The sequence below is a fragment of the Nyctereutes procyonoides genome, unplaced genomic scaffold (assembly GCF_905146905.1).
Source record: "Nyctereutes procyonoides isolate TBG_1078 unplaced genomic scaffold, NYPRO_anot_genome, whole genome shotgun sequence".
Lineage (NCBI taxonomy): Eukaryota > Metazoa > Chordata > Mammalia > Carnivora > Canidae > Nyctereutes > Nyctereutes procyonoides.
In genome coordinates this window covers 63,134,678-63,278,856 of record NW_026575049.1, presented here as the reverse complement: position 1 = coordinate 63,278,856, position 144,179 = coordinate 63,134,678, and the positions used below count along the sequence as shown (strand labels likewise).

At 45.7% G+C, this 144,179-nt stretch overlaps 1 protein-coding gene and 2 long non-coding RNA genes across 6 annotated transcripts; all 3 read right to left on the bottom strand.

Moving 5' to 3' along the window:
• Nucleotides 1–28,704: 28,704 nt before the first annotated feature.
• Nucleotides 28,705–104,489, bottom strand: LOC129511566 (uncharacterized). The gene is made up of 4 exons (XR_008664860.1): nt 104,416–104,489; nt 30,499–31,030; nt 29,669–29,787; nt 28,705–29,089 (listed from the first exon to the last, which is right to left on the bottom strand). It is a non-coding gene; the product is annotated as an uncharacterized LOC129511566 (long non-coding RNA).
• LOC129511568 (uncharacterized) lies at nt 86,218–93,705 on the bottom strand. Its single transcript, XR_008664861.1, has 3 exons — nt 92,915–93,705; nt 89,363–89,466; nt 86,218–87,279 (listed from the first exon to the last, which is right to left on the bottom strand). It is a non-coding gene; the product is annotated as an uncharacterized LOC129511568 (long non-coding RNA).
• Nucleotides 104,490–115,678: 11,189 nt separating the features above from the next.
• Nucleotides 115,679–143,862, bottom strand: B3GNT2 (UDP-GlcNAc:betaGal beta-1,3-N-acetylglucosaminyltransferase 2). 4 transcript variants are annotated; one of them, XM_055328384.1, is made up of 3 exons: nt 143,607–143,862; nt 140,892–140,949; nt 115,679–118,209 (listed from the first exon to the last, which is right to left on the bottom strand). In XM_055328384.1, exon 3 carries the CDS (start codon nt 118,198–118,200, stop codon nt 117,007–117,009), a length of 1,194 nt encoding a protein of 397 aa, XP_055184359.1. In that variant the 5' UTR covers nt 118,201–118,209; nt 140,892–140,949; nt 143,607–143,862; the 3' UTR covers nt 115,679–117,006. The 4 variants fall into 4 exon arrangements, with proteins under 4 accessions (XP_055184359.1, XP_055184360.1, XP_055184358.1 ...); XM_055328385.1 differs by lacking the exon at nt 143,607–143,862 and adding an exon at nt 142,650–142,777; XM_055328383.1 differs by lacking the exon at nt 140,892–140,949.
• Between the last annotated feature and the right edge of the window lie 317 nt (nt 143,863–144,179).

Sequence of the window (144,179 nt, the reverse complement as noted above, 5' to 3'; positions counted from 1 at the left end):
TTGCAAGTAAGTATGTATGGTAAGTCATACTTTTTTTTCAGCAGTAATGGGCAATTAACTTAATAAAAAAAAATCAAACTTGAGATCAGATTCGCAGTTACCAGAGGTTGGGGTGCAGGGGGTGGGGATTTGGAGGAAGGTGGTCAAAAGGTACAAACTTCCAGTCATAAGAGAAATAAGTACTAGGGATGTAATGTACAACACGATGACTAGAGCTAACAATGCCGTAAGGTATATAAGAAAGTTGTTAAGAGGGTAAATCCCAAGAGTTCTCATTGCCAGGGGAAAATGGTTTTCCTTTTTTTCTTCTTTTCTTTTTATTGTATTTATATGAGAGGATGGATGTTAGCTGAACCTATTGTGGCAATCATTTAACAATATGCCCATCAAACCATCATGCTACATACCTTAAGTTTATAGTGATGCAGGTCAATTATTTCTCAATAAAACTGGGGGAAAAAAGACATGAGAAAGATTTCCATTCCTTTATGGCTACTTTTTAAATTTTTTTTAAAAATTTAAAAAAGATTTTATTTATTCATGAGAGACAGAGAGAGAGAGGCAGAGACAGAGGGAGAAGCAGGATTCATGTAGGGAGCCTGATGTGGGACTTGATCCAGGGACCGTGGGATCATGCCCTGAGCAAAAGGCAGACACCCAACCACTGAGCCACACAGGCATCCCATGGCTACTTTTTTTTAAAAAACAGATTTTATTTGAGAGAGAGCAGGAGGGAGACAGTGAGGGAGAGAATCTGAAGCAGACTCCATGCTGAGCATAGAACCCTATGTGGGGCTCAACCCGACAATTGTGAGATCATGACCTAAGCTGAAACCAAGAGTCAGATGCTTATCCCACTGAGCCACCCAGGAGCTCCCTTAAGTTAGTTGACTGATGTGTGTTTTGACCATTTCTTAGAGTGCTTTATCATGCACTTTCCCAGTGTATGTATATCTTTTCCTCATAGTAACAAATCTCTCTCAAGGCCAGTTAATTAAATGTCGTAAGATTTGTGGCAGATTAAGTTTGGATCCAGGATCATAGGAAGTTCGTACATCACAGGTAGATAAAGATGTGAAGTTAAGTTTTTTTTTCCCCAGAAATCTATATTCTCCAGATCTATCTAGGAAATCAGATGAATATGCATTAAACTACATGATCATATGGTTTACATTCTTCCATCTGGTCCAAAGAATGGTGTCTGTCCAATCTCTTGCTAAAACATGATACATCGTATTATGCTATTCTCTAGATCTACTAATTTAGTAATTCCGTTAAAATGAAAAATTTGGCTAGTTGGGTATCCATTCATTTATTTCTTCATCCAATTATAATTTCTAAAGATAACCAATAAGAAAAACAAAAACCACTTTTCCATATTTAGTCCTAGCAACACTCAGAATTCTTAACTCTCTTCTGTGACGGTTTTTGTTTTTTGTTGTTGTTGGTTTTGTCTTGGTTTTGGTTTTCTGCTTTTCACCACCTACCAAATAAAAGCAAAAAATACTCAAAAGAATGAGAAAGATCATCAGAAAGACCATCATATAATGGAAAGGATATGCTTAATAGTAAAGTGCTAGGGACAGTGAGCATATATGACCTCAATGTATAGTTACAAAATAAGCAAAAATGGGCATAAAAACAAGGAAATTTCATTCCAGAAAACACCATTGTCCTAAGAGATTTTGCTGTCCTATCCTCAGTTAGGCTTGAATTCAATTGCACAGTAGAAATGTAAACATGGCAGCTGAAGACAATGGAATATTTCCCCCAAGTAACAAGATGTCTGGCACAAAACCACCACAGCCAATGCAAAGCCTGTGGAAGTTATCAAGTATCCAGGCTCCTCCTAACTTCATGCTTTGCTGCAGTGTGCTGTTCTTGACCTTGAAGTGTAGAGAAAGATTATTTTCAGCTAAAGGCAATTAAGAAGTAAATACAAGAAACATCCTCTGCACCACTCTACTTAAAATGAATCCAGACTTAACTTTCTAAACCACCCAGTCTAAGTCAATAGCCATTTACAAAAGGCCCACAGTGTGTCTGGAATTGGGAAAGTCTGGGTAGACCAGGCATGGTTTCCACTTTGGGGAATGTGGCAGAGACCGCTAGCTGCCCACCCACTATCTAGTCTCCCCTAGTAAACAGATGGTTTTGATTTCGTTCGGGGTAGTAATGCACTCAGCTAAAGGATGGCATTTCCCAGCTTTCCTTGTAGTTAGGACTGGTCATATGACCTATGGCCAAAGAAATGGAAATGGAAATGCAGAGCTTCCAGGAAGATTTTTTTTCCAGGAAGATTTCCAAAGAGTGTTGCTTCAGCTGGAGGTGAGGTTTCATCCTTTTCCCTTTTTAATTCCTGTTCCAGGAATACAGATACCGTAGCTGAGCTCCAGCAGTCAATTCTGAGACTGGCAGAGAAGAAAGAGTGAAGGAATGAGAGTGCCTGATGACTGTGAAGCCACAATTCCATCCCTGGACTGCCAGATGTCTTAGAATCCTTAGCTATTTAAATTACTGTTATTAGAATTTTCTGCTGTGGGAAACCAACCCAAATCCTACATAGTATAAAGATGTTCAATGAGATCCATCTGCCTTTCTTTCTACTCCCTCTTTGACTTCTCTACTTGCTTATAGTTGGACCTCTACCTCCTTGTGTAGGTGACATACCATTCTCCATATCTCTGGCCTGTCATACCAGCTATTATCTTACCTATTTCAGTAACTTGTAAGTTGTTTGAGTGGTACCCTGCTAAGCTCTGCCTGGAACCCTAGTAACTATATCCATGGATGTTCCTCAGCCCTTAGTTTGGACCTCAAGGCTGTCCCAGCTGAGAAAAAGTATCTTGAGATAGAATCAACAGACAACTTGTACTATGTCGGATTTCCAACTGTCCACATCAGTTGTCCATATGATCTCATATATCACATATCAGGCCACAAACATCCTCCCAACTAGTTCAAAAGGATCAGAAGTGTACATGCTAAGTTCTCTGGCTACAATTAAATGAAATATAAAGCGACTACCAAAACAAATAAAAAATAAACCAACTACTTGGAAATTTAAAAATTCATACTAAATCAATAATTGAATTGGAAAGGAGCTCAAGAACACAAAAGGAGTTTATTCAGAAAACGATGATGACTGAAATAGGCCACAGTAATCTCTGTGGAGTGTGTCCAACAGCAGTACTTTCAGGAAATTTTATGATTTAAAGTGTTCTCTGTTTTGGTGGTTGATAAAAAGAGAACATTTTATAAATAATTCAACTGGAGATATTAGAAAAGAATAGGAAGACAAGCCCAACTAAAGAGGAAAAAGAATAGGGGCCCCTGGGCGATTCAGTCAGTTAAGTGTCTGACTCTTAGTTTTGGCTCAGGTCAGGATCTCAGGGTCTTGGGAAGGAGCCCTGCACTGGCCCCCAGTTGGGCCTCCACCCCAGCCTCCAGCTCTGCACTTAGTGCAGTCTGCTTGGGATTTTCTCCCTCTCCTTCTGCCCCCCTCTCCACTCCCATGCATGCTCTATTTCTCTAAGATAAATAAACAAAAATCTTTTAAAAAAAGAGGAAAAAATATGATAGAAATAGAAGGAGATAATTCTGAAAGTGGAAAATAATTTCATAGGCTCAATAAATAAAACCAAAAGCCAAGTATTTAAAAGTCAAGTCATAATTCAATGACATTTGATGTGCAAAAGGAGACACCAACCACTATCTAAAAATTTAAATAGAAATTAGAACATAAAAATATATGCTAAAATAAATAAAAAAAGAAAAATATATATGCTAACATTTGAACATACAAATAAAAATAATTTTTTAAATATAAAACTCCAAACTTCATCTAATATATATTAAAATAATAATGTAAGAAGGGGGAAGACATGTGGAAAGTTATTCAACTAGAAGTGTCCAGGTGTGGGTGTGTGTATGTTAGTTTTTTATTGCTGTGTAATCATCACAAACTCAGTGGCTTAAAACAATCCAAATTTATTATCTTATAGTTTCCCTGACTCAGGAGTCTGGGTACAGCTTAGTTGGGCCATATGGCCCATGGCTCAGAGTTTCACAGGTGACACTCAAGGTGTTGGCTGCACCATGTTCTCATCTCAAGGCTTGACTGAGGAAAAATCTACTTCCAAGCTCACTGGTTGTTGGTAGAATTCATTTCCCAGTAGCTGTATGACTGAGGGCCCTGCTTCTTACCGACTGTTGGCTATCCTCAGGTCCTAAGGCCAACTGCAGTTCCTTCCCATGTGGCTCTCCCATAGGTAGCTCACAGCATGGCAATTTGCTTCTTCAAGGCCAACAACAGAATCTTTCCAGTCTACTTAGTCTTACATGATGAATGAAACCAAATACTGACATCTCATCACCTTAGCGATGGTATGTTAGTTAGACGAAGAATCACGGGTTCCACTGGCATTTGATAGGAGGGGATTGATTATACAGGAACATTACTCATTGGAAGTCACCTTAGGTGCATCCACCACAATATGGGTGCATCCTAAACCCTCCCAAATTTTCAAAGGCTCATTACCTACCTTGAAAAGTGGCAAACAGGAGTTCCGTCTCCAAGACTGAAGATCCAAAAGAGGCACATGTGGCGGGCAAAATAAACCTTTAAGAACAAAGCCTCCAACTCTCATTCTTATGTGCCTTAATATCCATTGTTATATACCAATCTACAGCTCAGCTTGCAACTCCAACCTCTGCCCTCCACTTCTTCTCCCTCAATTTATTTTTTTTTTAATTTTTTTTATTTTATTTATTTTTTGATAGTCAGAGAGAGAGAGAGAGAGGCAGAGACACAGGCAGAGGGAGAAACAGGCTCCATGCACCGGGAGCCTGATGTGGGATTCGATCCCGGGTCTCCAGGATCGCGCCCTGGGCCAAAGGCAGGCGCCAAACCGCTGCGCCACCCAGGGATCCCTTCTCCCTCAATTTAAACCCAGCTACTATGCTCCCAATCCCTGGCTTTACTTTCTTGGTTTGACAAGGAGCTGTCTCAATGGAATCTTGCTGTCCCTGGCTGTCATGCTCTCCCACTAAGGCTGTATGTGCAATACCTTCAGCTTTGGGGCTCTAGCGACTTTGTAGGCCCTTGCCCTTTGGTCTCCTCTCCTGTCTTATAACCTACCCTTGCAAAACCATTATAGATATTCTGAGTCATACACTAAAGGGCCTGTCTATGATTGATGCTGTGAAGAAAGGGATCATGGGCTACACCTGATGAAGTCTTGCTTGGTGAGAGCTCTCTAGAGATGGATTAAACCGGAATTGGAAAGCTCTGAGGCTGATTTTGTTAGTGATGACAAAGATCAAATGTAATTCTTGGTCTGTTTTTATAGGATGGTCAGGGAGGAGCTGAAAAACAGACTTGGTCTTTACTAAAATGTGTTGGCCTTAAAGTATCTCTGCTATATCTCATTTCTGAACCTTGAAAAATATGGCCTTTTGCATAGGTCGCACCAAGACGTAAACCTCCATATGACTTAATCCTGAAATCTAATAAACATAATGCAGGAATAAAGAATAGACTTGAGTGGCCATGTGTTCTAAGGGCAGTGATATCCCCATGCATTCCAACGGAGCAATTTAGTTCTGGAGGGGGCTAAAAAAAGTCCTCTCTTTAATGTAGAAAGTGCAGATATACATATAACATATATATGTACTGATATATAGCCTATATGTGCAATTGAAATTACATGGAGGCACAGTTAAGGAAAAAAAATGCTTAAGAGTTCTCCTAAGGTGCAAAATAATAAGAAAAAGTTTCAGAAGCACTGCTATAAGAAACACTCCCCGATAGATACAAGCCATCCACAAATCTTACATAAAAATATACAAGACATCTTATCAAGGGCATTATGGTCAGTGAAATACATCAGACAGAGAAAGACAAATACCATATGATCTCTCTTATATGTAGAATCAATCAATAATCAAACTCGCAGATACAGAGATCAGTGGTTGCCAGAAGCAGAGAGAGAAGGTAGGGAAAAGGGGTAAACTGTTTTTGTTTAAATAAATTCAATTTTAAAAATGTGTGTGTGTGTGTGTGTGTGTGTGTGTGTGTGTATAAAATGGTATTCACTAGGATATTATGGGAAACACTACACCATGACCGAAGAGCCTTTATCCCAAGAATGATAGAAATCCTTGACACGGAGGCAAGTATTAATAGTAATCCACCTACATCACTGGATTAAACAATGAAAAATACAATGATTTCAACAAATGCTGAAACAGCATTTGATAAAATTCACTAGGTATTTCTCATTTTTAAAAAAGAGGGAAATAGGAATGTATTACAATAACAAAATACAGACCTTTTAAAAACAGAGCTGATTTTACTTTTAATACAAAGCAGAAGCATTGTTATTCAACATAGGAACAAAGCAGAAACTTTGACCCCAGCCACTGAAAATGATCATGGGCCACAAGGCGGCTTCATCCTACCTACAAGTCAGTCTGTAGCCAGCCAGCTACTGTCCTTTGTCCAGAGTGGCTGCAGGGCAACATTAACCTCCATACTAGGAATATTTTCTGATGGAAGTCTCCTGAATCTCTGGCACGTAGGCATAACTACCTTGCTGGGTCCTTGGGAAGTCTGACTTCTCTTGCTATCTTCCTACCCATCTCATTGTTTTCATCCTTACTTAGCTTAGATCATCATCCAGTTTCCTTGAAATTACGTATCTCAGCACCAGGCCTCAGACAGATGTCAACCCTGATCAGGACTTCGGTTCCCCCCCAACCCCTTTTGTTCCCCTTTGTTATAGATTTTTCAGTCCCTCCTGGACGTCAACAAGATAGCACTACCCTTGAAGATTGTTCATTCTGACTCACTCCCTTCTACCCTCTGTTTATTTGTGCATACTTTCACAGCTGGGGATTTGCCAACACCCTTTGGGAGCTTGTACTAGTTAGTCATGGATCTTAGTTGCAAACAACAAAAAGGAACTTAAGCAGAAACAAAATTTACATAGGACATTGTAGTAGTTTGCTAGGGCTATCATAACAAAGTATCACAAACTAGCTTAAGCAAAAGAAACTGTCTCAGTCTGAAGGCTAGAAGTCGGAAATTTGGGTGTTGGCACGGTTGTTTCCTTTGGAAGGCGGCAGGAGAATTCGTTCCATGCCTCTCCCCCAGCTTCCAATGGTCTGCTAGCAATTTTCGTATTCCTTGGATTGTAGATCTTTGCCTTCATCTTCTTTTTTTTTTTTCCCTTCATCTTCATATGGCCCTCCCTCTGTGTATGTATCTGTGTTCAAATTTCCTCTTCTTATAAGGACAACAATCATATTGGATTAGAGGCCTCCTTGACTCCAATAGGACTTCACCTCAACTAATTACTTCCACAAAAACCCCATCTCCAAGTAAGATCATATTCTTAGGTACTGGGGTTAGGACTTCAACATATGAATTTCTGGGGGTCACAACTTAACTCTTAACAGATATACTGTCAGTAGTAGCTCATTGTATCAGCACCAGGACCAGAGTATCCGGTTTATACAGGAACCAAAGAAAGAAGACGGTCAAGATGGTGCATCAGGAGCAGACAGCCTAGAACTCTGGGGCTCACCAATGGGGCACATATTCCACAACCACTGCTGACCCCACCACAGCAGGTCATTATAGCAGCTCTGCTGGGTCTGGTCCTTAGGGCTCCTGCTGGGGCCTCAGGCTCTAGATTCCTACACAGCCCCTCACAATGCAAGTCCAAGTGAGGCATCTGACTTGTGGCCAAGTCTGGGCCACAGGCTAATACTCTAATTGCTAGGGGGCAAGAAAAGCACACTGTGCCCTCTCTGTGATGGGAAGCAGTCTTGACTCCATCATATATCGAGATTCTATCAGTTACAAGGGTGTTGGGGTGCTGGACAGATGTGTTAGTCTTGGTTCTGCAGAGAACTAGAACCAGTAGAAGATAGATGATGATAGGCTGATTAAACAGATAAATGGAAGAGGAGATTTATTCTAGGAATTGGTTCACACAATTATGGAGGCCAAGAAGTCCCACAGTCTGCCATCTGCAAGCTAGAAAATGAGGAAAGCCAGTGATGTAATTCAGTCTGAGTCTGAAGGCCTGAGAACCAGTGGAGTTGATAAGTCTGAATCCAAAAGCCCAAGATTGGGAGGGCCAGTAGGTAAGTCCGAGTCTAAACCCAAAGGCCTGAGGACCAGGAGTACCAATGTCTGAAGGCAGGAGATGTCCTAGCTTAAGCAAAGAGAACAAATCTATTCTGTCTCTCAATGGATTGGATGGATGACTACCTCACTGGTCTTTACTCATCTACAGAGTCACATGTTAATCTCTTCCAGAAACACCCTCATAGGCACACCCAGAAATCATGTGCTAACAACTATCGGAGGCATCGCTTGCCTAACCAAGCTAATACATAAAACTAACCATCACGGCAAACAAAATGACAAATGTCACTACAAAACCGTTTGCCAAATCCTGTACATAATGGTCTTCAACGTGTGGAACACCAGCTACAAGGATCTCTTGGGAGCATCTCAGAAATGTAAATTCTTGGCCCTATGCCAGATATACTGAATTAGAAATGCCAGGGTGGGGCCCAGCAAACTTTTCAACAAGTCCTTTTCTTCCTTTTTATTTTATTTTTACAGCTTAACTGAGGTGTAATTGACATACGATGTTACATATAAAGTTCACACTTTTATGAATTTAATATAGGTATAAATCCATAAAACGGGGATCCCTGGGTGGCTCAGCGGTTTGGCACCTGTCTTTGGCCTAGGGCATGATCCTGGAGTTCTGGGATCGAGTCCCGCATCGGGCTCCCTGCATGGAGCCTGCTTCTCCCTCTGCCTGTGTCTCTGCCCCTCTCTGTGTGTGTGTGTGTGTGTGTCATGAATAAATAAATAAAATCTTTTAATAAATAAACTCATAAAACCATCACCACAATCAAGATAATACACATACGCATCACCCTTAATGTTTTTTCAACGCCGTTGTCATCTCTCCCTCCTTCTTTCCACACACACTCCCAACATCCTGAGGCAACAATTGATCTTGTGTTGCTCTAGGTTAGTTTGCAATGTTTAGAACTTTACATATACACAATCACAGTATTATTCTTTGTTTTAAAAGATTTTATTTAAGTAATCACTACATCCAATATGTAGACTCACAACCCCAAGATCAAGAGTCACACACACTATCTACTGAGCCAGCCATGTGACCCTTCTTTGTCTTCTTTTATTCAGCCTAACAAATTTTACATTCATCCATGTCACATTATGTGTCAAGATTCCATTCTTTTCTGTGATGAATAGTGTTTCATTATGTGGATACGTTTGTTTATCCATTAACCCGTTCATAAACAGGTAATTCCTCTTGTGTTTTTTTCTTCTCTTTCTTTTTTTTTTTTAACTCATCTTTTTGTGTAATATTCCCTTCTCCTATAATTTCCATGTGTGAATCCCATTATGGTTTGAATGGGGGCCACTACTGGCTGAATAATGGTATGATAAGTGAAGAAGTTGGTGAGATTGGAGAGTATCTAGGAGCCTTAAATTTTCATGGGTTTTGTTGTCTCAAACCACCCTTTCAGTTATTTCCTTTTCTTTGGGGACCATCTTCCCTCAAATTTTGGTGTTCTGGAAATCCAGTGACTCAGACTCCTAGGCCCCCTGTGGTGCAATCTGGTGGTTCCTGCCTCCACTTCCTCCTTCCCCTTGCATCATCCCCACAAATCTCCCTTTCCAGAGGTGAGTTTGGTAGGATGGTTCCTGCAGCCCCACCACCCGGCCCACTCTGCACTGTGAGTCCTGCTCTCTATGGGATATTCCCCAGTTTCTATAGTCAGCCCTATCACACCTTATACATGGGATAAAGGTGTCATCAGCTAAACTTCCACCATGGACCTTTGGTGATCTGGGTCCTACTGTGGGTTCAAGGAGGCACCTGGCATCTCTTTCCTATTCTAGTTTTGGTACCACAGTGACCAGCTGGTTATTTGTATCCTATTTTTTTGTTGCTTCTGTTGTAGATTCCATTTCTGTCATGGTTTATGGTTCCATTTTCATCTAGAATCTACTAGCTTACTTTTACTCTTCTTTTTTCATTTTTTAAATTTAAATTTTTTTAATTTAAATCTTTTTTGAATTTTTATGTCTTTGGAGTCTTTTTCTAGATTGTGTTGTCTGAAATTTCTGACAATATGGAAACTTTATCTAAACCTCTTTGGGTAATATTCATTCACCAGCAGCAGCAAAACTCCAATTTTCACATCGTGCATGTCAACATCCAGATTTCCCCTTTGTAAAGACACCAGTAGTCTTGGATTAAGGCCCACTCTAATGACCTCATTTTTAATTTGATTACCTCTGTAAACACTCTCTTTCCAAATAAGGTCACATTCTGAGGAACTAGGAATTATGACTCCAACATACATTTTTTTTTGGGGGGGGAGGATACAATTAAATGTGTAACACAGCGGTAATACAAAGGGTTGAGCACTAAGTCCATTAGAGATCGAGCTCAAACTAAACAACGGTAAGAAATGTGGTTAGAGGACAAAACGAAGGGAGGTAAATATTGATGATAGAACATAATAAAAACCAAGAGAGTGGGGGAGCAGGATAAACTGTAATTCCTTACCATTAGCAGGAAGTCCAGACATGCCACTTAAAACTGAAACTTGTTTTTAAAGCTTAAATTTTATTAAAAAAATTTTTTTGAGCATCGTTGACACACAAAATCGTTTTTTTTAAGCATAGCAAATTTAATCTCTTAATGTTTGTCATTATCTTTGCTTAATTCTGAAAGAATTAATCTTTTAAAAACTTGTGAACAAGTCATTGCTAAGTTTGCCTTTAGTTTTTCTGACAAACTCAACTACATCAATATTAAGTTTTTTTCATCTAAAATAGTCTGCAGAATGAGATCCCATCTCATAAAATTATATAGTTGTTCTATCTCTCCATGTACCTAAAGAGTCTTTAAGGATGTTTTATAGAAGTTGGTAATGGTTATCTCTGAGCAGTAGGATGTATAGGGAGATTTTTTTTTGTTTAACTTTGTTTACTGTATTAACTGAATTTTTATAATAGATGTTATTTTGAACAAAAACAGTGAAATTGGTTTTTTTTTTTTCCTAAAAGCTTTCTTTGCAGGCATTGGGGGTGGGCCTCAACTCCAGATTCTAGGAGGCAGTGCACCCAGGGAGCACAAAGTGGGGACTGAGGGTGCTGTGGCAGCCAACACAAGGTGCCTGGGCTGTTAGGGGACCCTTCCACAGCTGGGGGTCCTGTTTTGCAGCTGCTGTGGCAGGAATCTCCCCAAGTGCAAATGCCACCACATGTATTAAGGACTTTCCATGGTCAGACCCAGCCCTCAAAGCAGCCACATATCCTCGAAGATCAGCAAATTGAGTCAGAGCTGCCCTCTAACTCTTAAGACCCAGCATTTGCTTTACTGTGACATCAAAGAAGCCAATGTTCCCAGAAACCAGCCTGGAGGTTGGCTCAGTCCTTCTCGACCCCCAAGCATCAGAGTTGCCTGTGCCATGGTCCTGAGCTCACAGCTGTGAGATCAAGTTCCCCACTCCACCCGCAAGCTGCACTTTTTCAACAGGAAAGGCATCTGGGCACATAACCGTCATCATCATGTTCATATTTTATTGTTCCTCTTCTTATATTTGGTTGCCCCCAAATGCTTGGCAGGAAGTTTATCTTTTATTATTTCTCTTCCTGTATTTTAATGGAAATGCTGGAGGTTTCTGTGGATACAGCACGCAGGCAGCTGGGCTTTGTAAGGCTGAGCACATCACAAAAGGGTCATGGGCTTTTGGCCTTACCTCCTGAAAGTTGGTGCTGGCCTTCACATTTGATCTATCTAGCCTATAAGATGTGACAGGTGTCCCACCAGGAGATACCAGCTCAGCAGAGTGGGTGCCCGGACAAGCAGGAGGGCAGTGGCACGAAGTCTATGGCACGAACAGGGTCTCAGCTTGGGTCAGCACCCCTTGTGGGACCTGAGACCCTGAGAGTGCCACCGAAAACCTGAATGCTGGCCTCAGGGAGCGTGGCGCGTAGGGCCTGCGTACTGGACTCTGCCAAAAGGCTAAAGATCGCATGTAGCCGGGGTCTCCAAGGGACAGGATCCCCAGACAGCTTGTCCCAGTATCACGGCTATGGAGGCACGTGGAAGGCTCCAGGGAATGCTGAGCACCGAGAAACAGGGCAGGAGCCATCAGCACCTGCCAGCAGCCCAGGAAACTTCTTGGAAAATGTGGTCTCCAGTCACTTTTTTTTTTTTTTAAGTTAGAAAGATTATTATTAAACAGAGAAATGTGTTTGTTTCAACATACAGGAAATCAACGTATTTCAAATAACCTAACAGGACAAGTTCTTACTACGTTCTCTGTTGTTCTGAATCCAGGTCCTAGACTTGTCTGTCGCAACCTATCCATTTCCTCTTTGCGCTCTAGGTACATCTAAGGCTAGTGGCAACTGTTCCGAGAGGCTGAGTGTCTCAGCTTATATCCATTTAGACAAGGCGGCAGAGACCGTCTTATCACCCGCCACCCTGACCTCTGCAGCAGCTGTATCTCCTCCCACACCCTTTCCCTGGAGTTGATTCATGAGCAGCTTCTCCTGTGCGTCATTGCGCCTGGCAAGGCTCTGCCTCCTCTGATACTTGTCATTCCGGCAGATGGCTTCTGCTCCACTTACCTCTGCTCACTTAGTTGCATTTTCTCCACAAAGTTTACATCTCTAGAGAGCTACCTCGGTTTATTAAAAATATAAATTCTAGTCATTCACGGAAAGCAGATTATGAACCAGCAGCAAAATGAATCCGCTTTCACCACAGCCTTCCCACAGCCTTTTAGACCACTGCCCGCAGTGGGAGCTGATGCCTCTGCACTATCTGATGTCAGATCTTGTGTGACTATGTTTAGCCACTTTCTTGTGAGCCACTCCTTCAACTCATTCACGCCTCAGCCTGCTTGATCAGGCTTCTGGCCCCCCACCCCCACCCCTGCTCTATGGATAATGCTCTTTCCTAGACCACCAGTGAGTCCCTACTCATACCAAAAAGGAGGGACATATTTCACCTCCCATTTGCCCGATCCCTCTGCTCATGTGAAATGTTTTCTCCATCTTTAAACTCCAGTGGCCACTGGTTCCGCTCCCATCTTTCTCTCCCAGGTCTTCCTGCAGGCCATCTGAGAGTTCCTCTCACTCTTTAATGGCCATCTCTTCCTCCTCTCCCCACAAGTGTTCAGGTTTCTATATTCAGCGAGCAAGCTCTTCCATCCTCATGTTTTAACTACAGATGTCTCCAAACCCAGCCCTCTCCAGGTTTCCATTCCCATTTAACGAGCTTTAATAGGTGGTCTTAATTTACACTGCATTGGGACGTGATCATGCCCCAAACTCTCTCTCTTCCTGGGTTACACTTCCTGTATTACATTATGTTTCTGCAGCCCATGCTCATAAACGGAAGTAAGAGCCATTCTCAGGTCCCCAAAGCAGAAGTCACTCTGAGAACTTCAATTATGGTCTTTGGTTTCATCAGAAAGCACGGCCTCGAGGGATTTAGCAGATACTGAGCCCAGAGAGGAAGTTTGATTGCTCTTCCTCCTGTATCTGTGTCCCCTTGGAACTCTTTATCCCCCCAGGTGGAAAATGTGGAGGAAAAACTAGGCATCTCCCTTGCTTGCACTGGTAAGGTCAACCTTGAGGTGCGATATGTGAAAACAAGGATGGAGGATGAATCAAGTGGATGAAGTGGATGAAGAATGAGTGCAGTAGCGTTTCCCCAAATGCTCCAATGTGTTCTGAGAATACAAATCAAGCCAACTCACGCAGCTCTGAACGCTGGAGCTTTAATCTTTCAAGAACACATTTCCTTCCTGTACTTCTAGTAATTACTGTTTCTGGCTTTTCTGGAAATCCCTCCAGTCATCCTGACTCTCTCCTCCCAAAGAATTGAGTCATTAAAATAGAACCCTGAGAAGTTAATTTGACTCCTTTGCTCTTTGAAATGTGCTGGGTGGGAAGAGCCTGGGGAAATGGGCTGAGAACTTGGGGGGGTGGGGTGGGGTTCTTCAACTGGTTCTTCCATCTCAGGAAAAAGAAACTGAAGAAAAGAATCCTTGTTTTAAGTTAGTCATCCACAGAAAAGTGATTTTGTGGGGAAAACATTCATGCTTGGACTATTTTAGTATTTACAGAGCCTTGAACCTGAAATCCACAAATGGGCTTTATCAAAATATATGATCCTCCAGAAACTGTGAGCAATGCGTTTTCGCATCTGTATATTTTTCTGAGAAGAGGATCTATAGCTTTTATCAGATTCTCAAAAGGGTTGAGAATACCTCAAGGGTCCCTGATACTCCAAAAGGTAAGAGCTACTCACTTAGAGGTTAACTTTATCTATTGCTATAAAACTTAACAGTTTTACCAAAACTTAACAGTGTAATGTAGCTAACATTATCTCACAGGTTGTATGGGGCAGGAATTGAAGAGTGGCTTAGCTGAGGGACTCTCAGGGTCTCTCTTGATGTTGTAGTCAAGAAGTCTGCTGAGGTTGCTATCATGTGACAGCTTGACAGGAGAATCTACTTCCAAGATGGTTTGTTTACATGGCTGTTGGCAGAAGGCCTCAGTTCCTCGCTGGCTGTCAGCAGGAGGGCTCCACTCCTCGCCACATGGACCTCTCCATTTGGCTGTCTGAATGTCCTCACAACACGGCGGTGGGCTTCCCCCAGAGTGCGTGACTGAGGGCGAGGGGAAAGTCATAGTTTCTTTTAGGACTTAATCTCAGGAGTCCTATGTCGTCATTTCTGCCACATGCTATTCTATAAGCAAGACCGTTCACTCTCAGGGTAGGGTAATTGGGTTCCATTTTTTGAAGGGAGGACTATCAAAGAATTTGTAAATATATGTTTAAACTACCAAACTAGTAAAGAGGTTTTGTGGAAAAGCATTTCTCGCTCCCCTTCATAACCCTCCCCATTCTTCCATCAGATCATTTTGCAGAATTCGGGACTCCTCCAGGGGAGGGCTCCCCTACGACCTTGGACAAATCACTAAGCCTCTTTGTGTCTCCATCTTTTCATTGGTAACTGAGGATAATAACAGCACCTACTTCAGAGGATTGTTGTAGGAGGATTAAATGAAACTCTGGTTTAATAAATGCTAAAAACATGTTAGCTGTAAACGGTGACCCTACTCTCAACCTAGAGTTCCATTTACCTTAAATAGAATTGCATATTTTTGGATTGTAAATCTTCTAGGTAAGGATGGTGCCAAACACTGGATTCACAAAACCTTTTAGGAATGAATAGCAAGAAAACATACATTATGATGTCATGAATATAAAATACTATGCAAAGCAATACTATAGATTGTTTGGCGACAGATAGAAAAAAATGTATGGGACTCATAAATACCAAATGTAGGATATTGATTACCTCTGGAAGGAAGAGAGGGAAGTGTAAGCCAGGATGGGTCTCCAAGAGGCTTCAGCTATATTAGAACTACATTTCTTGAGTTGAGTGGATAATACCTGGTTGTGTATCCTGTTAGTCTTTATATCTTTTTGTATATATTAGATATTATAAAACAAATATTAAAATAAATGACATTTATTAGTTTCTATTTTGCAGTTTTCCTTTGTTATTTCAGAGTTAATTAAAAATTTTCCAGGCTCAGGGCATCTGGCTGGCTCAGTCAGTAGAGCATGTGACTTGATCTTGGGGTTGTGAGTTTGAGCCCCACATTAGGGGTAGGATTTACCCAAAAGCAAAAAACAAAAAACAAAAAAACCTTTCTGTTTGTATTTTGGCAAATCGCCAGGAATTTAGTGGCATATACATTCCTTGTTTCGTACTATTGGTCCCATCCCCTGTCTTCAAAGCCAGCAGCATGCCATCTTCAAATCTTGTTCTTTTTCTGCTCTCTGGCCTCTGTCACCAAAGTTCCTCCGAATCTGATCTCATGTCTCCATTCTATAAGGGTCCTTGTGATTACACCGACCCATTCAGACAGTTCAGGAGAATTTTCCCATTTCAAGTTTCTTATCTTAATCATATCTACAAAATCCCTTTGCCAATATTCATAGGTTTTGAGGATTAGGACGTGGACCTCTTTGGAGGGCTGTTTTCTGCTGGCCACAAGTGGCCTTAACATTTTGTAGGCCCTAGTATGGTACCTTTTGTACCCAGCAGAAAACCCCTTGGCCTGCTTAGCTTTTACTGTGCATCTGAGTAGCTTTCCCCACCCTGGTAGATACCTAGATGGTCACAAAGTAGTCAAAGGTAAGCCCCAGGAGGAAAGAAAAATCAAAGAGGCTGGAAATTCCCCAAGCTGGAGAATGGTCCAGAACTACTAAGAGAGTTGCCCTAAATTGGAATAGCTAGACCTTAAAATTTCCTCAAAGCAGCTAGACTTAGCACTGTCGAATATAAATCGGGTCATGTTCCTTTCCTGTGTAAAACCCCATCATGGTTTTCCCTTGGCTTTAGAATAAGGAACAAAGTCCTTGAAATAGTCCTAAGGGTCCTAGATGAGGAATTCTCAACCTCAGCCCTATTAACATTTTGGCAGGGTAATTCTTTGTTGCTGGGGGCTCTCTTGGGCATTGCAGGGTGTTTGGTAGCATCTAGGACTCTTTCCCACTAGATGCCAGTAACAGCCCTACCCCCCCACACACACACACACATACTTGTGACAACCAAATTGTGACACCTTGCCAAATTTCCCTGAGGGAGAAAAATCACCTTTCGTTAAAGACTCCTGTGTCTAAAGAAGTCCTACAGGAGCTGGGCCCTAACCATCCTCCCACCCTGTTCGCTTTTGTTTAACCACCTAAAGGACAACTTTCAGGTGGAGACAGCAAGGTTTCTTTGGCCTGGAGATTTCTGCATACACTGTTCCCTCTTTCAGGATCACTCTTCCCCACATCTCCTCACCCGGCAAACTCTTTGTGTGTCAATCTAAAGGTCTATTACTCAGACATCCCTCCTTGCCCCCGCTTTAAGAGATCACTGCTGTGTGCTGCCACAGCCTCCATCCTGCACTACAAACCCTCTTTGCACCTGCCGTCACTTGTTTGCTTTTTCCACCAGGCTGCTACCTCCAGGAGGGCAGGGCCTGGGACTGTCTGGTCCTATTGATTACAGTGCCCCCTGATTAGTGGCTACAGGGTCTATATTCTCTCACTGTTGGCAGACACTGTCAGCCCAACCCCTGCCTATCTCATAATTAGATACCCAGAACAGGAATCAGACCATAAAGCCAGATAAATTCCCAAGGAAGTTCTGGGATTGTCTGCTCCTTGTTGTATCTGGATAATGTTGGCTCCACTAAAGATTAAACAGTAACGTGTGGTCTGATCTGAAAAAAGAGCCTTTACCTGAGGGCAGTAAATTCCTAGGGCTACACATCAGGAATGTTTGCCTAAGGGACTCCTGCTAAATCATGCCCTCTTCCCTGGGGAAGGACCAACACCACGACCTGGCACTAGCTGCCAGGACTCTTTGGGGAGAGAGGCAGACGGTGGGCACTCTGCAGACAAGGAACAGTCCAGCAGGAAGAAGGCTATCACCTGTCAGACCATTCACAGATAGCATCCACAAATCTGAGATGTCTAGACTCTGGCCGGGTTCCCTTCGTCCAGCCCAGCCTGGGGCATGTATATGCAGGCTGGGCAAAGATCTAACACATCCCAAAAACTCAGCCCCATCCCACCAAAGAGGATCAATGCTTTACCGGATTCAAAAGTTGTAACTGAGACTCTGAAATAGAACCTTCTGAACAATACTGAAAGGACAAAGTGCAGCCCCTGAGAGCTAGGCACCGAACTTTTCATGATAGGAAAGTTGTGCTTACCCTTAGCCTGGGCTCAGTCGCCTCCTCATTCCTCACAGTCTCCCAGAATGAGCCCTACATCAGGCTAAGTCAACCATGTAGCTAAATCCACACATTCCTTGTGTTGTTATGTACTTAATACATTCCTGTAAATATACATACCTTTACCCATAACGAAAATGTTTATTTTCTGATTATGTAAATAATATGTGCTCATTATTAAAAAATGTAAACACCCACAAAAATAAGGAAAACAAAAAAAATCACTGTAAGATAATCACCATTAACGTTTTGATGACCCTCCTTTCCCACATCTTTTTATCCAAATGCACACATCCATAGGATTTCATATCATAAGGTGAGCTTCTTTGCTCAAATGCATGTATTTAAAAGGAACTTTCTGAGGCACCTGGTTGGCTCAGCTGGTTAAGTATCTAACTCTTGATCTCAGCTCAGATCTTGATTTCAGAGTCATGAGTTTAAGCCCCGCATTGGGCTCTAGGCTGGGCACGGAGCCTACTTAAAATTAATTAATTAATTGGAACTTGTTATTAGCATCACTAATAGCAAACTGCCATCCCTTGACAAAATAGAAGGCCACCCTCAAAAATAAATACCATGAAAACAATGTGATTAAATATTCAGTCAGCTACCCTAGCCCCCAAGGCTCCAAAGCCTGAGGCCCAAACTTTGTCCTTTCAGTATTGTCCTTCTGAACAGTACTGAAAGGACAAAGTGCAGCCCCTGAGAGCTAGGCACCGAATTTTCCATGATAGGAAAGCTGTGCTTACCCTTAACCTGGGTTCAGTCGCCTCCTCATTCCTCACAGTCTCCCAGAATGAGCCCTACATCAGGCTCCAAAGCATGAGGCCCAAACTCTAGGAGTTAAAAAGGAGGTTAGCAAGTGTTAGAGAGGCTTGACTAAGTATACCAAAGGGAGGCTTTCTCTGAGATACCATTAGAAAGATTGAAAGAGAATTAAAAGAAGAAAATATTTCTTTACTTCTACTGCTCCTTGTCTCATACCTATGCAGTAGCCTAAGCTTTCTGGGGTGGCTTCAAGAACCTCCCACATCCTCTGGAGAAGGCAAGGAGCAGAATCCATAAGGGCAAGACCCTTCAGGGTCGCTCAAAACAGTGTGGAGGGGACATGCCCTATTGCACCAGCCCCTTGTCCCAAGAAGTGTCCAAAAACTAGAAAAGCCTCTAACAGTACATCAGGGGCAATGGACCTGTTTTCCCTTCCTCCCTCCAGACCCAGGCATCCCTTCTTCCTCAGCCTGGAGTAGAGAGAAGATTCCAGGCTCCTTTTCCTTTTTTATACAAACTTTTCTGCCTCAAAGAAAGGCACTATATAAACATAAAAGGAAAAAACCCAACATGAAGATCTAATAAATATAAATATGAACCCAACGTGGGAGCACCGAAACACATAGAGCAGGTAATAACAAAGTAATCAATAGTAATACAATAATAGTAGGGGACTTTAACATCCCATTTATATCAATGAATAGATCATCCAAACAGAAAAATCAACAAGGAAACAGTGGTTTTGAATTACACATTGGACCACATGGATCTAACAGATATATTCAGAACATTCCATCCTAAAGCAACAGAATACCTATTCTTCTCAAGTGCACATGGAACATTCTCCAGGATATATCACATATTAGGCCACAAAACAAGTCTCAACAAATTTTTAAGACCCTTGAAGTCATACTATGCATCTTTTCTAACCACAACACTGTGAAACTAGAAATCAACCACAAGAAAAAACCTGGAAAGAGCACAAATACATGAAGGTTAAGTAATATGTGGCTAAACGATAAATGGATCAACCGAGAAATCAAAGAGGAAATTTAAAAAAACACGCAGAGACAAATGAAAATGAAAACACAATGATCCAAAATTTGGGGGAAGCAATAAAAGTGGTTCTAAGAGGGAAATTTATAGCAATATAAGGCATGGAGGCATGAAAAAAAATCTCTAATAAAAAAAACCTAACTTTACAGCTAAAGGAGCTAGGAAAAGAACCAACCAAACCCCAAACCAGTAAAAGGAAGGAAATAATCAAGATTAGAACAGACATAAACAAAATGGAAACCAAAAAATGATAGAGCTGATCAGGAAACCAGGAGCTAGTTCTTTGAAAAGATCAATGAAATTGATAAATTTTTAGCCAGACTCACCAAAAGAGAGAAAGAGAGAGAAAGAGAAAGAAAGAGAGAAAGAGAGAAAGAAAACTCAAACAAAATCAGAAATGAAAGAGGAAATAACAACCAACACTACAGAAATACAGAGAATTATAAGAGGATATTATGAAAAATTATATGCCCACAAATTGGACAATCTAGAAGAAATGGATAAATTCTTAGAAACATATAACCTCCCAAAACTGAAACAGGAAGAAATAGAATATTTGAACAGACTGAATACCAGCAATGAAATTGAATCATAAAACTCAACAAAAGTCCACAAATATATGGCTTTACAGGCAAATTCTACCAAACATTTAAAGAAGATTTAATACCTATTCTTCTCAAAGTATTCCACAAAACAGAAGAGGAAGGAAAGTTTCCAAATTTGTTCTATGAGGCCAGCCGTCACCCTGATAATAAAACCATATAAAGATACTGCCAAAAAATAAAGGGCAGAAAAAAAAGAATGACAGGTCAATCTCTCTGATGAACATAGATGCAAAAATCCTCAACAAAATAGAAGCAAACTGAATCCAACAATATATTTAAAAAAAAAATCCTTCACCATAATCACATGGGATTTATTCCTGGGATCCAGGTGTGGCTCAGTATTTGTAAATCAATCAACATGTTACATCACATCAGTATAAGAGAAAGGATAAAAACCATAAGATCATTTCAATAGGTGCAGAAAAAGCATTTGACAAAGTAAAACAGTGCTCGCTTCGGTAGCACATATACTAACATTGACAAAGTAAAACATCCATTTGTGATAAAAACCCTAAACAAAGTAGGTGTAGAGAAAACATACCTCAACATAATAAAGGACGTATATGAAAAAAAAACCCACAACAAATATCATATTCAATGGTGAAAAACAGAGTTTTTCCCCTAAGATCAGGAGCAAGAAGACATCCATTCTCACCACTTTTATCCAACATAGTACTAGTCCTAGCCACAGTAATCAGACAATGGGTGGGGGGGGGGGGGAAGCATCCAGGTTGGTAAGGAAGAAGCAAAACTTTCACTATTTTTAGATGATATGGATATTAGATATAGAAAATCCTAAAGACTCCACCAAATAATTTCTAGAACTAATGAAAGAATTCAGTAAGTTCACAAGATACAAAACTCAAAATACAGAAATCTGTTACATTTTTATATACTAAGAATGAAATAGCAGAATGCAAAAGAAAACAATCCCATTTACAACTGCACCAAAAATAAAATATCTAAGAATAAACTTAAGATCTATACTCTGAAAACTATAAAATATTGATCAAAGAAATTGAAGATGACATAAACAAATGGAAAGATGTTCCATGCTCATGGGTTGGAAGAATATTGTTAAAATGTCTATATTACCCAAAGCAGTCTGTCTACAGGTTCAATGCAATCTATCAAAACATCAATAGCGTTTTTCACAGAACTAGAACAAATAATCCTAAAATTTGTATGGAACCACAAAAGATCCTGAATAGCCAAAGAAATCTTGAAAGAGAAGAACAGGGATGCCTGGGTGGCTCAGTGGTTGAGCTTCAGCCTTCGGCTCCAGGTAGTGATCCCGGAATTCCAGGATCGAGTCCCATATTGGGCTCCCTGCAGGGAGCCTGCTTCCCTCTCTGCCTAGGTCTCTGCCTCTCTCTCTGTGTCTCTCATGGATAAATAAGTAAAATACAAAAAGAAAAAACAAAAACAAAAATTACCCAAAATATCAAGTTAAAAAAAAAAAAGAAAAACAAAACTGGAGGTATCACAGATTTCAAGATACACTACAAAGCCACAGTAATCAAAACAGTACAGTACTGGCACAGAAATAGACACCTTATGTGATCTATATCAATGGAACAGAATAGAGAGCCCAGAAATAAACTCATATTTATATGGTTGGTCTATAACAAAGGAGACAAGAATATGCAATGGGAAAAAGGTAATCTCTTCAACAAATGGTGTTGGGAAAACTGGAAAGCCATGTGCAAAAGAATGAAACCGGACCACACATACACAGAAGTAAGTTCAAAATGGATCAAGAACCTAAATATGAGACCTAAAGGCCATAAAAATCCTAGAAGAGAACATAGGCAGTAATTTCTCTGATATCAGCCATAGAAACATTTTTCTATATTGGTCTCCTGAGGCAAGGGAAACAAAAGCAAAATTAAGTATTGGGACTACATCAAAGTAAAAAGCTTCTGCACCAGCAAAGGAAATGATCAATAAAACTAAAAAAAAACAAAAACAAAAACAAAACAAAACAACAAAGAAACCCTACTGAATGGGAACAGATGTTTGAAAATGATATATTCAATAAGGGGTTAATATCCAAGATATATAAAAACAGCTCAATATGCACACACAGAATAATCCACTTAAGAAATGAGCAGAAGACATGAACAGACATTTCTCCAGAGAAGACATCCAGATGGCCAACAGACACATGCAAAGATGCTCAATATCACTCATCATCAGGAAAATGTAAATGAAAACCACAATGAGATATCACCTCACATGTGTCAGAATGTGGCTAAAATTAAAAACACAATAAGTATTGGTGAAGATGTGGAAAACAAGGGAACACTTGTGCACTGTTGGTGGGAATATAAATCTCAGCCACTGAGGAGAACAGAATGGAGGTTCTTCAAAAAATTAAAACTAGAACTACCATTTGATCCACTACTGGCATTTATCTACAGAATATGAAAACACTAATTTGAAAAGATCTATGCACCCCTATGTTTACTGCAGCATTATCTACTATAGCCAAATAATGGAAGCAGCCCTAGTGTCCATCATATACATACACAAACACACATACACACACACACACACACACAAAATGGTATATTACTCAGCCATAAAAAAAGAATAAAATCCTGCCATTTGCAACTACATGGATGGATCTAGAAAGTATAATGCTAAGTGATAATGGTCAGTAAGAGAACCAATACCATATGATCTCACTCACATGTGGAATTTAAGAAACCAAACAAATGAACAAAGAAAAAATGAGACATGCCAAAAAACCAGATTCTGAACTGTAGAGAACAAACTGATGGTTACAGGCGAGGGGGAGGGGGGAGTGAAAAAGGTGAGGGGGATTAAGAATACACTTACAGTGATGAGCACGAAGTAATGTATAGAATTGTTGAATCACTCTATTGTACACCTGAAACTAATATAACACTGTATATTCACTATACTGAAATTAAATTTTTTAAAAGATTTTATTTATTTATTCATGAGTAATAGAGACAGGCAGAGAGAGACACAGGCTCCCCGTGGAGAGCCCGATGTGGGACTTGATCCTGGGATTCCAGGATCACACCCTGGGCGAAAGGCATACTCAACTGGTGAGCCACCCAGGTGTCCCTGAAATTAAAATTAAAAAAAAAAAAAAAAAAGACTCTTCTGTCTCAGGAACCTAGATTCCTAAACAGGAGATCCAAAGTCTCATGTGTGCCTCTCTGCCATGGGCTGGGTTCCCTGGAAGGGGAGAATGACAGCAAGGCAGGGATAGACTCAGCAAGGTGCCTAGGGTGCAAAAATGAAGGTGCTCGCTCTCAGCAACAGATCCTTGCAACCCTGAGACTGGGCACTGGGCTACTCTCACCCTTTTCCTGGCTGAAGTGAACCGTTCAGTATGTGGTGCTGGGACAACTGGGTATGACATGGAAAAAGATAAAATTAGATCCAATCTGATCTTAACCTACATTATATACAAACCTAAGTTCAATGTGTAAAGGCCTAAAAATGAAAAACATTACATTTTTAAAATAAAAAATAGCTTTAGGATTCCAGAGAAGGGTTTCTTTAAAAGGTATCAACAAGCTATAAGTTAAAATGTTCATAAATTCAATATTACACTTATCTGATTGCTTTTCCAAAGTCACTACAAAGTGGGAAAATACATTTGTACAGAACAGAACAAAGACTGGTATCCAGAATCAGTGAGAGGGGATAAAGAGGGGCACTTGGGTGACTCAGTCGATTAAGCATCTGTCTTTGCCTCGGGTCATGATCCCCATGTCCTGGGACAGAGCCCCACATCATGCTCTCCACTCAGCATAGAGTCTGCATCTCCCTCCCCTTTGGTGCTCTCTTTCCTCTCCCTCTGTGATATCTCAAATAAATAAAATCTTTTAAAAAAGTAATAAAAAATAGGATAGGCCAGGTGGCTCAGTGGTTTAGCACCATCTTCAGCCCAGGGCTGATCCTGGAGACCTGGGATCGAATCCCACATTGGGCTCCCCACGTGGAGCCTGCTTCTCCCTCTGCATGTGTCTCTGCCTCTCTGTGTCTCATAAATAAATATTTTTTAAAAAATAAAAAATAAAAGAAGAAAAATAGGCAAGAATGAACAAGAAACTCACAAAGAAGCATAAATATCCAATAAATATGGGGCACCTGGCTGGTTCAGTCGGTAGAGCAGACAACTTCTGATCTCGGGATCATGATTTCAAGACCCGCACTGGGTATAGAGGTTACTTTTTTAAAAAAATCCTATAAATTAAAAAAAAAAAAATCCTATAAATCCATTTTATGAGGGGGTGGGGGTGGATGGCTCAATTGGTTAAGCATCTACCTTCAGCTCAGGTCATGATCCCAGGCTCCCAGTTGGGCTCCCCAATAAGTGGGGAGCCCACTTTTCCCTCTCCCTCTGCTGCTCCCCCTGCTTGTGCTCTCTCACTCGCCCCCACGCTTTCTCTCAAATAAAATCTTAAAGAAAAATTACAATGAAATGCCAATTCACACCCATTTACTTGGCAAAAATATAGAGATCTGACAATGCCACATAAAAATTAGTTTATAAGAAAACAAGAACTGTCGTAACCTGCTGGGGGCTGGGGAGAGGGACATATGGACAGCCCCAGGAAGGCAATCTGATACCGGTAAGGGCAAACACCTGTGTGTAGCCACTTCCCTGACTCCTTTATCCTCAATTCTTCTGAAACCTGGCATCCTACTTCACCTTTCTCAGGTTCAGCTCTGAAGATATCGCTTTCCTCTTTATGTGCCTACGATGGTCCCCCACTCCCTTGCCTACAAAGGAAGCATCAAATTCTTTGATAACATTTTAGTCTTTCATGATGTAACCAACCCACCATACGGTTTATAGCTCACTTTGCCCCGTGTTCTTCATGCTCTTCCTATAAAATTAACTGCACAGGGACGCCTGGCTCAGGGGTTGAGCACCTGCCTTCAGCTCAGGGCATGATCCTGCAGTCCTGGGGTCGAGTCCCACATCGGCCTCACCGCAAAGAGCCTGCTTCTTCCTCTGCCTGTGTCTCTGCCTCTCATTCTTTCTCTGTGTCTCTCATGAATAAATAAATAAAATCTTTAAAAAAAAAATTAACCGCACACACTGAAATACCTCTTTTAAATCCTTAACCAGATGGAATGTCAAATAAGGCAGAGGCAGCACCAGGAAATAATCAAATTGAATATCTTTATGTTACAGATGAGAATACTGGGGCCCAGGGAGGCTGAATGTCTACCCGACGTCACTCCAGGAGATAGAATCAGAAGAGACCTCAGTTTTTCTGAGTCCCTGAGGAGGGCTGTGACCACTGTACATCCCCTCCTGGGCTGGTGTAGCTCAAGCCTGGCTATGGGGGTACGGGGAGCCCAATGCACTTGGCTCTCTTTACATCACCCTACTTGACACAGCCCAGGAGTGACAGCCACCACTTGTCACGAGGTAAAAATATGCCAAGTTGCTGGACAGGAAAGTACTTTCTGTGCCGGCAGCTGGCTGGTCCAGGAGTACTCTAGCCCTGAATTGGGTTGCCCTTGTGTTGACCTTGTCAACAGGGAGCAGCAGATCCCTCTTTTACTGTAATTGGGTTAGACTTGTGGGTTTACCCTCCTCCTGGCTGTCAAAAGAGATTATACAGAAATGTACTGCTGCACCAACCACAGTTCAGGTGCCGGCTGAGGCCAAGGCAGGAGGAAATTTCCAAATGCATTCGTTAATCACCCCAAGTACCAGGTTGCTGCTGGCTGCTCTGTTTTCTCCTAGATGCAATCACTTTTGCTCCAACCGGAGCTCAGAGGTCTCCGTGAAAGCTGCAAGGCCCGCAGGCAGGGGCCTGGGTGCAAACACAGGGAGGGTGGGGGTCTGGGCCTACACCCACCTGACTAGCGTCCCCAGGCCTGGAGGGCCATGACATTAAATAGAAAATTTTTAAACACATGAGAAGTCAAGAGGAAGAAGAAAAAAAGCTTTTCTCCTGCTTTTTGCACAAAGGGCCCTGCATTTTCATTTTGCACTGGGCCCCACAAATCATATAGCCAGCCCTGCCCCCAGGCCAGCAGTATCTTAGTCCTTTCAGGCTTCTATAGCAAAACAGCACTTAAGACGGCTTAAGAACAACAGAAATTTCTATCTCACAGTTCTGGAAGCTAGAAGTCCGGGATCAGGGTGCCAGTATGGTCGGGTGAGGGCCCTCTTCTCCCAAGCTGCCAGCGTCTCATTCTATCCTCTCTTGGCAAAGATGGTGGGGAGTTCTCTGGTGCCTCTTTCATAAGGGCCCTAAACCCATTCATGAGGGCTCCACCCTCAAGACTTAATTAAGCACCTGCCAAAAGCGCCACCTGTTAATAGCATCACCTTTGCGGGTTGGAATTTCAAGTTACAAATTGGGGAAGCACAAACATTCAGACCACAGCAAGCAGTTTTAAACTCCACTGAGTAAAAGCAGAACACCTGTTTCCTTAGAACCCCAGAGGTGCCTATGAAAGTGGAGCGTCTGGTGGAGGCCAAGGGGCTTCCTGCATCAGTGCCCGAGGGGGTCTAAAGAGCCAGGTCTATGAGGACCTCTGATAGTCCACCCCAGGGACCTTCCAACTTCAGTGAGTGCAAAATTACCTAGAGAGTGTGTTAGACATGCAAATTCTCAGGCCTTGGCCCAAGATTCTGAGTCAGTAGGTCCAGGTTTTGAGATTTTGCAGTTCTAACAGGCTCCAGGTAATGCTGAGGCTGCAGGTGGAGCCGTGAAGGCACACCAGTAACCCCTTCACAGATGCAACAACAGAGACCAGGTGCCTTGCCCAACAGCACACAGCTGTTAAGGACAGGCACCGTGGGACCCTGATCCCCTCACTCCTGCTGCCCTCTCCCATTGCCCTGCCGTGACTGTCATGGAGTTTGAGGAAGGAAGGTGTGAGTTAGGACCATGCTCTGACAGTTCCTATTGTTGAGGAGGAAAAATGTCCTATTCCAGTCTAGGTCCTTCTAGCTGAACTAAGAATCAAATTGACATGAGACAAATTAACAGTAGAAAATCAAATTTACAAGCATATGTACGGAAATCCACACAGACATGGAAAATCCAAAGACGATGAGGCAGCATGAGGCCGATATGAGCTAAGGAGAGGGATGGGGGTCTGAGGATGCAAAGGGGAGAAAGGCCATTAGCAGACGTTTGGACAACAAAAGTCGCCCTATTATGCAGTTAGGTTTCTTAGGTAAAGGGGAATCTCTATTAATAGTTCTCTTCCTGGTACAAGCAGGCAGTTAAGGGGGAGGTAAAAAGCTTTTCCTGAATCTGCTGAGTTTAGACTGCTTTTAACTCAAAACTGTTCATGCCAAAGTGGCCCATCTTGGGGAGGCCTGCACCTGGCCCCCACACCATAAATGCTTCTTGAACAAATGAGTGTCCTAGGAACTGAATAAAATCCTCCTCGTTTCTTCCTGTGACCTCTGAGGCAAGGCGAGTAGCACCGAGGAGCAGAAAGATAATCTTTCATCTGCTTTGAACTTCGGTTTCCTTAATGATAGCCAGTACCCATGAAGCATTTACCAGGCATTTTGCATGTATCGATCCTCTCCACCAACTTATGGGATAGACACTATTTTTATCCCCGTTTTACAGATGAGGAAACTGATATTCAGAGAGTTTAGGGAATCTGACTAAAGTCACACGGCCAGGGGTGCAGAGGCAGGATTTGGACAGATATGCTCTGATTCTAGAGCCTAAACTCATCACTCTGCCCTAAGAAACCGTACCACTGGGAGTCAACAGCTCAGTCCTGGCTACTCTGCTGGAGGCCTTCCCATTTTTTCTGCTCCCTAAGCACTCCCACTTTTATGGTCCAGCTCAACCAACAGCTCTCTTTGAAGATTTCCCTCAGATGTGTGGCAGTCTGCTCATTTATGCTCGACAGGCAGCTCTCAGAGTCTCATCCAGTCTACCTGGACCTCAGCCAGTGCTTCTCATGAGTGCAGGGCTTGCCTTAGAGTGGGCAAGAAGGGCCCCTGGCCTTGGCCTGTGCTTTGGTAAGCCTTGCTGTGTCCCTTCTCCAGCCATGCCCTTTCCCGTGTAGTAGAGAGCCTGGATGGGCGGTGGTGGGACAAGGACCCGAAGCCCCTCTCCTAGGATGTTCTGAGTACCTAGGACCCTGAAATTCCCTGCAAAAGTGACCTTGAGCCATTCCAGGGCCTTGATTGGCATTGTCCCCTGGCCTGTACTCCCACGAGTATGGCATTGCTCTCATGGGTAGCATCAGCTATGCACATACCTCTAGGCTCAAAGGTTATCTGGAAGCAGAGAGTGGGGATGATGGAACTGACATGAAACCAGGGAATCTACAAAAATGAACATGAGGTCCCTCAAAATTCAAGACGAAGAGGCGGTAGGAAGAGAAGACAAATAGGTAACTGAGAGCCACAGCTGAAGGCCAACTCTTCCAACAGAGCCATTAATTATATTAGTTTTCTATTGTGTAAACATTACCACAAACTTAGTGACTTAAGACAGCATGTTTGTCATCTCTCGGTTTTGTGGGTTAGGAATCTGGGCAGAGCTTAAATGGGTCCTCAGCTTCTATCACAAGATGTTGTCCAGGGCTGGAGTCTCATCTGAAGGCTTGACTGGGGAAGGATCTGCTGACTCTCAGTTCCTCAAGGGTCACTGGACTGCAGGCCTTGGTTCCTTGGTGGCTTTTAACTGGAGGCCACCCACATTTGCTTGTCACGTAGGCCCCTCTCGCATGTCAACTTGCTTCATCAAAGCCAGGAAGGGACAGTCCGCTAGCAAGAGAGAAGTCACTATTTTATTTCACCTAGCCATGGGAGTGAAATCCCATCCTAGTTGCCACATTCTGTTGGTTAGAAGCCTGTGATGGGTCTTACCCATACTCCAGAGTGGGGGGATTACACAAGGGTGTAAATATCAAGAAGTTGGGGTGGGGGCAGGGGGCGTATGAGAAGATGCCCACCACAGCTATGTCCAAACACAGAACCCCATGGAATAAGAGGAAATTCTACATTCAAACCTGGTCTTTTCAGCCCAGGAAGGAAAAGGAAGAGGAAATATAATAATTCCATCATTGCTTGAAGTTATATTTATGAAAGGGATAGAATAGATAACTATTTCAGTCAACAGTGTGTTAGCTTAAGTTATAGCTTTTCAAAATTTATATATACGGTACGTGGGCTTCCCCTGATACTCTCATCCTGTCCCCATAAATGTTAGGATCAGGCTGTTTATGTGCAGACATCCCCACGACAGGCAGGCCTTGTTGGCAGAGCCTTGTCTGCTGACCTTTTGCCCCACCCCCCAAGTTGAGCATAAGGTTCACGGTGTGGGAAGCAATTGGTAAAGTTTACCTGGGCATCCAGCGGCAGCTGCCCAGTTCCAGTGGTGGCCCTTCCCTAGCTGCTGTCATGAGGCAGTTGGGCTGATTTTAAAGCCTCAGCAGTTGGGCTTCCTCATGTGAGAAAGGATCCTGCATGTCACAGGAAGGAAGGAAGAAGAACAAAAGCCCCTATAGCAGCAAAACAAAGCTGATTCCTTCCAGTGGACTGAAAGCTCTGCCTTTAGATAAAAAAAACATGATTATTAAGTTTCTTTTTTTATTTTTGTTATGAAAATAATGAATATGGTTTATATATTTTGATAAGATTTAAGAAATCAAAGTCAGAACTCTCCCACTGAAACACCCTTTGTTTCATGTGTTTGTGTGTATAGACATATGCACATCTGCATATATATATGTACTTTCATTTTGTAATGTGATACATTAATGTAATACTGTAGTGATAGGTCTTATTTTTTATTTTTTTTTAAGATTTTATTTATTTATTCATGAGAGACACAGAGAGAGAGAGGCAGAGGGAGAAGCAAGCTCCATACAGGGAGCCCAACATGGGACTCAATCCCGGGTCTCCAGGGTCATGCCCTGGGCCGAAGGTGGCTCTAAACCGCTGAGCCACCCGGGCTGCCCTGTAGCAATAGGTTTTAAATTTCCTTCCTCAGGAAATGTTTTCTGTGCATAGCTCTTCGTTGTATGGTGTTAAATTTGTATGTGTTGGGAGCTTTTAAAAAATAAAAGAGCATACTGTCTATTTAATTATATATCTGCTTTTTCAGGACAGTAAATGCTTTTTTCAGATTAAAGAGGTAGAACTTTTTTAAAATAACAGTTAAAAATAGATACCACATTCACAAGGTCAAAAAGTAGGCAGTGAGAAGTCTCCTTCCCAATCCCCAGCTGACATCCCTGGCAGTAACCAATGTTAACAATTCCTTCCAAAGATAGTTTATGCATATATATAAATATTTTCTTCTTCTTTTCCATCTTCCACATAGTGGCGGCATATCACATGCTGTGCTCTTCACTCGGTACATCTCGGAGAAAGTTCCATATCTTTACATACCGGTGGTTTCCAATCTCGGCGAAACATTAGAATTATCTGCATAGCTTTTAAAACTCCCAGATGTGTAAGCCGCATCCCAGAAAAATAAAATGAGAATATATAGGGATGAGGCCCTGGCATCAGGATTTTATAAAGCTTCTTCAGGTATAGCCAAGGTTGCATACCACTCATCTAGAAAGAGCTTCCTCAGAAAAGGAAGAGGAAATATAATAATTCCATCATTGCTTGTAATAGAGAATTAGGGTGACCATCTGTCCTGGTTTTCCGAAGACATGGGACTTTAAGGGCTGAAGCCAGGATGAGCTGCTCAACCTATAAAAAAAAAAAATGGTACATATGTCTAAAAAAATAGAGGCTTAAAAGGGTCTTGCACAATTTTAAGACTATAGAAAGAAATGTACTTAAAATCAGTGATGCACAGGAGGGTGCACACCCCCCTGGCTGGTCAGCTGGAGCCCTGTTCATTGTCTTTGAGCTACTTTGCACTTCTTGTAAATGGCAGGTAAATGACAGCCATGCAAATCTGTATTGTTTGGTAGTTTCCTTGGACTTCCTTCCCCCCTCTGGAAAAACCAGGGGTTTTTATGTCTGTTTGTTTTGTTTTTTTATTTAGAAACTTGAGATTTATTTTTTTAATTTTTTTAATTTTTATTTATTTATGATAGTCACACAGAGAGAGAGAGAGAGGCAGAGACACAGGCAGAGGGAGAAACAGGCTCCATGCACCCCATGCCCGACGTGGGATTCGATCCCGGATCTCCAGGATTGCGCTCTGGGCCAAAGGCAGGCGCTAAACCGCTGAGCCACCCAGGGATCCCTTGAGGTTTATTTAGATCCTCAGAATGCTTAACTTTATTTATTTTTAAGATTGTGATATATGTGTGGGTTGCACTAGGAATTTTTTTTTCCTGAATCATTGCTTTATGTACCTATTTCTGTATTTTTAGGTAGGCTCCGCACCCAATATAGGACTTGAACTCATGACCCAGAGATTCAGTCTCATGCACAACTGCCGAGCCAGCCAGGCCCCCTGGAAAAACCAGTTTTGCCTCTATTTGTAATTCAATCCTTTATTTCATTTAAATTTGTGTTCCTTTAACTTTTCCTCTGAACCTGTTATAACACCTGTCTGGTCCTCTAGCTAATCAAGGAGTAAAATAAAATCGTTAACACGTGTTCCTTCTTGTATCTGGGCAACAATCAAGATTTTCTTTTTTTCTGAAAATTATTTTTTAACAAGACTAAAAAGATAACTACTAGAATAGATATACAAACCTTCCAAATTATCACTAAAAACACAAACACAAGAATAAAACAAATACAACAGACCCAAACATATCTGTCATATCAATAAGTACAAATAAATAGGCCAAATTCACCTGTTAAAAAAGACTCATATTAGATCACTAAAATCTACTGATACAACAAAACGATTGAGAAGGTTTGAAAAGGATGAGAAAAGGTGTTTTTACCAATAAAGTGTAAAAGGTTAGCAGACATCATGATCTTAATACTAGACAATGATGAATTCTGGGCAAAAATCATTGAATGAGACAAGAGTTACTTAATAGTAAGATTGTGAGAGTCACAAAAAGGACATAACTCTTATGAATATCTATGTAACAATTAACATACATGAATAAAGCCTAATGGGTACCCTAAACCAAAGGTACCCATTCACCCTCTCCTGGGGAGTCATGGCTTTGGAAGCTATTTCCCTGCTGTCTCCTTATTTGCTGCAAATAAAGTTGACTTTGTGCAACAACCCCCCCCCCAAGTGTATCTGTGACTCGCCAAAGAGTGAACTCAATGTTGGTTTGGTTACAAGAGGAAAAGAGAGGGACACCTGGATGGCTCAGTGGTTGAGTGTCTGCCTACGGCTTAGGGCATGATCCCGGGATCTCGGGATTGAGTCCCACATTGGGCTCCTTGTAGGGAGTCTGCTTCTCTATCTGGCTGCATCTGTGTCTCTCATGAATAAATAAATAAAATCTTAAAAAAAAAGAGGAAAAGAGGTTTGGAGTTTTAGGGTAGGGGGAAAATTTGAGGAAGGTGTGAGAGATGGAGATAAGATCGTTGTGTTACGTAGTTAAGAGTCTCCAGGTCATAAGAGATGTCTCCAGAAGTAGCTCTCTTCTCAGTATGGAGACTTCTTGCAAATGGCAATTTCCTTAAAAATGAAAGTTTCTTTCACTAAAGGAGAAATTTATAGTTTATTTTTAGGCCACTGAGGGAGGTAAAGAGCTTTTTTTGACTCTCCTGGTTCTCAATTATCTTTAGTTCAAAATGATCTTTATGTGCTAAAAAGGCATATTTGGGGGTGGCATATTTTGGTACTATTCATAATCCTTCAATAAGAATTCACTGCAAATGTCAATAAATTCCCAAGAGAATAATAGATGACATAGTTTTTGAATGTTGGTGAGGTCAGGACCTGACAGCCAAGAAAGAATTCTTGAGACATCTTTGGTGCAAAAAGGTGATTTAAAAAAAAAAAAAAAAAAGTTTGAGAGAGAGAGCAAGAGCATGGGGAGGAGCAGACTCCTCGCTGGGCCCCAAGACCCTGAGATCACGACCTGAGTGGAAGGCAAATGCTTAACCAAGAGAGCCACCCAGGAGCCCCTAAAAAGGACAGGGCCCATGGGCAGAAAGAGCTGCAGAACTGGGGTTGTGAGGAATGGCTGATTATATACTTGGGAGTTGGGGAGATAAGGACAAAGGGAGGTGTCTCCATGTGTTAAGGAAGACCCTCAGGATACTGGAGGGCTGGCTATATTGTCAAAATAAGGTTGCTTTTCCTTCTAGTAAGAAATTAACATTAAGACAGTTGGGAACTTCCTGGAGGATTGTTCTATTCTGCCCATCTCAGGTCCTTGTCAGTGGGCTGCAGGTCATAAAGAAATTTAATTTTGTTTAGTTTCCCTTCTGCCTCAGTTTCCCACATCACTCATGGAAGGGAGGGTGATGTTAGGGCTCCAAGAAATTGAGTTATGGGTCCCTGGAAGTTAGACTATTGACAAGAATGCTTTTTTCCTTGTAAATCACTAATGTCTTGCATTAGTGTTAGAGACTCATATGTCTTGTAGGACTGTGATCTCTATCAGTTAACCATTTGTTTTTCCCTTCCCTTAGTTTTAGAGCCATCAGAAGGACCTGAGGAATGTCACACATATCCCATGGGATGGGGGTTGAGGGCTGTCAGCATGTTCTTTGTCCTCACTGTGCCTTCTGCTTCTTCATCAATAGACCCCATTATCTAATCATAAAGTAATAAAACTAGAAATTAATAATAGAACCAGGAAATAAAAAGATCTTACTGTTTGAATACTTAAAACTCTCTTTTGTTTCAAAAAGGGAAAAAAAGGAAGACAGGGGAAAAAAAAAGAAAAAAATTGTAGAATATCTAGACAAGAATGTTAATGAAAACCGTATATATCAAAAGCCACAGGATACAGCTAAACCAGTTCTCAGAGGGAAAACATACATTCAAAAATGCTTCTTAGTAAAGGACAAAATAAGTAAATAAAACATAAAACCCAAGAAAGATAGGGAATGGGGAATTATTCCTACGAAAAGCAAGAGGAAGAAATTACTAAAGAATAAATTAATGAATTAGAACACATACAAATTGTAGCACTAATAAATTGATTAGCTGATTCTTTGGGGCACCCAGGTGGCTCAGTGGGTTAAGCATCTGCCTTCAGCTAGGGTCATGATTCCAGGGTCCTGGGATTGAAAAACAAAGGCCATAAATAATTCACAGAAAAGAACATATCGAGATGCTTTGTGGCTCAGTGGGTTAAGCATCCAACACTTGAGTTCAGCTCAGGTATTGATCTCGGGGTCCTGAGATTGAGCCCCCCAACCCTGTCAGCTCGGCACTCAGTGAGGAGTCTGCTTGAGATTCTCTCCCTCTTGCCTCTCTCCACTTATGTGCACTGTCTCTCTCTTTGTCTCTCAAATAAAGAATATATAGAGATTTCTTGGGATCCCTGGGTGGCGCAGCGGTTTGGCACCTGCCTTTGGCCCAGGGCACGATCCTGGAGACTGGGGATCGAATCCCACGTCAGGCTCCCGGTGCATGGAACCTGCTTCTCCCTCTGCCTATGTCTCTGCCTCTCTCTCTCTCTGTGTGTGACTATCATAAATTAATAAAAATTTTTTAAAAATCTTTAAAAAAAAGAAACTTCTTAAACATATAGAAGGATGTCTAACATTACTCATAAGAAGAGCTACATAGCTTGAAACTATACTGAGATAAGTAAGCATAGGAGAAGATTCTCAACATCATTAGTCATCAGGGAAATGTCAGTCAGAACCAGCAGATCCTACTTCATGCCCACTAGGATAGCTGTAATTAAAAAAAAACAAGTTGTTGGCCAGGATATCAAAAAATCAGAACCTTCCTAGACTGCTGGTTGAAATGTAAACTGGCCCAATCACTGTGGAAAACAGCCTGGCAGTTCCTCAAAAGGTTAAGCCTAGGGGCACCTGGGTGGCTCAGTGGTTGAGCATCTGCCTTTGGCTCAGGCTGTGATCCCAGAGTCCTGGGATCGAGTCTCGCGTCGGGCTCCCTGCATGGAGCCTGCTTCTCCCTCTGCCTGTGTCTGCCTCTCTCTCTCTGTGTGTCTCTCATGAATAAATAAATAAAATCTTAAAAAAAAAAAGTTTAAGCCTATAGTTATCACTAGACTCAGCAATTCCACTCCTAGATCTATAGCTCTAAAACGTATGTTCACACAAAAACTTGTACCTTAATGTTCATAGCAGCATTATTCATAACAGCCAAAAGGTGGAACAACCTACATGTCCACCAACTAATGAATGGGTACATAAAATGTGTTATACAATGAAATATTACGAGGCGGTAAAAAAGAATGAAGTACTTATGCTCAACATGGATGAACCTGGAAATTACGCTAAACGAAAGAAGCAGAAAGGCAGAAAGTAGAGATTGCCTAGGACCAGGCAATGAAAAATGGGGGAGAGACTGCTAATGGGTATGAAGGTTTTTTTTAGAAGTGATAAAACCGTTCTAAAATTGATCATGATGACGGTTGTACAACTCTGTGAAATACCAAAAACCAGTGAATCGTATACTTTAAATGAGTTAACTGGATGGTAGGTAAATTATATCTCGAGTTTTTATTTCAAGAAATAGAAAGAACTGTGTGAGGTAACATTTTTTTTAATGGTTCAGAAATCCCCCACCCTTTTGTGTTCAAAGGAAAGGCTAACACGTGCTCACTTCAGCAGCACACATGCTAAAACTGCAACAATACAGAGAAAAGGCTAACCACACAATCACATATCCAAGATAAGACTCGCCTCTACTCTTCCGCAATGACTCGTTTCAGAAAACTTCAGGTTCTCTTCCTCTTCTTCCTCTGCCTCATTAATGAATGCTCTCCCTACTGCACCAGCCTGAATAAAATGATCTCCTTAATTGTTGGGTTCGTTTGTCCTGGGTGGTATTTAGACACGGGGTGCTCTTTGCTCTAATCTCTTTGATTTTGTAAATTAGATAATTAATAGAAGTGTCAGTGGTCTGACGTGGGAATTATGAATCTGAACCGAGTGGTGCATTGATAGCCTATGAAGCACATCATAGCTTAGTCTGGCACAGTTTACCTATTTTGTGAGCCAAGATATGCTTGACAGTTCTATCCTTGGCACTTACCTGGTCCCTAGGTAGTACTCAATAAATATTTGTTGAATGACACCCCCCTCAAAAAAAAAAAAAAAACATATTGTAGGCAGGGGGGCAAAAATAGTACAAATAGTACAACTTCTTTGATGGCTTTAGTCTGGCAAAATCTACAAAACACACAAATACACACTCCCTTGACATAGCAATTCCACTTTTAGGAATTAAACCTGCAGATCACTTGCACACGTGCAAAGTGCCACCTGATAAAATTATTAATTGCAATCACAAGAGACCGCAAGGCCCCTAAACTTTCATCACTAAGCTTTTTTTTTTTTTACCTTAGAGATTTTATTTATTTATTCATGAGAGACAGAGAGAGGCAGAGACACAGGCAGGCTCCCTGCAGGGAGCCCGATGCAGGACTCGATCCCAGGACCCAGGGATCACGACCTGAGGTGAAGCCAGGTGCTCAACCACTGAGCCACCCCGGTGCCCTCCATCACTTAGCTGAATTAAAATGGTGCAATGGAATGAGATGCAGATGTTTAAAACAACAACAACAACAACAACAACTAGAAAGTTCTCATGAACTCTCTCATAGAACATCTCTGAGACATATTTACTCAGTTCCAGCTCCAGGGCCTTAGGGCAGGATGCTTCCTTTACTTTGAATGTTCAACTCCAGATTATGTAGAGGGCTCACTCTCTCACTTTCTGCAGGCCTTACCTGAAATATCACTTAATCGGCAAGGCTTTCCCTGAACACTCTACATAAAATAAAATAGCAACAATCCCCCCCACACACTCCTAATTCCTTTATCCTGCTTTTCTCCAGAGCACTTACTCCTTATCACTATCGATTTACCTGCTTATTGACCTCCCACGAAAATACGGGCTCCAAAAGTGCAAAGAATGTGTCTGTTTTGTTCACTAACAAACTTCAAATGCCTAAAAGAGTGGTTGGCCTGTGGTAGGTACTCACTAAGCATTTGGTGATTAAGTGAATACAGTAAGTGGTGAAAGCAAGATGCTGGGGAGTCATTCTTGAACATGATTCTATTTTTAAAAACACTATCCACGTATATGGTCCTATGTGCATGACATTATCTTTAAAAGGTTACAGGGATCCCTGGGTGGCGCAGCGGTTTGGCGCCTGCCTTTGGCCCAGGGCGCGATCCTGGAGACCCGGGATCGAATCCCACATCGGGCTCCCGGTGCATGGAGCCTGCTTCTCCCTCTGCCTGTGTCTCTGCCTCTCTCTCTCTCACTGTGTGCCTATCATAAATAAAAAAATAAAATAAAATAAAATAAAATAAAAGGTTACAGAAGAAATAGGTCACGCCAGCGGCCTGTAGGTGGCTGGCAGGCAGTGGGAGGGAGGCTTTTCGCTACACTTGTTGATTATTAACTAGCCACGATTTGAATTTAGAAAGAAAAATGAAAGCTCTCATATCATTTCTTGTTTATAGCTCCACGGTGTGCTGCTGCAAAAGATGTGCAATAAGTCATTTCATCTTTTGCTGGATGATTCTTTCCAAACTTTTGCTTTTAAACATGAGGGAGTCTGGTTATTTACTTTTCACATGTCCTAACAAATAGGATGCTGAGGCCTTTCTTTTTAAGACCCCCTGACTTCAGTTCTAAACGTCTGCAGTTGAAAATGTAACCCACACCCCAGACTAAACAAAAGTTTCCTACAGGATTTGATGGCTGGAAGCAGGGGCCGCCTCAGGAAGCAGAGGGTCCTGGGAAAGGGAGAATGTTATTATCTTCATTAAACATTTTTATAGTTTCATTGATAAGCTTAATCCAATCAGCCCTGAGCCTGACGACATTCCACTAAATTACAGGGGCAGGGCTGTCTTTTGGGGGGTGGGGGTAGGGCTGTCTTTTTTTTGGGGGGATAGGGCTGTCTTACAAAAGAGAGGGAGCAAAGACAAAATAAGAAGCTCCTACAGAAAAAAAAAAGAAAGAAAGAAAGAAAGAAAAAAAGAAACTCCTACAGAGATGGAAAAGAGATGAGAAGACAGCTCAGGATTCCTAATTCATGCAATGGAAACAAAAAGTCCCAACTGGAAACTGAGGGTTCCAGTTCGGTTACTGAGGCGCTGTGTGACCCGGAGAAGTCAGCTCCCCCTCCCTGGGCCTCCCTCACCCCATCCCCTGCTGGCTCCGCTCTCCAGGCAGGACCTGCTTTACTGGCTCCCGTTGAACTGATGATTCTCTAACACTACATGGGGGGCCTCAGGGCAGCCCCCAGATGCAGCAGAGCTCAGGGGCTGTCCCTTTGCGGTGGTCCCTCCTGGCACACGGGGCACTGGGTGGCTGTGAACTCATCCACTGCATTGGGAGGGGACAGCAAACAGAAAAGCAGCTGCCTTTGTTTCCAGAAGCAGTCCTGCACTTATTCAGACTGACAGGTGAGCTGAGCCCCAGGTGAGTGAAAGGGTGGGGTCAAGGGGTGTCGGTGGGAACATCGGAAATGGGGCATCTGGGCAGCCCCTCCAGGGTGGCTCTGGCAGGAGCCAGGGAGGCTGTCCTGATTGACTGTTCTTCATGGCTCTGTCTCCAGTCAGGGGCTCAGAGGGAGCTGGGACCCCCTCCTGAAGAATCTGACCAGGCACTGGCTTTCTGGAATGTCCCTTCCCAGGTTGCCCAACCTGAAAACAGACTCTGGGAGACAAGTTGATGGGCAATGGGCACGTTTCACCACTGCAACCCTGGGAAGTGTGAAAGGAAGGCCCGTACATTCTTATTCTGTGGATCTGTCCTTAAATCTTCATTTAGGAAAAAAAAACACACGCAAAAAAAAACACAAAAAAAACGTGAAATTGCAAGCATTTCATTCAACCTGTTCAAGTCGTGAATTCGAGAATAATGTTCCAACTCATTTTCAATTTTTATCAGTAATTAAAAGTTCATTAAAATGAACCACCTAAAAAAAATGAACCACCTATGAAGTTTTCTGCTCACAAATTTTATGAGAAAATTGCTCAATGGAGATTGCTCACTTCCAGTGTTACTGGTTTTTAAAAACTTACATCATTTTTTTGAATACTTTTCTTTTTTTGATTTTTGCTTTTCTGAGCAATGTCATATATTTTTAAAAAGATTTTATTTATTCATTCATGAGAGACACACAGAGAAAGAGAGGCAGAGACACAGACAGAGGGAGAAGCAGGCTCCGTGCAGAGAGCCTGATGTGGGACTTGATCCCAGGACTCGATCCCAGGACTCCAGGATCACGCCCTGAGCCAAAGGCAGGTGCTAAACCACTGAGCCACCCAGGGATCCCCGCAATGTCATATTTCCTAAATCGATCCCAACTTGATTTGCACTTATTCCCAATAGGCCGAGTTTACAAAGCAAACTTGTCTTTCTTCTAAAACATTAAAAATTATTAACTTACAGAGCAAAATATAAAATATTTAATTAATAAATATAAAAAATTTAAATAAAATGTATTTAAATAAAGCTGAATTTTATATTAAATTTTTTACTTTTTAGTTAAATCTTATTAAATAAGTGAAAGGGAATATAAGGGAAGGGAGAAGAAATGTGTGGGAAATATCAGAAAGGGAGACAGAACATAAAGACTTCTAACTCTGGGAAATGAACAAGGGGTGGTGGAGGGGGAGGAGTGCGGGGGGTGGGGGTGAATGGGTGACGGGCACTGAGGGGGACACTTGACGGGATGAGCACTGGGTGTTATTCTGTATGCAGCCACATAAGTGACCCCCATGGAGAGCAGCAGAAAAATTGCCCAGCTGGCCCAGCCCAGAATTGTGAGCAAACTGTTGTTTTAAGCCACCGACTAAGTTTCAATGCAGAGTGTTACACAGCAACAGATAACTGACATTGATATGAGATGCAACTATAGCAAATATGAGCTAATCCCTGAATGCCTCTAGAATCACAGATGAGAACAAGAAAAGAAAAGAAAACAGACCCTTGGCACTGTTGAGAAGTAATATTTAGTTACACAAGGACCCACTGAATCCATGCTCTCTGAGAGGAGGAGTGTAAGGCACTGGAGGGTTTTGAGCTGAGGAGCAAATTAATTTGTCCTTTATCTACACACATCAGCCAATGAAATTCTTTCTCCCTCCAAAGCAGTGACTATCTCTAAGGTCAGCAGGGGAACAACCTTCACAGCATTTGGACTCAGGAGTCTTTTGTCTCGAGAATTATAGGAGGAAACGTGGAGACTTTGGGTGCTAGTTACAAGCATTCGGGTTCAGGGCTGCAGGTCACACTGCCAGCCCAGCGCCAAATGCAGAATGCCATGGAAGAAAAGCTCCCTTGTGACCTTCAATACCTTAAATTTTTTGTATTTGTGACATGCAGGCCCTCTAAAGTGTGGAGGCTCAGGATGGAGGCCGCCTTGACCGATCTAAAGGCAATATTACCCCAGCCCCAGTTTAAGAAAAGGGTTGAGGCCTTGTTTCAGGATTTGCCTGAGAACAGCGACACAGGAAAATTGGTAATGGCTATTAAAATGTTAAGTATGTCAATCTCTTCATACACCAACCCAACGTTACAGAAAATATCTTATAGAAATAAAAGGATCAATGTCTTAGAGTAGCTTTGCAAAAATGTTTAGCACAAGCATTGCTTAAATTAGGAAACGATTTAAATTTCATTAATAGGGGGATGGTTAAGTCAACTGTGGTCCATCCACATTAGCATAGATGTTATGCAACTGTTGGAAAGGTTGTTGTATCTTGACATATCTGACTCGGACTTGTACCTGACTTAGTGAGATTCATGCATTCTTTCATTCATTGAACGTTTACTGAGCATCCGCTATGAACCTGGCACAGCTCTAAGTACTAGGGATACAGGCATTGTTGTTCATGAAATTCACCTTTAGTGGAGAAAGACTAGGTGGAAGTGAGTACGTGCTGTGAAGAATAATGAAGGTGGGTTAGGATATAGTCTGGAAGGAAGGGAGGGAAAGACCTTTGTGGTAATTGGGGGGAAGGGTGGTCTAGTCAGGAACAGCAAGTGCAAAAGTCATGAGTTGGGAGTATGGTTGATGAGATCTAGGAACTTCAAGGATGCCTGGATGCCAGGGGACAGGGGTTGGAGGTGAGGTCAAGAGGAGAGCTGTGGAGTTGGTGTGTGAGTGTGTGTGTGTGTGTGTGTGTGTGTGTGGTAGGGCCTCATAGACCCTGGCGGGGACTCTGGTTTTACTGTGTGTAGGATGGGAAGCCACTGGAGGGTTCTGAGCTGAGAAACACCATCACCTGACTTACATTTTTAGAGAATCCCCCTGACTGCTGTGACAACTGACTCAGGAGGGTAGAGGAGGGCCAAGAAGAGTGAAGAGGCTGTTGCTATGACAGAGGAGAGCTTACCCCATGGTGGAAGCAGCAAGTGGTCAGATTCTGGATAGGTTTTGAAGGGAGGCCTGCAGAATTGTCCTAATGGAATTGGATGTGGGGGTGTGAGCAAGAAGCCAGGTGGCCATTAAGTACTGTTAATGAGAAAAGCAAGTGTCAGAGCAACGTGAGCATAGCATGATCCTATTTTTGTTCAAACAGACAACAAATAAGGTGTCTCCTCCCTGTGAGTGGATCTTTGTGTAGCAGTTATACGAGTGTATTAGTTGGCTAGGGCTGCCATAACAAAATGCCCCGCCCAGGCGGCTGACATCATGGAAATGTGTTTTCTCATAATTCTGGGGGCCAGAAATCCAAGGTGACAATGCCAACAATGTAGTTTCTGGTGAGACCTCTGCCTGGCTTGCAGACCTCTATCTTCTCGCTATGTTCTCACAAGGCCCCACCCTTATGACCTCACCTAACCCTTACTACCTCTCTATAGGCCTTGTATCCAAATTGATGGGGGTGGGGCTGGGCCTCTAACATTTGAATTTGGTTTCCAGGCTGGGTGGGGGTAGGGGTGCGTTGATGGGGGGCACAATTCAGTCCATAATGTATAGAGTGTATACACACACACACACACACACACACACACACAGTATATATTAGAGTATAGAAAAAGTCATGAAAGGTGACCCGCAAGCAGTTAGCACTGGTCACCTGAGGGGCTCTGGGGCAGATGAGGGTGTTTATTTTTTTCCTTCGAATAGCCTCATTGGTTACAGTAAGTGCACGTCAATTTAAGAACTGTCGACAAGGCATTTAATATAGAAAAAAATTCTAAAAGAGAGGAAAAAGCCGCCATGGCCCAGAATTCATTCCTGCACATAGTTGTCATCACTGAGCCTCTGGCTTGGAGCTACCATTCCTAGCCTCTGGTTCACCCGTGGCCTAGGTGAGGAAGTAGGGGTGCTCGGGAGCTCAGCATGGGGCAAAGGGGCTAAGGGGCCACGGAGAAAGGAAATGGGCATGACTCCCCTTCCGGAATCAGGCATGGGGTGTCCATGACAGGACCCTCCCTCCAGCCCTGGCAAGCAACATGGCGGGGAGAGAGGTCTGAGATGGAAGTGACTGGAAGGAACTCTTAGTGACTTCCAGCCAGTGAGGCCAATGGAAGCCTTGGGGGGTCCCGCCACCCGTTCCCAGGGCTGGGCTAGAGCTGGTCTCCACTGGCACCTCGGACACAGGACCCGCCTTGGTCCTCTCAAGCTCTGGTATCATGGTTTCCCTCGTCTGCCCATTAGAAAGGAGAGGGCCCGTGTCTTTCCCTTGTCTAGACCCTTCCCCGTCTTCCCCGTACCATGGCGGGGGTGGGGGTGCTGGAGTCACCCACAGGCTGCCACGACAGGGTGTGCCAACTCCACACTTGAGCGAGCGGCTTGACCTCACTCACCCCCTTTGAGCGGAGAGGAGAGTATCTACCTGACAGAGGCGTGGGAGCACTCAGGGCAAGAAAGGAGGTAAAGTGCCTGCTTCTTCCCCTGTGGTGGGGCCTGCGCCGTGGCGGGCTACTGACACCCACGGGCCCCCCGGAGCCCTCGGGACCAGGTCCAGGTTACTGCTGAGGAAAACGCGGGGACAGAGAAGAAAGGCGACCCGTCCCAGAGCGCACTGCCCCCGGAGAGGAGCTGGGCCGGGCCGGGCCCTCCCGCCGCACCCCGGGGGCTGCTGACAGCGCCTCGATTTCATTTGCGTGAGGTGGTCTTGAGAAGCCCGGGCCCCGGGGGGGAAACACGCGAAACACGTGGTGACCCTCTCGGCTGCCCAAGCCCGGAAAACACGCGAAAAGGATCTGGGAACAAGCACGCCTTCCCGGCTTCAGTCAGGGCCCCCTTCGCCAGGGCCGCAGACAGACTGAGGCTAACCCCGTCACCCCTCCAGAAGTGAGCAAAGAGAAGAGGGTGTGTGGAGATGGTTTCAATGCCCAGGAAGCCCAGAGAGCCTAAATAGCCAGGCCAGTCCTAGTGTTCTCAGAGAATGTCCTCAGTTCTTCAGATTCTCATGAACCAAATTTCCAGGTTAGGCCTCAAGTCCTCGGTGCTGGCCGGCTGGGTCAAGTGTCCACGCCCTGGGGCTGGCAGCGCACCCCCGGTGCCACCAGCCTGAACGAGGCCTCTTGGCCAGAGACGATGCTCCCAGAAGAGGAGTGAGTTAGATGGAGTGATCAACCTTTGTCCGGGGCTGAGAGACATCGCAAGAAGTGTGGCTTTTAGGGCTGAAACCAGGGAAGTTGCTGGCAAACCCAGGTGTGTCAGTCACCAGCGTGACCAAGAGCCACATGGGTTTCGCTTCCCTCTCCCGTTAATCCTGAGGAACACGTTTCCTCCTGTGCAGTCGGGATGTGTCACAATCAGCAGCGCCCTGCAAGGGCTGGTGGCCAGGATGGTGGCTGAGTTCTCGGGGAGGGCATACGTGCTTGCCCGTCACTTCTGGGACGCCGGCCACCTGAGATCACCTGACATCCGTTGTCTGTGTGACATTTTCAGACCACACTGACAGGACACGCAGACCTCTCTGAACGGGTGGTCCGACTTGTCAGGAGAGAATTGTTTTTCTCACCGCACATGGTGCCAAGACTAAGCCGTGCGCACTTCCAGCCAGTCTCTTCTTCGGGAAGGCTTCTGGACCCCCGGGGTCCCAGCTTTTATGTGGAGCCTCCCTCCTCAGCACTTGGCCTCTTGCTCGGTGGTGCATAAAATAATGTGCGGCTGATGGCGTCTCAGACTGGATGGAACACAAGTCATCAAGCCCCTGCTGCCCACACAGCGGCAGAGGGGCCCTGCTGGTGCTTGAAGGAGGCACAGTGCCCGATGCACCAGGCACTCAGGACTGGATCCAGGGAAAAGAGCAACAGTCCCCCCCATCTAGGCCTCTTGGCCATCATGAGCCTCTGAGCTCAGGGGCTGTGCAGCCCGACAGCCCATTGAGAAACCTTTTCTTTGCCAGTTTCTCCAGACAGGTCAGTGTTTAGAAACCTTGACAGTTTTCCCTATAAACAGCCCGTATGGTTGAAGGTTGATAAGCCCCTCCTAACAACTGCCCTATATAGAAAAGCCAAGGAAGCACAACTGTCAAGGAGAGAAAGAGGGAGGAGCAGTGTTTGAACTTGGAAACCAGCACCCATGCTGCTTTCTCCCACCGGATTCTCCTTCAGTTGCCTGCTTGGCATTTTCTGGATAGATGATGCCTGGCTCCTTTCATCTGTCGATAGCCCCGAGGGAAATCCTCAGCCCAGAGCTCCTTGTCCTCAGGGCTAGATCATCCCCCCTCATGGCTTTCTAGGTCCATAGTTTGTCATTCCCGGTTATCACCTCCCAGCTTCCTGGGCGAAGGTCCTTCCTGGCCCGAGGCAGGGGCTGAACCCTCCTGCTGTACACAGAGGCATCCTTTGGCCTGAAGGCCAGCCACAGTGAAGACCAAAGCAGGTACTAGGGCCTCACACAGTAAGGGGGGGCAGGTGCACCTGGGGTGAGGGAGGGACCAGGGCAGGGATGTCCACTATAGGCTGACAAAGTAGAAGTAAGCATATGTGAAAAAGGGCTTATATTTTCTCTTTTTATTATTATTATTTATTCATGAGAGATACAGAGAGCAAGAGAGAGGCAGAGAGAGAGGAGAGACACAGGCAGAGGGAGAAGCAGGCTCCATGTAGGGAGCCTGACTTGGGACTAGATCCCAGGTCTCCAGGATCACGCCCTTGGCTGAAGGTGGCATTAAACTGCTGAGCCACCTGGGCTGCCCGGGCTTATATTTTCTAGTTTAACCTAAACCACATCATGAGTGAAAGTTGTATAAAAAAAAAAAAAAAGACATAGGCCCAGAGTGGAGCCACTTGTGCTAAGCCCACATCACCAAACCAAGACTTGATACCTAACCTAATTGCAGTTTCACAGGAATGTAATCTTAACTGGTCAGTCTGGAATTTCCTGGTCAGCACAAGTAAGGCAGTCTGTTTATGAACCCTTTCTGTCCCCCAAAAGAAGGTCACCTAGCCCCAAATAATCATTTTTTTTTTCATTTATGACTTACTTGTCCCACCCCCCTCTCTGCCTTCAGAAACCTTTCCTTTTCTCTAGCTCTTTGGGACTCCTTTCTATTTGCTAGATGGGACGCTGTCTGATTCATGAGTCATTGAATAAAACCAATTACACCTTCAAATTTACTCAGTTGGATTGTTGTTATTTAATAAGGGTATAAAATGAAACTGGGAGTCTGGTCCGGGTGAAAAGGACACTGGGTTGAGATCCAAAGATCTGCATCCAAACTCTGCTGTCTGGCTGTGTGACTTTGGACGGACTGCTTCAACAGATCTCAGTTTCCCCATCTATAAAAAGGGAGCTATTATCGCAATGTTAGCATTGCAGGAGGTGTGAATGGAATAATGTGTGCTTTAAAACCCACATTGTAGGCATTAAAGCATTACACAAACACTTACCCTAGGCCTGGGAGAGAAGAGAGGGAGGTACTATGTTTTGTGTAATGTTTTTCAAAGAGCAGGTTGTGAGCCATCAGCAGATTGTGAAAAAAATTTAGTGAGCCCTGATCAACATTTTAAAAAATGAATATAATAGAAAATATCAACCTATAACCCAAGTACTAAGGGTAGATATTTTGTCTTTGATTAAGTTGTATGTGTGCATGTATGTGTGTGTGTTAGGACGTGTGTGGTGCTGTACAAGACAGTTTTTACATCACCACGCACGTACGAACACTTTATTTTCTGTGGTAAATAAAGAAACTAGAAATAAAGGGAGCTGTTTTTGCCTTGCTGTATTTTTTAACTGCAGCATTTTCACATTCCAAGAGTGGGAGAAGAATTCATCTAGGCAAAGAATTTATGTTTTGTTTGGGAAAACAGTCTAATGGGCTCTTTGGTTATGCAAAGGTAGGAGGCCAGGTTGAGGCAGCCAAACTGCACGATAAAGTCAATATTCTGTTTCCTTTGGTGGTCCTAGAAGAGGCAAGGTGGGGGCCTAAGGTTTCAGAGGTAAGGGGGTTTGGGCAGGGCCTGAGGAGGGAGACGCTGAATAAAGGCCTCCCGTGACACTGTGATGGAGCACTGGGGCTGCCTGTATTGTGCTCAGTGAGGTCTCCTTGCCTGCATGTTAAACCCTTACCAGGTCTTCAAACCTTGACTGGAATTGATTAGGCATCTTAGCCTAGTTCTCTCCAGACAGCACTGCTTCAGGAATGATGGGCAGGTCCCTGTCCGGGAACAAAGTGTGGGCATTGGGTAGAACCCATGTTCGGGGAACTGGAAAGATCCAGAAGTCAGGAGCAGTATGGAGTGAGAGGAGACAAACCAGGACAGTGAACACACATCCAGGAATTCTTGGTAATATTTGAGAGGGAATCCCTCTGGCCTGAGTATTTTTCTCTAATATTTAAGTAAAGGATAATGCTGGAAGCTTAGAAAATATGGGGGCGCCAACCAAGTCAAGGACTAAGAGGCTCAGCCACAGTTGAAAATTAGAAAGGCACTAACCTGTAGCTTCAAGCAAGGCTCAGCGGGACTATGACCAGAGCCATTATTACCACCACCTCCTATCACAGCACTTTGGTTCATGACCCTGGTAGGAAGGATAATGACTCTCCAAAAATATCCGCATCCTAATACCCAGAACCTGTGATATGTTAGGGTACATGGCAAAAGGGAATTAAGGATACTGGTATAATTAATGTTGCTAAATAGCTGAACTTAAAATAGGGAGATCTTGTGTGCCTAAAATGCCATCATAAGAGTCCTTAAATCTGGGACCAGGAAGAAGAATGAGTCTCAAAGTGATACAATGAGAAAAAAAAAAAAAAAAACATGATTAGCCACTGCTAGCTTTGAGGATGGAAGGTGGCCATGAGCCAAGGAATGAGGGCAGCCTCTAGAAGCTTCAGTAGACCAGCCTCCAGTCCAATGAGGTTCTGACCTCCAGAATTGTTAGGCGATCAGTTTTTGTTAAGACTTCAGTTTTAAGAGAAGTTTTAGGTTCACAGCAAAATTAATGGGAAAGAATAGAGACTTCCCACATACCCCTGCCCATTACCAGCATTGCCCACTGGAGTAATTCTTTCACATTAGAATTCTCTCTTGGTGTTGTACATTCTACAGATTTTGACAAACGTATAATGACATATACCCGTCATTATAGTACCATAGAGACTATTTTCACCGCCCTAAAAATCAACTGTGCCCCTCCTGTTCACCACCTTCCCAACCCTTGGCAACTACTGATCTTTTTACTGCCCCCCCCCCCCAGTTTTGCCTTTTCTACAGCATCTTATAGTCGGAATTATATAGTCCGTAGCCTTTCCTGACAACTTCATTTCATAACATGTATTTAAGTTTCTTCCATGTCTTTTCACGGCTTGCTAGCTCATTCCTTTTTAGTGCTGACTAACATTCCATTGACTGGATGTACCACAGTTTATCGATCCATTCACCTACAGTTGCTTCCAACTTTTGACAATTATGAATAAAGCTGCTATAAACATCCATGTGCTGGTTTTTGTGCAGACGTAAATTTTCAGCTCATTTAGGTAAACACCGAGGAAGACCACTGCTGGATCATAGGGTAAGAATACATTTCGTTTCGTAAGAAACGCCAAACTGTCTTTCCAAGTGGCTGTGCCATTCTGCATTCCCACCTGCAATGAAGAAGGGTTCCTGTAGCTCCACATCCTCGCCAGCATTTAGTATTGCTGTGTTCTGGCTTTTGGTCATTCTAATAGGTGTGTGGTGATATCACATTGTTTATCTTATTGTTGTTTAAATTAATTTGTGTTGTTTTAAGTCACTAGACTTGTGGTTCTTTGTTATGGCAGCAATAGAAAACAAATACAATGACATCATGCAAGAAAATGACAAGGAACCAAGAGACAGGAGGCATGACCAGGAGCTACCACCAGCTCACTGTGTTTCCTGGGATGAATTACCTGATTCTTTTGGGTTTTAGACACCTTGAGACTAAACTAGGCATGGTAATTCTTCCCCTAAGCTATAGCAGGAAGCAATGAGTCAATTTGGAATATAATGGCTACACTAACAACACTGGAAGCTCCCAGTGAGGAAAGCTGGAATGGCCTAGGGGGTGGTTTTGCGGTTCCATCAGTATTGGTGCTTTTTGTGAGTCCAGTCTCCTAGAGATGCCATCAGCCCAAGTCATGACTCAGCCAATGATGACTCCTCAAGACCTCAGTCCTGCCTAGAGGAGCAAGCAGGGGCAGGAGCTGACCTTGCTGGGGAGCTCAGGAAGGACATGAGACAGGCATGGTGTGCACATGCATCAGGCTGGGCATTTATTCATAATTCTCAAAAGTTGGAAGCAACCAGAAAGAAACCCAGACTTTCTTTCTAGAGTAGGAACTAGCCAAGGGTGAGGATTTGGCACAACTGCCCTTGAGTTCCCTGTAGACCACGCCCATGAAGATATTTAACTCCACAGGACTTAAGCCAGACATAGTCTCACAGGAAGCATCATTTAATAATAATGACCTCCAGGTGTTCTCCACTCATGGTTGCTAATCCTTCCAAGAACCCTGCATTGGTATTCACCTTTGACACAGGTTCTAGAACTGGCATTAGAGCATGCAATTAGCAAAGGGTAGAGCCAGGGTATAAGCTCAGATCTGTCTGAGCACAAAGTAGCCTGCACCGTGTACACCCAGCTGGAAGGGAGCTTGAGGGCTGCCCCTCACTTTACAAATGAAGACAAGTGATCTGTCCGGGTTCACTCAGCTACTTAGAGCCGGGCAGGGTAAGGACTCAGTTTCTTGGCTCCCGGTCCATTATTCTTTCTAATAACCTCTGGGGTTCATAGACTTCTTTGGGAAGCTGATATCAACAGTGTATCCTCTCTCTTCCCCAAATGAACATCTATACACATTTATTTTCCCTACAGTTTGGGGGTGAGTTTGTGAACCCCCCCTCTAGCTACAGACCCCAAGTTCAGAGCCCCTGCACTATACACTCTGCCTCTCTCACGTGTAGGGCCATGAATAGAGTGGGAATTCAAGGGTGATTGTATATTAACCAGGCTTGTAAAGGAGAGGGTTCATTCTCCCTACAAGTTATACACTCTGCTTCATCTTTCACCCACTTTTAATTTTTTTTATAACAGCTTGAAGGAGAGCAGATTTTGTCACCTCAAAATACGTCTCTCTGGCATAAGGATTATTTTGAGCAAAAGGCAAACAAAACCCAGCAGATTCAGGGAAAGTTCTTTACCTCCCCCTCAACTGCCTAAATTTACATTGGAAAGTGGGCCTGAACCAGAAGGAGAGCTATTACCAGAGATACTTTTTCACCTAAGAAACTTATCTGCATGACAGGGCAACCTTGGGTTACAAACATCTCCTCTCACCTTCCTGTGAGTGGCCTTCCTTCCCATTGTATCCCCAGACCCCTACCCTTTTCCTTAGCTCAGGATGCTATATAAACCTCGAGGACCTTGTTGTCCTTTGGTGTCATATTTTTGAGGACTTCCACGTGTGTGAAATTTGTTTTTCTCCTGTCAGTCTGTCTTATAGCAATTTAAGTATTAGACCCGCCAAAGAAACCAGAAGGAAAGAAGGGAAAAAATTTCCACCCTTACAAGCTTTGTTGAGACATAATTCACATACTGTGTAACAAGCTCTTTTGTCATTCCTGCCTTTTCCATACTTCTGGAAAATGAGAACAATTCTACAACTCCATGCATCATGGGATTGCTAAGAAAAACTAGAAGCCAATTATATGTGGTAATTATTAGTGCTATTGCCAAATAGTCATTTCAGTTTTATCCCTTTCTAGACACATGTTAGATTATACTTCTTGGTGTTGGGAAGGAAAATTCTATTCTACTCCTCAAGATTCTTCTGGCTGCTCTAAGAATCAAATCGACATGAGCCACATTAACAGGAGAAAATCAAACTAATTATGTACATACAAGGAATCCATATAAACACATGAGAATCCAAAAACAGGTACCATTATGTAGATAGATATGTCAATCTGAGCTAAGGAGAAGGGGGTAGAGGTCTGAGGCTTCAAAGAGAAGGAAGAAAATTCACAGATGAAAAAGAGTAAATATTTGGCAACAACAACAACAAAAGTTTGCCGGGCCATACAGAAACAGTGGGACAGAGAGAAGAATTTTAACAGATTATGCTAATTTTCTCTCTGTCTACTACCCCTACATTACTCTGTGGTTATTACAGTGATAGCTCCCTTCCTGGAACAGGTCCTCTAGCTAAATTCCTTTAGGCACTCAGGGGGAAGGTCAGTTTCTTCCCGAGTCTTTTGGGCCTTGATGATTTTCAGCTCAAAATAATTCACATGCCAAAGAGGCACATCTTAGGGTTATTTGTTCTGAAGTCCTATTGGTGTCCTTGCGGTTGGGTGGAGCCACATGATTATTTACAGCCAATGATTTTCTTTGGCTAATAAATTTTGAGTAGAAGTGATTCATGGCACTTTTGGGCCAAATGTTTAATTTCTGAGTGAGACCTACCATGACATGACCACTAGCAATGTTCTGAGTAGTGGCTGCTCCATTGCCCTGGGGTCTCAGAGTAAGGAGGCAAAAGGCATGGCAACAGAGTTCCTAATGCATCTGTAATGATAGAGAAATAAACCTTTGCTGTTTTAAGGTACCAGAATTTTTTCTTTTTCTTTTTTTTCTTTTTTCTTTCTTTCTTTTTTTGCAGCAAAACCCAGCCTATCTTGACTTTGATAAAATTTGTGGATGTCCTTTATTTCTTTTTAAGATTTTATTTATTTATTCATGAGAGTCACAGAGAGAGACAGAGACAGAGGCAGAGGGAGAAGCAGGCTCCATGCAGGGAGCCCGACGTGGGACTCAATCCTGGGACCCTGGGACCACACCCTGAGCCAAAGGCAGACGCTCAACCCCCGAGCCACCCAGGCATCCCTGTGGATGTGCTTTAAAAGCTACAGAACACTTACAAATATAAGGGATTGTCATTACCCCAATTGTACTCTTACTGCAGCTTTTCCTGACATTGCCAAAGTCTTCACATTGGAGCAATGTATATTCTGTCTAAATGGATAATTGCTCATCAATGTCCCAATGATCGACTGTAGGAACAGTCAAGGGGCTACATGCATGGTCCCCAGAGTGCAACTAAAAGAGAGATTCCTTTGGGAGTAGCAGCACAACTGATTAGCTGCTAAGGAAATATTTTGATGTGAAGAAAAATTGAGCCCCCAAAGAGTTTTGGATAGTTGTGCTACTCATTCCTGTTAACTTGGCAAAGCCACTCTGCATGCTGTCAGTAGCTTGGCCGAAGTTGAAAGAGGCCATCCTAGACACAGTATTTGATATGCCATACTACAGAACCAGAGTAGCCAAGCACAACAAATAGAGCGATAAAGAAAAAGAGTTTGGGGGTCAGATAGACCTCTTAGGTTCAAATCTCAATTTTGCCACTTACTGGCAGCATAATCTTGGGCACGTGACATAACCTGCAAGACCCTCCATTTCCTCACCTTCCACTCAACAGTGAACCCTGTCTCACATTCTTCTACAGTTCCACATTGAACTTGGCTGCATATAATGACCAATGGGATGCAGCAAAAGTGATGCTAAGTCACAAGATGGCTTGGTCTCTTGGAATACTAGCTCTGGAGAAGCCAGCGCTCATAAGACATCCGACTGCCCGGATACTATGATGCTGTGAGGAAGCCCGACAGAGAGAGACTGTGGAGATACAGATGCTTAGCCAGCCTCCAGCTGTCCTGTCATCTCAGCTGAGGCATCAGATACATGAGTAAAGAAGCCACCCTAGATATCCAATCTCAAGGTCTCCAGCCCTAGCCACCATCTGATTGCACCCACATGTGAAAGTCAAAGACGGAACCATCCAACTGACCATCCCAACCCCAGAAGCCTAAGCATATAATTATAAATAGTTATTTTAATCCACCAATGTTTAAGGGATGATTGTTACACAGCAATAGATAACCACAAAGTCATCTGTGAAACAGGAATAATAATAATACCAAGTTTACATGGTTGCGTGAGAACAGAGAAAATGCATAAAATGCCTAACTCAATGCTTTTGCACTTTACAGCAGTTATTTGTAATAAAAAGGATATGTCTGGGGGCTCCTGAGTGGCTCAGCAGGTTCAGCATCTGCCTTTGGCTCAGGTCATCATCTCAGGGTCCTGGGATCGAGTCCCACATGGGCTCCCTGCTGAGCGGGGAGTCTGCTTCTCCCTTTCTCTCTGCCCCTGCTCCTGCTCCTGCTCTCTTGCTCATGTGTGCTCTCTCTCAACTAAATAAATAAAATATTTTTAAAAACTATGATAGGTCTGTATAATTGCACCCAAATGGAGCAATTTTTATAATTGAAAAATATTGTCACCTACAATGAGGACATTCTTGCAATACGTACAGATGTGGCAAGGAAAGAAGGCAGGAACAGGGACACCTGGTTGAGCCCTAGAGGTACCGCAGGTCACAGCAGAGCAGAGGAACCATGGGACAGGACGCATTTGGAGCTGGAGGTCTGAGAACCTGGGAAGAGTCTCAGGCCCCAGGCCTGTGTTCCTTGCACATCAATGATAACAAGAGGAGACTAACACAAGCAAGAAAACCAATGCAATACTTATTTCCCTGTATTTGCTGTGAGCTATGACCACTTAAGCTTAAAGTTGGTTCTCTGAATTAATGAAAAAATCCCTTGTATTCAAACTGAATCTTCTGTTGCTGTGTAACCGAAAAACAGAAATGAGAAATAACTACAGTGGGGCTGAAGTGGCTCAAGTTCAAAAATGCAACAAGGTCTCTCAGCCTGCAAAGGGCTGTTCCAGATAAGGTTCACACTTCCAAATGTCAAGGAGACTGCTCACTCAGGAGCTCCCCAGTGTGATTGTTCAGGGCTAAAAGTCACGCTTAATTATGCTCTGAGCTCGAGAAATTCCAGGAGTAGCAGTTGCTTCTCTCAGGAATTAGGCTTGAAAGAAAGAAAAAAATGCTTTGTCCCATCAGCCACCTTACTAACAATTTCAATACTGTTTGGAGAAATGATGACAAAGGATGGGAAGAGAGGAGAGGAAAGGAAGGGCTAGAAGTTGGCACCCCAACCTGTGAGGGGGACTGGATGGCTTGATGGGGAGAGGAACTACCCCCTTGAATTCCTTCCAGGTCTTTTACCCACCTCCCTCACCACTGCAGGTGCCCTTCCCTGCAATTCATGCTCTGCCCTGTTAATTCCTCACTAAAGCTCTTTTTTTTAAAATTTAAGATTTTATTTCTTTATTCACGAGAGACACAGAGAGAGAGGCAGAGACATAGGCAGAGGGAGAAGCAGGCTCCCTGTGGGGCACCTGACTCAGGACTCGAACCCAGGGCCCCGGGATCAGGTCCTGAGCTGAAGGCAGATGCTCAACCACTGAGCCCCACTAAAACTCTTCTTAGGATAAAATTTAACAGGTAAACTTCTGCTGGGGGGCAGTGATTCATTTAAAATAAAGACATTTTCAAGTCCTGGGAGATCTCTGAGCAGAGAACAAAGCCTCAAAGCAAAGAACTCATTTCTCATCTTGATTGAAAGGCCACTGAGCAGACAGGAGAAGAATGTTTGCAGAGATGGGCCTTCGGTGTCCCTGAAATGACGGGGTCCTGTCCTACCCACAGAGAGCTGCTCTTCTCCTCACTTACTCTCTGGAATCAGACGGTGCCTTGTTCCATTACTGCACTTGGATTTGTTAATGAAATAGCCCACTCCTCCAGGATTCTTTTTCCTGCTAAATATGATTATTAAGGAGTGTTTTTAAATCTCCATCATAAAAATAAATAAATAAATAAATAAATAAATAAATAAATAAATCTCTATCATAAACGTAAATACAAACTTAAGGGATAAATTGCTAGTTGCTCTGCCATTATTCATTTAGATTAAGGTATATGAACGTATATTCTATATTAGCCTGATTTTTTCCCATTACTGTTTCCTTGTTCTTCATATTCCCCTATCCTGAGATTTTTGCTTCGATTCATTTGTTGCTTGGAGAGAAGTTCTTCTTTTGAATACATTCCTTAAATGGGGTGTGTGGGTGCTATACTCTCTTCTCTACATCATATCCACAAATAACTTTCACCCTGAAGGGTGAGACTTGTCAGGTGGGGTTGTAAGAATTCCTAGACCAAGGTCATTTTCTTTCATTTGTCGTTAGATGTTATTCAGTCTTCTAGCTTCCAGTGTTGTAAATGAAAAGCCCAATGAACAGTCTGAGGCTCCTTTACAAGTCATTTGTTCTTTATTGCTTATTATTTATAAGCTTCCGGACAATTATTCCGGAGAATAAGTTCTCTTAATCCTGGGAGTTGAGTTTTACAGGATGTTACCAGATGTGTGTCTTTTTTGCTCAATCTCAGCCTGGAACTCAGTGAGCCCTTGGAAAATGCAATTCTTTCTTAACATCAGAGGCATTTTCTTGTATCATTTATCGTCTCCAGCAATTCCTTTTCTCCCTTATGAGCTCCTATTTCTCAGATTAGGTGTCCTAGATCTTATCACGGCAAAATAGGATGGCCATTCCGAAGCAAAAAATGTGGGGCATCTGGGTGGCTCAGACGGTTGAGTGTCTGACTCTTGATCTCAGATTGGGTCTTGATCTCAAGGTCAAGAGTTCAAGCCCTACACTGGGCTCCATGCTGGGCATGGAACCTGCTTTTAAAAAAAAAAAAAAAGGCAGAAAATGCAGTTAACAAGAGTACTTAACAGCACAGTCATGGAAACCAGAAAGCCTGGGAGTGGATACCAGCTCTGCCTCAGCCGTGTGATCGTGGGATCCTACCTTAACTTTCCTGGGCCTCAGTTTCTTCAGCTGTAATATGGGTTGAAGAACAATTGTACTTAATGCCTAGGTTTCAGTAACAAAGTACGTTAATATACGTAAGTTTTGCTAAAAATACAATTACTGTTTTCCCTCATCTCTTTGTAGTCCGATGCTGTGGGTTGAGATATCCTTCCACTTGATATTCCAGGCCATTAATTCATTTTTCCATTTTGCCCTTATGCTATTTTTACAATTAGCAATCGCTACTTGATAAAAATGACTAGAATGCTAAATTTTGAAGCATTTCCTTTAAATAGTTGTTTTAAACGACAGTGTGATGATTCCTGAGAGACCCTTTCCTAGACTCACCGGAGGAAACAGCATGGTCAGGGGCACCAGGGGATACTGTCTGGAAGATTCAGGCAACAAATGAAAAGAGCTCTCGGACACAGTTTTGCTTCAGTCCTGGCCTTCGGGTCAGGTGGCAGGAAAGCCATTCTCTAGATACTTCCTTTCAGAGCCACCACTTCCCCCCAGCTGCAGAAGGCCAGGATGTAGCCCCATGCCTCTGTTTCCATTCTGCCTTGGTGGGAAAGGGCCAGGTGCCAGCTGAGGGGGGTAGGAGGCCGTCCCCTGCTGAGATGACACAGTATCCCAGCTTTCCCTCTGGAACCACAGAGATCTTAGTGAAAAATAAACAGCATGGTGTAAGAACACCAGACCGGGAGTCAGAAGTCTTGCTTTCAGCCACCAGGTCCATGACCGTAGACAAGCCACTGTGCCTCTCTGAGCCTCAGGAAAATAAAGGTAACAATCATAACCACCTCACAGGGTTGTTGCTTTTTTTATTTTCTTTTTTAAGGAGGACCCGATGTGATGATGTCATACAGAGCATTTTGCAAACTGTAAAGAATCATCGTCATTCATCTTGGTAAGCACGTTAGGCCTGTGAGTGGCACGGGATGGGGGAAAAACAGGGCCCCATACTCACTGGCAAATCTCATATTATGGGGAAATATTTGGAGATAATAACAATACCTCTCTGTTTTCTTGTCTCTTAACCACCACAGCCCCCGGCCCCTTCTGTGGAATCTCAGCGTGTGGGTGTGGCTGCAGGTGCAAGCCCTGTAATCACAGCACTCAGGGGGCCTCCTTCCTGTTACCTTCTGCCCCAGCCCAGTGGGGCATGTGTGTGTGGGAAAGCCTTACTATGTAAGATCAGGGCAAAGGATTAAGTAACTGGCAAGGGTTTCTCTGCTGGCCCATGACTAACCCTTTAATTGAAAAGGAGGAGCCCCTGAATGACAACGCCTGGGACATCTTCTCTGCCATTGTGTTCAATCTAGATGCTACCTGGGTGATCTCTCTGGAAGGGGAGGAAACTCCTCCATCACACAGGTGTGCTCCAGTCCTCAGGCCACAGAAACACACCCTCTCTCTGCAGCTCCTCAACCAGATGGCAACTCCCAGATGTCAGGGCCCAAGACCCAGAGGAAGCATGCCTGGGTTATCCCTTCGAGGGAGCTGTTTAGGGGAGGACTGAGTCAGGGATGGAGTTGGCACCACTGCCCGGTGGGTGATGGAACACATCTTTCCCTTTGATTTACTTTTCTTTGCATCATAGAACCTGACCACTGGCCATTGTTATTATCTTGGGGTTTTTTTTTGTTTTGTTTTTTTTAAAGCATGGCTTTATGATTATTTCAAAGTTATATGTATATAAGCATCTGTGAATGTATCTCTCAACCTAAGATCTAATATATTAATAACTTAATATTAATATACTACTAATATACTATTAATATAAATATTAATATATTGATAACTTAAGTGTTTCTCTCCATCCCTTTACTTTCATTTTGTATTTATAATTTCCTTGCTTTTATTTATTTATTTATTTTAAAGATTTTATTTATTCATGACAGAGAGAAAGGCAGAGACACAGGCAGAGGGAGAAGCAGGCTCCATGCAGGGAGCCCAACGTGGGACTCGATCCCAGGTCTCCAGGATCATGCCCTGGGCTGAAGGCGGTGCTAAACCGCTGGGCCACCGGGGCTGCCCAATTTCCTTCCTTTTTAAAAGTAGTTTAATGCTATGCTTAATTGCTGTTTAATCAATTACATTTAATGAAGGTAATGCTTAATTAATATTTAGTTTTAGCTGTTTTTAAACTTTATAGAAAAAGTATTAGTTATATATCTTTTATATCACTCAGCATATTTAACCAAACTATATCGTCAGAACCGTTGCGTGCCTTGGTAGTTCATTGTTTTCACTGTAAAATATCCCACTGAGAAAATATAGGAGTTTATCCATTTACTTCTCAGTGGGCAATTTGGATATTTCTGGGTTCATTTATGTTTGTTTATTTTTGGTATTATGTGTGGCACTACTAAGAATAATCTTGTATGTGTATCCTGAGAATGTGACTCTTTTACAATATAGTTAATATAGCCAAATTTATCAATCTTTTCTCTTTTGGGCTGGTGCTTTTTTATACTTTATTAAAGAAATGTTTCTTTTTTCCTTTAAAGGTTTTAAGTAATCTCTACATCCAAAGTGGGGCTCAAATTCAACCCCAAGATGAAGAGTCGCACGCTCCACTGACTGAGCCAGCCAGGCACTCCAAGAAACTGTCCTTTCTTTAGTGCAAGAAAGATAGCCATCTATCTTTTCTACCAAGATAAACATACAAAGACATGGTTTGACACCATCCTTAATCTTTTCAGAGTAGATCTCGTGTGTGGTGTTAAATGGAGATCCGGTTTCATTTTTATCCATATGTATGTTTTTCTAGTTCCAGTTATTGAATCGTTCCTCTTTTCCCCGCTAATATGACATGGCTCTTCAAATTGTATTTCACACCGATTCTTCATAGGAGAACAACATTTTTCACTCGTAGTCTTAATAGAATATTATGTTGGCATATTACCTGTAAAACACTATGTCAATATATTACCTTTTTAAAAAACTGTTGAAAAGTTATCACTTCTGTAGGGTGTCTAGGTAGCTCAGCTGGTTAAGCATCTGCCTTCTGCTCCAATCATGATCTCAGGGTCTCAGGATCAAGCCCCACATCTGGCTCTCTGCTCAGTGGGGAGCCTACTTCTGCCTCTGCCTCTGCCGCTCCCTCTACTGCTCCCCGTTTGTGCTCTCTCACTCTCGCTCTCTTTCAAATCATAAATAAATAAAATCTTAAAAAGAAAAGTTATCACTTCCATTAAATGGATTCCTCACTGGCTATGCTTCTGGTGTTTATCCTCCTCAGCTTTCTTCACAGCATCAGGCAAGTGCCTGATTGGTCCACCAAAGGCTGGAGCCAGGGAGAGGCTCTGCTATTGGGCAGCAGAGGACTCCCTGGGCTCATCTGGACTAACTTCAAACACCTGGGGGGAACCTGTTCTGGGGATGCTGGCCTGGGAATGGGCTGGCTTAGAATCAGTCTGAAAAATAGGGTGCTGTCACGGGTTGGGTTGAATTGTGTTCCTTAAAAAGATATGTCTTAGCCTCTGAATCTGAGAATATGACCTTATCTGTTAATAGGGTCTTTGCAGATGTAATCAAGTTAAGATGAGGTCATATTGGATTAAAGTGAGCCTTAATCCAACGATTAGTATTCTGATAAAAGAGGGGAATTTGAACACAGTCACACAGGGGAGAAGGCCACGTGAAGATGGAGTTAGCGATTGGAGTGATGCATCTACAAGCCCAAGACTGCCAACAACCAAGAAGCTGGGAAGAGGCAAGGAAGGATCCTCTCCAGAGCCTTCCGTGAGACCACGGCCCTGCTGCCAACTTGATTTCTGACTTGTGGCCTTTACCAAACGATAGCAATGGTTGGTGTGGGCGGATAACAGGGATGGACAAATCTCAGATTTTCTCATGCCCCTGAGGGTCCTGGCTCCACTCTCCTGGGTCTGTCCTAGACCCCTCCTCGGAGGGAAGAAGCCTGGCTCTGTCAGCCATTCTTGAGATAAAAATCAGCAGAAGGGAGGAAGGAATGGAAACAGCCAGGGGCAGGAGGGTCTGAGAGCCAGCCGCTGGAGTGCAGAAGCACTGGCAGTAGGTGGGAGAAGGCAGGAAGGGAAGTGTGAGGCTCTCATGCTGCCACTGGAGAAATCAAAAGTATTCCTGAGGGCTATGGGTTCACTTAGTGATGAGAAATGCAAGTGAAAGAGGAGTTATTTTTAAATTGCTTTTGATTTCACGGTCTCTTGGCAGCATGGGAGCTCCAGCAGGAAACTGAGCCATGTGGACTGAGGCCCCATGAGCTTTCCTGCCTCCTCATCAAATGCTTTCTGCCCACCAGCTCTGCTAAGTGCTTGGCAGAAATATCTCCTCTCCTCCTCGCAGCAGCCTATAATAGAGGCTGATTTAAATGATAAAACTGAGGCTGGTGAGTCTTAGTTAAACGGCCAAGTTCAAAGAGCTTTGGAGTGCCTGCTGTCTGGCTCAGAACTAGAAGCAGGCAGGAGTCTCAGGGTGGCACCTGCAGCTGGCGGCCAACCCCGCAACTGGTGGGCACCCTCAGCGCAGCCTTGCCTGTACGATAATAGAGCTTTGCTTCCCTCAAGGAGACCATATGAGCACGTGTTTCTGACATGAGGCCTAGCTAGGCAAGGGGACAGAGGCGGTGGCTACAGAATGGGCTCTGGAGCTTAACTGCCAGAGTTGCCCCCAGCTATGGCTCTTTCCAGCTGTAAGAGCACGTGAACTAACCCCCTAGGCCTTTGTTTCCTTCTCTGTAAAATGGGCACAATAGCTCCCAGCTCAGAGAGTCGCTGTGAAGATTAAATGGGTTAATACAGTAACACCCTGGGAACAGCCCCAGCACAAAGCAAACACTCAATAAAAGGTAGCTCTCGTGGTCACTAAAAATATGATGCCGTCATCAGATCTGACAAGGCCTTGGCTACAAAAAATGTAAGTCATGGAGAAGAAGAGTCTAGTGGTAGATTGCAGGCAGTGTAAGGATTGAGGTCTTGAGGCAGGGTCAAGATGGTGGAGCAGGAAGGTCCTGAGCTCACCTCCTCCCACAGACATACTAGAAGTACGACCACACATGGAATAGCTACCTCTGGAAATGAACTGAAGACCGGCAGAACGGATTCCACACAACGGAGGAGATAAAGAAAAAGCCACATTGTGTGGGGTAGGAGGGGTACAGGGGTCCACTCAGGATCTGCACCCCTGACGCTGCGACCCACAAGCAGGAGGGGTACCCAACAGCAGAGTCCCTCCCTGAGTAATGATGTGTCCGAGCCCCACATCAGGCTCCCCTGCCCAGGGGACCCGCTCCAGGAAGATGAGCCCCCCATATAGTCTGGCTTTGAACAACAACAGGGCTTACGTCTGGGAGAGCCAGAGTACAGTGGGCAATCAGACTCCTTTCCTGAAGGGCACACACAGCCTCACCCGCTGGGAGTGCCGGCACAATGTTGGCAGTTTGAAAAGCATGTGGGTTATACATGAAGATTTATTTACTAATTTTACGGCACGTGCTGGAGAAGTAGGGATCTGTTGACACATTCTCTGGGGACAGAAGCACTGGTAGGCACCAGTTTTTTTTTTTTTTCACTCCCTGTCTACCTAGCCAGACCAGCACAGGAGGGAGCCAGCTCCAACACCATCCATCTACCTCGCTAGCACCACTCACCCCACTCTAGGGCAAGGGAAGCTAGCCCTGCACGCTAGAGCACCTGCAATAGTTGCAGCCACCAGGCCTGTCCCACCCACCAGCCTACCGGTAGCAGTCATAACCAATCCTTGCAGACAGCTGAACTGCGGGACTACCCCTTGCATGGGCCAGTTGACGCCAATCTTGGCCCAGTGACAATAGGAAGATGCATGCAGCCCACACAGGAGATACCCCCAGGGCCCCCCGCTCCACTGATAAAGGGGGGTTTCCACTACTGGGAATCACAGGACACCTTCTACATAAAGCTAGTCCTTCAAGACAGGGACATAAGTGATCTACCTAATACATAAAAACAACCAGAGTTAGGCAAAATAGGGAGAGAGAGAGGAATGTAGTCCGAACAAAAGAATAAGACAAAACCTCAGAAAAAGAACTAAATGAAATGGAGATAAACAATCTACTAGATGGGGCGCCTCAGTGGCTCAGCGGTTGAGCATCTGCCTTCAGCTCAGGGCGTGATCCCAGGATCCGGGATCAAGTCCTGCATCGGGCTCCCCGCAGGGAACCTGCTTCTCCCTCTGCCTGTGTCTCTGCCTCTCTCTCTCTCTCTCTAATGAATAAATAAATAAATCTTTTTTTTTTAAATCTACTAAATAAAGACTTCAAAGTAATCGACATAAAGATACTATGGAACTTGGGAGAAGAATAGATGAACACAGTGAGAACTTTAACAGACATAGAAAAAAAAACAATCAGAGCTAAAGGAAACGATAACTGAAATGAAAAATATACTAGAGGGACCCAACAGCACTGTAGATGATTATGTAAAAAAAAAAAAAGATCAGCAATCTGGAAGACAGAGTAATGACAAAGATCACATATATATTTCTTATTATAAATCACAACATCACAGACTACGTGAGCCTCACCTATAAAATGGGGGGTAACAGAGCCTACCCTACCAAGCTCTTGTCAGGATTACCGGGATAGTCCTTGGGAAAACATCTACCAGGGCACCTGACATGCAGCACACTTCAGTAAAAGCCAGTTGAGTCAGATTCCTAACCAGGCTGTTGCTTCTTCGTTTCCCTATCTGTAAAATGAAGATAATGTAACAGTACCACCTCCCGATCTTAATGCAAGGAGTCAGAGTTTTTGTTTTAAGATTTTATTTATTCATGAGAGACAGAGAGGCAGAGACACAGGCAGAGGGAGAAGCAGGCTCCATGCAGGGAGCCCCACGTGGGACTCGATCCCAGGTCTCCAGGGTCATGCCCTGGGCTAAAGGCAGCGCTAAACCGCTGAGCCACCGAGGCTGCCAGGAGTCAGAGTTTTGATAGCTCTCTGGTCACTAGGTAAAAGTTCTCTCAAACTAATCCCAGAGATCATTCCTACAAGCACTACCCAAGCGTGGGACTTCCTCCCTGCTCTTTGTAAGCACCTGGCTAGGAAAGACCAGAGACTGGCCCACAGCCTCCCTACAGGTCGGTGTCGGAGGCCCTATCAGTGCTCCAGGACTTCCTGGGGATGAGGCCTGCCTCCTCCTTAGGCAGCTGGTCCACTCAACCCCCCAAGAAAACCTGCACCTACAGAGGACTTTGTTTTATGACTGCCCCATGGATAAACACACAGGCTTTTTTTGTTTTATGGGTTTCACAGCTAATGATTATTGGCAACACAGGATGGTAAAAATGGCAAACCTGGGAAAGTTACAAAATCCTGCCAGGCTGGTCCCTGATTTTCTGGGAATAGGAAGCGTCACTCCTGAAAGACAGGGCTTTTGCACTGAATATGGGACTCCGACACAATGAAGCGAGGCACCAATGGAGAGATTTTAGCCAGTGCCAGTGGCCTGTAAGGAAAGCCAGAGGGGAGACAGGTGGCCTCCTGTGAGTGAATTTTACTGCTACAGAGATGCCCAAATCCCCTCAGGTCCCCACTGAAGACAGTCCAGGCAACTGGTGATCTCGGGTGGCCTGGGCTGTCTTCTGGGGAGGGTGGGCTGGACGCAGAAGGAAGACTGGTCAGCCTGGCCTAGGGACAACAGAGGGGAAAACTGAGCTAAGAAGGACTTCACCAAAAGTGTGTTACCTGAAATACTCGCAAAGATGAGTCATGAAAAGAAAGCAGAAAAAGCAGTGAGATGTGTTACCAGGTTCTCTTTTCTGTTCCACAGGCAGGGAGAAGTTGTGGCCAGCAATGCCAATGGAGGGAGCACAGTCTGCTTGAGCAATCTGCACTCCTCCGCTGCACTTGCAGCCACTGGCAGGGGTTCGGAGGGGAAACCGAAACTGTGCACAAGTAGGAAAGCCCCTGCAGGAAGCCAGCCGTTGGTCCGGCTTACTGGTTACCAGGGCAACCAGCAGATGCTCTTCTCCCCTGAGAAGGGGTGGAGGCCCAAATATCCCCTGCCCTGTTGGTCCAAATAAGAGGACCTCATCTATGACAGCATCAAACAACAGCACTTCCTGTGCATTTCCATCTCACTTAATCCACCTCTTGAGGGAGTCAGGTCCAGGGTGATTATACCCATTTGACAGTTGAAGAAACTGAGGCCTTGTGACACTAAGTAACTTGTCTAAATTTACATGACTCCGATCAGATCCAACCTCTTTTTAAAAAAAATTTTGTTAGATTTTATTTATTTATTTGAGAGAGAGAGAGCTTGAGCAGGGAGAGGGCAGAGGGGGAAGCAGACTCCCCACTGAGCAAGGAACCTCAATGTGGGGCTCCATCCCAAGACCTGAGATCATGACCTGAGCTGAAGGCAGACGCCTAGCCAACTGAGCCTCCCAGGAGCCCCTCAACCTGAGTCTTTAAACTGTAAATCCAGTGTACATCCCCCTACACAGCCTATCTGTCAAATCATCGGCATGTGGTCTTGTCAGGCGCCGTCACATCTCTGAGTGCATGCAAGCCACGTGAGACACACCAGGCATGGCTTATTCCCCTCTCCTTCACATCACACACGAGAACTGGCAGTGCACAGGGGTGGGGCTAGCAACAGCCTTGCTGTGTGGTTAGCCAACACTCTGACTAGACTCGAATCCAGCACTTTTCCCATGACACGCAAAGCTGGCTGCTTTCCCCTCATCACATCTGGAAAAAATGACTCAGGTGACAGTGGGCTACTCGTGTCACGCTCATATATGGAAGGTGCCACGTTGTTTATGAAGCACTTCAAAGCAGGGCATCTGCTCTGGCTTTCCCCCAGGTCTTTATTAAGTAAAGGTCATGATGTTTGTTGAAATTTGAGTGCAGGGGTGCCTGGCTCACAGGAAAGGTCAAGATAAGGTTGATTTCTGGAGGCCTCTCTACAGATAAGCATGAATCACACCCAGCCCTTTGCTGGATAATAAGACTAAGAAGCTCCAGCTCCTCACTTCCTATCTGGCTTCTGCGAGCTCTGGGTCTGACTGGGCTGCAGAACATGCCAACCACTGAAGAAAGGCAGGAATAGAAAGGTTCAGGCCCAAGAATGATTTCCGGTTTCCTTTGGAATGGCACTTTTTCTGGCTATAAAGAGAAGTTTCTGATCCTAATTCCACAGAAGACCCACAACTGTTCCTCATTCTCCATGGCTCTTGATTCCAGATCCAAGGCCCTGATGGGGCCTGAGGACCCTTGCCTGGTCAGCGCACTAAGATCTGCTCAGGTATTTGGCCTCCTTCTCTGCCCAGAACAAAGAAGTCAGCAACAGCCACAGCAGCCTCTCCACGGCAGCAGTAAGGAGTATCGCTCCTAAGGCAACCCCTTCCTGCCCGCCTCTGTCCCAGCAGGTGCTATTTGTAGAGGTGGTAACGGGTAAGGTGGTAGGAAGCTGGGTTGAAACTTCAATTGGCCTTGATTCACTCATTGCTCCTGCCTTTCTTGAGTGGTTCAAAAGTTCTGAGAAGCCCTAGGTAGGTGAGAAAAGTGGCAGCCTTTGGCCTTCTCTGCTAGGAGACTGGCCCTACCAGAAAGGGGTAGTCTCACTATCTGTCATTCTGTGGCCAGCAAAGAAGAGAGGGAAGGATTTCCTCCTCTCTCTAGGGAGTAAGCAGGCCCGGGGATTGCTGTTGGTGGGGGCTGAAGTGGCCCCTGCCAGGTGGAGGCCCGTGGGTACGAGTCTCTTCTCTGAGGCAGATGGAAATTACTCTCCTCCTCCTGCTCTCTCTCCTCCCCAGTCAGTGGAGCCTGGCTTCAGGTGGGCTGAGGAGCGGAGGAGGGCCATGTCCTCTTCCTGTGGCCTGGCAGTCACCAAGACACTAGTCTCGTGTGCTACAGAGGCAGAATCACGGCAGGAAGATGAGAAGGTCGGAGTAGAAGAGACTTGGAGAGTTTGTACCAGGCTGTGTCCCAGACACTCTCAGAAAATCCCAGGGAAGGAAACTCTAGGTTGGGTGTAGGAAGGAAGTTTCATTTCATTTTAGAGAGAGGGAATTTCAACAGAGGCTCCTGGCATATCACAACAGATTCATTCCACAGATGAAAAAAATGAGAGTTGGAGGACCTGAGAGAAAAAGAGAGAGAGATGGACAGACAGACTGTGAGCAGTTCCACTGCCCGAGGGGCAGGTACCGTGCTCTGATAGTAGCAAGAGCCCGGAAGACCCTGGGATCTTGTGAGCTCTCGAGAGCTGCACCTGCTTGGACATCGGGGAAGGGTGGTATAAATGAGGCCAGAGTAGCGACCTCCTTGTAGCCCATACTCCTTAAAGTCATCAAACAATAAAAAAAAAAGGCCAAAAGTTAATCAGAGGCAACTAATTATGAAAAATAGACTTGAAAAGTGCCAAGAGGAAAGAAACAGGATCCTAGAATGGAATGTTAGTTGTCTCTCCCCACACACACATCCAGAGCTGAATGAGACAAGGTCAAAAAATAAGATCCCAAGAAGTGTCACCAATACTTCAGTTTGGCACGAGAAGGGCCGAGAGGCTACGCAGGCCATCAGGGAAAAGCCATAGAGAAATCCTGGAGAGAAGGGAGTCCCTGGGCCCGTTGGGGTCCTGTGATAGAATGTCCTTTCACCTCCTGGTACAGGGAGGGTTCCTTTCACACAGGAGATTGATTTCTTGCTTTCTGGAGATAAAGGGGGGAAAGTCTGAGCATTCTTCTTGCACTGGCTGTTTCTTGAGTAACTTTAATTCAAAATAATCAATATGCCAAAAGTGGCACATTTGGGGATGGCCTGCCCCAGAACCCCATCAAGGAAACCAGCTGGGGTGGGAAGAGCAGCTGGACCTGCCTTTGAGCCAAATAGCCAAGGAACCAAAGAACCAAAGGTTGTGTGGCTGAACGCTAGCCATCTGCCCAGCATTGTGTGGAGACAGAGTCCAGAGTTTTGGTCCACTAGCTTAAGTCTTGTTCTGGAGGCAGTGCCCACACCCCATAGGACAACACCAAAACCTCCCTTAAGGAAGTCCTTCCTCCATAATCCAGGGCACATGAAGAAGTCCCAAGGAAGATGATGCCCAGGGAAGATGAGCCACGAACAAGAATTACAAAGTCTATAAGTATAAGCAAGACTAGGAACACTAAGGTAGTTTTTAGACCCTAAAATAAGAAGAATTTACATTTGAGGAACTAGAGGTAATAGACAATCTCAAAAAGATTAAAAAAATTTTTTTAATTTTTATTTATTTATGTTACACACGCAGAGAGAGAGAGAGAGAGAGGCAGAGACATAGGCAGAGGGAGAAGCAGGCTCCATGCACCGGAGCCCGACGTGGGACTCGATCCCGGGTCTCCAGGATCGTACCCTAGGCCAAAGGCAGGTGCTAAACTGCTGCGCCACCCAGGGATCCCTCAAAAAGATTTTAAATTAAAATGTCTGTCAAACTCAAGAGAACTAAATGAATGAATAGCCACCATAAATAAGAACAGGTAATTATGAAATAAAAACAGGCAGATATTTCACAAAGTAGAAATATCAGAAACAAATAATGTAGTTATTACCTGGACAAAGCTCTATTTGTGTTTTACAGGTGTATGAGTGTTTTCGTATCCTCAAGCATTGACAAGTACATTCTCAGAAAAATGTTTGGAAGAATATACATCAAGTTGTGAATAGAAATTAACTCTGAGAATGGGTAGGGGTATGTCTTTCCATCTTTTTGGACTATCTGCATCGCCTACCTATTTTATATATATATAGTGAATATGTAATGTTTCTATCAAAACAAAAATCAACAAAAGACACATTTTAATTTAACTTAATTTTTAAATTTTTTAAAAGATTTATTTATTTTAGAGGGAGAGTGCAAGAGCAGGGAGAGGAGCAGAGGGAGAGGGAGAGAGAGAGACTCTCAAGCAGACCTCCCCACTGAGCACAGAGCCTGATGTGGGGCTTGACCCCACGATCCTGAGATCATGACCTGAGCTGAAATCAAGAGTCAGCCACTCAACCAACTGAGGTACCCAGGCACCCCGACACATTTTAATTTTAAAATGATGGGGGTGTTGGCAGGGCTTCTGGTTCAGCCTACATCACTAAGTATAAAATAATCATGAATTAAACCATGAGAAATTAATAAAATTTTATCACCTGAAAATAGTTAAATTTGGGGCAAATGTTTAGAATATATTTGGGATAGGCTGCCTTTATACAGGCTAAATGTCATACCCAATATAATTCACTTCAAAGATAGTATAATATTGTGATTTATAACAAGAAATACATCCAGTTGAATAGCAGAGGGTTAGGGGCACCAACATCCACACAGTTGAAAATCCATACACCTTTTGCCTCCCTCAGGGTGGATCCCTGGTGATCTGGGAGATAGGATTTGAATATTTCACCAAAAACTTTACTAATAGCCTACCGTTGACACAAAGCCTTGCCAATAACATAAACAGTTGATTAACACTTATTTTGTATGTTATACGTATTAGATAAATGTATCATATACTATATTCTTATAATAAAGTAGGCTAGAGAAAAGGAAATGCCATTAAGAAGTCATAAGGAAGAGAAAATACATTTTCAGCGTGGTACTGTATTTATTGAAAAAAATCCATAAGTGGGCCTGTGCAGTTCAAACTTGTGTTGTTCAGGGGTCAACTGTGGTAGTTTTGATCAAAAGTCACAGAGGCAGGTGCCTCCAAGCACTGACTGGGGCTCAACCTGCCTCAATCTCTCTTTTTTTTTTTTAATATTTTATTTATTTATTCATGAGAGACACCGAGAGAGGCAGAGACACAGGCAGAGGGAGAAGCAGGCCCCATGCAGGGAGCCTGACGTTGGACTCGATCCCGGGTCTCCAGGATCACACCCTGGACTGAAGGCGGCGCTAAACCGCTGAGCCACCTGGGCTGCCCCTCAACCTGCCTCTCACATGGGTATCTTGTGGATGAGGAGAAACAAAAGTTATTTATTTAGTGATGACTAATGAGCAACATCAGATAAGGCCACTGGTAATAAATCAAGATGGTTTAAAGAACAACCTAAACAAATGCTTTCCAACCCAGTGTAATGTGTTTTCCCTGGACACAGCGTCCTAGGGGATGAGTCACAAATACAGTGCGACAGAAAAATCTTCTACTCCAGGCCCCTGCCCATGGTTCCCTCCTTCCCCTGGCAGGACTCTGGCATCGCGTCTATAGCACCTCAGCTGACAGCGGTTCTCCGCTTCTCTTTGGTGCCATTCTCCTCTTTGCTTCAGTGGGACCAGCAGAGGGCTTTGCTATGAGTGCCAACCCGGCCGTCACCCACAACAGTGTTGTTAACTCCATACGTCACTGGGATAGTGGCCATTAGCAGCACTGCTCCTGGGTTTTTGTGTCACTGCTGCCCAGTAAGGACATCACCACATATTCTGACCCCATACTGTGCCCTTAGACCCTTCCAGAAGACACTGGACTTCCTCTATCGGAAACCATCGTGATATTTTGATTTTATTAGGAAGCAACCCTTGGCTGCCATTTGCTGTAAAGATTTGTCTCTAGTGTCTGTAGGTGAATGTGCTTCCTTGGGTGTAGCCAGGCACAGCCCACACAGCTCTCTGGCCACCCTTGGGTAAGCTGTTCCTCAGCAGTATTCACAGCTTGTTTCTATGGCTCCAAAAGGAACAGTCCTGCTCCTTCCATTTTCTGAAGGCTTCCTTGCTTCCTCCACCCAGAGCTGGGTCACAACTTCTCAGCCATCAACCACCATCGACCATCCAGGGGAACATTAAAAAAATTCCTTTCCACCATTTCAAACCACAGCCTTCTATTTAAAAAAAAAAAAAAAAGATTTTGTATATTCATTTGAGAGTGAGAGAGAGCTAGCAGGAGCAGGGAGGAGGGGAAGAAGGAGAAGCAGACTCCCTGCTGAGCGGGGAGCCAACGTGGGGCTTGATCCCAGAACCCCAGGATCATCACTTGAGCCGAAGGCAGACGCTTAACTGAGCCACCCAGGTGGCCCGAACCACAGCCTTCTAAATTGAAGTGAACTTTTTGCCCATCAGGCATATGTTAAGGTGTCAAAGTCACCTTTGTCTTTCTTTTTTTCCCCCCTAGAGATGTAAACCTGCTCTCCTAGGGTCCAGCAGTTAATCCTTAAAATTCTTTTCATTTCTCCTGGCAGTCCTAGCACATTCTCATGCAAAGCGGATACACAAAATTCCATTTGGGTATGCCAACACACATCCCTTCCCTTGCGTATAGCTGTGGTCCCAGAAGCCTCTGCCACGTGATTGTGACTTGTCACACATGCCCTATCCTCAGCAGTCCAATGCTGACCTGCTCCAAAATGGTCCACTCCAGTCACAGGCCACCTGTTGTCTCCTATTCACAACAGATGCTGTTTAACAGCCAAAGCCAATCCAACCCTCAGTCAGGTGTTTAAACGAAAACAAGAAGGCTTTCCCTCCACACTGGCACTAGTTTAGATTTGCTGGGAAAAGAGCATCTTAAAGAAAACATCAGGGATCCCTGTGTGGCGCAGTGGTTTGGCACCTGCCTTTGGCCCAGGGCACGATCCTGGAGACCCGGGATCAAAACCCACGTCGGGCTCCCGGTGCATGGAGCCTGTTTCTCCCTCTGCCTGTGTCTCTGCCTCTCTCTCTCTCTCTCTCTCTGTGTGTGTGTGTGTGTGTGTGACTATCATAAATTAAAAAAAAAAAAAAAAGAAAACATCAGTGTTCACTGAGCATCTTTATGAACAGCACGCTAGGACAGACACAGACAAGGATTCAAAGATGGATAGTCCAGGCTTGTTCACAGAAGCAGTTTAGTCTGGAAAATAGGAGAGTCACATACTGGGCGCCTGGGTTGTTGAGCATAAATCTCTTGATTTTGGCTCAGGTCACGATCTCAGGGTTATGTGATCGAGTCCTGTGTTGGGCTCTGTGCTCAGCATGGAGTCTGTTGGCAATTCTCTCTCCCTCCCCCTCTGCCCCTCACTCACTCCACTCTTGTGCTCTCCCAAATAAATAAATAAATAATATTAAAAAAAAAAAAAGAAGAGTCACTATACTTTGCTGTTTGCTTGTCACTGTCCCAGTTCACATACCCTGTCCCAGTGTAATTAGTATCTATATTGCTTTTCACTCTTCAGAATGTCTCGGTTTGGAGGCTAAGAGTTATACAGTCACCCTAGAGAGAAGATCTGTTCACATGAAAAGAGAACTTAGAGGGACACCTGGGTGGCCCAGCAGTTCAGCATCTGTCTTCGGCTCAAGGCGTGATCCCGGGGTCCTGGGATCAAGTTCCACATCAGGCTCCCTGCGTCTGTCTGTGTCTCTACCCCTCTCTCTGTGTCTCTCATGAATAAATCAATCAAATCTTAAAAAAAAAAAAAAAAGAGAGAGAGAGAGAACTTAGAAATGCAGGGTGGGACACACTACCAGGTGCTGGGTAAAGGGCTGTCACAATGCTTTTTAGAGAGGAGACAGAGGCGCCAAGTGTTTAAGTAGTTTCTGGGACCATGAGGCCTGTTGGGCATCGCTGGGACCAGTCTCCAAGGCTACTTCCTTAGCAGCCCCTCCACACATGTGCCTTCCCAGTGGAGAAAATGAGACTTCCAGAGAATGGCAGGGAGGGGAGACACCTGGGGGTAGATACCCTAGGAAAGTCTGCTTTCATTGCTTGGAAAGACAAATAAAGGGTTTTCAAATATTTTTAAGGGAGCACTAGAGAGAGTGATGGACAAAGCTATGAGGACTCCTTGTCCTGGACACACACTACAGGGTCCAGATGCTGCATGAGAAGGTGCTTCGGGTCTTCGTGCACGGGAGAGAGACTGAGAGGGGGCCATACGGGTCTATCTGACTGCCCTGCAGAGGCCCAAGGAGACTATTTGGTGTGTGTGGGGACGCCTCCGGCCTGCCCCGGGCCTGCCCCTGCTCTGCTCCAGCCTGCCCAGGTCTCACGGGCAGAGGCAGGTACCAGCATCTGCCTTTGGCGTCAGTGGGGGCTGAGGGGACACCTGGCCTGGGTGCCTCTATTCAGTTCAGTTATTTACCCATCATGTGGTTAACCCCACTCACATCATGACGTGTCCCCCAAGCACCCCACTGATTACGGGGCTTTCCTGTGTGTTCTCTAATTCAAGTGGCTTCTAGAAGCCTTGCCGGGGGGCGGGGGCAGAGGGGGCAGCACCAACTTAGAGGCCCCGAGCCTTCCCCTGTGGCGGGGACAGGGAGGGAATCCCCACAGGCCAGCCAGCAACCCCCCAGTCACTGCCACCCTTCTGCGACTTGTCAAAGAATTTTCAGAAACGTCAAAAACGTGGCACAACATGGGTGAACACTGAGGATACTATGCTAAGGGAAGTAAGCCAGCCACCAAAGGACAAATACTAGATGATTCCACTAATGTGATATATTTAAAATAGTCAAATTCATAGAAGTAAGGAGTAAGCTGGTGGCTGCCAAGGGCTGGGGGTGGGGGTGCGGTTGTTTAATGGGTATCAAAGTTTCTGTTCTGCAAGATGAAAAAGTTCTGTCTTACGGCAATGTAAATATTCTTACAACTACTGAAATGTATGCTTAAAAAATGCTTAAGAAGGTATATTTTATGGGTTTTTTTTTTGTTTGTTTTATACCAGAGCCATACACACAGACGTGATTCTGTAGGGATGGTACAGGGGAGTTTTCTGGCATGATCAAGCTGTTCTGTGGCCTCGTTGTAGTGGTTGCACAATTTCTAAATGGGTAAAGTCCATGGAACTGTAACATGAAGTGTCCATTTTGCCTTATGTCAACTTTTTAATTAAAATTTTTAAAACATAGTTTTTATACAAACATAGACTGAACGTGTATCAAAAGCGAATTTAATTAATTAATGAGAGAATCAACAGGATGGTAAGGCTGATTCAAAAAAGTATAGAACGGGGGCACCTGGGTGGCTCAGTCAGCTAAGTGTCCCTCAGCTCAGGTCCTGATCCTGGGATCCAGCCCTGCTTCGGGATGTCAGGATGTCGGGGTGTCGGGGTGTTGGGCTGTCTGCTCAGAGAGGATCCTGCTTCTCCCTCTCCCTCTGCTCCTCCCCATGCTTGTGCTTAATCTCTCCCTCTCCCAGTCAAATAAATAAAATCTTAAAAAAAAAAGTACAGAAGATATTTAAGTCTTTCTAATAACTGAAAGAGCATTGAAATAGTTTGTGAAACTACATCATAACACCTTAGCCTTGGGTTTAATTTATGCAAATATTTATTTATGCAAATGTTTTTATTTGCATCACTCTATGACAATCCTGTGTGGCTATGGGTTTTCTATGCTTTCCTTATAAAGTTGTAAAATACCCTAATTAATAGTAAATAGACAAAGGTCCACATCCCTAGAAAATCAGATCATCCCCCACGGGCAGGACTGTCGCGGGACAATGCCCCAGCCCAGCAGGACTCAGGGGCTTGCAGGAATCCCCTGTCCCATTTCCAAATCTTGGACAACTTTTCCTAACCGTCCAGATGAAAGGAAACAAGAGAATGTGAGGCCCAGAGCTGTGCCAGGCGGAAACAGTGAGCGGCGCTATCAAAGAAGCGATGCCCCCGGGGATGCCCTGCTGTCCAGAGGAAGCCAGAGGGTGCTCGTCCTCGTAGGGGATCAGCAGTTTCCAGGAACCTAGGCATTTAGAGAAAGGACCGTAGGAACGAAACCGGGAAGGGGTTCCTGGCTCCACAAGCCACCCAGATCCTTCTCAGACCCATCAGGCCCATCCTTGCCCCAGGATTCTGGACTCACAGCAGTGTGGGGCCTCGCATCTGTCCCTCCACGTTTCACAGACACTATTCCGACCTCTACGACTTCAGGTGGATCCCTCTGCCTTTCTTTTCCAGGCACTGGAAATGGAACACCCATGGGTGGATCTGCTCGGAGGGGAACCCCAGGGAAGGCCCGGAGCAGACTTGGAAGTGGATCTGGCCTGCTCTGGAGATCTCCTGCGAATGGGAGGGGTCTGGCCAGCCTGCCCTAGGCTGATGTCAGGTGCAGGCGGACCCCTGAGACTGGGCCCCCGGGATCCAAGGCCCCTGGGCTTCATCTGTGGGGAAGGGAGGGAGCAAAGCTGCTCAGCAGGAAGGGGAATGCAGAAAATGGGGGGGGGAGGGGAAGGGGGGCAGCTGGAGCACCTGAACAAAAGACCCTGATAAATCCGGAATGGAGAGGAATGGAGAGCCTAGGCCCGGGTCCCTCCAAAGGCAGCCAGAGGCCTTGTTTACACCCTGGTCGCCCCGGGGCCGCTGAATTCTTCCCCTCCCTGCGATGGTGACAGGAGAGAGGTGATCCCCGCGGCTGTGCCAGCCAGCCTCCTCCCCGGCCTTAATAATTCAGGGCTGTCGACCCAGTGGGCCACAGGCCTGGGCAGGGCCCGGAGCCAGGGCCTGTGGTTTCGCTTTCCCTCGCCGCCTCCCACACCAACTCCCAGGGTCTGACTCCCCCCACGGAACCTTCGGGACCCTTAGCGGGCACTAAGGCCTCCAGCCTGTGTCAGCCCTTCCCACCCCGGCTGCCCGGGGCACAGCTCTGTCTGTTGTCTGGCAGCCCTCAGCCCCCCACCCTGGAGTCACACCTCACTGGATGCAGCTCCAGGAAAGGACGTTCTCATGAACCCCCAGCCCCCTCCTCTTCGGGGGCTCCCCTCCACCTCCCCCCTCTGCATTCCCGGGCCTGAGCTCCCTGCCAGCGGGGGGGACCTGCAAGGCAGGGGCGGGACCACCCCTCGTGTCCCTGCAGAGCCCAGGCTCTGCTCTGCATCAGGAAAGGCCCGGTTGCTGCCGTGTCGGCGGGGTGGGGGTGAAGGTGCTGCGGCCTCACAGCGTGGACGCGGCAGAGGGATCCCGTGGCACCTCGGTCCCTCTGGGGAGGGCAAAAGAAGGGCCAGGTTCCTGGCAGCCCGCGAAGGGCCGCACCGCTGAGACAGTCTCCACCCCGGGCCCCGGCCCCCGGCCACGGGGCGGGGGAGAACAGTGGCTGCCCCGGGTCTGGGCCTCCTGCCACGCTCCACACTGGGGACAGAGGTCCTGGAGCTGAAACAAAGCTGTTGCCGTGGCAGCAACAAAAACAAGCAGCTCACGTGGAGCAGGTAAGCCCACGCGCCAGCAGGGTCCTGGCAGGCGGGGTGCAGGCCGCAGAGCAATCAGGAGAGGCTCGGGCCACAGGCCGGGGACACCGGGAATGCAGGAGACAGGGGTCCCCGGGGGTCTCCCCCGCCTCGGGCAGCAGGAGCCAGCTCAGAGGGACCACAGTCTCCCTGTGCCTCTTCTGCGAGAAACTGGGCCCTGCTGACTTTGGCACCCAGACAGAGCCTCCTGGGTGGGAGGCAGGGAAAATACCTCTTACATAACTCAGTTTACGGTTTAACTTTTTGAAAGCCACAGTGTGCCGCCGATTCGGGAGAGGACTTGACCTGAGGCCGCTCCACGGTTGGTCTCCTCATCACTGGGCCTCCTTCCCCCTAGAGAGGTTCCCCTCTGCTGAGCAGCTGGGGCCAGGCCTGGGCCCGACCTTCACATCCTCACCAGCCTCCGGAGGTGGGAATCCGAGCCTGAGGCAACGGGGGCTCCAAGGTTAAGCGACAACTTTTAAATGATCTCCCGCCACCTTGGGTTCCTGTTGATCCGGTTCTGGAACCCAAATGTAGGTTTATCATATTTCCCTGTTAGAGGTCATCTTGAAGCCTACCCCAAAAGAGAAAGAAAGTAGACTGGTGGTTGGCTAGGGCTGGAGGAGGCCTGGAGTTTTCAGGGTCTAAGGGGTACAGAGTTTCTTTTTTGGACGAAAATATTCTAAAATTCATTGGGAAGATGGCTGTACGACTCTGAATATACTAAAAACCACTGAACTGCATGCTTTTTTTAAAAAGTTTTTATTTGCTTATTAAAGTCATCTACACCCAACATGGGGCTCAAATTCATGACCCCAAGATCAAGAGTCACATGCTCTTCCAACCGAGCCAGCCAGGCCCCCCTCTATTGTATACTTTAGATGGGTGAATTTAGATCGATATGACTTACATTTCAATAAAGCTGTTAACAAAATAAATAATTTTGACAGATTTGGGCTCACAAGATGATCTGCCATTTGGGGTACAGGCTCTGCATCTGCTCTCAAGCCAGCTGTCCCTCTGACCAACACATCCTCCTCCTTATATGTATCTTATTTTGTTTTGTTTTGTTTTTTAAGATTTACTTATTTATTTGAGAGAGGGAGAGAAAAAGAGTTGCATGTGAGTGGGGGCAGGGCCAGAGGGAGAGACACGGGGCTCAATCGCAGGACCCATGAGATGATGACCTGAGCCAAAATCACACACTGGATGGTTAACCAACTGAGCCACCAGCCTCCTTGGATGCATTTTTTTAAAAGATTATTTACTTATTTACCTATTTGAGAGAGAGAGCATGAGCAAGGGGCTGCAGAGGGAGAGACAGAAGCAGGCTCCCCGCTGAGCAGGGAGCCCATTGTGGGTTGGTGGGGTTTGATCCCAGGCTTGGGATCATGCCCTGAGCAGAAAGCAGATGCTTAACCAGTTCAGCCACCCAGGTGCCCCCCACCCCCCTCGGATACATTTTAAAATCTCCTGGTATAAAGGTTTGCTGTCATCCACCCTCACCCTCTGTTACTTGTCCCGATTCCTGGCAGTCACACTAGCCTCCAGCAGCAGGGCCCCACAGAGCTCTGTCTCATGCTCTTATGTCCACTCACGTGGAAAAGATCACAAGGGCCCAAATGGCATCTCACCTACTGCTCTGCCTGTGAGGGTGGAAGAGGAATGAGCTATCCTGGATTGTTAAGAATGTGGCAGGAAATCAGCAGAGGTATGGGGGGGTGATGAAACTGTGGAAGACCACCTTGCATCCTAACCCACACTTGGCCACCCAGAGCTATGGGCTTGCATTGGGCTGGTGATAAAATGAGGCCTTCATTTCCTTAGAGAAGTCAACAGAAGATCTCTCAAAACTGCCTGTCTTCCTACCTCAGCGTGGGTGCCAAGGCCTTTGGTGGTCCCTCTAAAGGTCAGTGAGCCCTGAGACATTGACTCCCTTTGCTCTGTGGGGCCTGGAATGACCACAGCTCTTGGGCTGGTAACCTTGGGCTATTTGCAACCTGGCTCAGGGTTCCAGGTTTCTCCCAGTTTACCCAAGTAAGCCATGTTGTGCCAAGAGGTAAAAACAGTTGGCACCCAGCTCTTGTTTTGGTTCAGGTCATGATCTCATGGGTTGAGAGATTGAGCTCTGCTGAGCAGGGAATCAGCTTGAAGATTATCCCTCTGCCCCTCCTCCATCTAAGAAATAAATAAATCTTAAAAAAAAAAAATAGGATGCTTGGGTGACTCAGTGGTTGAGCCTTTGGCTCAGGTCGTGGTCCTGGGGTCCCGGGATCGAGTCCCACATTGGACTCCCCACAGGGAGCCTGCTTCTCCCTCTGCCTGTGTCTCTGCCTCTCTCTGTGTGTCTCTCATGAATAAATAAAATCTTAAAAAAGAGAGAGAGAGAGAGAAAGAAAGAAAGAAAGAAAGAAAGAAAGAAAGAAAGAAAAGAAAAGAAAAGAAAGTAGCTGGGTGAAATCACTGCCTTGACCAGTGGTTCTCAAAGGGTAGTCCCAGGACCAGCAGCATCAGAATCTCATGGGAACCTATTAGAAATGCAAATGCTTGGGCCACCCCAGATCTGCTGAATTGGAAACTCCAGGGATGGGGCCCAGCAATCTGTGTTTTAAGCCATCGAGGGGAGTCTGATGTACCTTAAAGTTTGAGAGCCATGGCATAGATCCCAAGGTCCCTGAGGTATAGGGATATTTGCCTTGTTCTAATGGGTATCCTCAGCTTTTAGCTGTGTCTGCCTGTTATATGGGAGGAAATAACGAAAATTTTATTGAATGAATGAATGAATAAATGAATGGTTTAGTTCCACTGCCATTAATTGCTTCTCTCCAAGCGGATGCCAACCAGGACATTTGCAAGCTGATAAAAAGGGAAGAGTGTGGGTATATCTGATCGTTCACTTCAGCTTCTAGTTGGCTCAGTTCGGTGTCTGAATTATTAAGCAGGACTTAACAGCGCATTTACGTTTTCTTTTTACAGATGAGGACTTGACTCCGATAATTCTTCCCTAATCCCCAGAAACAAAAGCATTTTCCACTTGATTTCCATCCCAGGCTCTCCCCCTACACTCTTCTGGCTCTGGAAGGAAAAGGAGGAGGCAGCTGGAAGGATGTTTCTGCATTTTCAAGTTAGAATGTGCCCAAATTGGGACGCCAGGGTGGCTCAGCAGTTGAGCGTCTGCCTTGGCTCAGGGCATGATCCTGGGTCCGGGGGGATGGGGGGATCGAGTCCCACATGGGGTTCCCTGCAGGAAGCCCACTTCTCCCTCTGCCTGTGTCTCTGTCTCTCTCTGTGTGTCTCTCATGAATAAACAAATAAATCTTTTAAAAAACAAAATAAAATAAAAATAAATGTGCCCAAATGATTATACATCTGGCTCCTAGGAGAACCAAGACATAGGGGCCAAGCATTTCTTTTTTTTTTTTTTTTTAAGATTTTATTCATTTATTCATGAGAGACACACACAGAGAGAGAGAGAGAGAGAGAGGCAGAGACACAGGCAGAGGGAGAAGCAGGCTCCATCCAAGAAGCCCTGGGCCGAAGGCCGGTGCCAAACCGCTGAGCCACCCGGGGATCCCCCAGGGGCCGAGCATTTCTTAGAAACCCCGGGGGTGGGCAGGCACAGAAGAAGGAATAGCCCCGCTTCCCGGTTCCAGCCAGGCGGCACCTCCTCTCATCTGATCCCGAGTCACAGGCCAACTTCCTGATTCACGGCTGCTGCTACCTCCCTTGAATGGCATTTCTTGGGCTCGACCCAAAGCTGGCATTTCTTGGGCTGGCATTTAAAGTTTGAGAGCCATGGCATAGATCCCAAGGTGGCATTTCTTGGGCTCGACCTCCCCAAACCACCTCCTGTGTCCCCCAAGCCTTGCTCCTGTGACCACACACAGCCCATCAGCAGAGGGCAGGGGCAGCGCCAGGACTGGGGTGACATCCGCGGCCCAAGTTCCACCTGCCACCGGGGCCCACCCTCCACTGACAGGCACTGGCCACCCCCCCGGGCCCTTCCCCCCACCCGACACCCAGCACCTTCTCTCAGTGTCTTCTCTGTGTTTTAGCGGGGGGGGGGGGGGGGGGGCCTCCGGAGCAGTGGTAGAAAGACCAGGCTGAGAAGTGCCCCCGGCCCTTGTCTGGGGCTGTAGGCTCATCACGAGACATAAAGTGTCCCCCTTCCTCCTCATGGATGACCAGGGCTTAATCCTGTGGGTTTAGGTATCCCCAGCTCAGACACATGAGCCTTTATTATCTTCATCAAGTAGGTAAAGGGCTGGGGGGAGGGGAGCTGCCTCAGATGCAGGGTCACAAGGGGCTTCCTTCCCGGGCCCCATGAGCGACAGGGATCTGCCTCCCAGGAGTGGAGGTGCTGAGGGTGAGAGGCAGGGGCACCAGGGTGGTGGCCGGAGGAGCCCCCCAAAGCTGTGTCCTAGCTTAGTCTGAAAGAGGAGGAGTCACAGCTGGGGAGCCATCAGGGCAGTGGGGAGAAGAGCCCACACAGCGCCTAGGGACGGCTCTTCCCAAGCCTCTGCGGCCTGGGGCCTGGGCACCCACAGGCCGTGGGGTGCGGGGTGAGGATGGAGAGGAAGGACGGGACCCTACCAAACCACAGGGACTCCCTCCTTCCAATCCCAGAGGAAGGGATGCTTTGTCACTCCTCACACTTGGGGAGATCTTGAACAAAATTGCACTTGACTGTAAGCTCCTAGAGACAGGGGACAGGCCTGCGCCTTGATCTCCCTGCCCCAGCGCTCAGCAGTGACAGGCAAGGGCAGACGAAGGCTCGCCCGAGAATACCACCATCTCTGCCTGTTCATGTTCTTTCTCCTGCTCCTCCTCCTCCCCACCCTCCTCCTCTTTCTCCTCCTTCTTCCCTCCTTCTTCTTTTCCTTCTTCTTCCTATTCCTCTCCTTCCATTTCTTCTAAAAAGTAACTTTTTCAGGTGTAATCCACACACTATGAAATGGACCTTTTTATAGTGGAACGGTTCTGTTAAGTGCATATGGAATCACGTGTCCCCATCGCAACCAAGTTACAGAATAGTCCCATCATCCCCCAAAAGTTCCCTTGTGCCCCTTTGCAGTCACCGCCTCTACCTGGCCCTCAGCCCGGGCACTTCCGCATCAGTGGGATCACACAGGGAGCCCTCTTTCTGTATCTGGCTTCATTTAGCACGATGTCCTGGAGAAGCCCCCACACTGTGCATGTAGGGCCATGGTTCATTCTTATTGCTGACTAGTAACCCCTTTTAGGGCTCCATCACAATTTATTTCTTCATTCACTTGTTAGAAATTTGGGTTGTTTTCAGTTTGGGGCCATAACAAATACAGTTCCTATCAACATTCAGGTTATGAGTCTTTTTGTGGACATGGTTTCATTCTTCTTGGGTAAATATCTAGAAGTAGAATTACAAGGTCCTATGACAAATATGTACTTGAATTTTTTTTAGAGATTTTATTTATTTATTCATGAGAGACACGGGCAGAAGGAGAAGCTGGCCCCCTGCAGAGAGTCTGAGATGGGGACTCGATCCCAAGACCCCGGGATCACGCCCTGAGCCAAAGGCAGGCACTCAACCACTGAGCCACCCAGGTGTCCCTGTACTTGACTTTTTAAGAAACTGCCAAACTATTTTCCAAAGTGGTTTTATCACTTTATTTTTCTACCACCAATGTGTAAGCGGTATAATTGTCCCAGTCCTCACCAACACTTGGCTTTGTCAATCTTTTTAATATTAGTCACTCTAGTGGGTACGTAGTAGTGTGATTTTAATGTGCATTTTTCTGATGAGTAATGATGTTGGAAATCTTTTCACATATCTTTTTGGCATTCCTATGCATTTTATAAAGTGCCTGGTCAAGTCTTTTGCTCATATATTTTTTTAAAGATTTCATTTATTTATGAGAGACACACAGAGAGGCGCAGAGACACAGGCAGTGGGAGAAGCAGGTTCCATGCAGGGAGCCTGACGGGGGACTCAATCCTGTATCTCCAGGATCACGCCCTGGGCTGAAGGTAGCACCAAATCGCTGAGCCACCTGGGCTGCTCTTTTGCTCATATTTTTAAAATAAATTTTATTTTAGAATAACTTCAGATTTACAGAAAAGTTGTAAAGCTAATATAAAGAGCTCCAACATATCTTTCACCCTTTTGGTCATTTTAAAAATTGGGTTGTTTTCCTTACATATTCTGAATACAAGTCCTTGGTCAGATAAATGCATTGCAAATATTTTCTTCCAGTTATCTTGTATTTTTCTTTTTTTAAAAAATTTTATTTATTTATTCATGATAGACATAGAGAGAGAGAGAAGCAGAGACACAGGCAGAGGGAGAAGCAGGCTCCATGCAGGGAGCCTGATGTGGGACTCGATCCCAGGACTCTGGGATAATGACTTGAGCTGAAGGCAGACGCTCAACCACTGAGCCACCCAGGCACCCCCAAAATGAGAATTCTAGCTGAAGAAAGGATGCCTTCTCTGTTTTGGAAAGTGCGGCCCACATCTGGCCCACATCTGGCCCATGTTAGGCTGGAGCTCTCACAGGTGCCTCAGAGTAACCTCTCCTCTGTGGCTATGCTCAGCCCCACTGCTCCCAGACCTGACCTTGCTCCACCTGCTACCAGAATCCTTAGTCAGACCCTGAATTTTCCCTCTATAATCAGGACCCACCTCTGAATATTTTTTTCCTCCTGATAACGTTCCCCTTAGCCAAAGCCAGAGGGGTCTCTGCTCCTCCAGGGGAGTCACCCCTGACTAACTGAGATGAATCCTGCCAGGGAGCCTAGGCCCAAACTAGTGGTTCCAGAAAGGGGCACTATGCAGCCACACCAGACTTTATCCTGATTCTTTCATTCATTATTACACAAACAACAGGTCGTCATTGCCTATAAATCAGAAATGTGGTAAAACAAAAGAAAACAACCCAAATCCCACCAACTGGCAAAGGATTTGAATAGACATTTCTCTAAAGAAGATACATAAACAACCAATAAGTACATGAAAAGACACTCAGCATCACTAGTCATTAGGGAAATGCAGTTTAAAGCTACAGTGAGATACTGCTTCACATCCATTAGAACAGTTATTAAAAATAAATAAATAAATAAATAAATAAACAAATAAATAAATAAATAATAAATAAATAAATAAATAAATAAAGCCAGAAAAAAAAAGCAAAATAGGTGTTGGCGAGTATGTGGAGAAATTGGAAACCTCATATATTCCTGGTGGGAATGTGCACTGGTACAACTGCTGTGGAAAACAATTTGGTCATTACTTAAAAAGTTAAATATGGGGCACCTGGGTGGCTCAGTTAAGCATCTGCCTTCAGCTCAGGTCATGATCTTGGGGTCCTAAGATGGAGCCTCATATCAGGCTCTCTGCTCAGCTGGGGGCCTGTTTCTCCCTCCCCTTCTGCTTGCTCAATCTCTCTCTCTCTCTCCTTCATGATACTGTCTCTCAAATAAACAAAATCTTGAAAAAAAAAAGTTAAATATAGAATTACCATATGATGTAGGAGTTCCACTCCTTGGCATACAACCAAAGAACTGAAAACTTATGCTCACATAAAAATTAGATTCGAATGTTCACAGCAGCATTCTTCACCATAGCCAAAAAGTGGAATCAACCCCATGTCCAGCAACTGATGAATGGATAAATAAAATGTGACATATGTAATATCACAGTGTAATAGTCAGCAGTGAAAAGGAATAAAGTACCGATATGTGCTACAACCAGGGTGAATCTTGAAGACATTATGTTAAATGAAGCCAGACACAAAAGGCCACATACAGTAGGATTCCATTTATATGAAACGTCCAGAACACAAATCGATAGAGACAGAAAAGATTAGTGGTTGCCAAGGACTGGGGAGAAGACTGACCACTAACGGACATGGGTTACAAAATGCTCAGGTAAGGAAAATGTTGTGGAATTAGTGAAGATTGTGCACGACTCTGAATATACTAAAAACTGCTGAACTGTGCACTTTAGAAGGGTGACGTGTATGGTATTTGAATTAGATTTCAGTCAAAAGCACATCCTATAAACCAACTGATCATAAGCATTGAATATTTAGATAGGTAGCTCTCCAGGTCCATGTTCCATAAATACTATGCACTTTAAAGAAGGAGATTGGGCAGTCTGGGTGGCTCGGCAGTTGAGCGCTGCCTTCAGCCCAGGGTGTGATCCCGGAGACCAGGGATCGAGTCCCATGTCAGGCTCCCTGCATGGAGCCTGCTTCTCCCTCTGCCTGGATCTCTGCCTCTCTCTGTGTCTCTCTCTCTTTCTGTGTGTGTGTCTCTCATGAATAAATAAAATATTTTTTTAAAAAAGAGGGAGATTATACCAAACTATGGAAAGAGCCCAGATGTCCATCAATAGATGAACAGATAAAGAAGACGTGGTGTATATTTATACAACAGAATATTACTCAGCCATCAAAATACCCGAAATCTTACCATTTGCAACAACATGGTTGGAACTAGAGGGTATCATGCTAAGTGAAATAAGTCAGTCAGAGAAAGACAATTATCCTATGATCTCACTCAAAGGTGGAATTTAAGGAACAAAACAGAAGACCATAGGGGAATGGAGGGAAAAATAAAACAAGATGAAATCAGAGAAGGGGACAAGCCGTAAGAGACTCTTAACTATAAAAATACAAACTGAGGGTCACTGGAGGGGATAACGTAGGGGGACAGGGTAACTGGGTGATGAGCATTAGGGAGGGCATGTGATGTGATGCGCACTGACTGGGTGTTATATAAGACTCATAAACCACTCACCTCTACCTCTGAAACTAATCATATATGTTAATTAATTGAATTTACATAAGATGAAATTTTAAAAAAGAGGGAGACTGGACTATTCATATTGTTTGCTAACATCCATTTGTCACATAACAGCTTTTGAATATCTGTCCATGTCAATAAACATAGACCTACATTATTTACTTTTATGGCTACATACATGCTGCTATAGGTTTACAATAATTATTTAGCCACTTCTTATTAGTCAATATTTAGGCTGTTGCCAGTTTTTACTCTTTATCAACAGCATGCTTGAATATACTTCTTGATTTACTTATCTCATTATTGCTGTAAGATAAATTTCAAGAAGGAAGACTGTTGGATTTTTAAGATATAGAGAATCTGTGAAACTGCCCCCTGCAAGCTTGGGTGACTTCCCTGCGCCCCGGAAAAGTGAGGTAATCTAAGCTCCCAAATAGGCTCTTTTAATCATTTTCCTCTTTGCTTATTTGCAGGTAGAAAAGCAGGACCACATCCCTCTTTGATTTCTAACCACTTTTGCTGCCTGCCCTGTCATTCGGCGCCAAGAGAACTTGCTCTGAAGTTGTCATGTGCCATCTTCTAAAGCCCCCAACCCTCCTAAGCCAGCTTCTCTTTTGGGCGATATCTGTATTTCTCAAACATCTATTAATTCGTGGATGTTTATTCACTGGATGTGAATGTGATACATCTTATTATCTATTGAATATTCTGATATTCTTTTCAATACTGACTAAATGTCAATATTTAGTTGTATCCCAATTACTGTTTATAACACCCTGGGAGGGAGGTATCACACCCCTTTCACAAATAAGATAACTGAGTCTCAGAGATCATTGACCCTATAATTGGCAGAGCCTGGATTCAAGCCCATGTTGTCTCATTCTAAAGTCTCCACTCTTTCCACTCGGGACATGGGATCATGCACATCCTTTCCCTGAACTTTCTTGAAATCTCCCATCCTGAAATCTAGAGCACACTGACTATACACATGCCATGTGCTCTTAGATTTCATACATAGGCTCACTGCTCCTTGTTGGCCAGAATTTAATTCCAAACAATTCCCTTGACATCTGAGAGAACACTGAGATCCACCCTCAGATGTCTAGGCCCCAAGGCCAGTCCATCAGGGCTCCTGGGGCCTTGCACCCCAGGCCCATTTCAATGATCATCACTGGAAACCAGCTTCAGCAAAGTGTGCAACTCAGAGCTAAGAGCCTCCACAGAAACAGAGCCCCACCAGATACCCAGAAAAACCATGAGGTTTCTTTTAACAGTTTCATCTTGTTTAATAAGATTTGGTGCCTAAAACCACAGAGCTCCTGTAAGTGAAACATGAGCTGCTGTAGTGGGTTTGCAAAGCTGTTCCGGAGCAGAGGACTGAGCAGGTCTGTGAGGATGGATTCCAGTGTGAGGAGCAAACAATGTGCCCTCGTTCCACAAGCTCCTTGGATCCTCCAACATGCTAAGCCAACCTGTGTAGACAGGTCATTTCAGTCCTACTTTATAGGTTAAGAAATTGGGGCTCAAAATTAAAAGTGACTTGAGATGTCACGCCTCGTAAGTAGAGTCAGCAGAAATCTTTACCCTCCAGGCCTGAGGCCTCTCTGGGTCACTAGAAACTGAAGAACATTGTTTAACTAGATGACTGATCCTTGCCCTTTTCATGGGTCTTGGCTACAATCACCTTGGGCTGTTCTCTTCATTTACTTCCTTCCTGGCCCTAGGGCCTTTGGATTTGGAACCCTCCTCTAGATGGTCTTTCTTGGTACACTTTGTTCTGATTATCTCCTGCTGCATAATAAACAACCCCAAACTTGGCAACATACAACACCCTTTTTGTTAATGTTCTGGATTCTGTGGGTTGGGATTTGGACAGAGCACTGTTGAGGGGTCTTTGCTCTGCACCTAGATACCTGAGGCCTCAACTAGAAAGACTCAAATGAGTAGGATTGACTCCAAGGGCTGGGTACTGAAATCATTTACAACTATAGTGTCCAAACAGTGGCCACATGCGGCTATTTAAATGTACATTTAAATTAACTAAGAATGGGGCGCCTGGGTAGCTCAGTCAGTTGAGCGTCTGCCTTTGGCTCACTCAGGTCATGATCCCAGGGTCCTGGGATCGAGCCATATTGGGCTCCTTACTCCGTGGGGAGACTACCTCTCCCTCTCCCCCCTGCTCATGCTCTTTCTCTCTCTTTCTCTCTCTGTCTCAAATAAAGTCTTTAAAAAAATAAAATTAATTAATTAAAATTTAAAATTTAGTTACTCAGTGGCACTGCCCACATTTTAAGATTCTATGGCCACATATGGCTAGTGGATTGAACACAGATGTATGTGGCTAGCAGCTGTGGTATTGGACAATACAGATATAGAACATATCCATCACCATAGAAAATTCTGTTGGTAAGCCTGCTCTGGTAGTGGTGCCTTTACCCACATGCCTGGCACCTGGGCTGGGATCTTTGGAGAATCTACATGAGGTTCGGGTTTCTCACAGCACAGTTTACCAAGAGGGTGTGTCCCAAAAGGCAGCATCAATAGAGCAAGTGTTCTAAGAGACCAAGACAGACACTTCAAGCTTCCTCTAATCTAGCCTTAGAAGTCATGTGCAACCCTTCTGTCACATTCTATGGTTACATGAGAAGAGGGGTGAAATAAAATACAAACACTGCATGGGACATACATTAAAAAATCACTCACTGTTTATCTGAAATCAAAATTTAACTGGGCATCTTGTATTTTTTTTTTTCTGCTAAACCTGGCAATCTTACATGGGAGTCACTAAGGCCAGTCAGATTCAAGGATAGGTGACCCATTAGACCCATCTCTTGAGAGAGTAGCAACGTCACATTGCAGAAGAGCATGTGGGATGAAGATATTGGTGGGGCCACCTTTGGAAAATACAATCTGCCACATGTGGTCAGGTGGTTCCTCACAAAGTTTAATAGAGACTTTCACAGCTCCCTACCACCTAAAAAATGGCATTCACATTTTATGGCCTGGGTGGATAGAATTGAGAGAAATTATCTCTTTTGCCATCTTTTATCTTTTTTCTCTGTCACATGGGGCTTTGGGTCCAACTATCCTCAAATAGTAGCTCTAGGCCTTTTAACAATAGGCATTTATCTCTACTGATACCATGACCAAAGTAAGCAACAAATACTGAGAACATATACTCCATAGCACCACTGTAGACAGTGTTTTTTCTAAAGTAAGGCCCCCTGAGGTTGATAATGTGCTGTGGACACAGTGATCAATCAGAGAACTTTTGTCCAGGACAAATAGCTCCTCATCTGGAGGTCTCTAAGAACCAGGTCAACCATAGAAGTTCTCCCATATATGCCTCCCCATTGTTAACATAATGACACACAGGACAGAGGTACAAGCAACGCTCTATGGAGATGGAGATTATCCCTGCCACCAATATAGGAGCATTTATTCCATGCACAACAGTTGGTGCTATCACCCGCTAGTCATACAAAGGTAGAGGTGTCCTACTGAGACCTGTAAAGGTGAGGCCAGGATTCTCGAAGACAGTGAGGTCACTCCCAGTGTCAAGCCTTAGTCAGATGGAGAAGAATAGAATGTATTTTCTCTCTTTCTTTCTTGACCTAGGTGTCTTGTTGTCCTGGGGGTATGGGAGGGAACGCGGGTGGAGAGTAACAAGATGGTGTGCCCCATGTGGAGACCAATGAGGAGCTAGCAAGTCAGGACCTTCTCGAATCAAAAGTGAATTTTAGCTCATTAATCACTTCGTGGAGACTCAGGATGTGTTCTGTGCTTTTCTTTTCCTTTGGACATGTGTGGAGAAGGGCTGGGACCAAGAAGGAAACAGAAACAAGATCATCATAAAATGTCAAGTAAAAATAGATAAGAAACTAAACTAAATTACATATAATACAGTCCTAATTTTGTGTAATCCATGTATATCCATACACATACCCACATAGTGATTTTTATTTTCTTTTATGTATTCTATATTCTCCCCAATGAGCAATCAGCATACATTACTTTTATAATAAGAAACACGTAGACATTACTTTTAAACCAGAAAAAGGAGGAACAGACTGTTGGAAGAATTCCAAATTAAAAGAACACCACCTAAAGTGCTATGAGTGGCTGTTGTAGCTCGTTGCTACTCAGCTGCCATTTCCTCATCTTTCTTGTTAATAGAAAGCTGATCTGAGTCAAGGTCAGTAGGCCCAGCTGAAGAAAATTAACTATAATTGGGCCAAAGCTCATCTTCTTTGTCGGTAATTGGTGTAAAAGTTGGCATGTGACCCATTTCTGGCCAATAAAACATAAGTGGAAGCCTGCTGGTGGCTCTTAAGAAAGAATTTACTCTTTGGTTAAAAATAAAAAGGAGGGGAGCCTAGGTGGCCCACTCCGTTAAGTGTCTGATTCTTTTTTTTTTTCTTTTTTTTAAATTTTTATTTATTTATGATAGTCACACAGGGAGAGAGAGAGAGGCAGAGACACAGGCAGAGGGAGAAGCAGGCTCCATGCACCGGGAGCCTGACGTGGGATTCAATCCCGGGTTTCCAGGATCGCGCCCTGGGCCAAAGGCAGGCACCAAACCGCTGCGCCACCCAGGGATCCCAAGTGTCTGATTCTTGATCTCAGTTCAGGTCTCAATCTCAGGGTCATGTGTTCAAGCAATGTGTTGGGCTCCACACTGGGCATGGAGCCTACTTAAAAAATAAATGAGAAAGAGAGAGAATCAAAAAAGGAAAAGCACCCCAAGACCTCCTCCTTAACCTTCATGTTAGGATGATGTCCTATGAAAATAATACTTGGTGCTACGGCAGCGATCTTGTGACCACAGCAAGGAGACATGGCCGACATGTTGAGACATGTTTTTCTACGGCAGAAAGAAAAGATGAGAAGGCTTGAGATCTTCAATGACATCACTGAACCATTAAATTCACCCTGAAACTGTCACTACCAGATTTGTTATATGAAGTAATCGAGTCTGTATTGTTGAAGCTATTTTAGTTGATATTCTATTATCTGCTACCAAATACATCCTGGATAATATTCACTATCAAGAGATAAGGTTAGAAACCAGGAATTAAGGATATATTCATATGGTTGAAGCCACTAGAAAAGCCAGGAAAAGGGCAGCCCCGGTGGTGCAGCGGTTTAGCACTGCCTGCAGCCTGGGGTATGATCCTGGAGACCCGGGATCGAGTCCCACGTCGGGCTCCCTGCATGGAGCCTGTTTCTCCCTCTGCCTGTGTCTCTGCTTCTTTCTCTCTAAGTCTCTCATGAATAAATAAAAATTAAAAAAATTAATAAACCTATGTTTGGGGATAAATTTTCTTGGACCAGATTCTCCACAATGTACCTCTTTGAAAGTCATGGCTTGTTCCAGGACTCTGATGCTTTATTTAGTTCTCCAACCTAAGTGACAACAATAGTCTAGTCCCTTACTTCCCTTTGTTAAGAAAAATTATCCAAAAATTGGAAATTCAGCAAAAATATTACCAGGTACTCCTCCCTCTTTCCTTCCTTCCTTCCTTCTTTCCTTCCTCCCTCCCTCCCTCCCTCCCTCCCCTCCTTCCTTCCTCCCTTCCTCCCTCCCTCCCTCCCTTCCTTCCTTCCTTCCTTCCTTCCTTCCTTCCTTCCTTCCTTCCTTTCCCTCTCTCTCTCTCTCTCTCTTTCCTTCTGATTTAAATTCCATTAGCCAACATGGCACATCATCAGTTTCAGATGCAGTGTTCAACCACTGGATTCGCGTAACACGTGACGCTCATCACATCACATGCCCGTCTTAATGCCCGTCACCCAGTTACACGCCCCCCCCCCATACTCTTTCAAAGCCACATGACTGTGAGTCTGTGTAACAATCTGCCTACAAGTCATCTGATTTTGAGGGAAGCAACTGTTGGACTTACTATTTTCAAGCGATTAGGTTGAGCTCTGTGAGGTTACATCTACTGTGTGGAAGAGTGGCATATTTTGCAAATGACCTTTTCCCCGGTGGAGATGCAAATGACTTCTGTCGAGTAGAAAAGATAGGCAGTTTGATTGCCCTGTGAGGTCACCATCTTGTCCTGTCTCTAACTCAGCCATCTTGCTCCGGCCTTCTCGTCACTAACCACATATATTTCTGTCTCTTCTCCTTGGAACTAGCTGTGTCATCGTGCTGCTTCCCTCATTAGGGAGCTAAAGAAATCTTGGACAAGGCTCACTGTACGTTTGGATGAGAACCGTGTCTTCACCTTTGGGAAGGTGACACTTTTGGAGCCCAGCTGTCGCAGGCTCTCAAAATGACTTTGCTAAATGTGAAGGAAAGGGAATAGCAGGAGGAATTCAAGAAGCAGAAAAACAGTCTGGCTTCCAAACCTATCATGGTTAAGCTGTTACCTACTTCACGCCTTGTCCCCAGAAATGACAAGTGGCTGCTGCAGAGGGCCTTGGTGATCCTCCAGCGTTCCCTTCCTAGCCTTATACCACCCACAAAGACAGGTCCACCTGACCAGCGGCCAACTCCAGGCCCTCTGGCACCTCCAAATCCAGGCTGTGAGAACATCAACATCGACCGCTCCCATTTGGACCCTGTTTGGAGATCTGGGACGTGCCTTTCCCACAGATGGTGAGCAGGACAGTAGAGGCTGGTCCTCCCTCCTCCAGACCCCTTCTCCCACCCTGGAGACGGGGCCCTGATCCTTCCAGCACCTAACAGTATACTGTACCCTTCCTATGCATGACCTAGGGCCGGGCTGGGAAGTCGCCCACCCTTCGGCCTTTCCATCCAAATGGCTCAACCTGGGCCTTCCCGGGCTTTTCCTTCTCATGGCCACTTCATTCCAATCTCCTGTCCCCACTGAATGCCTGTGTCCTGCCTTCTCTTGGGCCCAGCCCTGGAACCCAGCGCCCTCTTGCCGTCCCAGAGCCATCATCTGCCTCAGCAGCACATCCTCATAAAAGGTTTGGAGCCAGTTACTTCTCATGGCTGCGTGGCCACCATCTTCACATTTATAGTAGAGCCCACAGGCCTTCCTGCCTCCTCAGGGCTCCCTGGTGCCCTCCTGCTGTGCCATCTGGACCTGAGTCCCTCTGAGCTCCTCCCTCTGAGCCTCTCCCTCCCCTTCCCTTCTCTGCCTGACCCCTCAGGGCTCCCCCCACCAAAGTGCGGGAAGTGTGGCCCTGAGCTTTCAGCCTGGATCTGACTGAGATCACCTTGGAGGAGACGGCAAGGTAGTCCCCTCATGCAAAACAGGACATTTATCTAGAGGACAAAGGAGGCAGCTGTTGGTTCTCATTTTAAAAAGTAAAATTTTCTTCTCCCACCACACACAGGAGAGAACAATACAAATATAGAGCCAGATGGAGGGAGGAAGAGGGAATTTTTTTTCTGTCACATGGCTCTCTCGGGGAAACTGTCCCTGAATTTACCATATTTATATTCTCTCTCTCTCAGAGCCCCCAAAAGAGCTGGATTCAGAATTGCCCTTTAGGGAAGAACACAGTTTTCCCAAAGGCAGGGCGAACCTTTGGGGCATGGATCATGTCCTTCCCCAGGCACAGAGTCCAAGGGCTCTTTGCTGTGTCACAAAATGATGGGGGCCTCAGGAGATGCTCTCAGCAGCTACTAGAATGTTCCCTCCTGAGATAGCAGCATGAAACCTGTTGAGACAGCAAAATGCTCCCACGCTGGGTATCGATTCACTATCTCCATACGTTAGCCAGCAAAGAAATCAAGGAACGGTTGAGTTGCATGTTGCAATTTCTAAAAATAAAACTTCCTAATTTTGAGTTTCACCAAGCCTTCAGTTTGGTTTTGCAACATTACGCATGTGCTCTTACTTCTTACATTGTCTCAACTTTCACAGAGCTTTTAGGAAACTTCCCTTTGCATGGAGAAATTAGCCTAAGAAGTCTTGCTGTTAACCTTCCTGTTGACTTTCAGTATGAGAGGACACCAGACTCGACTGGTCTTCTTGGGCTGCCATAGCAGAATGCCATTGGCTGGGTGGTCTAAACAACAGCAATTTGTTGCCCAGCTCTGGAGGCTGGGAAGTCCAAGATCAAGGTGCCGCCAAGGTAGGACTCATTCTGAGGCTCCTTCTCTTGCCTTGTAGAAGGCTGCCTTCTCCCTGCGAGCACCCTTTCTTTTGTGCACATGGGGACACAGAGGGCTCCCGGGTGTCTCTTCTTGGAGGGCATTTATCCCATCATGAGGGCTCCACCCTCATGACTTCATCTAGCCCTAAACACCTCCTGAAGATCCCACCTCCAAATACCATCACATTGCGGGTTAGGGCTTCAAGCTATGAACCTGGGTGGGTGCGTGGGGGTGACGTCACTTAGTCAGGGTCTCAGCCTTCGGGCCAGTTTCTCCAACTCCAAATCATGTGACGTTGAAATGACAACCCAGATCACCGGTTGCATTTTACAGTCTGCAAGGTTTTCCTCTTATCTTCCATGACTATAAGTAGGAAAGCGTATTAAAAGTTATTTACCCTAGTGTTTAAAGGATTTTTTTTTACAATCCTCTTCAAATACTTCATTAGAATAGTACGTAGTAGCATTCCTTTGAATTTCAATAAATTTCTGCCAAATGTCCTTCTACTAGAGAAAAAGAAATTCATGCTAGATACAGGAAGAAGACGATAGTAAGTTCCTCTCTGTGGTAATCCAAAAATATCACAGAATGCTGCATGTTAAAATGCATTAGAAATGCACAATGACTTTCTTCTCATCCTTATATCTCCATTTATGGACTATGATTCATACATAAGAATGCTCTGTCACTAGAAAAGCATAAAAAATCAAATTTCACCGTGGCATATTTATAATTGCTACTAGGAAAATATGCAGTGTTAAGACAGAGGGTGATTCTTTCTCCTTTGGCCTTTTTCTCTTTCCTGTGTTGTTACAATGTTAATTGTACATTTATTTCTAGAACAATAGTAAATAATGATAGCTAACACTGGTTGACTTCTTAGCATGTGCCAGCATCGTGCCAAGTATTTATACTCCCTATCTCTTCTAATCCCCACAGAAGCCCCACAAGGTAGATATTGTCATTGTCTATGAAACCACACACAAAATGTTAAGTATTTATAATTGCCTCCCTGCTCCCCACTTCATAGGAAGGTAGTTTCTTGGAGGACTCTTTATTTTCCTTGGTGGGTGTCCCCTGTTGGGGACAGGAATGGAGAAGCCAAGAGAGAGGGGAGCTAAGTTGAAATAAAAAGGTGGAATCGGTGAGTGGCTGGAGGGAGCTGGGCAAACTAACGGCTAGGAGGGGACAGTGAAGAGAAAGCAAGGGGGAGAGGGAAGGTAGGAGAGGCCTGGCAAGGGCCCACGGGCTGCAAGAGGAGGCCAGGGAGAAAGAGAGAAACATACCATGGTCACTACAGAGAGGAGAAGAATTTGGGGAAAAAATGGGAGATTTGGAGAGGATTTTTCAAAGTTCAGGTACATGAAGTATAACTTACCCCTTCAGAGCTCCAAGAAAGCCTCAATACTGACTCTGCCACATGCTGGGTGCCTGGGTGGCTCAGTTGGTTAAGCATCTGCCTTCGGCTCAGATCCTGGGATGGAACCTCAAGTTGGGTTCCCTGCTTAGCGGGGAGTCTGTTTCTTCCTCCCTCTCTGCCCCCATCTGCCAGCTTGTGCTCTTTCTCTCTCAAATATATAAATAAACTCTTAGAAAAAAAGACACTGACATATTTCATTTAAATCTAAGACACCACTGCCTGTAAGATATGATCAATGGTGGAGTACACCATTATTTTCTGTGCCAGCCAAAAGGAAGGCAGGAAGGCAAGAAGGGAGGGAAGGAGGGAGGAAGAGCTGAAAGAAAGAAAGAAAGAAAGAAAGAAAGAAAGAAAGAAAGAAAGAAAGAAAGATTACAAATACCCATCATTTGAAAACATGCTCTGATTTCAAAGGAACACGGTAGATTATTCTGTAATACTCTCTCAGTCAGATTTATGGGTTTTCTTCTTTTTTTTAGTGCAAAGTTATGTGGTGAGGTCAGATCTGAGCTGCCCAAGGAAGGCTTGGCTACATTTTAGTTACTCACATTTTACAGATAAAAATTGAACCTCAGGGCAGCCCAGGTGGCTCAGCGTTTTGGCGCTGCCTTCAGCCCAGGGTGTGATCCTGGAGGCCCAGGATCAAGTCCCGCATCGGGTTCCCTGCATGGAGCCTGCTTCTCCCTCTGCCTGTATCTCTGTATCTCTGCCTCTCTCTCTCTCTGTCTCTCATGGATAAATAAATGCAATCTTTTTTTTTTTAATAAATAAAATCTTTAAAAAAAAATTGAACCTCAGAGAAGCTAAGTCACTTACCCCTGGGCTAGCCAAGATCCCAACCCAAGTCAGTTTAAGTCCCAAACCTATGTCCTCTACTTTTTAATTAATACACACAGTTAATAGTTGGCCAGCATTTTATTAAACCTGTAGTTATTAACAAAAATAACTTTTGAATTAAAAAATAACAGCTTTAGGGGAAGATGGGTGGCTCGGTCATTTGACCATCTGACTCTTGATTTCAGCTCAGGTCATGGTTTCAGGGTCATGGGACTCGAGTCCTGTTGGGCTCATGCTCAGCATAGAGTCTGCTTGTCTCTCTCCCTCTGCTCCTCCCCCTGCTCTCTCTCTCTCTCTCTGTAAAATAACTAAACAAATAAAATTTAAAAAAAAATAACAGCTATATATAACATCATTTACACATTGTTGTGATTCAGAAGTCCCTACCCATTGGAAAAAAAATTGTGAGAAACCATGATTTGGGCTTTGTGGTTCTAGAATTTCTTTCTTTCTTTCTTTCTTTCTTTCTTTCTTTCTTTCTTTCTTTCTTTCTTTCTTTCTTCCTTTTTTTTAAGATTTTATTTATTTATTCATGAGAGACACACACAGAGAGAGAGAGAGAGAGAGGCAGAGACACAGGCAGAGGGAGAAGCAGGCTCCATGCAGGGAGCCCGATGCAGGACTCGATCCCAGGACTCCAGGATCATGTTCTGGGCCGAAGGTGGCGCTAAGCCCCTGAGCCACCGGGGCTGCCCCTACAATTCCTTTCTCTTCTTTTCAAATTATCTTTAATTAACTAAGGGTAGGATGGTCAAATACCTGAATATTCATCAGGAGGTTCTAAAATCAAAGCTAATTCTGCACTTCTACTAAGCAAACATTTTCTTTTAAAGACAACAAAAGGGAAGCCTTTCTGTGATTCAGGAGTGAGGAACATCAAGCTCTAGGACCAAGCTCCAAGGACAAGTTCTAAGAGCAAGACCAAATACATAAAATATAAACAGATAAGCAGACCATGAACCTGGGAAAAAGTCCAATCTCACTAATAATTACAAAAATCCCAGACTGTCCGATTCTACAACAGGTACCTGACAACATGGTTTTCCAACACTAACTAACACTTTTAACAAATCTGGATCTTTGTCCATCCAAGAATGCTCCCCCTACCCCCACTTATGAAAATGTTATTTCTCTTTAGCTCCTTTTAATATAGAACAATCCCTCAACTATTTTCATTATATATGATACTGACTTTAAAAGTACAAGCCATATTTCTCAAAGAATGTTCCACTATCTGATTGTGTGTGTGTGTGTGTGTTGTGTGTGATGCAGTTTAATGTGTCCTCCTACCGCCTGTGTTTCCTATTAAATACTGAGGTGGGGCGATTCAGGTTTAAACTTTTTTGGTAAAATTGTTTCACAGGTGATGCTTTCTATGTCATAGCGCATCTCATCAGAACGCACACGTCAGGTGTCCGGTCCTTAGGGACAAGGCTGGGATGCGTGGTTACAGTGCTGATTGGCAGTTATCTCCCTTTGCAATGAGTAAGTAGCTTGTGGAGTGGCACCTTCTTCTACCTTGTTCATCTCTGTCGCTTCCAGTTCCTAGCACAGGCCACACGCAGTCGATGGACGAGTTTTACCTTGGCCCTACAAACTAAAGTTGAGCACAGCATCCAGATCTCACAAGCGTACTTCCTTTAATGGATTATTCTGGAATAACGGAGACCTTAGGAGATGGCCGTAGGAATCCCCAGAGCAGGTGCTGAGGGGTCACAAAGTTTCTGCTGCTGCCTCAGGCTGAGTGCCCAGACCCATACTAAGCGCTTGGGAAGAACTGCCTTCTTTCAGAGGCGGCTGGAGGAGGCTACCCAGAGCTTTGTAAACAGCAGAAAACCGAAGAAAAATTTAAACTGTCATTTCAAAGCTGAGAACAGTTTTCTGTTTTGCAAGAAGTGAAGCCTTGGAATCTCCCTCAGTTCTTGGAAAACCACCTGCTTAGTTAATTAATGTGATGTAAATTTTAAGCAGAAAATGTTTGAGTTAAATTGTTTATTATAATGTAAGAGGGTGTCTATGTTTTTGCATAGTCATCTCTCTCTTTTTTTTTTTTAAGATTTTATTTATTTATTCATGAGAGACACAGAGAGAGAGAGAGAGAGAGGCAGAGACACAGGCAGAGGGAGAAGCCGGCTCCATGCAGGGAGCCTGATGTGGGACTGGATCCCAGGACTCCAGAATCATGCCCTGGGCTGAAGGCAGATGCTTTAACTGCTGAGCCACCCAGGCGTCCCATCTAATGAGGCATTTCATGCTACAAATTTCCCCCTCGTGCTGCTCCTTTTGCAACATCCCACAAATTCTGTCATGTGTTCATTTTCACTCAGGTCAAAGAAGAGTTCCTAATGTCCCTTTTCATTTCTTGTATTACCTATGGCATATGTAGAAGTATGTTACTTAGTTTGCAAGTATTTAAGAATTTTTTCAGAGGTGTATAATTGATTTCCAATTTAATTCCATTATAACCAGAGAAGATACTTAAAATGACTTTACTCCTATAAAATGTATTGAGACTTGTTTTATGGCCCAAAATATGGTCTACCTTGGTAAATTTTCCATGTGTATTTGAAAATGCGTGTTTTGCTTTCTTACACCATATACAAAAAAAAACTCAAAATGACCAAAATGTGAGATCTGAAACTATAAAATTGCTAGAAGAAAACACATACAGTAATCTCTCTGTTATCTGCCATAAAAACATTTTTCTAGATATGTCTCCTTTGGCAAGGGAAATAAAAGCAAAATTAAACTATTGCAACTACACCAAAATAGAAAGCTTTCACAGAGTTGAAGGTAATCATCAGCAAAACAAAGGGACAACCTACTGAATGGGAGAAAATATTTGCAAATGATATATCAGGTAAGAGGTGAATACCCAAGATATATAGAGAACTTATACAACTGAACACAAAACAAGTAATCCAAATTAAAAATGGACAGAAGACATTTAATGACATTTCTCTAAAGAAGACATACAGATGGCCAATAGACACTAATCATTGGGAAATGCAAATCAAAACCACAATGATATATCATCCAAAATGGCTGTCAGAATGGCTAAAATAAAAAATACAAGAAATAAGTGTTGGCCAGGATGCAGAGAAAAAGGAACCCTTGTGCCCTGTTGGTGGGAATGCAAGCTGATGTAGCTAGCCACTGTGGAAAACAGCATAGAGGTTCTTCAAAAAATTAAAAACAGAATTTCCATATGATCCAGTAACTCCACTACTGGGTATTTACCCAAAGAAAACAAAAACATTAAATCAAAAAGATACATGCACTCCTATGTTTATAGAAACATTATTTACAATAGTCAAGATAAGGAAGCAGCCCAAGTGTCCTTCTATAGGTGAATGGATAAAGAAGCGGTATATAGAGACAACAGAATACTACTCAGCTGCAGAAAAAGAATGAAATCTTGCCATTTGCAACAATGGAGATGCATCTAGAGGGAATAATGCTGGGAAATAAGTCAATCAGAGAAGACAAACACCATATGATTTCACTCATATGTGGAGTTTAAGAAACAAAACAACTATAAAAAGAGAAAAAAAAAAACAGACTTTTAAATATAGAGAACAAACTGGTGATGCCAGCGGAGAGATAGGTGGGGGGATGGGTCAAATAGTGAAAAGAATTACAAATACAGTTGTGATGAGCACTGAGCAATGTATAGTGTTGAGTCGTTATATTGTACACTTAAAACTAACATAACACTGTATATTAATTATACTTGAATAAAAAAAGGAAAACGTGTGTTTTGCTTTTGTTGGGTGGAATGTTGTAAGTCAAGTTCATCGATAATGTTGTTCAAATCTTCTAAATCTTTAATGATGTTCTATCTTCATGTCCTATCAATTGTGGAAGGAAGGGTAATGAGATCTTCAACCACACTTGTTTGTTGTTGGTTTTTTTTTAAAGATTTTATTTATTTGACAAGGAGAGAGCACAAGATGGCAGAGGGGCAGAGGGAGAGGGAGAAGCACTCCCCGGTGAGCAGGGAGCCCCATGTGGGGGGCTAAAGGCAAATGCTTAACCAACTGAGCCACCCAGGCCCCCCTTCAACCACACTTGTGAATTTGTTTATTTCTCCTTGCTTTAGTCTTTGCTTTATGTATTTTGAAGATCTGTTAGGGACATAAACATTTTATGATTTTTATATCTTCTTGATGAATCGGCCCCTTTGTCATTGTAAAATGACTTTATCTCTATGGTTTCAACCTTATCTGACATTAATATAGCCACCCCAGCTTTCTTCTAACTAGAATTTGCATGTTTATCTTTTTCCATTCTTTTATTTTTACCCTAAGTATCTTTATATTTAAGTGTGTTTCATGTAGGCAGCATATCATTTGGTCTTGTTTTGATAACTAACCTGACAATCCTTATCTTTTTTTTTTTTTTTTTTTTTGAGAGAGAGAGAGAGAACATGCACACATGTGCATGGGGGCGGGTGCAGAGAGAGAGGGAGAGAAAGAATCCTAAGCAGGCTCCAAGCACAGTGGGGAACTCGACTCAGGGCTCGATCTCAGGACCCTAAGATCATGACCTGAGCCAAAATCAAGAGTCAGATACTTAACTAACTGAGCCACCCAGGCACCCCAAACAAAATAATTAGGTTTTTGTTTTAAATTTTTATTTATTTATTCATGAGAGACAGAGAGAGAGAGGCAGAGACATAGGCAGAGGGAGAAGCAGGCTCCCCACAGGGAGCCTGATACAGGACTCGATCCCAGCACCCTGGGATCAACAACCTGAGCCAAAGGCAGACGTTCAACCACTGAGCTATCCAGGTGCCCCCATAATTAGTTTTTTTTTCCCATAATTAGGTTTTAAGTCTATCATCTTGCCATTTGTTTCTATTGGTCCTATATGTCCTTTGTTTCCTTTTTCTGTCTATTTGTAGACTAGCCCATTTTATGATTCTATTTTCTCTCCTTTACTGGCTTATTAGCTATAATTCTGTTTCTTTATTTTAATGGTTGCTTTAGGATTTATTGCGCACGTCTTTAACTTATCACAATCTACCTTCAAGTGATATTATACCATTTCTCATACCGTATAAGAACCTTACAGCGGTATGCTTCCATTTTCCCCCTCCCAGCCTTTACGCTATTGTTTTCATGTATTTTACTTTTAAATTATGTGGTAAACCCCATAATGCATTGTTATTTTTGTTTAAGCAGTCAATTATCTTTGGAGATGTTAAGGAATAAAGCGGTGCTGTGAGAGAGGCTTTCTCAGCCTGTGAGCTGCAATCTACCCTGGGACTGAGAGCCAGAAAGTGCCTGGGGCCCCAAGCCTTTCTCAAGAGCTTCCTATTAGTATTTCTCAGCCAGCATATGAAGCATGAGAACCAGCATAATGACAAAGATCAGATTAAGGACACTGCCTTCCTCTTAAGCCTACAGTTTCTGATGGCCTCAAGTAGCTGCCCTCTGTTAAGGAAGAAAGAACTGCACTTAGAGCAACCAGTAAATAACTGAAATTTCAGAATGCTGAACTGTTTAAATGAGATTTTATGAAATATTTGGCTGTGGTTACCCAGTCATATAGCTGGCAGGAGGCCAATAGCTGGAAGCCTCCTAAGTGCCAGCAGGACTTTTTTGTCAACAAGACCGCAAGTCAGGCCTGTAAGCTGGTCTTGAACCACAGGATTCCATCTGGTTGCCCCAGAGTCTGGCATTTGACTTTGCTCCTTTCAGCACAATCCCCTCCTCCAGGCCAGCCTTCTGGTTTTCTGGGGCCTCATATCTATCATAGTGACCAAGTTAGACCGGTGGCCTTCTCCACATTTCCCACACCAGATTCCCCTCTGCTACTCATTACAAGATCTCCCCGACACTATTCAAGGGCTAGGGGCCTGCCTGCTGGACTAGATTTACATAGGATCACCCCCCAGTCTCCACCCTGCCCAATGGCAGGCCAATCTCCAGGTACCATATTGTCTAGTCGGGCCTGAACTGCTGCCATCACCACCCACATATTGAAAGAGGAGACTTCGAATGTCATGAAATCCACCTGCCTACCTGGGCAGGGTCCTCCATGCGTGGTCAACTACTAGTGTTTCTCTCAATTAAGTAAGGTGTCTCCGAATATAACTTCCACCCGAGGTTCTATTCTGAGATCTTGTCAATTTAAACAGGACTTCCCTACTTTCCCCTCTACCCAACCACCCTTCAGATGGAAGACATCTTTGATCACGTGTTCCTTTTGCCTTCTCTCCTCAAAACCAAAACACTTTTAGTTGAATTAAACTTAAAAACAAATTATTGAGCCCTACTAAGGATATGTAAGATATAGCTAGACCCAGAGATGGAAAAGTAGGAAGAAGGAATTCTGATCTCTGCAGTAAGGAATTATTTTCCTACTTGATGGGAAGTGGAGTAGAGCCAGGCTCAGAGGACTCTGAAGCTTATGCAATTTTGTGGCCCTCTTAAGAATTAAAAAAAAAGAAAGAAAAACAAAAACCCACACACACAAAAGAGGGACGTCTGGGTGGCTCAGCAGTTGAGCGTCTGCCTTCAGCTCAGGGAGTGATCCTGGGGTTCCAGGACATTGGGTTCCCTGCATGGAGCCTGCTTCTCCCTCTGCCTGTGTCTCTACCTCTCTCTCTCTCTTTCTGTGTCTCTCATGAATAAATAAATAAAATCCTTAAAAAAATAATACAGAACTGCAAATACACATAATTTTTTTCTTGAAATAAGAAAGGAAATCACAACAAATGAAAAACTATATAAACTCTAGAAACAGAATCATAAAACCCAGAAAAATTACTTATTTTCATAAACTGTCAGACATATATATCTCTTTAATACTTTTTCCCTTCACCTTTTTTCAGTCACACACTCTCTGGTTGCTCCTTCATATAACAATAAACTTGTGAAATAATTTTTTTTAAATGTTTTATTTATTTATTCTTGAGAGACACACAGAGAGAGGCAGAGACACAGGCAGAGGGAGAAGCAGGCTCCAGGCAGGGAGCCCGACGTGGGACTCGATTCTGGGTCTCCAGGATCACAACCTGGACTGAAGGCAGGTGCTAAACAACTAAGCCACCCGGGCTGCCCTGAAATAATTTTTTATAGGAAAAAACCAGAAGGATAATTTAGTCTTTCCTCTACCGTGTTTGATCAAAACTTGCTTTTCATTGACAGTTTAGAAAAGTCTCTTTCACCTTCTCTGGCTCAGCTTCACAATTCATTATTTGTAATGTCATGTATATTGTTGGATTTTTCCCAAATTTGGCGAAAACTGTCAAGTTCATTCCATATCAGAGCTATATATAATTTCAGGGACTTTCAAGTTTTCTTGTGTGGTGACTCATCTTATTCTTTGAATTGACTACACTCACTATCCAGTTTGCCACCAATATTTTTGTAGTGGCTTATTGTGAGTTACATATGCTTTTATGTTATGTCAATGTTTTATATCAATAGCAAAAACTTGGTAAGAATCTATATAGCTGTGCTTGGGAGATGCCATTTCAGGCTGAAGAGCAGTCTGAGCACAAACAGGCCTGGAAAAGACAAGAGTTCCATGGATGAAGCCAAGGGTATGTGGATGGTGGCAATGGGTGATAAGATTAGGATATTAGACCAGGTGGGAAAGTGGAAAATCGTGTCAAACAAAGCCAACATGTAACGACAGACTCTCATGCCTTTAAGCATAAGAATCAAAGCTTCTGATGGATCACTGAGAGTAAGAAAGCCAATCTAGTGTTATGTCCATGAGATGAACCTTGGAATGAATCCTAACGCTGCCAAGTACCAGTCTGTGAAACTGCAGCAGCAACACGACTTTACACAGAAATGACTGCCAGCCACGTGAATGGATGTTCCTAAATCCTGCTACAGGTACCTCCAAGTCAACTTTCCCTTAGCCAGTCCTGAAAATACCCCAGCCATTCCCACCAGCCAGACTCGAGGAAGTACGAGAGAAGGGAAGCTGAAGTAGTAAGAGAAACCAACCCCAACTGACTAAAACATTTTCTGTAAATTTTACAAAAACATAAGACCACATGAACACATTGCTAGGGACTCTCCCAGGGCTATGCAAGGGGCCAATGTAAGTGAGGAGCCCAGAAACTTAAGTTTCTCTAGTTTCTTAGTACATTCAGCTCTTGGGTGAGAGCAGAAAACAAAAACCACATACACACTATTTTAATTATCTCCTGTTGAGTAACAAATCATACCAAAACTTAGTGCTTTCAAATCACATACTTTCATGATCTCAGGATATAGGGTTGGGAACCCAGGCACAGCTCAGCTGGGTCCCCTGCCTCATGGTCTCTCACAGGGCTGCAGTCAGGGTGCTGGCCGAGGCTCTGCAATCTCCTCTGAAGACTCAACTAGGGTAAGAGTGGCTTCAAAGCTCCTTCATGTGGTTGTTGGCAGGATTCACTTCTTTGAGGACTCAGACTAACTGCCTCACTTCCTAGTTGGCAGAGGGCCAGAGACCACCCTCAGTTCCTTGCCACATAGGCCTTTCCAACATGGCAGCTTGCTTCATGAAAACCCCCAAAAGAGAGAATTTGCTCACAAGACAGGAGTCACAATCATTGAGAGACATGGAAGGGACATCTCATTATCTTTGCTGTAGTCTATTGGTTACAGGCAAGTCACTAAGTTTAGACATGTGGCGGCTCCAAGAAGCAAGCTGATCTCTAGAATGATTCTTAGTCTCCCTCCACTGGCAGGGACACGAGGCAGGACACAGCTGGCTGGGCGGCCCACAGGGTGGGGCAGGAAGTTGGAGTACCTCTTACAGGCTGTGGACACAGGAAGTGGTGGAGATGGAATGCCAGACTCCAGTCCAAATGGCTCATGCTGAGACCCAGTCCTCAAAATGAGTCATTAAATGCAGGACTGGGACAGAAATCAAAGCCAAGACGGGAACATGAGAGCTGGACAAGAAGTAATTCAGGTAGTCCTTCAGAGAAGTGGCCAGCACTGCGGCATGCTGTCTACCCATCCTCAGCTTATCTTTGCATGGGCAGTTGGTCCATTAAGAGGCTGGGATGTGACAGACGGACAAAGAACATAATAAAGAGTTAGTAAGTATGTGGAACAAACAGTTCCCTACTTTTTCTTCCTCCCTTCTCTGGAGACCTTTTTTTTTTTTTTTTTTTTTTTTTTTTTTAAGATTTTATTTACTTATTCATGAGAGACACACAGAGAGAGGCAGGGACATAGGCAGAGGGAGAGGTAGGCCGCACACAGGGAGCCCGATGTGGGACTCGATCCCAGGTCTCCAGGATCATGCCCTGGGCTGAAGGCAGGTGCTCAACCGCTGAGCCACCCGGGGATCCCCCATCTGGAGACCTCTGAGTGCCACTCGAACTCTTCTTTCAATGAATAATACCTTGTTCATCTATTCAGCCAACAGCTGTGTATCAAGCTCCAATTACAGAAATGTATAGAGGTGAAAACAACAGATACCTGCCCTTATAGAACTTTCCATCTACCTTCCCATAAAAACTGGGTGGAGAAAACAAAGATTAAATTCAAATTAAATCGGGGTGGCTCAGTGGTTTAGTGCCTGCCTTCCGCCCAGGGTGTGACCCTGGAGACCTGGGATCAAGTCCCATGCCAGGCTCCCTGCATGGAGCCTGCTTCTCCCTCTGTCTGTGTCTCTGCCTCTCTCTCTCTCTCTGTCTTTCATGAGTAAATAAATAAAATCTTTAAAAAATTTTTTCAGGGGATTCCTGGGTGGCTCAGTGATTTGGTGCCTGCTTTTGGCCCAGGGCGCGATCCTGGGGTCCTGGGATCGAGTCCCACAACGGGCTCTCGGCATGGGGCCTGCTTCTCCCTCTGCCTGTGTCTCTGCTTCTCTCTCTCTCTCTCTCTCTCTCTCTCTCTTTCTCTGTGTGTCTATCATGAATAAATGAATAAAATCTTTAAAGAAAAATTTAAAAAGAATTTTTTTTCAAATTCTTTTTCAGCCAATCAGGTTAGTACAAAACCTTAGGAAACACTTTGGAAATCTAAAACTATTGCCTATTTACTCACATACTTCCTCCTTCCAGAAATACTATTCTAGGCATTTACTCAGTCATTGGACAACTACCTCTGGAGCTCCTCTCTTGGGCAGGGTACAGAGGTGACTAGGATCGACATGCCTCTGCCCTGGAGAACTTTCATTTCAGTTGGCAGGAGACCATATGCAAGCAAAGACACCAGAGCTTTGAAGACAAAGGAGGTAACAGGACAGCAGGCATGAGGGGCCTCTGGCCCAGAGGAACACTGAGGCTAATGGGGGGGACACACGGCAGCACAGCAAAGTGGCTCCCCCAGGCAGCTACAGCCCTTTGCTCAGAATGCACCCCAGACGCCATGCAACTGGCTCACAGGCAGGCAGGGGTCTCAGGGCATCACGGGATCAGAATTACGGAATTTCAGCATCAGCAGAGGCCTTAGGCCTTTACTTTATCTCCAGCACTGGGAGGGAGTAAATGGACGACCAGGGGACAGCCCAGCCTGCAGGCGGAACGCATTGAAAGGACCCTTCCCGCGGCCTGTAAGCCCAGTGGAGCCTAATGTGAAGGTCCTGTCTTTTACTGGTGTTGGGGGAGCTGGGAATTGATGGATTTGGTCTGGTTTTGCCCAAGAATTGGAACTTACCTTTTCTTCTCCTTGGATTCAGTGAAATTTTATTCTGTAACAAGCTGCTTGTTGAGCTAAAAGCCACTCACCGTACAATTCACCCCCTGCGAGTGTACGAGGCCAGGGGTTCTCAGAACATCCACAGAGATGTGCAACGGTTATCACGATGAATTTCAGATCTTTCTCGTCACCCCCAAAAGCGACCCCACACTCCTCAGTAGTCATGCCCCCTGCCCCCAGCACCTCCAGGCCCTAGGCAATCACTGTCCTGCTTTACCTTCACTGCCCACCTGAAATTATTAGGTCACATGCTCTGTGAGTCACAGTTGTGTCACTTAACAACACTTCGCAGTAGCCACAAACCTTCGACAAATAGGTAAACGTGTGAGAAGAACACCAGGCTTCGCGGTGAGTCACGAGGACAGAGCGTGAGTCAGACTCTGGGATGACGAAGCCCGAGGGAAGCAGCTGACAGAGGCGGGCACCCCGGGACAGCAGGGTCAAAGGCCAAAAAGCAGGTGCGGGTCATGGCTGGGGACTGGCAAAATGCCACTGCACCGGCGGCCCCGGGCTGCACCTTGGCAGCCTCCCAACGAGCTTCCCGGAGGCCCAGGGAGACCACCCCACAGTGGGATGAAGCTGGGGGGCTACGCAAGGAGAGTCCCCCACTTGCCAGCTGTGTGGGCTTGGGGGCACGTTCCCTGGTAAGCCTCACTCTCCTCGTCGGGAACCCCGAGGGGGGGCGATGGCGGCGCGGGCTCCGGGACACCCCCCTCTGCGGCACAGTGACACACGGCGGGACCCCCAAGCCTTCCCCCAGTGGGGTCCGGAGGTCCTGCCTCCCCACCTCCGCCAACGCCAAGTGCGGCTTTAAAAGAATGATCACGTGATTGTGAGAGCGGGGTACGGTCCTGTGGCTGCTCCAACCTCTGCAGCTCTGCAGCTGGGCCCCAGCCTCTGCAGGCCCCGGACCACCCTGGCAGCTGGGGGCACAGAACTTTCTAATGAGCATCTGTCCACCTTCCCCGTCACCTCTGTGTCAGGCTCTGGAGTGCCTCCTCCTCGAGGGAGGAGCCAGGGTCTGGACTCGGGCTCTCCTTCCCTTGACCATTGGACCCACACCCCATACTCAGGCTGCATGGGCAGCCAAGCACCCCGCCCTGCCCGGTCTTTTCCCACATCACCAGCATCTTCTCCCGAGGAACTGGATTTTACACGTGCAAACACACACACAGACACCCCCTTTCCCTGTTGTTGGCTCTTTATGTGTCACCAGAGCAAACACTCAGAGCCTATTAACCTGACCCTGAAAGAGACGCTGTAAACTGCCTTGCCCAGGGATTCCAGACCTGCCCTGAATACACCCTGGGAGGAAGGAAGGACTACCCTGCTTCCTGAGTTTTTCTACCCAAATTCTTTGTCCTAAGACAAATACATCCAGTCCCATCTCCAGCTGCCTACCAGTGTCTCAGGGTAGGAGTCGGGAGGCTCTCGGAGCAGGCCTCAGCCCGAAACTCGAAACTCGGGGAAGGAGTGAGGCTTTCCTGGTATCAGCCAGGACCAAGGAACGCAACTCCAGCCAGCCTGGGCCACAAAGAGAATGTATCGGCCCCCGCGGCCAGCCAGGGCAGGGGGAGGACTTCCAGGTCACCTTTGCTCTCTCCACTCCCCCCTTTCTGCTTCCACACATGTTGCCCTTATTCCTTTGCTAGTGGAAAGCTTTGCACAGACAGCCAGGATGCTGGTGGGGTAACTCCAACGGCCCCATTTAGCAGCCCCAAGAAAGAACCGCTCCCCTCCCCTAGCCCCAGAGACTCCAACAGGCCCTGCTTGTTCACGTGCCCAGCCGCCCCCCCCCCACCCAGTCTTGGGGCTCCGACCATCTCCAGGAGGAGGAGGACAGAGGAGAGCATTCTGGGCAGGCAAAAATAGTAGCTACGACAATCCTCTACATGGCAGCTGTTTTCAAACATGAGAAACTTCTCCTCTCTGAGTAAAAATAGAGCCCAAATGCTCTAAAGTAGAGGAAGAGTCTGGAAGGCCAAGAATGCTGCCGAAAACAGCCGTTCTGTAAATAAAGCGCTGTGTGCTAGAGTAGGACAAGGAGCCTCCTGGAAAGCAACGGGCCACCCGTGAGCACGCTGGCATCCCCGACCCTGCCCGAGGAGCCCCTGTGCTCACCTAGAGGGAACACGGTTACTTTAGCTTGGGCATCCTTGCCCGGCGTGGGAAGAAAAGGCAGGCATCTCCCACATCCGACTTTGGTGCTCTCTCCACCCCCGACCTGACTCTCCTCCTCCGGCGTGACCCCTAAAGGCTGCCCAGTGCTGCAATGCACCCCCTCATTGGTGAAAGCCCCACCGCCTGCTAGAGGAGGAGGTCCACCTTTGGTCTACTCCAGGTCCATGAGGAGAGGGACTGTGGGTCCTCAGGTTCTGATCCAGACCCCATCCACAAGGGGTATGGGACAGCTTCCCCCACAACCATGGTCACCGCGGAAATAAACACATTCTTGGGGCACCTGGGTGGCACAGTAGGTTGAATGCAACTCTTGGTTTTGACTCAGGTCACGATCTCAAGGTCATGAGAACCAGCCCTGTGGTGAGCTCTGTGCTCAGCGTGGGGTCTGCTTGAAATTCTCTCTCCTTCTCCCTCTGCCCCTCCTACTTCTGTTCCCTCTCACTCAAATAAATAAATAAATCTAAAAAAAAAAAAAAGAAGTAAATGCATTCTTTAAAGACAAATGAACACTTCCTATTGTTAGCACAGGGGCTTTGCCCCTACCCTGAGGAACAGTAGACTCTTGCCCCACCCCGATCCCCACGTGCTGGGGAGCATTCAGCTCTCTGTACCCTTCTTGAAGCTTCAGATATTTTGTTTTTAGGATTGTTGAGTTTTGGTTTTTTTTTAATATTTGTTTGTTTGAGAGAGAGACCAGGAGTGGGAGGGACAGAGGGAGAGACTCTCAAGCAGAGTCTGTGCTGAGTGCAGAGCCCAAAGCGGCACTTGATCTCACGACCCTGAGATCATGACCTGAGCCAAAACCAAGAGTCAGATGCTTAACAGACTGAGCCAGGCAGGCGCCCCAAAGCTTCAGATATTTTGAATGAGAGCACCAACCGTGTGTGAGGAAGTGACTGGTGGGAGGTGGTGGGTCAGCATGGGATGAAGAGGATAAACAAAGGAGCAGTAACAGTAGCCAACACCAGAGGAGGAAAACCAGAGCAAGAAGAGGCACAGAGGGAGCAACAATGACGATGAAGAAAGAAACAGCCGCCATCCCCTGAGCTCCTCCTGCATGCCAGGCTCCACCGCTTCACAGGCATTCACTCATTTAATGACTTGTACATCTTAAACGTGGAGTGTCCCCCAAAGGTATTTTTTAACTGCAAAGAGAAAGATAGTACCTTGCTGAGGTAGAAACCCAACAAACGTGTTAAAAATTACCAGGAATTGGATAATACCGTCCACTATTGGCACCATAAACCCCCGATGTGATGCACTGAGGACAGACCACCTTTTCTGTGATATTCTTGCCCCAAATCCACAATCTCATTCTAATTGTGAGAAAACATTGGACAGACCCAAATTGAAGGAGTCGGCTCTTCAAAAGCACCCTTCGGAAGTCGTAAAAGGCAAGGAGATGTGAAGAAACTGCAACAGATTAGAGGAGTGCAAGGAAAAATAACTTCTTGCCATGTGGGGCCTTGAACAGGATCCTGGAACAGAAAATGGGCATCAGTGGGAACAAACGGTATAGTTCAAGACCTGTCCTGTAGGCAAGAGAAGGTTGATTTCCCGTTGTCGGTTTGTCCAGCACTGATCGTGACCACTGCAGCACGGTCATGTACGATGTGAACATCAGGGAAAGGGGGGGGGGGGTTCTCCTGTACTACAGCTGTTCTGTACATCCCAAATTAATTCAAAATTTGAGGTGTTTAACTATTTTTGCATTTAAAGTTTTCTAAGTGCAAGATTTCTTTTTTTTTATTAAGATTTTATTTATTGATTCAGGAGAGAGACACAGAGGCAGAGACACAGGCAGAGGGAGAAGCAGGCTCCCTGCGGGGAGCCCCATGCGGGTCTCGATCCCAGGACCCCGGGGTCACGGCCTGGGCCGAAGGCAGATGCTCAACCACTGAGCCATCCAGATGCCCCTAAGTGCAAGATTTCTCCAAACAAATCAATCCATCTCAGAAGAGCGACTTAGTGGATTGGTCTACAGGAACGAAAAATGCCCAGACTCTGGCTAAGGCAGAGAATATTCTGTCTGCCATCTTGTTAGCAGTTCACCCCAGCTGGGTTTTTACTGCTCCAATAGCCCCTACCGGCCAAGGAGGTCCTCAGCGGTGGGTGCTGGACCGGCACCCATCTCAACAGGCGTTTCTGCAGTTTCTGGCGGCTGTGACCGCGAGACAGGCCACCTCCGGCCATGAAATGCTCTCTCCCCTCCCAGTGTCGTGGGCCAGTGGGCTCACAATGAGGTCGTTCTGCACCTTCCATCTTGTTCTTCCACCCAGCAGGACTCAAGGAGTGAGAAAGTTCTTCGCTTTCTCGACTACATTGCACCCCACCCCCTCTTCATTCCTTCCATGGTGACTCACTTTTGGAGGCTTTCACAATCAAATAAATAAAGGCATTTCCCATCCACTTTTTAAAGCCCAACAACTTCATCCCTCCACGTCCACCACTCCTTTCTCACACCCCACAGAGGAAAAATCCATGTGACATTATTGCTAAGTGGCTGTGGTGTGCCTACGGTGGATTATCTTCTTTACCTTTGTGCTTCTCCGGGTTCCTCCCTCCCATATCACCCACAGATCAGAGGCTGCTGCTGAGAATCCGTAGCCCCCGCCTCCTGGTTGACTGCAGTCCCAGGAGCAGGCCCAGGGGTCCTCAAGTTTCCAGGGAGCAGAACAGACGGGACTTGCACCCCGTCGCTGTGCTAGACTTCGGCACCTGTCATCTGGCTCCTGTGGCGTCGCCCAGTTAGGTGTCCTGCTAGGTCCCTGCAAGCCTGGCCCTCGACTTGACTGTCTTTGTGCTGAGGCAGCAAAGTTCTGTTCTCGTTCCCTTCTGTCCATCCCCACAGACTGGAAGTAAATCACCCAATGATTAGTTAACACCTCATCGTTGTGCCACATTTTGCAAGGAGGTGGGGCAAGTGGAAAAAGGAATTCTGACCCCGGTGCCTTGAACCCTTGGACAAGAGGAAGAAGAGCCCAGGGGGCTATTGTTTCAAAGGAGGCGAAGGCTGGGCCTTTCTCTAGTGTCCACGGACATCTGGGGTGGGGCCAGGCGAGGCCGGCAGGGCTGGATCACTTCCTGCCCACCCCAGGAAGTTTTGGCCGCTGGAGGGGTGCTGCGTGGGCAGCGTCTGTGAATGGAGCCCAGAGCCCCCTCCAAGGCCACCTCCCCAGCTGCTGAGCTTTGCACAGAGGGCTGCACAGCGGGAGCATAAGGCAGAGGGAAACCGCTCTGTCCCAGGCCCTCAGGCTGGTTCCAGTTGTCACCAACAGCAGACCAACAACCAGGAGGACAGGGAGGTCAACGTGGCAAAATCTACAGAGGTCGGGAATGACGAGAAACAGGGCTGGGGCCTCCTGCCTGGGCTCAGGAAAGCGGACAGTCCAGCGCTGGCCTCCTCCCCCTGCTCAAATCACCTGGAAACAACGAAGGGATAAGAAAATGAAGAAACCCAAGGCAGCACTGGTGACAAAGATGGTACCATCGACGGAAAGATGGGAAATACATGCAGTTGTATTATTGGACAAATCGGGTAACGGAAGGACAGTCCAGAAGCTGAAAGAGAGAAAGCAGGGCATCCCTGGGTGGCGCAGTGGTTTGGCACTTGCCTTTGGCCCAGGGCGTGATCCTGGAGACCCGGGATCAAATCCCACGTCAGGCTCCCAGTGCATGGAGCCTGCTTCTCCCTCTGCCTGTGTCTCTGCCTCTCTCTCTCTCTCACTGTGTGACTATCATAAATAAATAAAAATTAAAAAAAAAAAAAAAGAGAGAAAGCAGCAGGGATATGGGGTTGGCCTTCCCAGGGGAGCCTCCTCGCTTAAAAGAGGCAGTGGAGGTGACTGAGTGGGGGCCTGGCTGCACAACAGCTGGACCAACCCCTCCAAACACACACACGCACACGCACACGCACACACACACACACACACAGATGGGTGATCATGAGCTCAGATGCTTACATGCCAAGAAATGTTTCCTAACCTGAGCAGAGATGGTGCTCCGGTTGGAGGAGAGGCCGAGTAGAACACCCTGACACACACCCGAAGCGAAGAGAAGCCAGCCCAACATCTGGGGTCCGGCGACCTGTGCCCACCTGTCCCTGAAAGGCTCCTGGCCCATACCAGGACCCTGCCCCTACGGACCCGCACCCGGCCTCCCAGGGCAGGGAAGTAGAGTTGGCGGCAAACAGCCTTGAAAAGAAACCCTTTCCAGGGACCTGCACAAGTCCGTTCAGTACATTCATTCACCAAAACGGCCGCTTAGTTTTCTCTCCCATGAAAATTAAGATGAAAAACAGGGGCGCCTGGGTGGCTCAGCTGCTTAAGCAGCTGCTTGTACTCCGGTCATGACCCTCGGGTCCTGGGATGGGGTTCCCCATCAGGCACCCCTGCTCATGCTCTTCCCTCTGATATATAAATTTTAAAAAAAAGAATTAAGGTGAAAAATAGCATAACTGAGGCCTGAGGTAGCTCATTAAGAATTATCAAAATAAAACCAAGTATGGAAAGAAGAATAATAAAACAAGATACTGTTTGGGGAATTAAAAAAGAAAAAAGATGGTCAAAATAAAAGATTTCTACAGAGGGCCAAGCAAAAGAATGGTTATGACTGGAAGTTACTTTTCGTTCTTTTTGCTGCAGAAAGCTTTATTGCGTCCATTTGGTCCGTGGCTTGGGAGAGGGCTGCCTCCTGGCTGCAGGGAGAGGCCCCGGCACCTGGTGGGGGTAGGGGGGCCGCGGGGGTCCCCCAGAGGCCCCTGGGCTTCCAAGGCTCCCCTTCCCCAGGGACCCTCACCGCCCTGCGGGGGGAGTCGGCCTGTGGAGGGGCCTCGGAGCCGTGCCCCCGAGGTCACGGCGGACCCCAGGGGCCGGCCGGGTGCCCGCAGGTGCTTGGACGGTGGCCTCCGCCTCGGAGGACTGGCTCCGAGGCTCCTGAGAGCTCAGGGTTCATCAGTAACAAAGAGCTAAGCTCCAAATAGGATTTTGGCTGGACCCGGGGGCAGAGGGTGGCTGTTGGCTCCGAAGGTTGCCCTGGAGAAAAGGTGGGTTGGAAGGCGGTTGGTGGCCTGGAGAAGGGGAGCCCCGGGGCTGTTCGGTCCACACGCTGCTGACCCAAGAGACAGAGTCGAGACCTCAGGGCCCACTGCTGGAAACCAAATTATTTTTGTATTGGATCGCGGGGTAAGTGACCGCACACTCTGACTAAAAGATCATTGTAGACTCAGAAGGGGTCACATCATGGTGGGACACTTACTCCTCAATAGCCCAGGCCCTCAGCCTGAGAAGGGATCATTCTGGGGCACGTTTTCCACACTGTTCTCCAGAGATGTCCCACGGACTGAGCTCCAGTTCCGCAGTGGCAGCTGGCTTAACACATCCTCCTTACTGGTTGCCTTCCTTCCCAACATCCCCTCCTCATCACTGAACCACGTACCCAAAAAAACTACTTGTGCTAGAATCTTTCTTTCTCCCACGGACTATTTCTGGAGGAATCCAAACGAAGAGCAGAGTATTTTTTCATTTTCCTGAAAGTTAAAGAAGAGATGATAAAGTTGGTGCCAGGACCAGGGTTACTGTTGACATTTCAATAGAATGGTTAGAAAAAGCCAACCTGGGGAAGGGCTTGGTGATGAGCAAGAGGAGAATGTTAGTCGAAGACAGGCCAGGAAAAGGCTTGTCACAGGACGGCAGGTCACCTGGGCAATGAGAAGCCCTTGCTAACACTCGGGATGCAATTTCTTCCTGTGGCTCACTGCTTCATAGGACAGAGCATTCCCCTGATGCAGGGCAGCTCTCGGGAAGCCGCAAGCACCTTTGTCCAACCAGCAGGCCTCTGACTTAGAAATAAGCCCTGGGATTACAATCAAATTAAAAATTCCATTTTTGCTGCTTCGATGCAATCATACTTCCCCTGTCACAATGCACACTAGGCAGGAAGAAAGCAATTGCCAAAGGTCAAGAGCCACCATGGTTTCTTGGGTGGAAATTGCTAAACAGGAAAAGTCACACACAAAAGTGACAGAAACAGGACTCCATTATTTCAATTGAAGAGTTTTCAAATTTATGGATTTTTAAGATTTTATTTATTTGACAGAGTGCGAGAGCACAAGCAAGGGGAGTGGAGGGAGAAGCAGCAGGCTTCCCGCTGAGCAGGGAGCCAGGAGCTTGAGACCAGGACCCTGGGATCATGACCTGAGCCGAAAGCAGAGGCTTAACCTACTGAACCACCCAGGCGCCTCTAAATTTTATATATATGCATGTAATAGACACACTGATGCCGCATTTCAATTATTCTAAGATGTAATATTTCACATTTTAACCTCTCTGCAATTGAAGCAAATCATATGGAATTGACTTTTAGTGGTAAACAAAATATTATATCTTAATAATTAATATACAATGTGACAGGGTTGTTTTGGCTACTTAAATATAAAAAATGCCTCATTCTTGGCCTCTACCTTTTCAAAGCATTAAGACTTGAATGAAGCAGGTCAAATACGTCAATTTTTCAGATTTACTGTTAACCCAAAAAAGGTGAAGTTCAGCTTCAAGGTTCTTTGACACATGTCCCTAGCATTTAAAAAATATAACCAATATACAATTAACTTTAAGGAAAAATTAAATTTATCCAATAATCACAGCCCAGAGCATAAACAATGTTTTCAACTGTTCTAAACAAGAATTTTTACTTCATCTGGCATTTTTCATAAGAAGGCAAATCACACTGAATTAACGTTTGGCTCAAGTAAAGGCTTCATTCATTTCAGTTTCCCTGGAAGTGAGAATAAGATAGCCTTTGCCTTAATAAACATATTTTCCCTTTCTGCATCTAAGGGGGCCAAGACAACTCAGAACACCAAACATTCTAGACCATTGTCAATCAGGGGTAAGTAGGAGATGGTCACACTTGGGGAGGCCTTTAACTCTGGATTCAAATTCCAAGGGATACAAAGTATTCATCCCCTCAAACTCTTGACCTCCTTTTCCAATCTCCCTTGAACAAATCAAGAAAGGAAACCAGGGTCAAGGCTGTCTTCTTCATCCATTTCCTCTTAACACCTGCCTGGGTTTATACCTTCATAAACCCAGGCAATGCTTATTCAGCCCTGACCTTCATACTTAAAATCAACATGACTTGGAATAGCCAAGAAAAGACTCAAACATGTTTCTGCTGAGGCCTCAATTGAGCAGGTCTCAAAGAATGAATTAGATGGTGATACTTACATCCATCAGGTGGAGGCTGAGGGGAGAATCCATCTCGTAGGCACCCAGAGAGGGCTTCATGGACTTAAGAGATCAATCGGTAAACATAATGGAGCCCAATGTACATGTGAAGCTCTAAAACCCAGTATATCCCGTTGCTAAAGAGGACACAAACCCCAAAATGGACATGGATTAGCATAATACAGTCTTTAAGATGCTCCTTTAAGGCAGGAACATACAATGGGAAAAAGACAGTCTCTTCAACAAATGGTGCTGGAAAAACTTGACAGCTACATGCAACAGAACGAAACCGGACCACATTCTTACACCATACACAAAAATAAACTCAAAATGGATTAAAGACCTGAAACCATAAATAACCTGCAAGAAAACATCCGCAGTAAGTTCTCTGACATCTGCCGTAGCAGCATTTTTCTAATAGATTTCCTGAGGCAAGGGAAAGAAAAGCAAAAACAAATTATAAGGGCGACACCAAAATAAGAAGCTCTGTACAGCAAAGGAAACCATCAACAAAACAAAAAAGGCAACTTACTGAATAGAAGAAAATATTTGCACTCGATATATCCATTAAGGGGTTAGTATCCAAAATATATAAAGAACTTCTACAACACACACACAAAGACAGCCCAATTAAAAAATGGGCAGAGGACACGAATAGACCTTTTTCCAAAGACCTACAGATGGCCAACAGACATATGAAAAGATGGTCAACATTAACGAATCATCAGGGAAATGCAAATCAAAACTACAATAAGAGATCACTTCACACCTACCAGAGTGGCTAGAATCAAAACGACAAGAAATAACAAGTGTTGGTGATGACGTAGAGAAAAAGGAATCTTCTTGCACCGATGGGAACGCAAACTGATACAGCCACTGTGGAAAACAGTATGGAGTTTCCTCAAAAATTACAAATACAGAACCGTACGATCCAGTAATTCCACTACTGATATTTACCCACAGAAAACAAAAACACGAATTCAAAAAATCTATGTACCTCTATGTTTACTGCATTATTAGAAACAGTCAAAATATGGAAGTAACTCAAGTGTCAGTGTATAGATGAATGGATAAAGGAGCCGTGGTATATACATACTCAATGGAATATTAACCCAACCATAGGACAGAAGGCGATCTTGCCATTTGCGACAATATGGATGGACCTATAGAGTATTATGGTAAGTGAAATAAGTCAAATACCATACGATTTCACTTACATGTAGAATCTAAAAAATGAGTGAATAAACAAAACCCATAAACACAGAGAACAAATTGATGGTTGCCAGAGGGAAGAAGGTGGGAGGATAAGCAGGATGGGGAAGGGGAGTCGGAGATATAGGTTTCCAATTATGGAATGAATAAATTTCACAGAAAATGTGTAGCACAGGGAATATAGTCAACGATATTACAACACTGTTGTACGGTTGATAGATGGAAGCTGCACTTTGGTGAGCACCGCCTAATGTACGGAGAAGTCTAATCACTACGTTGCGTAACTGAAACTTATGTAACATTGTGTATCAACTATACATAAAGAAATTTAAAAGGTGCTGCTTTATTTCCTAATTAAATTTTCTACTCGCCACATATGGAAGCATAAATATATATTTATATTCCTCTTTCAGGACTCTAATGGGAAAGCACTTTTAAGAACTTTAAATGCAAAGACAGAGAACCCACTGAGACAGAGCAAAAGTTAAAGGTCGATATTACTATAATAGTTTCTGGGGGGGGGAATAGTCTCTTTTGGGAAAATGTAATCAAATATAGGAAACAAAAAGGGATCATAGACCATTACACATTACACACAACAATTAAAAATACAGTGACTTTATTTCCATCTTCTCACAGTCCCCAGTATCACATGTGGTAAGAAGCATCATCTCTATAAACACAAAAATATTTCAAGAAAGCATGTTACAAGACAGTATATGTAAGTAACAGTTTGGCAGAATTTTATCAACTCTAGTAGTTCAGAGTCCCCCTCCCCCACAAAAAAGCCAAGTTTTAAAATTCAAAAATAACAGCTTTATTTAACATATGTTACACCTTAACACTTAAAATACCATGCTCTAGTTAAATATTTCATCAACAACACTGTATACAAATAAAATATTACACAAAATATATTTAAGAAAATGTTTTGGTCTTTGATCTGAACAATAAATAAAAACACAGGCACTTCCTACACTGAGACAGGGAAGCAGTCTACTCAGAATAATTTTGTATAAGCGACATGTGGAAATATGGCAAGAACAGAATCCTGGAGTTTTAAACTGACAATCCATTCATGAGAAGGTCTGCAATTTCAATTTTTTCACTTAAAGTTCAGAAATGACATATGCTTTCCTGGTCCACATTGGAAAGTCATAAGCACAATATGGCTGCCAGTGTCAATTCAATCTTCAGTTGACCATTACGGAATCACACTCAGTATCCTCAATCACTAAAAATTGAAAATTATCATGATACTGCCTACCAAACCAAACACAAGAACAGTTCAATTTTCTCCTTATTATGGCCATAAGACCAAACAAGGCAAACCAGATAAATGCCACACAGTGATTCTCATTTTGCAAAATTAACCTGATTAACACAAGAAAATACTGTTGGGGTGGCAGGAAATTTTGACAGAAGTTAATTTTTCTAGACGATTTTAAAAATTCATCCAAATTTCATGAAAATAAATGGAATTCCATTTAACAAAAACCACTGAATCACAGATTACAAAGTCTTTGTAGCCAATACATTTATGAACACCTAAATTGCAGATAATTCACTCATTATAATGGAAAGTAGAAATATTATCATATGAGGGCAAAACATAAATAACCAAAAATGGTCAAATTCTAGAAATGTATGATTTCAGATGAGAAGGAAGGCAAATTAGAAAATAATGACCATCAGCCACAGGGAGGATCAGAACCAATTGTCCCGCCATATCCTCCATAAAAAAATTACAATCTTCTGCTTTCCCTCTTCAGAAAGTACCACATAGGAGGGCTTAGCGGCCCTCGAACGGATACTACTAATAAAGGCAATTTTGATGGTTTAACATAGAAGTTACCCCTAATGTGAAAGAACACAACATGGGAACTATTCAAGATAGGTCTTTCTATGCAAAACTTAGTTTGTATATATTTCAGCAATTTAAATGAGCACTTTGCAACCGAGACCAAATATCAATCATCTCTTGAGGTTTTCTACTATGTACTAACATCAAATCTACATAGGAACAAATGTTATTCTTGTTTTTCTCTTCTATATCAAACGTCTTGAAGCCTTTATGCTTCTCTGGAACGAGGCCGAGCTTCTGAAGGCACATTCCAGTATAAACGTCATCGATGGGGTAGAGAAGGACCTGGTCAGTTATATTGTACAGCCTCAGGGCCAGGTGGCCAGAGTAGAGGAATCCACCTCCCCCTGCATAAGGCGGATAGACACCAGTGTAAACAACTTCCGGGATGTAGTACTTCAGTTTCTTATCCCGATGAGGTCCAGCATTGTGGATCACATCACCTATAAACAGATCTTTGGCTTTGTTCTTGGATAAGCTATTCAAGTAATTCAGGATGTGATGGGTGTTCACAAAAACATCGTCATCGCCCTTGAAAACGAACTCGGCATTTGGGCAAGAAGTGCTCACCCACCTGAGAAACAGTACTTCTTTCAGGGACAAGTTGAAGAAAGTGTCCCTGTAGTTCCACATGAGAATGTCTTGGTGCTTCTCGCTCTCAAATTTCAGCATATCTGACAGGTCCGGGTGGTTGTCCTCTGGCGGGGTCTGACCCAGTAGGAAGACTCTCACTACCGTTTGGTTCCCCACGTTGGTTTCTCTGCCCCAAGACTCCCGAATTGCTTGCCTTCTGGCAAAGTGTGGAATGAGAGACTTGATCGCCAGTAATAGGAAGGGTTTCTTCGCACATTTATCTGGCTGATCTATAAGCAGCGAATAATTTCGACATCTCAAATACAGCAGAAAGTCTTTAAATCTGTCTGGCAAATTGCTGAAATCGGAAACTACGGACATGACCCTCAGGTCAGGTTCACAAAAATTTAGATGGCTTATGTTGGAAAACCCGTATGCTTCTCCCGTCTGGTTGGCCAACATGTTCAAAATGGGATTGTACCGCCTGTTCAGCTTTTCTTGCTCTCTGTTCCAGTAGGCCACAGGGGGGGCAGATATCTTCCAGAACTTTTCTTTGGGTATTATTACTTCCCCCTTTCCATTTTTTTCTTGGCTGCTACTTTTGGAGACTTCCACAATCAAATAAATGAAGACATTAACCATCATCAGGATACCCAACAATTTTATTCTTCGACGTCCAACACTCATTTCTCATATCTGGAATAAAAAGGAGGAGGAGCATTGTATTAATTAGATATTTACTAATTTGCATTTGAGGAGCATCATATTAATTAGATATTTACTAATTTGCATTTGCTGACATAGGTCACTTGCCTCTCTATCATCTCTGGGATAGTGGTTTGGAACAGACTCTGGACTTGGACCACCTAGGTTCAAACCGTGGTCCTACCATTCCCGCTCTATGACTGTGGACAAGTTGTATAACTGATGTCTCAGTTTCTCCTTCTACAGAATGGGGACAATAACCTGCCTCACAGGACGCCTGCAAGCTTTTGAAACAGTGGCTGGTCCATAACAAGCAGTTCGTGACTGTTAATAGTGTGGCTGTTTCAGACACCTGAGGGCAAAGACCTGCATTTACTAATAAATAGCCTCACAGGTAGGTGCTCAACTTCCTTGCTCATAAACACACACAAATCAGTGTGTTGCAAACTGATTTGCTCACAATCCGTAACAAGTACATTTTATATTGTGACCCAGGACACACATTAGCTGTACTTGTACATGTTACAATGTGTGAGTCGCCACGTAATTTGCAAAATTTTCTATTTTGTCTGTTTCATTTTTTAGAAAATGGTGGTCCCAACCCCAAATTGTTTCTTAATCTACCATTTTATAGAAGAAACGAAGGGAGGTGGAGGAGACACTAGCCACCCTGAGTATTCAGAGAAAGAAAATGAAAACTCATACCAGCTTTATCCTACGGGCCCCAAACTAAGAATGACCTGAAAACCATCAACAGAAGAATGGATTATCAAACTGTGGTACATTCATAAATGGAAATTTACATTGTGCGTGAAAGACAGACCTCAGGGGCACCTGGCTGGGTCAGTCAGAAGAGCATGCGTGACTCTTGGTCTTGGGGTCCTGAGTTTTAAGCCCCATGTTGGGTGTACGGATTGCTTCAAACAAACAAAGTGCTTAAAGAATAAAGAAGACCTCAAATTCCATTTACGTTGGGTTCAAGAAGGCAAGATTAATAATCTAGGACCTAGAAATCTAAAAATCATAGGGATCGACATTTTGATTGGAAAGGGGCAGGAAAGAACTTTAAGGGCATAGAAATGTACTGTATGTTTCTTGGCCTGAATGAAGGTCTCATGGCTGTATACATTTATCAAAACTCAAACTACATACTTAAGATCTCAGCTGTTTATAGCAAAATGAAAGAGGGAAATGAAAATGACATTTTCGTGAAATATCAAAGGCCAAGAATAGACTTCAGGCTGTGGGCAAAAGAAGAAAAGAAAAAGCAATAAAATAGCTTGCTGGAGATATAATTCCCAAGTTCTAGCACTACTGAGAATACATGACCGAAGAAGAACAACCATAACCATTTAGATAAGTTTGATATTAAAAGACAACCCACACTGGGGGGTCCCTGGATGGCTCCGCGGTTAAGCGCCAGCCTTCGACCCAGGGCATGATCCTGGAGTCCTGACTGAGATCGAGTCCCATATCAGGCTCCCTGCATGGAGCCTGCTTCTTCCTCTGCCTGTGTCTCTGCCTCTCTCTCTGTGTCTCTCATGAATAAATAAAATCTTTTAAAAATAAAATAAAATAAAAATAAAAGACAACACACAAAAGTGGAATGGCAATACATACTCTAAGGAATTTTCTTATCAGGTTAATTCTACAACAGAGACTCTACACTTAGAATTCCTAAGAACTATTGCATCCCAGGCATGGTGTAGTGTCAGGAGGATTCAGTGAATCTATGAAGTAGGTGTTGTTACTTTTATTCCCATTTTATACCCGAGGAAACAGATTTAAAGAAGTCATCGTTAAGGGCAGAGCTGGAATCCCAGCCAAGGCAATGAGGTTGCCAGGCCACCAAGCCAAGTGGTAGCCACACTCCTAGAACCTCTAGAAACAAGGCTAGGTGCCCACTTTAATCAAGGGTAGTGTTTATTTTTTTTTTTTAATATAAGAGGAGTTTTAAGTTTACTGCGTTCCCCTCCCCCCCCCTTTTTTTGACAGAGAGAGAGGGAGAGAGCATGAGAAAGCACAAGCAGGAGGAGCTGCAGCAGGAGATGGAGAAGCAGACTCCCTGCTGGGCAAGGAGCCCAATGTGGGGCTCAATCCCAGGACTTTGGGATCATGACCTGAGCCTAAGCAGAAGTTTAGCCAACTGAGCCACCCAGGTGCCCCAGCTTACTGGGTTCTAATGAACAGTCCCAAAGTAGAATTATTCGTCATAATGAGAATGCTGTGAAGTTAACACATGCCGGACAGCCCAGATTAGATGGATGGGAATTCACAAATTCTTTAGCATCTCTAAAAATGTGTCTAGTAGATCCTCATCTAGTTGCTTGCGTTTACCACTGCTAAATAGCTTTGGTTATAGACACAGCAGTAAAAGGTTAAAAACAACAAAAACACGAGCCCCTATCCCATACCCCCACACCCCTAAAGCTTCTGCATATCGGAAAACATGGAAAATAACGAAGTTATGTGGGTGCCCTCAGTTCACCCAATAACCAGCCCCCCCATCACCACCCCATTTCTCCCCTCATTTCTCAACCACTACCTACCTCCACCCCTCAAGAATCCCACCATTGGGCCACCAAGAAAGGGTCTTTAAATTTTTTTTGATTGATTGATTGATTGATTGAGAGGGTGGGTGAACAGGGGAATGGGGTTGAGGGGGGAGGGAGAGAGAGAGAGAATCCCAAGAAGACTCCCACTGCATGCAGGGCTCGATCTCTCAACTCTGAGACCATGATGGGAGTGAAATCAAGAGATGGGTGCTTAACCAACTGAGCCACCCAGGCACTCCAAGAAAGGGCCTCCACAGAAGGCAGTTTAAAAACCACAAACAAGACATTTCTTACTCCTTAATTCCAATTTGAAAGGGCCCCAAGGCACACACAACCTGAATAACTCAAACACCCATACCCAAGTCTAGGGGTCACACCGTTTTAGGTCAGCTCCTTTCGAATGAGCTTTTGGGCAAACCTAAGGAGCAAACTGAAAGTCTTAGTCCAATACACCTTTGGCAACTTAAACCTCTTTGCTCTGGGCCTTACTTGCAAAGGAGAAGAGAACTCAAATGGGACACTCAGAATGTACTTGCATGGGCACTTCATACAGGTAAAGAAATAGCCATCTTTGTATAAAATAAATCCTAATTTTAAGGCTTTGGGGTTTTTTTTGTTTTGTTTTGTTTTGTTTAGCTTCCAGATGAGACAAGATTGTTTTCAAAAACAACCGATTGTCTCTAAATTGGGACAACATTCCTAAAGCTACAGTAGCACTTGACCCAGGATCTCTGATCTCTACATCTTGGGCAGTTCATTTGAACAGCTTGAAGGAAGGGCAATAAGGAAAAGCATGAGGATGAACGAGAAAGACTACAACGAGAAAGACTACAATGAGGAAGAAGATCTGAAAGCTATTCAGGAAAAAAACAGCACATGCTATAAACAGCTAACACCTGAGGAACTCAGGAAAGGAATATGGGTATCAGTAGACTTATTTCTGAAATTTCTAGAGTGCAAGAGGTCAGCTCAAGAAAGAAAAAAGGGAAGCACAGAACTCTACGTAGCAGGTTGTGAACCTCTAAGTTAATTTTCCCAGGGAAAAATTCGGGGTGAATAATATGTGAGATGATTCCAGATAAATGAGCTGGTTATACATCCAGGTTATGGGGCAGGGCTATGGCGACTTGGAATCCAGCCATAACTGTCTGAAGTGATGGTCTGAAGTTTCTGTCACAGAAAGCACTGTTCCTTCTCTTGGGAATACTGTGAGGAAAACATTAGGCTTGCAACCCTGGCCCCGACTTCCAGCTTCATCCACTGCAATTCAGGCCTTTATTTCCATGATCAAGACCCAGCCAGGACTTCCTATGACCTCGGCCAAGACAGGGTTTTGTGGCCCTCAAAGGGACATCATCCCCACCTTATATGTGCTCAAGGGTTCCAGTCTGAGGAGCATTTTCTTGCACATTTCTCATTTGCACCCCCGAAGGGAAGCTGAAAGGATAACCCCTTAATAGTGAGAAAAATGGAGGCTCAGAGACGGTTAACTGAGCTGCCTACATATTACATAAGAGTTACACGACAAGGGTGACATGATGCAGTTTTCTGGTTTGTAATCCAGGGCTCTTTGGATCTCCTTTTTCTACAAGGCACAGCCACATTCTTGTAACCTGACCCAGGTAGGTCAACAGCAAAGTCTCAAAGGCAAGACTAGAAAAACCCAAAGCACAGAGAAACTCTATTTGTCAGCTCAAATGTACACAAGGTACATTTGATCATTACCAAGACTCGCCAAAGAGCGGGAAATGGGAGTGCCTAGAAGCTCCCAGCCCCCCTTCCGAGAAGAGGCCAGCCTTCCCTGTCCAAATTCCCAAACATGCAGGTCAGGCTAACTTACCACTACTTGCTAAAGGGCATTTCTTCCAACCTGAGAAGGAAGGATGGGAAAACCAAGATTCTCGATTATACATTTCCATCGAGTTTAAATGTCATCTTTTATTTGTGACCTGGGTACAGTCCCTCGCATGAGAACTCGGCTTTTGGCAGACTCTTACAACAAACCAAAGTTCATGGAAAGGAGGATAAAACAGTGACCCCCATAAAAATATCTGTGGGAAAAAGCTCTCTGAATTATCTGACTAAATATTCCCATTGCAGACATAAAACCAATACGTGTCCTTTTCTGAGCAGGAAGTTACATTGCTTAAAAAGAATTTGAGTAAGAAAACTTACCCCAAAGCTGGGGAAGATGTTATACAACCCTCACTGCGAAACACAGAATTTTTATCATAACAGAAAAAGGAGAAAATCCCATAAGCAAAGAATAACCTTAGCGTTTCACCTTGTGCTTGGGAAGAGTAAAGGCTCCCCCAGTAAGGACTGAACCGTTTTTGAAATTTCCGAAACACTTCAGTTGGTTCTGCTTAATGGAAAATAACTTCCTTCTTTATTTTACAATTAAAATATTTAGAAAAGCAAGGTAGGAACAGGAAAAATATACTTGTTAGCCGAAAATGGATTACAAAACAGCACAGACGCTATGCTTAAATATGTGAAAGTCCAGATCAAACAACCACACAAAACCAAAACTGGTTTAATCGGGGTTGTAGGGTTGCGGGTTATCTGAACACCTTTAAGGCTGCCACGTGATGCCCATCCCTGAACGGCGTCTACCGCGGCATGGGGTGCGGAGCACATCACACACGATCCCTGGCGGGGCTCCCGACTACCTGAAGCCCGCGGCGCCAGCCTGTGTCCTGGCCTCGGTTCCACAGTCACTGCCTCACTGCACGGGGCCCCGCAGCTTCAGCAGGGCTCTGGGACAAGCCCCGGGCTGGCCTCGGGCCCGTGCCAGGTATCCGAAGCCAGCCATGAGAAAGGACTATGAACCCATATGCTTTATCTAATAAATACTGCCAGGCACCAGCCATCCCATGGGGCGGATGCTCTCAGAGAGGTGACTTCACTGGCCCAAGGTCACACAGCTGGTAAATGGCCGAGGCAGCAGGCAAACCCAAGCAGCTGAGCCCGAGTCGGAGTTTTAAACCATGATGCAAGCGGATGCCGCCGCACAGGGTCACGACTGACGGGACACTAGTCTTCTTTTCCAAGGTCAATCTCCTTAAAAATTATTAAATATTTACAGCCTTACATTTATACATTTCAACCTACAAAACTACCAGGAGTCAAAGTCAAATATGGGGTGTGAGTGTGGGGGGGGGGTGTAAAGGAGGAAACTTGATTAATGATTACTGCATGAGCCAAATTCTGGGCAAAACACCTCACACACCGCATTTTGCTTCCCAGTGTGCAGTCCACGCAATCCCAGTGTCTCACTCACGGACACTAGAGTGGGAACCACTGAAGCGGATGATCCTCAAAGGTTTCCTCCAGTTCTGAAAGCCCTGGAAACACTGGAACAAGGTGCCCGCCAGAAAACATTTTAATGTGGCCATCGACAGCCAGGAGGACTCCTCATCAACTCCGACTCAGGGATACTCTCTCTCTCTCTCTCTGTCTCTCTCTCTCTCTCTCTCTCTCTCTCTCACACACACACACACACACACACAGTGAAGGAGCTGAGCAGGTTAGGGAGGGGGCCACCAGCACTAGTCCGCACACTCAGGCCCCACCCAACTCCTTGAGGCTGCCCTATGCTCTTTCCAAGGTTAAGGATAAAAGAGAGGCAGGATCTTCCTGTTACCATTAAATAAAATGAGCAGCCACCGGTCCATCCAGTCGGGCCGAGTGAGGCAGGGAGGTTGGGAATCCGAGCTCTGACTCAACCCCGGCCCGGGCAGGCAGCCTTGGCGCCCTGGTGGCCCTGCTCCTGCTCACCCTCCAGCACACACTCAGGGCCCCAAGGGGAGGGAGCCCGAGCCCCTGCCATATCACCAGGCCAGGGGCGCCCGCATGCCTGGGAGAAGTTGCGCAGCACCCTGCAGGCCCGCCGGGCCCCCGACCCTCCAGGGGCCTGGCGAGAGTGGCTTTCCTAAATCCTTATCTCCCAGGTTGCTCCCATCTGCTGCCTGGTCCTTGCCAGCCCTTTCCAGACTCTGCTCAGATAAACAGGGACAGTTTGCAGCTAAGTGGTTCTGGGGGAGACAACAGCTCCGAGCACCCGTGCAGACATGGGGGGACAAGGGTGTGAGCAAAGCAGCTCAATGGGACCAGAAGGGCTGGGCCATTCCGAGACCCTGTTCCTTGATGGGAACAAGGAGCCGGGCCTGGGTTCTTGCAGGGCTGGGGAGGGCAGCCCGGGACTTCGCTCACAACCTCACCTAGCGGCTGGCACGGAGAGATCGTGTGTGTCTCGGACTTTGCTTTTTAATCTCTAAGTCGTGGAACAACGGATCACCAGCTAAACCCGGGAATCTGGTTCCTAGTCACTAGTATGAGTATTAGTACTTCACGTTCAAAATTCAAAGGGAAAAGAACATATAATGAATCTACTCACCCACACATGCCCACAAGCAACATCATACATGGGAAAGTGTCTGGCGGGACATGTTCTCGTCCCCATCTGATCACAGCTCCCCAAAGCCCAGTAGGCTGATGTTCTCAAGTGGTATTTATCACTCAAGATAAAATTATCACTAAGTCCATTCTTCAAATAAACATGCACAGAACTTTCCGAAAAGGGAGAAGAAGAAAACTTAGGAAATGATGACAGGGAATGAATCCTCCCGGAGGCTATCTTGACCCTGCCTTTAGTAAAAGTGACAACACTTTCAGATGGGCGGTGTGAAAGTCCATGGAGTTCTAAAACGAGGCTGGTAGCTGTTTGAGGGAGGAAAATGTTCCAGATCCATTTTCACTTGGAAGGTCAGCCTGGCATCTGGAGTCAGCCCAGAATTAAAATCTGGTTACGCTCCCTGCTAGCTGTGTGACCCTGCGCAAGCTGCTCAACCTCTCTGAGTCTGTTTCCTCATCTGTAAAATGGTGAAGATCAAACCCACCATTCCAGTCTGTCGCCTACCACTCAACGGGCATTCAAGTTTTCCTCCGAGGGTTCGGATTCCTCCAGCACTAAGCACGTTTCTCAAGTTTTGTCATTCATTGTCCCTTTTATAAATTCTCCCTCGCTAGAAATCCGTCTGTCCCCTACCCTAAACACCACCTCCAAAAGGAAGATCACAGCTTGACCCAGTTACTGCAGCTGTTAGCTTCTAAGTGCTTCGCAGGACCCCTCTCCCCAGGTCCCCTATTTGTAACGGATGGGTTCCGCCGACCCTGGACGTACACCCCAGAATTACTTGGATGGCTGCTTCTTCATGCTCTCCCCGTCCAACCAGGAGCCAAGTCTCCTGTGCCCACAATGCGACCTGCACCTCCGGGTCACCTCCTCGCCTCCTCTCCGTCTTCAGGCTCGGCCCCGGCTACCAGGCCAGCCTGTCACCTCCCTACCCCACCCCACCCCCGCCTTGCTCCCTCCTCCCCACCTGCTCAGGCTTTAGTCCCCGCACATACACTGTCCCTGCTCATGCTGCTCCCTCAAAGCAGAACTACCTGCCGTGTCCTCTGACACCCCTCTCTTCCCCACTCCCAGGGCTAAAGCTCAGGGCCTCTGGGCTTCTCCAAGATCTCGCACCCTGGGAGACCTGGGCCCGCTCACCCACACACCCTCGGGCCCAGCGGCACTCCGTAGGGATCCGTGCTTCCCTTCACACCGTCCAGCCAACATCCCCCGTCTCCACGCCATCCACGCCTTAACATTCAAGCACAGCAAACACATTTCTCTTCCAGAAAATCTCAGCTTCGCTCTGCCATCTGCAGAGTGCCTGCCTTTTGCCATGCCTTCCTGGACAGCTCCTACTCCTTCCAAATAAATTAGTTCAAGTGTCACCTCCTGGCTGGAGTACACCCGCCTCCCAGGAGCTGGGGCATCCTCTCCGGATCATGCTGGCCAATGCCTGGGCATATCCCATAACCAAGGTCTTCACATCATATCCCAGCTTGTGGCACCTGGGAATCATTCCGCATTTGCTAAATGAGCCGATACTGTGATCATCTGGTCAAGTTCTTAAATACCGTGAGATGCTCAGTAGAAACTGGATTAAACATATACATCTTTTCTCCAAAGAGAGGACACTGGAAAATCACTTTATGTACTGGTAAATGACACACACGTATTTTATAAATCTCTCTTATCAAAGTAATAAAGTACAATAAAAACAAAAATTTAAAGGATTTTTTCTAGAGTTAAGAGAGAGATGAATTTCAGTAGTGAGCTTGTATTAAATCTGGGAGTTTGGGGACAAGATCTGAAGAGGTAAATGGGGTGGACACTATGGCCCAGCCCCTCATTTCCCGCAGTCAGCCCCAGACCCACCAAAGACAACATACTTGGGTGTGCTCTGACTGGGCATGCCCTGCCTGTGTGTGTGGGAAGGGGTGGGGGGTGGGAATGGACATGCACAGGATTCAGTAGTGCTTCCAAGGGAGGGCTCCATTCCTCCTCCACCCTATCCCCAAATAGGGGAGCCTCCACACCTCCTTCCGGGTGAGGAGAGGACCTTGAGCAATTGTTACTCCATCAAGGCAATGATAGTAGTAGAGGCCCAGGGCAAATAGGCCTCAGGAAGGAAGGTCCTTGGTACAAACTTAAAATTTGAGGGACATCCACTTCCCTAAGGTGGGAATCATCTTAGAAAAGAAATGCTGAAAGGCAGGCATTTGCTTCCTGCGGAGCAGGTTTTTTTTTTTTTTTTTTTTTTTTTTTTGAGAGAGAGAGAAAGAAACTCTTAAGCTGGCTCTATGCCCAGCACAGAGCCCTAGGCAGGGCTTGATCTCATGACTCTGAGATCATGACCTAAGCCTAAATCAAGAGTTGGAGGTTAAACTGACTGAGCCACCCAGGCACCCCATTCCTCGGAGCTTAATGTGTTCTGGAAGCCCTTGTTAAGAGCTGTACGTGGCTATGCCTTGGTAAATGTTTCCACTCTGAGCTCCAGGACCTAGATACAAGCAGTACAGTCTGGCAGGCTCTCGACAGGCCCTCAGAGAAAGCCCTGATTTCTCTCTGCTCCATCCTTCTGTTTGCATAGTTGGGTTACATGGGATGCATTTCAGCCTGGGTCCAACCAGGAGGCAGAAACCACAGTAATTTAAGCACAAGTTTAAGAATCTGATAATTAAGTAATAACTATAAATAAAGATGGAATAGAATTCTAAAGAGTAGGCTTTGGCAGATGAAGAGTACCAGGAAAAGGACAAACGTGGGAGAGAGCTTCCGAGCTTGTCTGACAAGGAATGGATGACAGAGAAGTTCCCGCGGTCCCAGGCCAGAGAGGGTCCAGGGAGCAGGAAAGCAGGAACAGCCCCCTGGGGATGCAGCCACAAAGCCTGGAACACACAGTCTCCACCAGGAGAACAAGAGAAAACAAACCTTGGAGACGGCTGGGTGGGCACGCAGAGTCCCCACACCCGGGGAGTCAAGGTGCTGCCGGGACCAGGACGTGGCCACAGCCCGGGACAAAGATGAGGTGGCCGGCTCGCTGGCTGCCCAGGGTCACGGGGCACCAGTATGAATATACGTGGGGCCACCAGAAGCAGTGGCCTGAGCCCCAGCTCCCCATCCTGGCACCGCCAGAGCCCAGAGCCGGATAAGCCATGCCCTGCAGGCCCTAGGAGCGCAGGCAAACAGCAGCTTTACAGGAGCCTGCTTCCAGACACGAGAGCCAGGAAGGAAAATCCCAGTCTTCCGCAGCACCCTCCCAGAGCCTCAGCTCACAGAAGGCAAAGGCCTCCTGGAAGGCCCGACCCATTTTCACCTGTCAGGCGACACGGGAGGAGTCTGGGGCTGAGAGGCAACAGTCAAGAACTGACCCAAGTCCTCTATCTCTAAATCACCAACCCAAGTTCATCTTCCCCCAGACTTTTAGTAAGTCCGAAGTTAGGAGCAAAGGTTTCTTATAAAATGTGGGGCCTGGGCCGCCTGGGTGGCTCCGTCTGTTAAACGTCTGCCTCCGGCTCCGCTGGTGATCGGTCCCCGGATGGATGGAGCCATGGGCCGCTGCTCAGCGGGGAGCCTGCTTCTCCCTCTCCCTCCGCCTGCGCCTGCGCCTGCACGCTCTCCGTCTCCGTCTAACAAATAAATAAGGCCTTTAGAAAACAAAACAAACCGAAGATCCTATAGACAACAAATAGGTAAGCGTTCATGAGCTGCCAGCAGAGGTCAAGGCAGGACCCGAGCGGGGCCGGGGTGTCTGCCAGCAGAGGTCACGCAGCCGTGGCTCCCGTAGGCCCGGGGGGGGGGGGGGGGGGGGGGAGTGCTGGCGGGCCCAGGGCCTCTCCACAGAGCAGGAGGCCGCATCCTCACCTACCTGAGCAAGCTGCCCGACAGCCTGCGGGAATGCGTTCTCTTCCTCGCAGGCCCTCTACTCAAGGAAACAAAGAAGAAAAGAAAATGGGCTAAATCACACAGGAGTGGGAATTAAGGGAAAATGAAGAACTCCGCATCCAAGTCCATGTTGACAGCAGAGTTGGCTTCTGCGGTCCCGGTCCCGGAGACTTTTATTGGGGGACGTGGGGGGGGGGGGTCAGAGAGAGAGAGAGAGCACGGGAGCGAGCACACACCTTAAGCAGGCTCGACACCCAGTGCAGAGCCCGACGCAGGGCTCGATCTCCCACCCCTGAGATCATGACCTGAGCCAAGAGCTGAGAGCCAGAGTGGGGGCCACCCAGAAGCCCCACTGAGATTTAACTCCTGTAAAGCAGGTTGGGTTCCCGGGGGGCAAGAGCACGCTCTGAGGAGTCTGTCTCCTATCAGCAGAGCTCTCGCGCACCTGCGGACACAGGGATTTGCGCTGGCTCACCAGTCAACGACCAGCGAGTGGTTTAGGATTTTCTGCATAATCAAAAAAAAAAAAAAAAGAACCACCTCATAAATGCATCTTTTTTGTCTTATTATTTCCTTTGGAAAAACTACGAGAGAAAGAAGACTGTTCTCTCCTCCTCCTCCTCCGTCCCCGCACCAGAAAGAAAGGCCAGACCGGTTTATCTGCACCGCACACCCGAGGGCGGGGCCCACACAGGGCGCTATCCGCCTTGACCCAGGATGCGGTCCTTCTTTTTAAGCTTTACAAAGAATGGACATCTCCCCGTCTTAATAGATGTTGTTCTTCCCATATGCTTCCTTCCTGATTTTCCTTCCTCATGCCCTTTCCCATTTTCCTATGTCGGTGGCTCTCCTCTCATTTCATCTTCACAAGCTCAAAACTGTGAAGCCATTCGTCTGAGGCTATGGAGCTAATCCGGTGGAGGCAGCACTTGGAGCCTGGACCCCGACCCCAAGACTAAGCTCTTACTCTTTCTACCGCACAGGGCCACTGCTCAAGAAGATTTCAAGAATCCCCCAAATAAAGCTGGACTTAACTCTTTCGTGGGAGCTGTTCAGAGAAAATGCGGCCTCTCCCCTCCCCTTGCCTCCAGCAGCATAGCCTGAAGGAGGGACCCCAGCGAGGGACCCCTGGACGCTGCTGCAGGTGAGAGGTCAGGTCCCCTGGACAGCAGAGGAAAGGGCCCCACCTGTGTCAGAGAAGATGATCGAAGGCTAAGTGCTGGCCACAAACCGTTCCATCTCAACTTTTCACTGGTTCTCTCCATCACAAGCACACACAGATCACAGACCACTTTCCTTACTAGAAAGAAGAGGTAAGAATTTCCTCTCTGGGGCCTGGTCGCTCATCTACTCAATTCACCTCATTTACAGAAGAGGAAACCCAGGTACCAGGAGGCCCAGACCTCAGCCGACGCCCCCACAGGGAGAATCAGGACCGTGAGGCCAGCGGTGAGAAGGACTGTCAGTGACCACGTCTCTTCCTCAGTTTGCAGCTTCAGACTCTAGGCCTTCCACATAAACAACAAAAGGGCAAAAAGGCCAGTTGTTTCCAGTACTGCTTTGAGTGGCTCCATCCCTGATCCCCTCCCCTGGGTGTGTTTGTATTACTTCCCCTTTGCTCTTGGAACACCTAACACGCGTTTATCTGACTTATCCACACTTGTTGTTAACAAGCCTGACACACCCACAGGATGTGGGGGGCCTCAGGGATGGGCTGGGCCACATTCGTTTTCGGACCACACGTTTTCGTTTTTGCATCTCTGGTGTCTGCCACTCAGACAGCACCTGGATACCGAGTCAATGAATCTGAGGGAAAGGAGGGCGTAAAAGGGGAGGAGCAGTAAAGAAACAAAAAATAAAGTTTTTATTTTCGTTTTTATCTTTGTCATCAAGAGTCAACGCTGCTTGTTGAGTGTAATTTCACACACAGGCCCTGCATCTCCAGCCCCGCAGAGTCGTGTACCTGGCGCTGGCTGTCAGTCCAGGCCACTCCTCTTCCTAAGGGGGCCAAGCCTTTTCCAATTCCAGTGCTTTCCCCCTCAATGCCTTACCCCTCACGGAAGCATTAGCTGGTATCATCTGGATGCTGTACATAACCTAAAAACATCTCAGGAAACAGTCTACTACGATTAAATAAATCCATAAACACAGGCCCAAGGGTTGGAAGGCAATTACAAATTAATAAAAATGCATAAGCATAAATTACAGTACTGGACTAGAAAAGAATCCCATTATATAAACCAAGTTATCAAACTGACCTTGTATAAATGCTTCTGGAAATAAGTAGGCCATCAGCATGGCTTGGCAATCTTGGTATAGAGATAGGGAGGGGAGGAGGTAATTTGGCGCCAGCTTTGTGGACTCCTTTTGTCTACAGACACTTATAAAGAAAAGCTGATGAAATCAATAAGAGAGGGGCACCCGATGGCTCAGGGGTTGAGTGTCTGCCTTCAGCTCAGGGTATGATCCCTGGGGTCTTGAGATCGAGTCCCCGTTGGGCTCCCCGCAGGGAGTCTGTTCTCCCTCTGCCTCTGCCTCTGTGTCTCTCATGAATAAACAGACAAAATCTTAAAAAAAAAAAAATCAGTAAGAAAGTACTTTCATATAAGTACTGGAAAAGAGATTACTGTCATTTTTAAATATATGAAAATTTCACCTAAAGACTAGCTTATTTACACAAGGAAAAGCTGTCTCATCGAAGTTTGAAAACTGACTTTCAAAATTGTATCATTCCCCACTACGTAATTCCATGGGTTGTGATAACTGCCCACAGACATTTTTTATTTTAAAACAATCATTTTGGGGATCCCTGGGTGGCTCAGCGGTTTAGCGCAGCCTTCAGCCCAGGGCCTGATCCTGGAGACCCGAGATCGAGTCCCATGTCGGGCTCCCTGCAGGGAGCCTGCTTCTCCCTCTGCCTGTGTCTCTGGCTCTCTCTCTCTCTGTGTCTCTCATGAATAAATGAATAAATCTTAAAAAAAAAAAGACTTAAAAAAAATAAAACAATCACTTTAATGTTAAGCACTTGACACCCAATCCAATCTTCCATTTTCTCTGCCATAGAGATTTGTATCTATGTCACTTCCAGCAAGCTCTACAGACAAACTTTCAAATCAACCGCTGCCCTCCCCAATCTTATTAAATTACACGTGGCAATTCTTGACCCTACAAAATGTAGAGCTTGAGAGCCTGTCCATCAATCTCCTGCACAATAAGAGTTTACATTTGTCTTCCTTTTAAAAATAAAAATATAACCTCCCCGAATCGAGAGAACATTGTCTGAACATGCTGCAAAACCGAGAGTGCACACAGCACGTTCCACTTCTTCTGTGACTTTAATATTTAAATCAACACCAGTGACATTGATTGTGTTTATTTTAAGTGATTTAATAAATCGCCTGGGGAAGTCTCAATTTCTTGGCTGTTAGGACGCGGTTCCCGGCTGCCCAGTGACACACGCTCACAAGAGCGCCCGCCCTTCCGTACAGTGACAGTACGTGACCCCACGGAGCGCGAGGCCCGCCTCGGCCGGGGCCCAGGGAGACCCACCAGGCCTGGAGGAGCGCCTGACTCCAGCGCCCGACTCACTGTGGTGACAACGTGAACATCACAGGAAGTTGTGCGGAGCTGGCACGTGCAGAGATTTAGATATTGTCGTATCTAAATACGACAGGAAGACAGGACAGAGCCAACACGTGGGGGACAAGGCGACCAAGCGCAGGCCGCAGAGCGGGGGAGCGCGGGGGAGGGGGGAGCTCTCCAGGGACCCAGCCCTGAGGGTCGCAGCGGTTCCTCCGGGCACAGTAAGTCCGCGGCCGCCAAAGCTGGCCTGAGGGCCCCAAGACCGAGAGGGGATGGCGAGCGCCAGGAACCGGGGAGCCAGGTGGGCCCCCAGCCCGCGCCCATCCCCGCCGCCGCTACGCTGAAGGCCAGCGTGGGGCCGGGGCTTGGCTGCTCAGGCGCCGGGTCGGAGGCGACCCCCCACTAGGCACTCTCACCGCCACCTGACCTAGGGCCAAGCAGGCGGCCCTCAGAACCCCTCCCAGAGAAGGCCGAGGCCCTGCACCCCCGAGGGGCGACTCCTGTCCTCCCGCTAGCTTCCCCCAGCCTGAAACACTGTCTGCCCTCCTCCCAAAGACCCAGGTTCAAATCCCACCGCCTCTTCCTGAGGTCGTCCTTTATGTGCTTCACCTCCCATCCTGCACTTGGGATTCCCCCCAAACTGGAACCTCTCAGGAAGAACAGGTGACCAGAGCTGATTACCTAGAACCTACCCCTCACCCCCAGCACTGCTTCCCGGCCCAAACGGCTGCAGGTGAGGCAAGATCCCCTCTCCCCAACCCCGAGGGAGGCAGGACTGAGCCCCCCCAACACACACACACACACACACACGTGCTGTAACCCCAAGGTGAAAGCACCCCAACCACTGCTCCTCACACATACTGAGGATCCAATTAAACTGTGCCTCCCCCTGGGAAGCCACGTCTTCTCCAGAGTCAGGGACCATCCTCATCCCAGAAGAATCCCTTTGTAGTGACAAGTGACCCTAGGGTGGCAACCTCAGAGTGGGGTACCAACAAGCAAACTGCCGCCCCTCCCTCGGTTCCCTTCTCCTAGATTCCTTTCCCTTCCCCGCCTCTCTTCCTTTTCTCTAATGTTAAATCTCAAGAAGTTACTAAAAGAAGCTTCAGGCCCGGTTTCTAAGTTGCTTTTTTTTTCAAATATCAAAATAAATCACACAGATTTAAAATACTTTCAAGCCTTCTATCCAAATGTCCTATTAAAAGGGGCCTGTTCAACCAAGACTTATGTCCACATATTTAAAGGGATGAAATGGTAACGCTTCCTCCTCTGGCCACCTGCCAAGAAAAATTTATGTTGCCAAAATAAAAGAGATTATGTTTGCTCAATATACAAGCACAGGACAGAGCAGCTTAGAAACTGGGCCTCCTGTACCAAGCAGCTTAAATCATCTGATTTTAAGAGTGTCTGTGAATGTCACCTTCACATGTCCTAGGCTCTCCCCTACTTGGAGACGTCAGGGGCCGTACAAATCCGTGTGTCACCCGGTGCACATCCTCTGCTCACTTCTCCCTCCCCGGGGGGTCCAAACACTCCCACAGTTTCTACTTCTCCAACCGGTGACCTGGAGGTCCTGCAGGACTTGCGCTCCCACTCGGTGCGCGGCCCACACAGCCTCCTACTCAGGCAGGGGTTAAGGGCGAGGCCTGTCATGCTGAAACCAGTGACAGCCACCTGAGGCTTCCTTAGATCACTCTCCCTCGATTGAAAATTTCCATTATAAAGAGGTGTTTTGTTGTTTTTTTTTTTTTAAGGATCCATCAGACCCTTAAGGAAAAAAATTCAAAAGAGAGAAACATTCAGTTAAAAATAGGAGTATTCATGAGAGATATTTTAAGTTCATTTGAAGAAAATAATTCCTTATGTGGTGAAGAGAAGAAAAATAAAATGGCTGCATCTCATTTACTGTGAGAATAAAAGCTACATAAGTTCCTTATAAACAAGCGTCAGATTCAGCCATAAAACAATAAATGTAAAATATATTCCTTTAGTTCCAAATGTTAACTATTCAGAAAAGATGGTAACTGGAACAAACCCAATCAGACCTTTCAATGCTGAACAAAGATATTTGATTCTGAAAACATCACTAGGCTTCCCAATGAATACTCTAGAGCCAGACTTGAAGGTTTTATTTTGTTTTGTTTGTATTTTAAACCTAATTGTGTTACTCTCTGATCGGGACTCAAAAAAGCAGCACTCCAGAGAAGCATTTGGATGTTAAGTGCTTTTCAAAGAAAATAAAAAACAACATAATGCTGAAGCACGAATTAAAGACCTTAGCAAGTCCATGGCCCGTAGAAGTAACCTTACTGGAGTGTGTTCGTGCTTTCAGACTCATGACTGCGTTGGATTTAAACACTCCACCTGTGAGGCCGGCGGTGCAGGGCTTTCTCCTATTTCTTCGGGGGTGGAGGAAGCAACAGAAGCTAAGTAGGTTGCCATGGCTACAAAGGTTTTTTTGTTTTGTTTTTCTTTTTTTTTTTAAGATTTTTATTTATTTATTCACGAGAGGCACAGAGAGAGAGAGACAGAGACAGAGACAGAGAGAGGCAGAGACACAGGCAGAGGGAGAAGCAGGCTCCACGCAGGGAGCCCGAGGTGGGACTCGATCCCGGGACCCCAGGATACTGTCCTGAGCCAAAGGCAGATGCTCAACCGCTGAGCCACCCAGGCGTCCCTGTTTTTCTGGGTTTTTTGAAGTTAGCCCTGGAACCAAAATTTACTTCAAATTTCCTACGTGGACCACTTTCCAGTTGCACTAAGTCACACCCCAGCCCTCGGAGATTAGCGTGGCCTTGACACAGCTCCAGGCACAAGCCCCTCCTTCCCCTCCTCCTATCGACACCCTGAAAAGGTTCTGCTCCTGCCCCACCTTCCCAAGTCCCTTCATCCTCTAGGGTCTCCGTAGTGCTTGGCCCCTCCGGACTCCCCAGGGCACCTATCACGGCCCCCACCCCAAATTCAAGACCGCGGAACCCAGATTCTCTTCCTCATTCTCCTACATCTTTGAAGCTTTGCTCCTGGCCCCACAGTCCTGGGCTCAGGCCTATTGCTGGGTCGCCCTTGCGCGTAGCAGCCCCTGGACCCCCCGAGACGCCACTGCAGCCTCCCATGTTCAAAATGTCAAATAAAAAGGTCCCTCGTGTACCCGTACGCGTAGATCCCCCTTCACACCTTCCCGTACTGGTTTCCAAATCCCAGGCCACCGACAGGACACTGTTCACTTCTCACTCCCTTTCGAATAAAGCACACAGATACACTCCGATCCTGCGCAGCCCGGTCGGTGTGGGCACTCGGTGTCCCCCGAAGACTGAGGAAGTGAGCAAATGCGAGCACCTACGAGCACCTACTCCACGGAGCAGGGCTTGAGACCGACAACCAAGAATAAAGAGGCATGAGGCGATGATCTAAGGCTGATAAGAACTGAGACAAAATACACAGGACGGTAGAGATGATAAGGATAAAAAGAGTCAGACAAATCCTTCTTCTCAGAAAAAAGTGGCAGGAGCGGGGCCAGACAATTCTAGGAAGGGGGACCGGCCACCACGGATGGCAGGGGCGGGACCGCGCCTTCAGCCTGAGAATCGCAGCTACTGGAGGTTTCTGAGTAGAGAAGGGCATCAAGTAATTTCAGTTTTTAAATATTCCTCCGCCTTCTTTCTGAGAATAGACTGTTGTGGGGCAAATGAGAAGCAGTGCCCCATCCGGAGGCTGTAAAATGAGCCAGGCCCATGATCACAAGCTGCCCTGCATCCTCCTAAAGGCAAGCCTGACCTTGACACATGACGACATCCTCTCTGCCAGAACTTTCCATGGCTCCCACGACCTCCGTAGCTATCAAGTACCACGTCTTCGCATGGTCACTGGCCTGCACCGTGTCCATTACCCCTTCCTAGACACCCTGACCTCCAAACCCGTGGGATCACCTGCTATTTCCCTGACACACTGCCCCAAGCCTCTAAGTCTCTGCCCTCCAAAAAGTGATTAACTCATCCGTTAAGGCTAAGCCCAAACACCACTTCCTCAGGAAACCTTTCTTGGCTGCCCCCCCCAAAACTGCACATGGCTTGCACCTCAACGGGAGCACTCTTTCATCATTTCTGGGTTAGAGTTTCCCACAGACTGCTAACTCGAGGGCAGAACTGTGCCTGACCCACCTAGGAATATACATGGGGCCGAGCACAGTGCTAGGCATACAGTAAGTGCTCAACTGATGCACACTGGCTAAGTGAACAAAATGCTCCTCTGATTATATACCATCTTGAGGTCTTGGGGGGAAAGGGTCCCAAGGACAGGTTTTCTCTCTCAGCTACTGTAATCTGGAACACCAGGGTCCTGGTGGGAGTACTGGGGGACTTCCACGCCCAGCACTGCTGATAATGGTACAGCCACAAGTAGGGCCCAGAATGGGGATGGATTTGAACCCAAGCCTTCAAAGCCTCCTGCCCTCTCAGCCAGGTATCTCTAGGCAGGCCCATATAATCCATTTTAAATTTACCTAAAGTATCAGCAATGCATTTTCTTCTAAGCCTATTCTAGAAGTGTACACATGCAAAGAAAAGAACCTGGAAGGATCCAAGCCAAGTTAAGGGCAGTTACAGTGTTAAGAGATGGTGAAATTAATTTTATTTTCCTTTACCTTACCTTGAGCTTTCCCCCTAAATAAACATCGTAAGGAAAAAAAGTCTTTTAGAAAGAATGCCACAGTACCACCCGAGTTATATTCAAAGCATGGCTCCAAAAATAGAAAGTATCCAAAAAGCCCACCAAAAACACTGGGAACATGACACCACTAAATATATCGTATCACTTGCAGAGGAAGATTACAGAAGCTGCAAATGTTTTAAAAGGCAGGTCTGAGTCTAACAACTGGCCCTGTGCTTTCACTTCTGAAATACTTATTTCACAAAACTTAAGGCAGTAAACCTTGTTCCTGGGTACCCCAGGCACTTACCGTCGCCTCCTATCTCCACTCTCCCACAGCCCTCATACTCCAGGGTAAGCTGTCACTACTGCACCACAGCCTATACCATGCAGGTGACCTCCAGTGACTGATCAACTAACTCTAAATGGGACGTTTCAATGACTGTCATTTAATGACTTATACAGGAAATGTCAAGTAAAATAACAGGAGGAGCGTCTGGGTGGCCCAGTCCATTAAGTGTCTGACTCTTGATTTGGGCTCAGGGCATGTGGAGTCTTTGAGACTCTTTCTCTCTCCTTCTCCCTCTGCCACTCCCCACTCTGGTCTCTCTCTTGCTCTCCAAAATAATTTTTAAAACAATAATAAGATATCAGTTATCAAGATATAATATGTTGGAGATCCCTGGGTGGCTCAGTGGTTTAGCACCTGCCTTCAGCCCAGAACGTGATCCTGGATTCCTGGAATCGAGTCCCACATCGGGCTCCCTGCATGGAGCCTGCTTCTCCCTCTGCCTGGTGTCTCTGCCTCTTTCTCTCTCTCTCTCTCTCTCTCATGAATAAATAAATAAAAATCCTTTTTAAAAAGAGATGTCTTATTTAAGCTGAAAGCTACATCAACAAAGTGTTGAATCAACAAAGACTTGGCTTCTAACTTTCAGTAAAAGACCAACATAACTTGTATAGCATATTAAATAGCATATTAAAGCAAGGAAGAGAGAATTGCTTTAGTTATCTTTTTCTTTTTTTATAGATTTTTCCAAATATTTTATTCACTTATTCAACAGAGAGAGCACATACACACGCACAAGCCGGGAGGGCAAGAGCAAGATAGAGAAGCAGGTTCCCCAGGGCCCTGGGATTATGACCTGAGCCACTGGCAGACACTTAACTGACTGAGCCACCCAGGCATCCCAAGATTTATTCATTTATTCTGAGAGAGAGAGAGAGGGACAACACACAGGTGAGTTGGGGGAGGAAGCAGAGGGAGAGAATCTCAAGCAGACTCAGCACTGAGTGTGCTCAATCCCACAGCCCATGAGATCACGACCTGAGCCGAAACCAAGAGTCAGACACTAAATTCTTAGGGTCTAACTAACTCCGTTAGTTATCACCTTTTTAAAGAAATAGGGCACCTGGGTGGCTCAGTCAGTTGGGCACCTGCCTTCGGCTCAGGTCATGATCCCAACCAAGGTCCTGGGGTCAAGTCCCACCTTGGGCTCTTTGCTCAACAGGGAGTCTGCTTCTCCCTCTCCCTCTCCCTCTGCCTGCTGCTGTTCCCCTTACTTGTGCTTTCTCTGTCACATAAATAAAATCTTTAAAAAGAGAAAGAAAGAAAGAAAGAAAGAAAGAAAGAAAGAAAGAAAGAAAGAAAGAAAGAAAGAAAGAAAGAAAGAAAGAAAGAAAAAGAAAGAAAGAAAAAGAAAAGAAAGAGAAAAGGGGGACAAGGAAATGGCATGGCAAGCACAGTGCTAGATATTTTAGGTATATGATCACGTTATTCTTCTTATTAAATCTGAGATAGAGCTTCATCTCACCCACTTCACAAATGAAGAAACTGAGGCTCAGAGTGGTTAATTAAGTAACTTAGTCACAGTAACCACAGTCACACAGTGGCAAAAACCAACTCAAAACCAGGTCTGTTTCACAAGACTATACACAGTATGATTCTGTAATTCCACTTATATTAGGTTCAAGAACAGGCAAGAACAATCCATATGAAAGGAGTCCCATCTGAGATGTCTGAAAGTCAGAGTAACAGTTCCCCTCTAGAGAGTGGATAGTGACTGGAAAGGGGCCCAGGCATCTTCTGGGGCACCAAAAAATGTTTGCTTCTTGAGCAGGGTGGTGGATTCAGGAGCTGCCCACAGCATTACAGCATTTCCCACTTCATGCTAGACCTCGAGTTTAAAAAAAAAAAAAAAAAAATTCTTCATCTGATTGACTCCAAGTTCCTACTCTTAACCACTAAACCACCACACGGCCCCCCTGACAGAACCTGGCCACACACTAGAATTGACTCCCTTGGACAATCATTTTTAAAAAGTATTCTGGTAAACACCGTACATCCTAATCGCATCAGAGTGAAGGCACTGGAACAATAAACCAGTTTTTAAATGCCGCAGAATGAAAAGTAGAAAGTATCAATTTCCTGGCTACTGGGAATTTCCCCCCTGTAGCCACATCAGAACATAATTTCAAACCCGGCTCTAAGGGAATGTTCACAGAGGTACAGAAAATAATCTGTAACAAAGTTAACCCTGGAAATACCTAAACTAAAATTACACAAACTATTTCAAGACATGTTATAACTTTATCAACAATGCTGACTCTCAAAAGAAATGTGAATTTGGGGGGCACCTGGCTAGCTCAGTTGATAGAGCATGAGACTTTCAATCTCAAGGTCGGGAGTTCAAGACCCATGCTGGGCCTGGAGGCTATGGAAAAAAAAAAAAAAAAGGAAATTTGGATTTTGTTACAAAAATTAAGAAAGGCAAGGGGACAAAGCTGAGGGACAAAGAACATAACAGTTCACACAGGAAGTCCAAATCTCAGCTCCAGAGTTCTAGCATAGAGAAAACCAGTACAATTAACTTTCTCCAGCAGTGATTGTACCACATTTGCCCTAATAACAAATTCTCCATCAAGTACAAGTTCTTCCCACCAACGTTGTGTTCAGACTAGCAAAGCCTCACCACCAGATGATGATGAAATCATTACATCAATTCTCTAAAAGTCTTATACCACACACATGTACCTCTTATTTGAATGGTAATTGCCTCTCCAGAGAGTGGAATTTATTCATCCCACAATTTGGGGACATCTTTGGGAAGCACCTAGTTAACAGTCATCCCACCCTGGGGGGGGGGGTTTGTGAGGGAGGAGGCAGCTGTATCTACACACCTGTTGGCTGTATGTACTCTGGTCCCTTACTGGGGCTTTCGATCAGGTCAGCCAAGAAACCCAACTTTCAAATTGTCAGAGCCCAGTTTAATTCATGTTTCAAGGTTCTGTATACACTAAAATTGCCAGGCAACTGACTGAAATGATTTTAGTTCCTCCTGAGCATTTGCACGTAAGACCATAAATTTGCCTTTACGAGAATTTTCCAGTATCTGTAACTTATACACCACAATTGGGCATGTTGCGATAGATTATATAACCAAATATTATCCCAGGTGCAAGAATCATAATGTTTATGAAAGTAACCACGGGTATCTATTAATTGTTAAAGTCTTTAACAAACTGTCCAATAAAACTGTCAAAAGAAAACTAAGTAAAGTTAAATATTGTGGCTACTAAGCAAGTTAGAAATAATTAAAAGCACTGACCCAGTGTGTTAAGAACAGAGTATGCTTCAGGCACATTCACAGCACGGGGTCAGGATCCCTAAATTATGGTTTAAAAAGAAACAAAACAAAAAATAGCATTACTAGAACACATTAAAACTTAAAGATTCACAGTTTCTTTAAGAAACAATGGATTCATCTTTTCATCCTGCATCAGCTGAAAAAGCCCCATGCATTTCGATCCAGAACATCCTAGCTTTGTACCAACAATGCATCATGTTAAGCAGAATGATCCACTTTTTTTAGATTCTTCATTTCCTAATATAACCCCTTTTTTCCCAATGTACCTCTAAAAAAGGGCACATATTTTAACAAGTTGAATAGTGAAAAATCAACCATGAATTATTAATTCCACTTTCCTCGTTTAGTAAAACCGTAGTATCTTGGAGATATCTAAATTGGAGACATCTAAATTGTGTTTTTTTCAACAAGGAACTCTTCAAAACTACAGGCCATTATAGTTATCCTTCAGAAACCCAGGGGGGAAAATCGTAATTTTTACAAGCATATTATGTTTATTTTCATCAAAGGATTACTTCATTTCTTGGATTTTAAAAACTTTATCTGCATCTGCCAAATGTGGCTGATTTCAGCCTCAGTCAGACCAATCTAAATGGTTTCCAGTTACTGTTTTTGGTAAGGGAAGATGGTGCCTAGAGGGACTTCTATACCCGTTACTACGCAGTGACCACCACTCATTAAGTGTCTCTTAACTCCCATGAGGCAGAGCCAGGAGTTTTGACAAACATGATCCCATTTGTCCTCAAAACCAATCTTGCAGAGTAGGCCCTGCCATCCCCCAACCCTGCTACGGAAAATAAGGCTGGGATGATCAACAACCTGCCTGAAGACTGAGCAGTATGGGGCAGATTCAGGACCAGTAAACGTGGGGGGGGGGGGGGGGAGACGGGAGACTTGAACTTTTATGGAGAATTAGACCTTCCATCAACACACATGCCATCTGCACACTAAACGAAGAGCCGTGAGCCCCTGCTCTTGGGAGATGGCCAAGGGGGAAAAGCAGTATTTCAAACTGAGAAAGTAATTTCAAACGTGAGATCCAAAGATAAAGACATTCGGGAAGCTGGGCAGGGAAGAGCCTCCTCTACTTACATAGAGAGTTCTATAGGGTTCTGCGCTTCTCTGGTCTTAAAAGCCCATCGGATTTAAGAGCACAGGGGTTGGGGATCCCTGGGGGGACTCAGCGGTTTGGCGCCTGCCTTTGGCCCAGGGCGTGACCCTGGAGCCCCAGGATCGAGTCCCGCATCAGGCTCCCTGCACGGAGCTTGCTTCTCCCTCTGCCTCTCTGTCTCTCATGGATAAATAAAAATCTTAAAAAAAAAAAAAAAAAAAAAGGCACAGGGGCTCTGTGTAACGCTCTCCCTAAACCCACCCGCCTTAATAATCTCTACTCAAAAGAAAAGGAAGTGTGAGCTAGGGCGGCGGGAAGAAGTGACCCCCCAAGCCCGTCCCGCAGCACGGGCGCGACCCGGACCCGGCGGGGCTCGGCCCCCCCCCCCCCCGCCCCTTCCCGGCCCCAATCCTCACCCGCGGGCCCCCTCTCACCGGAAGAATCTGTTATAACAAGTAGGCGCCCTGTGCACCAAGTGGTTTAGCAATCCGGGCTCCCCAGCGCGGCTCCGACCGGGGAGGGGCGGGAGGACGCCGTCCCACTGTCCTAAACCATCTTTCTACGAAACTGGGAAGGTTCGGGAGGCCGCGGGAGCGGGGACAACGTACCGGCGCGTTCCCGGGTGTCGAGCAGGAGAGGGAGCCTCCAAGCCAGCGCGAGCTCACAGGGCATTCACGTCCCACACAGGCGCTCACGCCCGGACACTTGTGGGCAGAGAAGGGGTTTGGGGCTCCACGGCCCTAAGCCCAAGCCCCCGTGGCCCGGATACTAAGGTGACTCGGGTTCACTACCCGCAGGAGGGTCCGCCTGCCGTGGCGGAGCGGGGGGGGGGGGGCCCTCCAGGACGTCCGGGCGCGGCCCCAGCCCCAGCCCCAGCCCGCGGGTCCCCCCGAGCGCCCCCCGCGCCGCCCCCCCAGCGAGGTGTTCTGCAAACGCCGGCCTGGACGCGCCCGCGGCAGCACCCACCCACCCACCCTCCCCCGCTCGCGGACGAGCAGCCTGGTTAATCATTCAACGCGGGCGGCGTGGAACAGTTTTTTAGAGGTCAGAGCGGAAGGTTCTCCCTAAGTTTCAGAGCAAGCAGCCTCCCGGGGCCCGGAGGCGGCGGCGGCGGGGGGGTGGGGGCGGGGAGCGCGGCCCGCGGCTCCGAGGCTCACCGAACACCTGATCTCCCCCTGCGGCAACCGAGGCCGGCGCAGTGCGCGGGCGGGGCGAGGGGTGCGAGCCCGGAGCCGCGCTCCGCCCCGGGCGCCCCTGCCCGCGGCCCGCATCCCCCGCGCCGGCCCCCCGGAAGCTGGGGTGCAGCGAGGAGGGGGCGTCCCGGGGCCCCGCGGGGGGGGGGGAGGGCGGGCGGCGAAAGGGACGCGCAGCCGCGGGCTTCCCTACCCCCGGCCCCGGGGCGGGGAGGCGGGGGAAGGGGGCGCCGGGATGCGGCGGGAGCCACAGGGCCGCCCTCCTCCCGGGGCGCGCCGCGGCGAAGCCCGAGTGGGCGACGGACGGCGCCGGGAGGGAGGCGGGCAGGGCCCGGCCGGCGGGGGGGGGGGGGCTCGCAGCCCCGGCCCTACCTTGTCCGGGAGCGGCTCCTGCTCAGCGGGGCGGGGGCGGGAGATCCCGGCCGCATCCACGTTCCGGCCGCTCGGCGCGGCTCAGCCCGGCGACCGCCGCCGCTCCCGCTCCATCCGTTGCACCGCGAGGGGCTGCCCGGTGGCGTCGGCGGCGAAGGAGTCCCCGGCGCGGCCCGGCCCCGGCACTTGTTGCCGCCTCGGCCGCTGCGCCTCTCACTCCCGGCTCCGGCTCCCGGCGCCGCCGCCGCCGCCGCCGCCGCCGCCGCCTCTGGGCGCCCGGCCCCGCCCCCGCCCCGCCCCCAGGCCCGCCCCCGCCCCGCCCCGCGCGCCAATCGGGCCCGGCCCCGCCCCCCGCGTCACCGCCCCGCGGGGCCCGCAGCCCCGCGCCCCAAGTTTGGGGGAGGCCGCGCTGCGCCCACGACTCGCCCGCCTCCCCGGCTCGTGCTCCTCCTGGCTTCCAGGGACCCCCCCCGGGGTCCCCAGATCCACACGGGGAAGGCAGAGGGTTAAAGCAGGGGACGGGGACCCCAGACAGTAGAGCCCCTCGGAAGGACAGGGCTGCCGCCGGGTTCC

Coding starts and splice junctions, on each gene's coding strand:
- B3GNT2 (XM_055328384.1), bottom strand. CDS start 118,200: ATGAGTGTTGGACGTCGAAGAATAAAATTGTTGGGTATCCTGATGATG.